Source organism: Homarus americanus, unplaced genomic scaffold (assembly GCF_018991925.1).
Source record: "Homarus americanus isolate GMGI-L3 unplaced genomic scaffold, GMGI_Hamer_2.0 scaffold13550, whole genome shotgun sequence".
NCBI lineage: Eukaryota > Metazoa > Arthropoda > Malacostraca > Decapoda > Nephropidae > Homarus > Homarus americanus.
Genome location: NW_024744241.1, coordinates 185,376 through 329,554, shown reverse-complemented (window position 1 = coordinate 329,554; position 144,179 = coordinate 185,376). Strand labels below are relative to the sequence as shown.

At 40.6% G+C, this 144,179-nt stretch overlaps 7 protein-coding genes across 10 annotated transcripts; 2 read left to right on the top strand and 5 right to left on the bottom strand.

The window, feature by feature from the left end:
- Positions 1-39,425: 39,425 nt before the first annotated feature.
- LOC121877667 (techylectin-5A-like) lies at positions 39,426-40,750 on the top strand. Its single transcript, XM_042383488.1, has 3 exons — positions 39,426-39,545; positions 39,689-39,807; positions 40,042-40,750. Exons 1-3 carry the CDS (start codon positions 39,439-39,441, stop codon positions 40,239-40,241), a joined length of 426 nt encoding a protein of 141 aa, XP_042239422.1. The 5' UTR covers positions 39,426-39,438; the 3' UTR covers positions 40,242-40,750.
- Positions 40,751-41,994: 1,244 nt separating this feature from the next.
- Positions 41,995-44,914, bottom strand: LOC121877666 (solute carrier family 22 member 21-like). The gene is made up of 4 exons (XM_042383487.1): positions 44,638-44,914; positions 44,217-44,401; positions 43,362-43,504; positions 41,995-42,240 (listed from the first exon to the last, which is right to left on the bottom strand). Exons 1-4 carry the CDS (start codon positions 44,774-44,776, stop codon positions 42,207-42,209), a joined length of 501 nt encoding a protein of 166 aa, XP_042239421.1. The 5' UTR covers positions 44,777-44,914; the 3' UTR covers positions 41,995-42,206.
- Positions 44,915-46,293: 1,379 nt separating this feature from the next.
- LOC121877655 (organic cation transporter-like protein) lies at positions 46,294-54,613 on the bottom strand. The gene is made up of 9 exons (XM_042383464.1): positions 54,507-54,613; positions 49,815-49,916; positions 49,182-49,323; positions 48,811-48,922; positions 48,356-48,459; positions 47,664-47,818; positions 47,045-47,213; positions 46,587-46,737; positions 46,294-46,362 (listed from the first exon to the last, which is right to left on the bottom strand). The coding sequence occupies exons 2-9, from the start codon at positions 49,894-49,896 to the stop codon at positions 46,294-46,296; spliced, it is 984 nt and encodes a 327-aa protein (XP_042239398.1). The 5' UTR covers positions 49,897-49,916; positions 54,507-54,613.
- Positions 54,614-64,035: 9,422 nt separating this feature from the next.
- On the bottom strand, positions 64,036-70,183 carry LOC121877661 (TM2 domain-containing protein CG10795-like). 2 transcript variants are annotated; one of them, XM_042383479.1, is made up of 3 exons: positions 69,724-70,183; positions 66,413-66,723; positions 64,036-64,389 (listed from the first exon to the last, which is right to left on the bottom strand). In XM_042383479.1, exons 2-3 carry the CDS (start codon positions 66,709-66,711, stop codon positions 64,077-64,079), a joined length of 612 nt encoding a protein of 203 aa, XP_042239413.1. In that variant the 5' UTR covers positions 66,712-66,723; positions 69,724-70,183; the 3' UTR covers positions 64,036-64,076. The 2 variants fall into 2 exon arrangements, with proteins under 2 accessions (XP_042239413.1, XP_042239412.1); XM_042383478.1 differs by having other exon boundaries at positions 66,413-66,808; positions 69,724-70,182.
- Positions 70,184-72,108: 1,925 nt separating this feature from the next.
- Positions 72,109-80,922, top strand: LOC121877664. 2 transcript variants are annotated; one of them, XM_042383484.1, is made up of 6 exons: positions 72,198-72,285; positions 75,294-75,441; positions 76,773-77,459; positions 78,446-78,631; positions 79,063-79,239; positions 79,832-80,922. In XM_042383484.1, the coding sequence occupies exons 2-6, from the start codon at positions 75,439-75,441 to the stop codon at positions 80,345-80,347; spliced, it is 1,569 nt and encodes a 522-aa protein (XP_042239418.1). In that variant the 5' UTR covers positions 72,198-72,285; positions 75,294-75,438; the 3' UTR covers positions 80,348-80,922. The 2 variants fall into 2 exon arrangements, with proteins under 2 accessions (XP_042239416.1, XP_042239418.1); XM_042383482.1 differs by lacking the exon at positions 75,294-75,441 and having other exon boundaries at positions 72,109-72,285.
- Positions 80,923-82,388: 1,466 nt separating this feature from the next.
- Positions 82,389-89,265, bottom strand: LOC121877665 (probable inactive serine/threonine-protein kinase DDB_G0274613). Of its 2 annotated transcripts, none has more exons than XM_042383485.1 (5): positions 88,018-88,468; positions 86,398-87,087; positions 85,746-85,928; positions 85,401-85,577; positions 82,389-83,537 (listed from the first exon to the last, which is right to left on the bottom strand). In XM_042383485.1, the coding sequence occupies exons 1-5, from the start codon at positions 88,039-88,041 to the stop codon at positions 83,025-83,027; spliced, it is 1,587 nt and encodes a 528-aa protein (XP_042239419.1). In that variant the 5' UTR covers positions 88,042-88,468; the 3' UTR covers positions 82,389-83,024. The 2 variants fall into 2 exon arrangements, with proteins under 2 accessions (XP_042239419.1, XP_042239420.1); XM_042383486.1 differs by lacking the exon at positions 82,389-83,537 and adding an exon at positions 84,272-85,124 and having other exon boundaries at positions 88,018-89,265.
- A 2,330-nt stretch (positions 89,266-91,595) lies between these two features.
- Positions 91,596-98,130, bottom strand: LOC121877660 (probable low-specificity L-threonine aldolase 2). The gene is made up of 9 exons (XM_042383477.1): positions 98,046-98,130; positions 96,248-96,392; positions 95,651-95,734; positions 94,893-94,981; positions 94,299-94,478; positions 93,925-94,118; positions 93,627-93,763; positions 92,835-92,959; positions 91,596-92,062 (listed from the first exon to the last, which is right to left on the bottom strand). Exons 1-9 carry the CDS (start codon positions 98,061-98,063, stop codon positions 91,892-91,894), a joined length of 1,143 nt encoding a protein of 380 aa, XP_042239411.1. The 5' UTR covers positions 98,064-98,130; the 3' UTR covers positions 91,596-91,891.
- Positions 98,131-144,179: the final 46,049 nt, after the last annotated feature.

Genomic DNA, 144,179 nt, shown 5'->3' with positions numbered 1-144,179 from the left:
CAGCTTCATTCATAATTCAGGTCAAACTGTTGTCAAGAGGTCACACACGGGACGATAGTGAAGACAGTCATGACCTTAAGACCGTTGAGTTATTTTTATTTTATGCAGGATAGAACGGCCGTGAACATAGTCTAAATAAAACATACAATATTTTACTGTAGGCTTTAAGTATGTAGGCCACACAGATGGAACTTTCTTATTTAGGAGAGATGATTTAGGTTGTGAAAAATAGCTGTAGGGCGAGAGATATCCGTCGTTGAAACTATTACACACACACACACACACACACACACACACACACACATAAAACACTCACTGAATATACAAAATACTCGTGTATATACAACTAGAAACAGATTATTGTATTATACAGTAGACTAACACAACAGACTGAATGTTAATACACTAGACTGTTATAGTAGTTACTCTTGGTCTTATAGCAACACAGAGAGAGAGAGGGCGACGACTCCCTCAATGATCCAACGCACACAAGAGCGTTAGTGGAGCGTCAAGAGCTTTAAGTTATGGCTCATGGCTTTTGGGTTTCATCCCTCGCTAGTCGGCTAGAGACCTCTCTCTCTCTCTCTCTCTCTCTCGTACCACCTAAGGTCTCTCGTCACCATCCCTGGGAGACTGGGTGAGTGAGGGAAAGATTACTGGTAGATGTGGTGGTGTGGGGCTTCCATCAGCTGGCCAGGTATACCTTCGTGAGTGTCACAGGTACACACCAGGAATAAAGAACAGGAAGATCCCGTAGTGGTGGCCGGTGTCCCTGGATAAGGTGTTGTGAATATTGTAAGAGACGAGAGAGAGAGCCGCTCGGTGTACTCATCCTGAAGCCAACTTTGGATGTGTCCGTAAAAATGCCAACTATAATCTCATATTTGTCCTCCCTCTTTTGATGTTCCTGACTTAAGTGTATCATTTATAGTATTCCTTAAAATTCGTTCTTATTTGTTTTATTTTCCTTGGGTTTTTCTACCAATGAAGTTATAGTTTACCTTATGAAGAGTATTACCATTGGACAGCATTTATTGTACTAACCACCAGCGGCAACAGTTCCTAGAATACAATAGAGACACACACACATACAGGTCTATCAAGATGCTAAAGACTTTCATGAAAATAACAGGAAAATTTAGCTCCTCATCTGTCATCACATTACAATAGGAGTGGTGGCCGCAACGACAACCCATCTTGTTGGGAGTTGGCAATACAGTGAATCAATTATCGAGAAAAAATGCTAAATCGTAGGAAACTTCCACCTTGCTCCTGATTCAAGCCACCACACGCTATGTTAGGCAAATGTTATATATATATTACCTGAGTTAATTTTCATCTCAATCTAGATCAGTACAGGTGTTAATTGATGACATATTAACCAAACATGTGTAGTGAAGCAGCTGTTTATCATGAAGGGGTAGTTGACATAAGACTTGCATGAACTTAAAGAAGATGACTACAGAAGCAGTAGTGTGGGTGGTGGAACAAATGAAGGTCAGGTAGTTGTTAAACCATCTCATTATTCTTAGTGTACCTTATTGCACTGAGGGATAAAATATTTTGAACTAATTACGGCATGATTTAAATCCTACCTTAACCTATTCCATTATCAAATACTTCCTCTATACAGGTACCTTAAATTATAGAACCATTATACCTTCCCCCACACACACCCACAAGTTTCCTTAGGCTGCTTCTGAGACGTCTCGTTTACATAATGTGTTGTCATAAACAGCTGGTTGGGGATCAGTGAGGAGAAGCAGTAAATTTTGTGTATAAGATCTTCAAGAAACTGATATGAGAGAACATTAGGGCGGACACATATAAACACTTCTTAAAGGAAAAATCTGAAGCCTTTTATACCACCCACTTGTGAAGGTGAGATAGGAGACGAGAGACGCCTTGATTATTATGTTCTAGATCGATGTATTTAATGATTTTACAGATTTTTATATATATATATTTTTTTTAGGATAATCTTTATTTTTTTGTCTCCTTTGGTAATATTTTGTTTCCTCTCTTCCTCTTATCATTTGGCTCTTCTTCAGTTCATGCGTTCAGGGATATATTTTCCTTACTCCCTCATTTATCATCAGTTTATCAGTTTCCTGTCCATAACTCTTCTATTAATCTCCCTTTTGGTTTGTTTATGATCGCATTAAATCTTCTATTCTTAAACTTTCTTCATAAATTATCACTTTAGAATTCAATATTGACCTCCACACTGTATGGACTCACCTAGCACTCACTTCCACTGCCAACCCTCTTAGTGTGTGAACCTACGTTTAGGACCAATATAATACATGACAACCTTCCACCACTACCAACCCTACACACACACACACACACACACACACACACACACACACACACACACACACACACACACACACACACACACACACACACACACACACACACACACACACACACACACACACACACACACACACACACACACAGTATCAATACAGTTTATTGGTGTCATTCATCGCAGTAAAGGAAGCGACGCTGACATATATCGCTAAAGCGGACTTGAGTCTTGAAAATGATAGCATGATTGAACCCCAAACGGAATAGATAGAGACTCATAGATTTTATGGCTGTGATGTCTATATTTTTAGGAATTAAGAAAAGACAAAATATTCGTGGGTATTAGATAAGGATATGAGATAACTTGAGTATAGTCTCTTAGCGACAGATAGTAAACTAACCACAAAGACTTGGATATCATTCCTTTCAAGTACACTTCATGATTACCATCTCGTCTGTGTCCAGTTCTGGTGGCAGCTACCTGATCGACGACACCTCATCCTATTATGGTTATGCTTACGTCGTGATAGTGGGAACAAGATAACCTGTCCCAAGAGATGTCCGTGTCCTTGTGTAGTTCTCTCACACTTACAAGTTCCCTCGAAATTAGGAACATCTGGTTCTTATCTTGGCCAAGTGTGTGTGAGTGTATAAGAGATATAGGTATAATAATATATCAATTGTCCTTGCTACAATAATGTGTTTTGGGATGGTTGTGTTCAGACATGTTAGAGATGTATGGCTCTGGTAGGCATGTAACATAATATTGCCCACACACCTAAATACTTCTTCTTAGACTGTATGACAGGTGAGACATCAGTTAATATTAGTGTATACAATTTTCTGGGTTACTGTGCAAGTGATGGACAAGTAACACTATTGGTATATTATTCCTCATGATGACAGAACTGTGAGTGAAGCTATTAACATTAATTCGCTTAATTAATTGATGATATACTTCATTCACTAATATAATAAAGTTAAGCAGATAATAATGAATCATAAAACATATATACCGTTGCAAAAAATCATTCATAAAATTACCCTCATTATATTACCATGGTAAGGTAAATATTGATCTAGTGACACTTGATTTAATTTAGTCACCACACGAAACTGTTTCACGTCTCCGTTTTCTGTAGTTCCTGATATACCCAATCCATTGTCATTACTGGAACTGTTACCATGGCGACACTTGGTCAATGGTCAATTTTAGCGCAATTTACATTAAAAGCTTATCAGTTGGAACTTATTATATAGAAATAAACTCGAACAAATTTGGTGAAATTCCGAAAACTTTTTACCGTGTTATTTTGGGGGAAAACAAGAGAGACAGGAGACTCAACAATGACACTCTCTCATGACCCACACCCGTAACTCACAGTAACCAGTGACTCAACAATGACACTCTCTCATGACCCACACCCGTAACTCACAGTAATCAGTGACCTGCATACATATAGTGACACAAATTTGTCGCCGGTAAAGATTTAACACAGAGATTGGGAAGTTTTTTCTTGTTCAGCAAAATGTTTGAGTCTTGATAGAATCTCAATGGTCAAACTTTTCTTGTTAAACAGCCGCTCTACTTACACCACTACCTATACCATCACCACCACTTAAATTAACTCACCATTTCATCTCCACCACTCCACCTTCCTTCTCCACCACACTCCACCTTCTCCATTCACCCACTTCATTTGGAACTTAAAATACTCACCCAACGCGAATGTCCTGACCATCAGGATAGGACTGGGAATTGGCCCAGCGGCTTCGTCTCCCTCGGGAAATTCACAACCATCACGACACCCCTGGAATGCCTCTCTGGAATGGGAATAAGAAAAGTTCGAGTTCCTGATTTCCAGAACGATTAGGAAACTCAGAGAGATTTTGTTAAAACGAAAAGAATAAAATATTAGGGTTGTTTTTGTTACTTGATAAATTCGAAACGTAATAGAAATCTGAAATATTTAAATTCCTAAAGATGAAGAAAAAAATATGTTGATATAATTCACAATATTTATGAACCATTCCTTCTCATATTGACCAACTCATATGGAGGCAAAGGTAACATATGAGTGACCTTTAACATTTAATATTTCTGCTATAATATTGGTCTGGTAACTTAGGGAGTTTTTATACTTGTTATTCCTAAATAGTAATAAAGGGTATATTAGTACCAATCTCCAAGCACTAGTTACAGCATAAAGAATGTCTCCACTACCCACACCAGCTATGAGGAGGTAGGAGCTTGATATTGCTCAATTATGTTAAAACCAGTGATTTAAGGGACGCCGCAGCTGAGTGATGTAGGTGAAGGTATTTGAGACCTGTGTTAATCAGACTGTTTCCTTATGTATTGAAAGTTATTATATATATTATTTTGTATCCGTCAGGCCTATAGAAACCATTTCCAGCTTTTCACTTACTGTTACAACACCAAAATAACCAAAGGAATAAACTTTTTAACATAAATCAGGTTATAAATGTCTCTCTACACTTTTCTGCCACCATCAGCATGTTTCCCTGATCACCTTTTGCTTCATAACTTTACAGGGGAAGAGAAACATAAAATTTTACGACCAAACTTGTGGTGTTAGCTGATAAGATGTACAGCTTCTGTCTCTTAAGAAAGTTTAGCATCACCAATACCAGGATAAAAGTTACCTCCTTAACCAGCTGTATAGGGGGGTGATGGGCCAGCTGGTGCCGTCCAGGTGGTTGTTGTATGTGTTGACCAGCTGTGTCGGCGGCTGTTACGGGTTGGTGTGTGTATGTGTGTTTGTGCTCAACCAACACTCTTGGTGAATGTGAGAAGAAGTACTATTATGTAAAGGATGATGTTGGTTCCCTGAGAATAGAACTCTCTTTATTGATGTCAAGTAATGTTTATTGTTAAGAAGGTTGAAAGACTTAAACATTAGTAGTGTCAAGCCTGAATATGTTTTCTCGGGTGTACAAGTAGGAAAAAACGTAATATGGTGGAGTGAAAACTGAAAGTGGGTCTCATAAGCATGACTGCCCGTTAGGGACAGTGTGGATACAGCACACTGTATACTAAGCCTTCGGCACACAAGGAGGCAGCATGGCCGGTAATGCACTCGACTTAGCTGCCCATTTATAGCTGGGTGAACTGGGAGCGGCCGGGAATCATACCACCGACCGCTGGAATAGGAGGTGAGCATTGTACTACTCGACCGCCACGCTCCGACTACTACTCGACCGCCGTGATGCGACTGGTGGACTGTAAGGGTATTGCTACGCGTGCCCAAAACATGTGTTGGCAACAGGTTAGCACCAATATCGCGAACAAGGTGCTAACATGTAGTTTCCCGAACGTAATGATAACATTGGTTGACTACATGTTGCTAGAAGTGATGTGGACGAGGCTACGTGTGGTAGCGGGGAATCTGGGTGTTCAGAAACACACACAGCGGAGACTAGAGGAAGGTTGTACCCCTTACAAGCTGGCATAAATATGAAGACGGAGTGTAACAAACTCTAATGCTAAGAGAGTTGTACCATTAATACCCAAAATAATGAAGGCCGACGCGTGGAAGACCACTGTGGGAGTAATAATGCAAGTGGACACAACTGAGGTGGCAAAAAATCTGAGGACCATGACGGGTCAGTTGTAGAGAAAAGAGAAAAAGATGAAGGAGCGAAAATCTGGTGACGGTACAGACGACGTTTATAAGAGCTCGTGGTTTGCATACAAGAGCGTGTGTGTTTCCTGTTAAACAAAGTCACACGCCACACATATGACGCTGGGACGGAGGTATGTAATGCGATATGATATGCTGTGTATATTTATTGGTTGGTACACAGATTATACGAAATTATACACACATAAACACCAACAACACTCACCTGTGTATTGGTCTTGTCAGTACACACGACCTATACATTACTGATATTTTGCTTAATTCACATCCATTGCAGGGTAACGGAAATAAAGTCACACATTTTCAGAACTTAAGAGTTACTCACGACAGGTTTACCTTATAGCCTGTCTTTGATATCACAATAATTACAGATGAGACACCAAGTAAAGTTGATTGTATTTACCGAGGTCTTCGTGCAGTAGTTGTTAACATGGTAGGTAGTTAGCCAAGTGATGGAGAGGATGAGAGAGCCACCACATCGCCTCCTCTTCCGGTCCTGATGCTCTTCTCCTCCAGTAGTCCGGAATTTATCTTGATTTTCCGGACCTCCTACTTATCCGGCGTCGGTGGCTGTCGCAGAATCTCACCAGTGGCAATACAAGTACATTCCACAGGCGTTCATATGGTGATACTCACATTCAAACCAATGGTGTGGTTCACTCTTAAGGCTGATGATTCTAGAGCTTCTTAATACGAATAAACTGTTGAGTCAGATACAAGATGGGTGGAATCGTTCTAACTACCCCGAAACTACTCGCTCTCTATATTAGAAAGTCAGTGTGAGTTAACATGGCTGATACTCTTTTTATATCATAATATATTTTTTTACCATTTTTGTAAGTGTAAGAACCACAGTACAACAGAGAACTTGGTGTTGAGTGAGAGGTCCATAGCGAGGCAGGACAGGACAGTACTGCCTCTCACCTGTGCACGATAGGTACTCTACCTTGTATCTCTTGTGTCGGGTTTTTTTTTCTTATTATCTGATCATTTATTTGATTCACCTTCACATATTTTTCTCTATTAACTTATTTCGGATCACCTGAATAATCGTTACCCTAGTCCGTTCTACCTGAAAATCATCACCCGGCCCTAACCCCACCTGAAGAATCGGCACCCCCCCTCGCTCTGGGGTGTCGATTCTTATCCGGTAATATTCTTTTTTCTCCCATTTTATTACTGTCATTCCTTAAAAGACAAAATCGCGTCGCTTATATTAGTATATCAGGTAACATTCATATTATTTATGTTAGTCTATTTGTTTATTCTACAGGTTTGATTATGTATCTTCCAGAACGTTTGCCTGTGGACGTTTTGATCAGCTACCCGAGGGGGGGGGGGGTATTGTAAGCATTTATTTGTTTGTTTTTATCAATACTGGTGATAAGAACTTAATTGTGACATCCAGGTTTGTCAGGTTATCTCAGTTAAGTGTTTCCTCACATTATCATGAAAAAATTCCGCATCTGTGATCGATCTATGACAAGTGGATTTGATGGGTGGAAGGGAAAAACACGATTGAGCTAACTTTCTTTCTTTCTTTCTCTCATACAATTCTACGTTTTCTTCCTCTCAGATTTGTAAGCTCTCTCTCTCTCTCTCTCTCCACGTCATAGAAGACTTTGTTCCCTCGGTTGTCTTTCAAGTCGTAAGTTTCATTTATGGTCAAATCCAGCAACTCTTTTTTTTTTTATATAGTTTCAAAACATTGCCGGGTCATTGTGCTGTTTCTGGACTTCCCGTTGCAAACTTTTCCCATAAATGACCTTATGGGTATGTTCTCCCCTACCTAGCTAGCAATTCAAGTCTGGTGTTGTCAGTATCTTGTTCTGGTCTCTTGGTCACGTTTCCTCACTGTCCTGTTATTCTGAATCCAACGTTATAGTGAATATATGGGAATATCTTGTGGTTCGGTTTTTGGTACAATATTTACCTTATCTTGCATTAACTTTTTTTTTATGATTTGCAGTTTAAAATTGTCTATTGTAACTATGTTTTTTTTTAAGAGTTTTAAGTTTGTATATTTATAGTTTTGTCCAGGTATGATTGATATGAGGATTATTAAGCTCTGATGATCACTCTTGGTCAATTATCTAGATTGGATACGTAAGTTTGTTTCTTAATATTATACCAAGAGTACCTAAGCTATTACCAGGTAGATAATTAGGCCCCAACAGAGACAGGTGACATTGATGGAGTCTACATACCTTAGCATACAGATCTATTGAGGCCAACAGGTTGATTTATTTTAATTAATTGGCAATATTCAGGTGTTAAAAACTACTGGTATAGGTGGTATTTGGTCTGGTGTTGGTATTTCCACTCTGAATATATTGTAGTCTAAGAGTAGCCTAAGAGATGACTGTTATAGACTACGTCCTCTGAGTCTGGAGTTAGTGTATCTCAGTATAATTACGGAAGACTATCACTGAAGTAGCCTCATCATTTCAACCCCTGCTTCAGAGCCGCTTTAATAATGGTCTTATGAACCCGAGGGAACCTTTAACACTTAGAGGGTTAAAACAAACTCACATAAACACAATATGTATATTTTTTCTTATTATGAATACCGGAGTTGTTTTATGAAGTGCTATGAATGTTTTATAAGCACTGGCCTTGAGGAGAGGTAGACACAGTCGCCTATTCTTAACTACATACCCACCCAAATTTACTACTTGGTTCCTTGTCTCTGTTATATGCGAGTTAATTTTAGTTTTAGGAAGTATAGGGACGTAGAGTGAGGGGCGATATGATAGAGGTGTATAAACGGAAGGCAAGGCTAAACAAAGGGGACATTACAAAGGTACTCATAACAATAGTTTTAAATTAGACAGATTTAGATTTAGGCGCGAAATAGGTAAACATTGGTCTGGAAATAGAGTAGTGGATGAATGGACCAAGTTACCAATCATCATTATTGACTCGAATACGATGGATAGCTTCAAACATAGGTTGGATGGATATATGAGCAATAGGGGTTGGGTGTAAACGGGACTGCCCAGTATGGGCCAATAGGCCAGCTGCAGTTCCTCCATTCTTATGTTCTTATGTAAGAGAAAGGATCCCGCCAGGAGAATATTATTGATTTTTATGTGGTCCTAAATACAGGAGACAGTTGTTAAAGTCACTATATCATCAGGTACTGTATGGCCTCGTCCATAAAGGTGCTGGCCTCGTCCATAAAGGTGCTGGCCTCGTCCATAAAGGTGCTGGCCTCGTCCATAAAGGTGCTGGCCTCGTCCATAAAGATGCTAGGCCTAAAATAGAGCCATTAATTACTAGTAAACAGAGGCAGAGTCATAAAACTTGCCGGAAGAAGAGTCAACTCCTTCATTTTCTCTTGTTGACTCTGAGTGGAGAGAAAACATGCAGCTTCTCTCACAAATTTCTCCTCTTTAAAAAAAAAGGGAGAAAATAAAACGTTCTCGTCTTTCAACCTTATAAAAGAAAGTTGGGATGACTCGGTGCTTCTTTTAATAAGCTGAGAGAGTGAGTCTTTTTATCCTTTTGACGCTGTGAGAAATTGACAATCTTCACCCAGTGTCGTGGGGATAAACTTTTTCAGTGTACAAAAAAATATATATAAGTAAATAAGAGAGATTACGTGAAATATTATCGACACCAAGGAACTAAAGTAAAGATTTCAGAAGTTATTGTAACCCGAGGTATTTAAAGACAGAATGATATATCAATGTCTACTGCTTCGGGTTCATGAGTCTGAATCTCGGGGTTCGTGTTTCAGTAGGAGAGGCTTTGACTCTCCTAAACATGTTCAATTTGTACCCATAATTTTCCTTTAAAAATATTAATTATTTATTACTACAAAGATATATGACACCTGATAGATTTCTTACACCCATCTCTTTATATTTATTTTATTAATATTATTTCTTCATATACTACAACGGAACACAAACTTTAGATGATAAAATAAGTAAATGGTTGAAGAATTTAGCGAGACATCGAATGTTCCCTGAGTCACTCTGACTGTTGACCATCCACCAGTCAGCAGTCACCAACTGGAGCTTAGCAGACGATATTATTCACTTCTCTCCTACATAGCCTTCCACCATGAACTGATTCCTACATCTATTTTGTTAAACATTGCTAGAATATTGGCGCTACAAGTATCTAAGATAAAACTTATGGAGTGGAAAGGTAAGAAAGTTTAAAGTGTTGTCAAAATCAACAGCTGTGATGTAAACAAAATTTTCTCAAACGTATTTAAGAATTTATTGGGAAAATGTCGATATTATCAATTACATCTTCAGTGTGTTAAGTGGTAATATAGCGAGTGATATTGTATTAAGGTATTTAATGTGTGTTTGTATGACCTAAGTGATAATTACTGGTTTTGTTTAAGTGAAAATTAGTGATCTCGGTTAAGTGAAAATTAGGCTCAATTTATAGTAGAGGTCATAATTCGGTATTTGTATTTCTTTTTGTTTCTTATGATAAGATCAGACAGTATCGAGACGATTTTCATCTATGACATTTTCAGCGCATTTTACCCATAACTGAGATAATGCGTGGTTGATAGCAGTTACCTTACCTTACCTACACTATTTCCACCTAACCTGGTCCGTAAGCCACGCCCCTCTTCTATAAAAATAGCTGATTGGTTCATAGGAAATGTTTGTGTAGCTGCCTATTTACTCAAACTAAATGTGTTCACAATTGATAAGCAGATCTGTTAGTCTCTAGACAACTTGACTCGTACTGGCAGACCGGTAGAGCTCGCATTAGAATACTATGACACATATATTGACTACACCACGTCCCTCATTGGCCGAGATTTTCGTTCATTTGCACCAAATTTCTTGATACTTGTAGACAGAGGATGAAAATTTTAAACTTCTACATCGCTTCTTAATACTTTAGCATATATTATTACTTAAAACTTGTCACATCGCAGTATTTAAGATAGGGAGATGCCAAGTTAGCGGGTAGAGTACTTAGTAATCTGCTCATGGGTGTGAGAAATGTTTTTGTGGGTTAAGTGCCACAGCGCTGACACCTGTTGACAGTTCACACCAACTGGCTGTTTCCCTGATCGTTTTACCTCCCCCCACACTGCGCGTATATAAGTGCATATTTATATAGAGTTTTATCAGTTTCATAAATGGTTTGGGATATATCCAGCCGTACAAACTGTAGATCATTACATATTATGCTGTATGTTTGGTATCAATTGTTTCAGTTTACTTTAAGTTTGGTAAAAAAAAAATGAAGACTTCATTCGAAAGCGAATTTCATCTTTAACTTCAACCTTTTATGATAAATATTTAAAATTTTCTAACATTCTCTTTGAAGTACTAATGCCTTGAAATCATTTGCATTTTGATAGTCCAGTTATTTATCATTATTTTAGAGACTAACAGGTCTGCTTACCAATTGTGAACACATTTTGTTTGAATAGGCAGTACACAAACATTTTCTATGAACCAATCAGCTATTTGTAGCTATAGACGAAGGGCGTGGCTTACGGGCCAGGTTAGCATGAAAATACGATAACTTTGTAACTGGTGAGCTCTGCCCCCCCCCCCCTCCTGCCAGTATATTAAACATCTCGGTATTAGGCTGTTTGCGAGGGAAACATCATAGAAGGAAAGTGTCTTAGAATTGCCTAAACTATTGCTTGCAAAGAAAAAAATCCCTAGATTCGGATGGTGGCAATAAATACTATAATAGCTTTGCTAGTAGTTTGGGAATTTTCAACTCACAATATCTCGGTTATGGGTAAAATGCGCCAAAAGTGCCATAGATGAAAATTGTCTTGCCTTTGTCTTAACATATCATAGCAATAATAATAATAATAATAATAATAATAAATAAATAAATCGAATTATGCCCTCTACTATTAATTGACCAATATTAGCGATCTTTGTTGAGTGAAAACTACTGATCTCAAGTGAAAATAAATAATCTCGTTTAAGTGATACTAAATGATCTCGGTGAAAATAAGTGATCTCAGTTAAGTGAAAATTAATGATCTTAAGAGATGATTAGTGATCTCATTAAAGTGAAAATTGGTGATCTCAGTTAAGTGAAAATTACTTATATTGGTAAGTGATAAATAGGTGATCTTGGTTAAGTGAAAACTAGTGATATTGTTAAGTGAAATTTAATGATCTCAATTCAGCAAAAATAAGTGATCTCATTTAAGTGATACTAAATGATCTTGGTGAAAATTAGTGATCCTGATTAAGTGAAAATTATTGACCTCAGGATGACACCGGCAGCAAGACCACCAGTGAGTATTTTAATATTTTTAGTAATATTTAAGATGTTGTTCCAGACTTAGTAGCTACCTGACGAAATTGTTCCATAGAAGATAAAGACTTTGGTTTCTCCAGTAACAGACATAAAATGCAGGAGGAATACTTTTTTATGGAATATCAGTTTTAACTTATGAAATTGAGAGGTGAATGACCGCCACTAGTGTCTCTGGTTTACACTGTAGGAATGGTTCTTTTTTTAAGAAAGGAACTCTATTCTATTTTAGTAGCATAAAATAGGAAATAATTGTAGTGTTTTAGGTGAAGTCTGGTAAGTTATGAAAAATTACAGACTGTAAATATATTTTGCTACTCGATAACTAGTTCTTAGCTACTGTTGTTTTGGGTGCCAATGGTGTCATATTTGCATTTTCCTGAAATTTATTTTGGCCATAATAATTTCAGGAACGAGATGTTTTGGTTGCATGTTCAATCTGTTTACGCTGTTTGAGAGATTGTCGGGCAAAAAAAAAGAACCTAAGGAGTTGATACCTGCTCACCATCTTATTTCGTTCATATTTTCTTCAAATGAAACTATAATGAGGGAAATTCTTATCTATCAGGTAAAATAAGAATTTATAGTAGTGGGGGATTATAAAGTGACTCAAGGGTGTAAATATGTTATATATTAACACAGGCTCAGTACAAGTGTAGTATATAAAACACAAATGTGTATTACAGCTTTATTTTACTAGATTAACGTGGGGTTTATGGGGGACTCATACATAATATACTGTAGATTATGGTATATTCTTATTACCTGACAAGCAAATGCGTGCTTCAACTATGTCGATTCGGTGGGGGGGGGGGGTGTTCAGGATCACCACACACTACAGTCCACACAGCCAGCACTTACGTTGACACAATGAATAGATGGCACACCGGAGATGGATTGGGCTCAGACCTCGTGGCACTTATTCTCGGTATTCTCTGATGCAGCTGGTGAAATGACGTGCTGACATCACAGGGGGTGAAGGGCGGGACTGGGGAGGGAGTGTTGCTGGCCCCTTCGCAGTTACGACTCTCCTCTTCTGCCCCTGTATCCTTATAATTCAAGGAAACTACGAGAAAATTGCTTCTCCGTTTTAACCCTACAATTTACGGTGTGTATACCGTTGCCATTTACTACATGTTCTAGAAATTGGATTCTAGATTTGAGAAATTCAAATTTGGAAAGTTTTACTTTCAATCCGGATATCTAGAGTCTTGTGGAGACTTCTTTTTGTTTCTTTAAATGGCTCTTTACACCTATGCTTGCTATAATAAGATCAAGATAGGCAAACACTATGTTAACTATTATTTTTGAGAAAGTCTATTTATTAGGGGTGGGAACGATGAACAGAGGTGAGTTCCAGGGTGATGAGGAAGGTTAGGTAGCTTCTCGTTCTACCATTGTGTACCATTTGTTCGACTACTGCTCGCTGGCTGTGGAGTAGCCGGTATGGGTGTTTGTAAATTAGGTGAGTGACGAGTTGAATGTGATGGGTTGTCAACGTTGTTTTACCGAGCGGTTCTCTTAAGTAATGCTGTGATTTTCTTAAACTCTGCTAGTAATTCTAAAAGATCACTTTTACTGTGAGGGTGGTCGACAATTTTCCCGTTTGGAGTTATTAATTTTACTTTTTTCTCAGATACGTAATTTTCGTTCAGATCCCCTTGTATACAGTACTACCAATTGGCAATTCTACGGGTTATGCAATGACCGCTTCATCATAAAAAAGGAAACTACTCAAAGAACATCAATTTCTTAAGGTTATAGGGCCCCCAGTTTGATTGAGAACAAGAACATCAATGAGACAACCTGACCTGACTGTGCTTAAGGTAGACTGAAGTGACGAGCCTTTCACTCGTACATTTTCACTCAGTCATACAACATCAGTTAGGTTAGGTTAGATTAGACTAGATTAGCTTGAGTTGGTTACCTATGTTAGGGAGGTTAGGTTAGGTAATATCAGGTTAGATTAGATTAGGTTAGATTAGATTAGATTTGATTAGATTAGATTAGATTAAATTAGGTTAGGATGAGGCGGTTACCCGTGTCAGGTGGATATTTTTGCATATTATTTTGTTATTTGCATTATTGGTTACCTGTTAATTTTTTTTAAATATTTGCAATAACATAAAAAAAAATTATCACTAAACATTTTAATTCAATTACTACAATTGTTATGCAGTGCAAAGTTGAACTGTATCTTCTCATTTTGTTGCATTTCCTTAAAAAATTATATAGTCCTGAATGTGCCGACACTGTCTGTTGTCTTAAAACAAATAATTATCATCGATCTAAATTTCTGGAGTAATGAACCATATTTGATAATGTGAAAATTTCAGCTTTGATGGCAATGGTCAGTGGTCTCTTCCAGCTAGAATCTTAGACATGGTTTTTAATTTACTAGAATGTCACAGGCAGTGGTATAGGAGGAAAGGGAAAGAACATTGATGGTTTGTTACATTCGTTGAAGGTTCCATTGAATAAAATCACATCATTAGCCCACTGTTTCCCAAGGAATGTATCTCATTGTTACAATTCATTTGAAAACAACACATAATTCTAAGTAAGTGAAAAATTATACACTGGTAACTGGTCAATGATTTTTATTTATATTTTAATTATCTGGGTTGAAGGCCGATGGTACAGTACCTGAAGTGTTGCATTACTTTAAAATTCTTAGTGAGTGATAGTTGTTGTTTTTTATGGCAGTGGTGTAAAAGTAGTACAACTACTGTAATGTGATAGTTAAAAAAAAAAATATGAACCTACTGTAGTAAAAAAAAAATTCTAATACTGATTTATGGTTTTACAGGATAGAACTTCAGAAGGGCCTATGGTAAGTACAAAGTCCCAGTTGTTTGAAGCTATATCATATTTTGTATCAGTTAGACTAGGTAAGGTTACACTAGGCTGCAGTTTTAAATATGCACATCCAGAGTTATGATTTGTGTTGGGTTGAAAATTTGTAAAGATAGACAAAATTTAAAGTTACTTTGAATTAAACGTAAGAGTTATGACCTTTAAGATGGCATTTGAATTTAACCTTCATTATTTTATTTAGTGGGGATAAATGTTAAATCCTGAGCCTTGCTTTATCAGGAAGCAGAATTTATTTTTATTTTTTTATTGTTGGTAGCTTACTAACCCTGCAGACGGTACAGTACAAGCAACCTAGTGATGTACTGAGATAAATCAAGGCTTGTAAAACTGTTAGCTTTAAATTGAGGTTGGGTTAGGTTACAATATATAGGTTAAATAAAAGTATAATTTAACACTTAGAATGAGATTTTAAGAGGTACTGTCGCGGTTTTTTTTCCAGGGGAGGTAAGGTTTATTTATGTATGTTCAATATAAGTGCAATTTTTCAAGTGCAGATGACATACATATGTGTTTCTTTTCACTACATTATATAATTATAATATGTGAAGCATATTTTTTAATTGCATTTAATTATTTTCTAATTTAAATAAACTACAAATGTCATTTTTTTATCAAACTCAGATTAAACACATGTGTATTCAATGCAACATATGCAAACTTTATTTTCAGATCAAAGATAATGTACCTATGTATATTTTTCTGTTTATATAAAATGTAAAGTTTATTTTGTATGGAGGTAAGGTTCGTGTATATAGTTTAGTGCGACTGTTTTGTAAAGTTATTTTCGGGATCAAGTAAAATATTATTTGTATGTGAATTTCGGTGCAATAGTTACTGTATGTAAAGTTTTTTATTTGAAAAAAGACAATACTGTATATCGTTCTGTTCAGTACAGATACAAAGGTTTTTTTTCATGTGAAGATTAATTAGATTTGTATTTTTGAGAGATTTTTTTTTTACTGCTAACGGAAAGTGCATCTTATTGCAGCATAATTGATTTTTTTTTCCAGTTAAAGTAGTTTTCAGGTTTTGATAAATATCCTTTAATACATCTGAAAGCAAAATACCATTTTTGTTTTAATTCCCCTGGAAAAGGACGCCAAGGCATTTCTTTTGTCACTCCGAGTGCCCTTTCTCCCCGTAAACACAAATGTGAGGTTTTCTCAGTTTAGCCCAAAAGCAAATACATTGTACTTTTTATAAGCTCGTCACCGATGTAAGTAATCTTCAGCTCAAAGATGTAATCCATGGACAGTAATGTACTAACTTTCCCGAGACAACACTTGTAGTCTTTCTGATCAATACAAATACTGTACACTCCAGTTAAAAATGTATGCACGACAATTTGTGTTTATAGTCAGGGATCGCATATCAATTAAGAGCGGACTCAATACCGGATCTGAGCGAAAGACTTTCTAACAACATAGCAATAACTTTTTGGGGGAGGTAGCTTTTGGAAGTTAATACACATGAAGTAAAACTTAATATTATATTTACTTGTATGTTACCAAAAGATATTATAATTAAATGACACGCCAGCACTGATAATCTAATTAAATGGGCCCTTTGGGGGGTGACCTTCGTCCATCACTAGGGGAACGGCTCATACTGACAGTCATTCTCCAGTTGAACTCATTGCGCTGTTGCTACATTACGTATCTTCTTTGTATTTTATATACTTTCGGCGACACAGTGGCCACAGCAACACTTGTTATGTTCATTATTATTGTATATCGTGAAGTATAAGTAATTGTTATTTTTAAGATTTGGCTTGCAGTACACACACATGTAGTCAGTTGATCAGTGTTGTAGAGTATGGCTATGGGTGTTTAAAATGATATGTATTGATTTCCTGTGGATTTTTGTTATCAATTATTTTATATTATTGTAATTTACCACATTTTCCAATCAATAACACGTAATATTTGCAATATATCATGGAGACACATCATACTCAATGCTTTGTAGGCGTATTTGTATAGCACTCATTACATTTATCTATTGTATTATCTATATTTTATTCATCATTCAGTTCTACTTTCCTGCTCTTTTAAGTGAAATTTCGTACAGTACTGGTCGATGTACACAGTAATTTGTGAGAGGGTGAGGTGAGGTGAGGTGGAAATAGGGTGCGGTGTGGTTGTGAGGTGGTGTAGGTAGACCAGAATCGGCAGCAAAAGTATGTGGCTGGCGGTCACATATGAAGGTAATGACTCATCCCCACACTCCTGAAGCATGGTCCTGTAATGTATGGAAGTGTTGCCGGACTGACAAGTTTTGACAAATCATGAGCCAAGAAATATTTGAAACACTGCATAAAATTCATGCTACTTGTAATGCGTGTGGGGCCACAAGGAACTGATAACATTGCATCACAGATATATCCGTGAATGACACCAGCCGACTCCTAATGTTTATCGTGGACAAATCCGTGATTGAATCCCAGCGAGTTAAAGGGATCCTTTGCAGACCTTCACTACTGTGTCAAAGTCTTCAGAATTTTGCCAGTTTCACCTCAGTCTACAGTACAACTTATCGATTTTAGCTGAGGTTTAGAAGAAAATCAAGTTTTAACAAATCCTTCAGTGGATATCATCAGAACTTATTTAGGTTCTAGAAATTCTAATATTTTCAAGTGGTCTTCCTAAGGTCTTCATTAGTTCCACAGGTCCTCATTGGTTCTACAAGTACTCGTCGTTTCTACAGGCTCTTGTCGGTTCAGCTAGTCCTCGTCGGTTTCACAGTCTTTCCAATTCCACTGGTCCTTGTCGGTTCAACAAGGACTCAGAAAATCCCACTGTCAGTAATACATTGACTCTCAATATTCGTGTATGGTGGCCCAGTCCATTTGTCTTTCAGAGAACACACCACCATGCCATCGCCTCTCTCCACTCGTGAATGCTTCTGATTCACGAGTCGATCCTCTCGGGGTTCACACCTCAAGGAGATTGACAACGCTGAGTGTACCAGTCAGAAAAGTCACCACCTGTGCATGTGTGCGTCTATATCTCCTTTCATGCCTGACAACCATTGCATTATCCTAAATTTCACAACGCATTCTTTATAAAATATTTCCTTTAGTATTTTCGCAAACTCTCCTGTCAACATTTGGGAAAACCTTGGCGGGATATGATCAGAATAATGGATTCTTTTGTGCCTTCACTCCTTTGAGAATTCCATCAGGGGAACTCATGTTCTCAATACTGACACCAGATCACGATAAATTGTATTCTGCTCAAGATTTTAACACTATAATAATCAATATATTGGAATACTGTGGCAATACTTACTGCCTCTTAGATCCCGGATTGTGAGTTGCCAATATCCAAAGTCATTTATAGCATTTATGAACGACACTGCTTTGATCTTCAGTGATTCTGAATAAAAGTTGGCCAGTCTCTAGAATCATATTAGTGAAGATACTATTGTCATTAGTCAGTGTCATTCTTGGGACTATTTAATAAGCCCCCAGCCTCTCTCTAACTACGACACTTAACTAAGAGGGCTTTTAGCTTAATAAAGTAAGAGTCAGGCATTGAGCGATTTATATATCATACTGTTTCTTGGAGTGATAAGTCTTAATTAGGGTTATTAGTAAGGTTATTCTATAGGCTTTATTGACTCTTTACATGAGAGACTGATAACACATGATCAATAACTTTGCTCGGGAATCCTGTTACATATTTTATGACACTTTTATAGGGAAACGAAATTCAAAATGTACAATTATGGTTAAATTTATCTGGACATGTGACAATATTTACCAACTTTTGGGTTATAAGTTGGTTGATTGTATAGGTTATTTTTCATTGTTAATTCCTCAAAATAATAATACTAACAACTGCTTTTATACTACAATAATAAGTACGATAAGGATTCTAGTCTCCCGGAGTATATCAGATGTTGCTGTTTGTGTCGAGGGAATCGTAGTCCACAACTGTATTTCTTGATATGTTCTGAACACTTTGACATATTTGTTTTAGTTCACTTCATTTAATTGACCTAGTTGACCCACTTGTAAGGACTCTAGATAACCTACTTCCATACTTAGGCAGTTTTTTATGCTAGTTGTGTTACAGTATGTGAAGAAAAGACAATATATTCTGCTAGATTCAGTTTATTTTAATTGGCATTCCCCCTGGAAGCGTTGAGACCATGTACAGTTAATCAAAACTTAAAAGGAGTAAAAAGTGATTCAGTTTTAGTTCATTAAAGTATCATATAGTAATTATATCCAAATTATCAAGCATAAGCAGCAGGTGACACAATTACAGTGTTCAGTGATTCCCTGTGGTTAGTTATCTGGTAAAAGAGACAATAGTGCTGAAGGATATTATCTTTGGGTTGTTCACGTCGTATGGAAGCGGCGGAGAAGTGTGGCAACATCCCCCCACACCAGGAGAAGTGTGGCAACATCCTCCCACACCAGGAGAAGTGTGGCAACATCCCCCCCACACCAGGAGAAGTGTGGCAACATCCCCCCCACACCAGGAGAGGTGTGGCAACATCCTCCCACACCAGGAGAAGTGTGGCAACATCCCCCCACAAGAGGGTGGCAACATCCCCCACACCAGAGAAGTGTGGCAACATCCCCCCACCAGGAGAAGTGTGCACATCCCCCCACACCAGAGAGGTGTGGCAACATCCTCCCACACCAGGAGAAGTGTGGCAACATCCTCCCACACCAGGAGAAGTGTGGCAACATCCCCCCACACCAGGAGAGTGTGGCAACATCCTCCCACACCAGGAGAAGTGTGGCAACATCCCCCACACCAGGAGAAGTGTGGCAACATCCCCCACACCAGGAGAAGTGTGGCAACATCCCCCACACCAGAGAAGTGTGGCAACATCCCCCACAAGAGACGAGTTTAGCCTAGAGCAGACAACATTGTGTTTATAGACCAAACTTTCACGTCGTCGATAATTGTGCGAGAGAGAAACTGAGCTTAGCGTCGATAGACATACTCTCAACTATATCGTTATTTCTACAATGGACAAAAGGGTGATCAGCTGAACGTATTTTCTGTCTACAGCCGGGAGGTTTAGATCAAACAACAGGGAGATCCAAGGAGCTAACATTATCATTGCATCTAAAATCTGAGAACAAAATTACACAAAAATTATAATATAAATTTTGTTGACTAATGTAAGACTCTGGCTACAAGTTACACTAAAGGGAAATATTTAGGTATAAGGAAGGAGTTGGCCTGAAGGGCAGAGTGAGAATCACACGCATAAGTAATCCTTTTCATCCCCATGTAAAGGAGAAGTTATGGAGTTCACTGTAACTTGTGTTTGACTAGGTCGTAAGTCTGCAGGTGACTCGTATTCCTGATGGTGAGTCACATCGCGGCACCGTCCTTTGTAGGGAGCCTCTGGTGTAGAGTTGGCGTAGGACAGAGAGTGAGAAAGACTCGAGAGTTGTTTGGGTCTGAAGGAGAGGCGGGTTCACCTTGTGTGACTGAAGGAAAGGCACAGGATATCGTCTAGGGTGAAGGACCGTCAACAGGCATGTCGGTACCGAGTATCTGCAGTGTTGAGAAAATTTAAACATTTAGATAAGAATAACAAACTCATATCCAGCCTAGGAACTTGTATAATAGGCTACATTTCTCTTTACCTTTTATTAAGTTTATAATGTATCAACTTCCTTCACCAAGAAAAGGTCTATGATGCTGTTCTACTTAACTTTACATTCCTAAGGCTTAAACAGTACATATTGTGAATTAATCTTTGTCTGTTATTTCCGTCTCTACGGGATGTAACATGAGTGTGTCCTAACCTAGAGAGGATCACCAGTACTACTAGAATTCTTTCCTTTTACACTACGTGATGAACTCAGTTACAGTGAAAATTTATTGTAGTGGCTAATTTACTTTTATTATTTGTTACTTACCTATATGATAACTTGGCTCTCAGTTACAGCTACCACAGCCGTTGGAGTTGAATAAAGCTGTCTTTAGGTAGGCGCTACAAATGGTTGGACGAATCTTTAGTTGCATCCAAACGGGCTCTGTTCTCCCCTTTATGAAGCAGTTGCTCCCGAAACGCCCCTTGCCGAAAGGTGCCGTAGGTATCGGGTTGGAATCACAGAGATTGTACCACCACCCGCCTTTATTGCCCTGTGCACAGTTGTTTCCTGTTGAAATTATGTTTTTAGCATTAGCCATAAAAGAAATAACTGAATAGCGTGTTTTCAAGAACCCAAATGTTACGTTAAAGTTATATTGTAAAAGACGAGAAACAATACAATTCTTTAAGGCTTTCCTCCCACGTGCGTTTTATCATAATTCGTTTAATCATATTATTTTCATTATTGTAAACATAGATTTATAACTTACTTTTAGCGCCGTCGTGGTCTCGGTCAAAGGTAGAAAAGAACCTTTTGTTTGAATGGGCTAAACAGTTTCCTTGGGTGGTGCTCTCTGACAGGTACGATCCCAGTTTTAACTGATATCTGTACACAAACACACACACACTTTAGTCAGTACATACCGTCTAAATATTAATTATCTTTATTTAAAACACTTAACTTTTAGTTTGATAATCCAATATAAATAAAATCTTTAAACTTATATTAAGAAATGGCAGAAGTTTATATAATATTAGAGGACCAAGAGGTAAGCTGGCTACCCAACTTGAAACACGTGTGTGAACTAAGGCATTAGAGTCCCTTACTTTCTCGTTTCACTCTCGACAGTAACAGACGACCAGTGCCCGACCCGTCGACCTGTGGCGTGTGAGAAGACGTCCATACGCAGGCGATAGTTTCTGTTCTGAGTCAAGGTGGACAGCATCTCGTTACCTGCGACACACACACACACACACGGGTCAGGAAGTATGCTAGATAGTTACCTTAAACACACACACACACACACACACACACACACACAGAACAGACGGAATTTTGGTACTTGAAGTGTGCCCGGGAGAAGACAACAGTAGGGGGGGGGGGTACTTACCTAACCAGAACTCGCCGATAACGTTGCCGAAGCCATCCCTGTAATCATTCCAGTTGCGGTTAAAGTTCTCCTGCTTCATCTTCTTGTCGCGGTTCAACAGCACCGTCCATCCACCTCCGTCTGTCTCCATGTCGCACCATACCTTCACTGGCTTACTACACAAACACCTGCAACACCACATCTGTCATGTTCAACACTTGCAAAACGTTTCTTGTCCTTCTCAACACCTGTTTCCACCATTAGAGCCACCACATGCGACTCAATCTATACACCTTTACACTTGCCACCTAAAATGCTTCTCCGCCCTACACACCAGGTAAGCACAAATTAGGTCCCCTTTAACATTCCTCAGGTGTGCATACGTAAATAGATCACTTCATTCACAGCCTTAATAAGGAATTAACTTCAACATCATTATTCTCACGTGTTTTAAGTAATTAACAAACTTGTGAAGTAAGGGGAATGGTCGAGGATGTTTAGAATCTGTCAAAGAAGGAGAGGTACACAGCATAGGTGTCTGAGAATGGGGTAGAAGTTGCATACAAAGGCACAAAGAAGAGGGTTAGAGATTGATTACAAAGACGAAAGGAAACGAGAACCAGGGATGGTTTCAGACTCACATGGACAGGTTACCCAAGGCTCAATACTCACATAAATAAGTTCTCCGGGGGTCAATACTCACGTGAAGGGGTAGATGCTGTAGACTCCACTCTTGGTAGCACCGTTCACCAGGTGATCAGCACAATCCATTGGCCTGAGAGATAATAAACATCACTCAGGTGCCTTAAGAAGACCACACTCCACATACCAGACTCTATCCACGTGGTAATGAACATCCCAAAGGACGAACATTATGCAAACTAAACATTACCCATCTACAATGAACAAACATTATGCAAACTAAACATTACCCATCTACAATGAACAAACATTATGCAAACTAAACATTACCCATCTACAGTGAACAAACATTATGCAAACTAAACATTACCCATCTACAATGAACAAATACTTGACTACAAGCATAAAGAAAACATACAGTTTGAGGGATAACATTTCTATAAACATCCATACATACAAATGACTGTCTACTCACAATAACTAACATCCGTAGCACAATGCAGAATTAACATGGAATTACCAACGAGAAATGGCAGTAAAAAAATAAATATAAGGGAAGCACTAAGAATGGACCCAGCTGGTTGGATTGTCATGTTTGCTACAATAGAAACTTTTTAATACTGGACTTAACATACAGTGAAAGATAACTCCAACAGTGAATAGCACAGAGTTCATAGTGTAATAGTGTCCAACAGACATAAAAACAAACAACGTGATTTATTTACCTTGGTAGTTGAGGTCTGGGTAAAACCGGTATGGGTCTACCCGGTTTAGGTTTAGGTCTAGGTCTACCCGGTTTAGGTTTAGGTTTAACCAGTATGGGTGTAACCGGTTTGGGTGTTACCGGATTAGGTTTACCAAATATATTCGTTAAACTGTAGGGGAGATAAAACAAGGGTGTAAAAATCTGACGAAATAATACTCCAAAGGTCTCAAAGGGTCAAGTCATAAGATGTCAAGTTTGTGAAAATTTATAATAAGATATGAATTTGGTGTTAAATGAATTATTATCAATTATGAAGACTTGTATTCTTTTGACCAATAATTATATCAGAAGGCCTTATTTTTTGTTTTACTTGATGTGTGTTTAATAATAAGAAAAATAGTATATATGAAAACACGCAGCGGTTATATCTTACATGCCATGCCGTTGAGGTATGTGTTCACTGTTCTCAGCCTGACGACGGTTGAACAGAAGTCTCTCCCCTAATAGGTTACGGTTGGCCTCCTTCAGGAACTTGAGTCTTTCTTGTAGTTCTCTTTTCTTGTGCTCCATCTCCTCAGGGTGTAGTGTAGTCGTCACATTCTCGTTCTGCAGTATCTTTGGCAGTTGTTCGTTATAAGGAATGTTGTCAGTCTGGAGTTCTTGGTTTTGGGGGAAGTTGTCGCTGCTGGCCCGGATTCTGAGAGACGTCTTCGTAGCGAGGATCTTTGTCGTCACCGGCCTCTCGGCCATAGGGGGAGTAATCGTCACCGGCCTCTCGGCCATAGGGGGAGTAATCGTCACCGGCCTCTCGGCCATAGGGGAGTATCGTCACCGGCCTCGGCCATAGGGGAGTATCACCGGCCTCCGGCCATAGGGGAGTAATCGTCACCGGCCTCTCGGCCATAGGGGAGTAATTCGTCACCGGCCTCCGGCCATAGGGGAGTAATCGTCATCGGCCTCTCGGCCATAGGGGAGTAATCGTCACCGGCCTCGGCCATAGGGGAGTAATCGTCATCGGCCTCTCGGCCATAGGGAGTATCGTCATCGGCCTCTCGGCCATAGGGGGAGTAATCGTCATCGGCCTCTCGGCCATAGGGGAGTAATCGTCACCGGCCTCTCGGCCATAGGGGAGATCGTCATCGGCCTCTCGGCCGTAGGGGGCGTAATCGTCATCGGCCTCTCGGCCGTAGCGGGCGTAATCGTCACGGCCTCTCGGCCGTAGGGGGCGTAATCGTCATCGGTTTCTCGGCTGTAGCGGGCGTAATCGTCATGGCCCTCGGCCGTAGGGGGCGTAATCGTCATCGGCTTCTCGGCCATAGGGGCCATTCTCGTCGTTGGCCTCTTGGCCATAGGGGACGTTCTCGTCGTGGACCTCTTGGCCATAGGGAGCGTAATCGCCATCGACCTCTTGGCCATAGGGGGCATTCTCGTCGTTGGCCTCTTGGCCATAGAGGGCGTTCTCGTCGTGGGCCTCTTGGCCATAGGGGACGTTCTCGTCGTGGACCTCTTGGCCATAGGGAGCGTAATCGCCATCGGCCTCTTGGCCATAGGGGGCATTCTCGTCGTGGGCCTCTTGGCCATAGGGGGCGTTCTCGTCGTGGGCCTCTTGGCCATAGGGGATGTTCTCGTCGTCGGCCTCTCGGCCATAGGATCTCCAGTTGGCCTCTTGGCCCTGGACAGTCTCGTAGTGGGCCACATGGCTCTGGTTAGCATCATCGCGGCCTTGTGGGACATTTGACTGTAACAAAGATTGGACATGAGCTGCGGTCGGCCGGCACTCGACTCCAGAAGCAACACTCGTTAGTTAACCTGTACTAAATACACAGATAAATACTTCAGTACTACTGGTGTTAGAATTCCTCCGAAACAACATCCTATATTAACTTGCATTCTAAAGTGGGCACCAAAACATTATTATGATATGACTGTATTATTTTAATGTTCCAGCCTCGTGCAAAGTTGTGATAAAGTGGAATACATAAGTCAAGTTTCAAGTGATGGTGTTCATTTAATCTTAAACTGTATAGTCCAGATATTTAGAAACTACTTTATAAATAAAAGTCAGGTGGACAGACTTGGGGAGTCCTGGGGCACTTACCATATCAATCATGTCAGGAAGGATGTCAGAACTAGAGGCAGTGTGGGAGCACAGTATCAGCGCCCCCACACACACCCACGGCGTCAACATGGCGCCTGGTGGAGAACTCTTCTGGTGATGTAACTGCGAAAAAACGTATAATTTTAAGGTTTCATATAAATTCTAAAGTATTTCGGTCTACAGTTTCAATTGTATTTAAAAACTTATTTCATTCTCATAAAATAACAGAGTGAACTGTTATGATGGTTGACCCTGAAATGTAAAAAAATTATGAACTTTAGCGAAAATGTAATGTGTAAAAAACTTTGAAATATGTAAATAACTTAGTCAAAGAAAGAAATTACTTAGAGAAAAAAGTCTTAGTTATGAGAAGCATGAAGTGAATATAACATCTTATAATGGCTTAGGATAGTTAAGTAGAAAATAACGTCAGGGATGTCGTTTAAACACTCAGGGTTGTGAGGAATTGTGTGTTAATAATGGTCACGCGCCTCACTAGCAAGATCAGTGAATGGGCTTACGTGCCACCACTGATGACTCTATCGATGCTGAAGTGAATATAGGAAATAAACTTTTTTCTCCCCTCTTGGTATGTTCTGATCGTCTTTGAAATTAAAATTGAACTAGTTTTATTCAGCCATAATTTTAGATTTACAAATTTTATTATATCAACACTAATGACATGGCTGAGGTTTTTAAGACACTTGATATAGCCATACATTTAGCTAAAAAAAATGATATGTCTTGAGTCAGTATCATGAGGCTAACAGGTTTATATTGAAATGTTATCACCTTTTTCACTCATATTTGTTATTAACTTGATGAAAGGTGAAGACAGACAGAAGCTCAATATTGGTTTCTTATTTAGTAATAATAAAAAACTAAACAAATCACACTTATCATGGCAAAATAGCTGAGTTATTTCATGAAGTATAAGTCAAATTAGTCTTCATTTCTTCACTTCTATTATTATCGTTCACAATTATATTTATACTTAGCATTTTTTCACACTGAGAAATAAAACGAAAACAAACAGAAATTTCATAAGCGTCTACCTAACATTAGGACCAATATAGAAAGTTTCACAATACAAAAACATTAACACGCGCAGCATAAACACACGCGCAGCATAAACACACGCGCAGCATAAACACGCGCAGCATAAACACGCGCGCAGCATAAACACGCGCGCAGCATAAACACGCGCGCAGCATAAACACGCGCGCAGCATAAACACGCGCAAAGATACTGAACTCTTTCCCGGCTCTGCAAGTCAAACCCCAACCAGTATCGGTGTTTATAATCAACTTATTAACTTATTTTCATCTAAATATCTTACTTACGATCTGTATCTAAAAAAAAAAGTTCCTATATAATCCTTTATAAATAAGTATGTACAGTAGATAAATAAATATAAAATCGAAAGAATCAAATACCAAACTAAGTCTAAATTTAATGTGACGGTAAGACACTTATATCTGACTGCTTAACGACACAAGGTGAATATTTCCCAACTCATAGGACACACAGTACCTGGAGAGACCGAGGACAGTGTTGGAGGGAAGTCTCTGACGATGGCGGCTCTTGTGGATGTGCATGGTCAAGTAATCGTCCACTTATATACAAGACTACTGGTTGCCACATGTCGCTAAGTAGGAGAAGGACGTACACGGTAGTGGTAAACATAATAAGGTCTTTGTGTCACAGAGAAGTAGGTTGACTGTCCAATAATTCCTTGATGGATCTCCGCAACCTTGACTTTAGCGTCGGTGACCCCAACAGTCAACGTCCCGCTGACCTTCACCTTGAGTCATGCAATTATTACTATTGTTCTTGTAACCACCTTCAGATATATTCACTACAACGGAGGACTTGTGGGTAATGTAGCCATGTCTTAATAGTTGTTTTAAATGAAGAATTTTTTGTTGTTCCTGGCAAAAGTATACCTGACTTGACAATGTGGCGACGACTTGTTTTTACGCGTGTAATAAATGTAAGGAATCTCATGTTATTGAATTCTTGAACATAAACAACTTCTCTCGATGATATACCACCGTGGAAACAACAGCATGTATCCTGAACTGATTATTTACCAAGACAGAACTAAGTAAGATTAGTTTCCTTTTGATGGGATATTATTGCCGTTGGATCGTCCCGAAAACACACGTCACCGACCGAACTGTAAGACAACATATGCGCATTTATTATATTATTCATATATTCGTGGATATTTATGTTATGTAGATTCTGTACATTACATTGTTGTTTCTTGAAGGCTCCAGCCACATACATCATGGCGTACCTAAGTCAGTATTCTTCTGCTCCCTCCATTTCAGTTGAACGCTGGGAGTTTGTGTTCATTCTCAGCACCACGGATCCATATTGTGTGTTACAGTGACTCTTACTGTCAATATAGATTATTCTCCTAACTGTGTTTTTGCCTTTCCCTCGCCAATGCCCTGCAAGTAATTCTAGCTTCAGAGGTAACACAATTAATACTGTATTTTATTGTGTATTAAGCTTTTGCGTTGATCTCTGCCGTTTTAAACAGACAAACATTTGCATCCTCGGCTTTTTTCGGTCATGTAAGCGATTTTTTTTCAAGTAATCACCTGAGTATGTTAATGAGCAGAGGCAGAGAGACCATTAAAACACCCACCATTTATTACCCATTATATCTGTGTATGTCGTTTATATTAATTTAATAATGTTATAATTTATGTAATCTATCTTGCCACGATTGACTCATAATTTGTTACTGTTGTTGGACCTTCGTTGTTGAAGCGCAGTAATAGTATAACAGATTACCTTACATTCTCTCTTGGATGTTTCCTGTCTTAGCTGTATCTATTGAGCGACAAGTCTTAGTATAACTGTTGGCGTATTTAATCCCTACACTACTTAACGTCACTTAATATTTTATTTGGGTGACTTCAGGTGAGTTATTCAACACAGAGACCCTCGTTCCCAGGGGGTTAAATCTATGACTTACATATTTTTATTATATTGTATGGTATTTATATGAAATTGCTAGGATATGAGTTCAGGAGTTGAAGGCATATCTCTTATTACGTTCAACGAGTTACTAGGCGCACTTTCCCATTCCAGACAACTTTCTATTTATCTAACTAGCATTATGACTCTTAAAATGGTGGGGTATTTCTTTTCTCTTACCTACCTCGTGTAGGAGCTAACCTCTGAAGTGAATAAAATCGTCTAGTATTACCCAAATCAAATATTAAAAGTGGCGTCCCAGTTAAGAAAAGGTTAGTGTTCATTGCCTGTTCTAATAAACAGTCGATGATTACTCTAAAACTGGCATCAAATTAATTATCTTCCTGACGTGAGAAATTCTCTTATGACACAATAAACATTTAGGTCGATCTACCTTCTTGATATTGAAACAGTTAATTCAGCCAGAAAAATGTTAGACACAGAGTCGATAATAATAACAATATTAACATGGGTGAGTCAATTGAGAGCCTGAGATCTCGTAGTGCCACCTGAACTTAATGCCACAGTTGAAGGTCATATATTAAGGAGGTTTTTTTTACCTATACTATACAGCGAAGGATGACAAGGCTCTCCCTGTACCAGTGTATACTTGTTCCTATCACATGTCCCCCGTCCAGGCTTCCATCTCATTATCAACTAGGATGATCTACGTCGTATTGAGTTTTGTCTTCATGGTACACAATATACACAAGCATTAGCTATTTTTTGATCGAGTGATTTTGTTTTCCTTTGATAATTTGCTTACACGCCTACACGTATAACCACTTGCATAACCCTTGCAGGTATAACCCCTTGCAGGTATATTCCATTTGCATATATCTCGAATGCTATCCTCCCATCAGAATACTATATTACTTATGTCAGCAAATTCTCGTGTTATGGCTAAAGTTATGCTGTAGGCGGATAAACATTCGTGAACTACAAAAAGTACATAACACCAACTTTTATTTCCCAGACAATTTTCACATTTATTAAAACCGAATCATAATAAGTTCGCATATTTGTGTAATGTCCTAAAAATAGCATCTTGTTGTTTAGTGGTGACACCCGTTAACAAAAGACACCACCTTTTGTTATGTTTTATAATTTAGGAATTGGAATGCCGTTAGAAATCAACCTCATCTGTGTTATTTCATCATCAGAGGATCTATTCATATAAATGTCCGAACAAAAACAAACTCCAGGAGGGCAGAACTAATAACATAAGATTACTAAACTAAGAAACGATCGTCACAAACATTGTCAGTGGGGGTCGACAGCACTGTAATGTGGTATATATTGTCTCTACTAATGAAAAACAATTTCTTCGACGTGCTTCTACAGAACTTGACCCAAGGAACACGAATTGGGAGATGATTAAGAAAATAAATTACCTCAAAATGTTCATCAGCATTTAAGAGGTTATTGAAGGTGAAATAACAACAAAGGGTCCCAAGAAGTGGGTATTGTTGTCAAATGCAAGGCTATTATCATGACAAAACACTTATTTCGAGGTATAGCCATCCGTCTCGTTTAACAGTATCAAGGGAATTTTCCTCCTTTTCCTCTAAACTAAACTGATTGTTTTCATGGATCCCTTGATAATTCCTCCATTGAGAACCGTCGCTCTCGAGGAGGGTTGAGGTCACAGGGTCAAGGTCTAGTACTGGCTCACCTCGAGGAGGGTTGAGGTCACAGGGTCAAGGTCTAGTACTGGCTCACCTCGAGGAGGGTTGAGGTCACAGGGTCAAGGTCTAGTACTGGCTCACCTCGAGGAGGGTGAGGTCACAGGGTCAAGGTCTAGTACTGGTTCACCTCGAGGAGGGTTGAGGTCACAGGGTCAAGGTCTAGTACTGGTTCACCTCGAGGAGGGTGAGGTCACAGGGTCAAGGTCTAGTACTGGTTCACCTCGAGGAGGGTTGGAGGTCACAGGGTCAAGGTCTAGTACTGGTTCACCTCGAGGAGGGTTGAGGTCACAGGGTCAAGGTCTAGTACTGGCTCACCGAGGAGGGTTGAGGTCACAGGGTCAAGGTCTAGTACTGGTTCACCTCGAGGAGGGTTGAGGCCACAGGGTCAAGGTCTAGTACTGGCTCACCTCGAGGAGGGTTGAGGCCACAGGGTCAAGGTCTAGTACTGGCTCACCTCGAGGAGGGTTGAGGTCACAGGTCAAGGTCTAGTACTGTTTCACCTCGAGGAGGGTTGAGGCTACAGGGTCAAGGTCTAGTACTGGTTCACCTCGAGGAGGGTTGAGGTCACAGGGTCAAGGTCTATTACTGGCTCACCTCGAGGAGGGTTGAGGCCACAGGGTCAAGGTCTAGTACTGGCTCACCTCGAGGAGGGTTGAGGCCACAGGGTCAAGGTCTAGTACTGGCTCACCTCGAGGAGGGTTGAGGTCACAGGGTCAAGGTCTAGTACTGGCTCACCTCGTTGTTGTTTCTCGCCGTCGAGGGAGGGAATTTTAGGCATATTTTTGTCATACCTGAGTAGTTGTCTGGTGGTGTGTCCTTCCGGGTGTCTGAGATATACGAGGATATATCGGCCAGTTTGATATAAATGATTTTTATCATTAGTGTACAAATTTATGATCCTTTGTTCTATAAAGCCGGAGGGGGGTGTACTTGTCTGTCTGTCTTGGTAAGAATATTTAGTTTATCCTTCGAAAGATATACTGACCCCAATTTGATCTTCACTGTGCTGGTTATATATATATATATATATATATATATATATATATATATATATATATATATATATATATATATATATATATATATATATATATATATATATATTAACTCTGAATAGGGATAATTGTATAATATCGAGATAACTAAATAAACCCTGAAACTAAATGCACATTTTTGACTGGCCATAGGCGACCATGTAGTTCACCATATCAGTTATACATGAATAGTCTCGGTGCCCAAATTAACTGAACTGTCATTATTTAAGTTTTTTTCAGTATAGGATGGTCATCATGGGTGATTTAATATTATGATGGCATCTTCTAAAAAAATTAAATATCAACATAAGTTTCGGAGAAAAACAATTAAATCTAAAGTTAGTCAAAACAACAGTAAAGATTGAAACTATACATTTGAGAGATTAACAAAATTATTATCATAATAACAAGTAGAGATAATGAATAAGTCTATACTGATCCTGCGGTATAGACTTATAACATGTATTCAAAAACCTATAGTAAAAATGTTTTATGCTGGTCAGGCTAGTTGACCTCCGGACAACTGCTCTTTAACCAGCACGTTTGTTACTATATTTACTTATTCTTACCTAAATGTGTGTGTGAGCTCAATTTCTTTAATAAACGGCTGAAATATATGATATTAGCAGAAGGTCGACATCATCTCACGGACACTTAGTGTACAGCGAAGGACAACCAGAGATCAGGTCTGCACAGAACAGGACAGGATAATCTAAACATACTCTCCCAAGAAAACCATAATGACACAACACGTCACCCGCTGCCTCACAATATATTCGAAGGAGGTCATAAATCTAGTCAATGTTGAGAGACTATACTGCTCTCTTGTCATGGAAAACAACACACTTCTAGGATTTGCTTTTTCCTCCTGGACAGCGATGGACGACACATGATGCAATACTTGACTCCTCGATTGTTAAACTTTGTCTTCCAACCCGAGTTTCAAAAGTTCGTTCATTAAATGTTCCCGGCGACACTTGTGAATGTTTGGTCACGTGTAGTACCCCCAGAGAATCATAAGACCGAAGCCATTTTTCTATCGTTATTCTTACAACTTTTAGGTAATGAACAAGCGAAGGTATGATTTAGAGGAGGAGGCGTGTGTTAACAGTGTGAGGATGATGGACCAGGGAGCGTGTGTTAACAGTGTGAGGATGATGGACCAGGGAGCGTGTGTTAACAGTGTGAGGATGATGGACCAGGAGCGTGTGTTAGCAGTGTGAGGATGATGGACCAGGGAGCGTGTGTTAACAGTGTGAGGATGATGGACCAGGGGCGTGTGTTGCAGTGTGAGGATGATGGACCAGGAGCGTGTGTGTAACAGTGTGAGGATGATGGACCAGGGATGTGTTAACAGTGTGAGGATGATGGACCAGGGAGCGTGTGTCAACAGTGTGAGGATGATGGACCAGGGAGCGTGTGTTAACAGTGTGAGGATGATGGACCAGGGAGCGTGTGTTAACAGTGTGAGGATGATGGACCAGGAGCGTGTGTTAACAGTGTGAGGATGATGGACCAGGGAGCGTGTGTTAACAGTGTGAGGATGATGGACCAGGGAGCGTGTGTTAACAGTGTGAGGATGATGGACCAGGGAGCGTGTGTTAATCGAGGAACTGTGCTGTAATTTCTATTCTATGCCCTTCGTGGTTAAGTTATATAGGAAAACAAAAGGACGTATTGTAGACAAATACTTCAAAGGAAACATTAACTTAGGCATTCACAGAACACGTTTATCACTATAAAACAATGTACTGTACAACCGGGGACAAAAGTTTGCTCCCCTTGGTGAAACTGAGTCACGGGAATGAGTCTCCGAACTGACTTACCCTGACTGTTGTGTCTCGTTTGTGGTCGATGATGCTTCATTTTGGTCAGGAGGGAACTTTTGACCCCGACTGTACATGAATCGTCAACGCACAGCAAATGATGATGGAATTTCATCTTATCATTTTACTGCTACTTTTTTTTTTAACCATATCGTCTCATCTTTTACAGTACACCTTGCTTGCACTTCTGTCCTTAACAACAACTTTTTCAAAACATTTATACTTAAGAGATATGTAATGAATCTCTAATATGTGATTCTTCTTCTGTATCCAACTATACAACCTTAGAATTACTGCAGTTATTCCCAAACGCAAGAAACACATTGACGTAAATATGCTCTTGGGGGCATTCAGTTAATGTGTAATACACTATGGGTTTTGTCCAGGTCTTTCTCACAACTTGGTCTGCGTGATCTACTTTTGAGATGTTTGATATTTGATTTACCAACAAAAATCTCTAAATATGGTCTTCGTATTGTTCTCATTATCCTAGATATTTTTATATACGACAGAGACATGCAAATTATCTAACACAAATTAAGAATAGATTTTGACTGCTGTAATAGTTTGGCGTCTGTTGATTTGAGTGAGTGATGGAAGCAATGTATAGTTGTCTAAATAGATGTTGTCCGCTCCAGTAATTTAAGGCGAATATTCTCCTTGTTGCAGTTAGTCTTTGTGTGTTTAACTGCTTACAGGCATTACTGTTGATAAGTATAATACAAACTATAAAGGAATATCGTCAATGCTATCTTAACTTACCGAATCTAACCTAACTTGACTCTAATAAAGTTTGGTTTTAGTAAGAGAGCGAAAGTTGGTTGGTTTTAACATAAGGAGATGACTATGCTTTTTGTGTATAAAACATAAGCAAACCTAAAGAGTGTCTCACAAGTTAAAGACTCAAGTTATCATGGCTCAGTTTTATCTTTTGCACAGAACAGCTAATGGCACACTGGTTTATTTCTCTCTAAACTAAATCCTCCCCTTGTACTGACGATTTTGGAAGGTGGTTACAAGAACAATAGTAATAATTGCATGACTCAAGGTGAAGGTCAGCGGGACGTTGACTGTTGGGGTCACCGACGCTAAAGTCAAGGTTGCGGAGATCCATCAAGGAATTATTGGACAGTCAACCTACTTCTCTGTGACACAAAGACCTTATTATGTTTACCACTACCATGTACGTCCTTCTCCTACTTAGCGACATGTGGCAACCAGTAGTCTTGTATATAAGTGGACGATTACTTGACCATGCACATCCACAAGAGCCGCCATCGTCAGAGACTTCCCTCCAACACTGTCCTCGGTCTCTCCAGGTACTGTGTGTCCTATGAGTTGGTAAATATTCATCTTGTGTGTTGCGTTAATCAGTCACATTTAAAATTTACTGAGTTGTGTTTTCTTGTAAGACTGTATCCTCGCTCAAGATTCGCCCATATGTGAGGTCTGCGTAAATACTTGTCTTCACATTCTTAAGCTGTAAAATCAATACTAATATCATAAGAATTGATTTATACAAGATAAATTTAGATTTAGGAAAGAATGAAGTAAACTTTGGTTTGAAAATAGAGTTGGTGGGTAGGACAAGCTATCACATAACATTCTTAAAACAAAGAAGTCAGGATTTTTCTAGTATAGGTTGGATAGATAAATTGATTGATTTTATTTTGGCTACCTACCACAGCTGATTTATTGTGCACCCTATACTCATCCTGTGAGCGATAGTGCTAAAAGGATTCAGAGTAAATGTTACTAAGGGTGTTTAACAGACCCCAGTGTTCAGGATATTGAGGCATTCTGCTCGTATAGGAGTTAACCTATCCACTGGATATAAAATGTGGGTACAAACTTAGTATATCAAATATCTTGTCAACAGAGATAAACTACTCTGCCATTGCACACACACACAGTCTAGTAGGTAGTATCGGAGTGTGTATGGCTCTGTGTCTGGCTACAGCTGCCCGAGCCACACTGCCAGAGGTGTACTTATATCCAAAACTTACTGAACTCTAGTGATTACAACATCTTGTAATCTATTCATCTTGTTACTTATTCCGTGAACATGATTTGCTTGTTGCAACATTAAAGGATTTGTATTGCTCAATTTTCATGCAATATTCTTACTACATTTGTTTATTTACTTATGTCTTTGAGATGATGAACCGGAACACACACAAAAATTGGACTGCATTACCTAACGTAGACACTACATTTAATAATCACACACAAGTCAACAGACATCTGAAATTAGTATAGGATATTATTAATCAAACATGTGAATTAGGTACATAAAGCCCATAACTTGGATGTGGATTAGGCTCAGAATTTCAGAAAAATATCTTCGATTGTGGACAGATAATTTAAGAACATTGATCAATAGTTATCTCTGTATGTAAACAAAATGATAGAGAGGGTTTCTGGTCTCCGTGAAGATAAAGGGGAGGGAACATGATGTAGAGGTAAACCCACGAATGTTTTCACAGGTAAACCCACGAATATTTTCACAGGTAAACCCACGAATGTTTTCACAGGTAAACCCACGAATATTTTCACAGGTAAACCCACGAATGTTTTCACAGGTAAACCCACGAATGTTTTCACAGGTAAACCCACGAATGTTTTCACAGGTAAACCCACGAATGTTTTCACAGGTAAAGCCACGAATGTTTTCACAGGTAAAGCCACGAATGTTTACAGGTAAACCCACGAATATTTTCACAGGTAAAGCCACGAATGTTTTACAGGTAAAGCCACGAATGTTTTACAGGTAAAGCCACGAATGTTTTACAGGTAAAGCCAATGTTTTCACAGGTAAACCCACGAATGTTTTCACAGGTAAACCCACGAATGTTTTCACAGGTAAACCCACGAATGTTTTCACAGGTAAACCCACGAATATTTTCACAGGTAAACCCACGAATATTTTCACAGGTAAAGCCACGAATGTTTTCAAAGGTAAACCCACGAATGTTTTCACAGGTAAACCCACGAATGTTTTCACAGGTAAACCCACGAATATTTTCACAGGTAAAGCCACGAATGTTTTCAAAGGTAAACCCACGAATGTTTTCACAGGTAAACCCACGAATATTTTCACAGGTAAACCCACGAATATTTTCACAGGTAAACCCATTCATTGATCTAGGTATTAAAGGTCATGACCAGGTGATTCCCGTAACATGAGGTGTTAAGTTTTCCTTCAACTTTTTATATTATCAACCATTTCCTAAACCATGTAGGTGGAAACACCACATTTTTTTTAATTTTGCTTCAATTCTTTTATCACCTTATTAATGCTAATAAGTTATTTGTATATTTTAAAGCTTCTTCCATCGTCCTATCTATTGAACAGCTTATACAGACCATGTTCCCTTCTAGGCATAACTTACAGCAGCTTAAACCAGTCAAGGAGATGCCTAATATACCAGAGAATTAGATAATAATTTAATCTAATATCCATCATCTTCTCATCTTTCTTGGTAATTATATTCAAAATGGAGCATCTGGTTAGGCACTTCACAATCTGTATGATCGTTATTTATATATCTTGTTATTTGTAGTCATAGAATTTAATAAATCACTTTAGAAGCTCCAGGATAACACAAAACCTTACAATTAAACGTTTTTCCGCAGCATTATATCGATAAAAGAGTTCCCCATCAGGCGACATGTTGACCCCGTGGGTGTGCGGGGCGCTGATACTGTGCTGCCACACTGCCTCTGGTTCTGAGATCCTTCCTGACGCGGTTGATACGGTAAGTAACCCAGGACCCCCCCAAGTATCTTCCAAACTTGAACGTCAAAGTATGCTTCCTAACCTTTCTCAATGCTTTCGACGAGGCAGAACAGCAATACAATATCCACGTTAATGTAAAATGATTCTACTAAAGTTCTATACACACTGTCAGTAATGAAGCGGGTCTCTTTGTACATGTTGTCTAATGATGGTGCCGCAGGTGAAAATGACTGCCTGTTTAACGGAGCTCATTTCGAATCTTTGTAACAGTTCGCAAGCTATGACGACGTTCCCCAGGGCGACACGAGCCACTACACCGACGCCTCTCACATCGACTACTCATGACTATGTGGTCTACGATGATGGCGAAGACGATTACACTCAAGATAACACCACCACCACCACCCACGACCAAATGAACACTTCCTTGAACGACCCAGCGGTAGAGGTGAATAATAGCGACCATCTTATAATCGCCCAACTACAACGTCAAGTTAACTTACTGGAGGAGACTCGTCATAACCTGCTGGGGGAGAGGCTCTTAAAAGATCGTCAGGAGGCTGAAGGAGAACTCTCTCAACGTCATAGCCAGTGAGATATACCTATGGAATCAATTTTTTTTCAGACATGAATATATTAGTATTATTTGTTAACATAGAGTAAAGCTTTTTTATACTAACTTTTCACCAAAACAAAGATGACCTTCACAATTATTCAAGAATATATTGTGGCTACGTTCATTATATACAGGTACCAAGGAGTGAAAAGCGTTTGGTAGTCTCATATTATTGTCGTCTCTCTTACAGCCCGCTGTCAGTGAGTGTCCCTCGTTCATCAGCGAGGTAAGTTACAGAACTGAAATAAATCTTGTTCTTGTGTCTGAGTTAACTTTTTTCAGGTAAATTCCCGTACCTGTGTTACCTGTAGCAGAGAACTGAACAGGTACATGAGCTTGTCTTTGTGTGGATGTTTATAATATATGGTTGTTTGTGGTATTACAGGTGAACATTATTATTATTGTGCGAGTGTTACTGCTGACCTCAATTTCTGTTGTTGTGTTTTTGCAATTTGTTCATTTTGTTTTATTTGGGTCACGATTGGTATGTGTGGATATTTTTTTGTTTATCATAATTAAATCTGTCATGTCATTTGTAGACTTCACCATAGTGTATGAGCAAGTGGAGTGTTTCTAGTAAATCTGAATGTTACTTATTATACGTTATCTATTTTGTAAGAGTCTGAATATATGATTCTCAACTCAGAAGTTAGTGCCTTTTAGTACACGTCACAATGTATCGTGATTGTGTATGTATTTCCCTAAGAGTGTATGTTATCTGTAGTACTGTAGTAATATATCTGTTACCTGTCAAGTGTACATGATGATTAAAGTAGTGGTTGTCCTTTATATGGGATGTTCATTACCACGTGGATAGAGTCTGGTATGTGGAGTGTGGTCTTCTTAAGGCACCTGAGTGATGTTTATTATCTCTCAGGCCAATGGATTGTGCTGATCACCTGGTGAACGGTGCTGCCAAGAGTGGAGTCTACAGCATCTACCCCTTCACGTGAGTATTGACCCCCGGAGAACTTATTTATGTGAGTATTGAGCCTTGGGTAACCTGTCCATGTGAGTCTGAAACCATCCCTGGATGCATGGTTCTTGTGAGCAGCCCTGACCTTCCCCTCCTCCCTTATTTAAATAAAATTGTCCCTGGTTCTCTTTTCCTTTCGTCTTTGTAATCAATCTCTAACCCTCTTCTTTGTATGCAACTTCTACCCCATTCTCAGACACCTATGCTGTGTACCGCTCCTTCATTGACAGATTCTAAACATCCTCGACCATTCTTACTTCACAAGTTTGTTAATTACTTAAAACACGTGAGAATAATGATGTTGAAGTTAATTCCTTATTAAGGCTGTGAATGAAGTGATCTATTTACGTATGCACACCTGAGGAATGTTAAAGGGGACCTAATTTGTGCTTACCTGGTGTGTAGGGCGGAGCAGTTTTTTAGGTGGCAAGTGTAAAGGTGTAATGATACAGGTATAGATTGAGTCGCATGTGGTGGCTCTAATGTGGAAATGAAAGGTGAGAGAAGGACAAGAAACGTTTTGCAGGTGTTGAACATGACAGATGTGGTGTTGCAGGTGTTTGTGTAGTAAGCCAGTGAAGGTATGGTGCGACATGGAGACAGACGGAGGTGGATGGACGGTGCTGTTGAACCGCGACAAGAAGATGAAGCAAGTGAACTTTAACCGCAACTGGAAGAATTACAGGGATGGCTTGGCAAAGTTATCGGCGAGTTCTGGCTAGGTAAGTCCTCCCCCACCCCTTACTGTTGTTTTCATCTCCTGGACACACTTCAGGTACCAAATTACCCTCCCACTTCTTCCCGTCATCACGTAATAAATATCTCAAACATTTCAGCACTTGAGATGGATACATGGTTGTAATATTTTGTAATGTATATTGTTTCTTATTGTAGCTATTGTTAGTGACAGTATTCAGGCATTGTGTTTTCTAAGTGTGTGTGTTTGAGTGTGTGTGATTGTGCGTGTGTGTGGTACTCATAGGTAATAAGCCTTAGCACGTCATCCATGTCTACATATTTGTTTCAGGTAACGAGTTGATACATTCAATGACCCGGAGCAGAAACTACCAACTGCGTATGGATGTAAAGATAGGAGTCCAGAGTTATAGATATAGCCTGTGGTCATCTATCGTCGTCGAGAGTGAAGTTCACAAGTGAGGGAATATTGTATCGCTATTGTACTGATTGAAGACATATAGCTTGATATTCTCCTGGTCATGTTGTAAGAGAGTCCTCACAAGACAGAGGGCATTAACTCATGGTCGCTAAACCTTAATAATCTCTTGGTTTGTTACAGGTACAGGCTGAATCTAGGAACCTACCTGAAGGAGAGCACTACCAGACTAAACTGTTTATCTTATGCGAAGTCAAAGTTCTTTTCTACCTTTGATCGAGACCATGACTCAGCGAAAATACGTAAGTTATAAGGTCAGTTAGTAAAATAAAACATATACTTAATTACCTCACACTGAAGGGGTATAAATGATGCCTTAAAAGCCTTATACAGTACGTTGTAACAAGTCTGCTACAATATTTACTTCACCGTGTCATCTGTGTCCTTCATTTCCCACTTTGTCAATACCATATTCATTCCAACACAATATGTGACAAAAATTTTCTTAATCAAATAATGTTTTACTTTGTTTTCAGAAAACTGCGCTGACACGAAGAAAGGTGGTTGGTGGTACAATCGCTGCTCTTCCCACCCGATACCCACAACACCCTTCGGTAAGGGCCAAGTAGCCAGCAGCTGCTTCACCAAGAACACAGTAGAACCCGCCTGGATTCAGCTCAAACTGTCCAGCCATCTGCAGCTCTTCCCTCAAAACCATTTTCTTCAACTCCAATAACTGTGGCGGCTGTCAGAAAAACTAAGTTATCACTTAAGAGAGTGATGGCGTTAAGAACTCTTAAGAGAGAGTCATGTGTGTCATCTAATCCATGCCTAAACTAGACTCAATATCTCCCTCCCTTTATTGATTACATATAACCTAACATCTCCCACCTCTTGAGAACCTCTTGTCCCTAATGCACCTTAACCTCTACCTTGTAAGGATGGCCTTACCTTCAGTAAAACAGTTTTATCAACACTGCAGTAACTCGGCACCGACTTTCCCCTTGATGATGGTCCTCCACCTTGAAGGATATCTTGCCCAGAAGCCTTCTTCAGTCACAGCCCAAAGGTGGACCTGTCTCTCCTTCAGAACCAACCAGCTCTCCAGTAAATAGACTGTCCCACGTCGTCATCTCATCACCGACTTCCTCCATGTCGACGGAATCAAGGGTTTTGTATTCTCTTAACACTTATCTTCGACCCGCCTGCTGGGGGCTACGTCGACCACAGAAATTAAGCAGATTAACAATAGGATTAGTAATCTCAATGTAACCTTTATGCTTTCTCATTTATGGAATTGGTTTACAATATATCCACCTGACAATGTGATCAGTTTCTTTCTCCCACACACACACAGTTCTTCTGGTATGTCCATAACTAGACTCCACTCGAGTGAGGCAACAAACCCAACTGAGTGGTGTCTTATTTAAGCTGTGACATTGTCCAAGTTTTTTCATAGTGAATATGTACATCAAGAACGAACATTAGCACTCCCATCGTTGAGTTATATTACCGATTTACCTGTAGTGAAGTCAACGAGCGTCATAACCCATACGACCGAGTAATCAGATTGATTGTCAAAAAGCATAAACAGTATGTCGATGAACACAAGATTTACTACGTCAAATAAAGGCCTCTTTGTTGACAGGGATTGGTGGACGTAACCCTGCATCACTTTACCCACCGTGAATAATTATACACCCTCCAGACTTGGTATAATCTCTGACGATGCTTTACAACATCCACCACTGCTATATACCACCCGAGTTCGCTCTTCACCATTCAAAGTTCCTATTCACCCAGAGGGGCTTGCTATACCCCCATCCAGATTTGCAATATGCCATTTGCAATTACTATACCTCGTCAAGTATTGTTATACGTCCATTCATAAGGTTATTTTATTTTATTATTTTCTTGAGTAAATAAATCCACTGTGGTAAATCACTAATCACCATTAATTCTAAATTATAGATAAATGTAGACACAGAAAATCGTTATGGCGCCATGGCGGTGTCATCTATATTTCACATTAGTTTCCCCCACAATACTTGCTGAATATCCTTACATTTTCTTTGTAGGAAAATAATTCAGATAACAAAAAATGAATTAATTACATGGGTAACGTCTTCATTTAGAAAGTTGATTTAAATAACCTTAAGAATTTACTGTACAGTATGTGGACATAGAGTGAGAGAAAGATTTATTATTTCGGTATTATTTTAGATTCGGTCATTCGGGAATCTTAAGGAAGAGGGTCACTGTTTTACGCTGTCACTTAATACTTTACGGTGACAGACTCATTTTTGATTCGTAAAGTTAGTTATGATACATGTGTAATACAATCTAATTTATTTATAAACTACTTCACCAGGATTAATGAGATTTACGAGAATCACTGAACTCGTCCCATCCCAGTGAGATTAATCGATGACAACCTATGTTCACCATACTAATAATAATAATAAATAATAATAATAATAATACAGTAATAATAATAATAATAATATTAATAATAATAATAATTCATACATTTTAACAAGTGGATTACATAAATTATACAGTTAAATCCCTGACAAGCGCATTCAACGATGATTTAATACACAAGTCCACCATCCAAGGTCCCACTGGCCGAGGCAGTATTTACAAATCACGATTTCTTGGTGGATATATAAGAAATAATTGTCACAGGTGGTCCATTTCTTTATATTTCCGGTTTCTTCAGTTCATCATCGACTCTGTTGGAGAAATAAAACCCACATTAAATTTTTTCATGTTACTTGAAAATTCAACATCAATCATATACAACCTGTTCTTTTTTTTATGTATTATCCATCTTCATCAAAATATTCTAAATATAATTTTATACAAAGTGAAAACTTACAGGTATATGTTTTAATTTGGGGAGCAAAAGTAACTGGTCGGAAATGGGAGGGACTTTATTGGAACAGTACTATAACTATTTATTACGGACACATTTATTTCAAGTAGACTGACTATTAGGGTGTTTACCTGTGATGGTGTTACCTGTGGTTGTGTTACCTGTGGTACAGGAAGTGTTACCCGTGGTGGTGTTACTCGTGGTGGTGTTACTCGTGGTGGTGTTACCTGTGGTTGGTGTTACCTGTGGTTGGTGTTACCTGTGGTTGGTGTTACCTGTGGTTGGTGTTACCTGTGATGGTGTTACCCGTGGTGGTGTTACCCGTGGTGGTGTTACCCGTGGTGGTGTTACCTGTGGTGGTGTTACCTGTGGTTGGTGCTACCTGTGATGGTGTTACCTGTGATAGTGTTACCTGTGGTGGTGGTGTTATTTGTGGTGATATTACTTATAGTGGTGTGACTTAGCACAATATGCACAAAATGTTCAATTCCACTAAAGCAAAGTATGACCTAACTACTCATGGCGATGCCCTCCTCCACTCATCCAACGGTAACTCCCGAATTGAAGACGAAGAAGGCATTCCTCAGTGCTGGAAAGACCTTACCATCCCCTGCTCAACCGAAACACCGATGTGGATGTCCTTACTACCCAGCAGGTCCCTCACCATTCAGAGCTGACCCACCTCAGCTATCCTCCATCCCTGGATGAGGAAGCTACTGCCATCAAACAGATGAAAGCTAACAAAGCCACATGGCCTGATGGAATCCCAACTAAGGTGTATAAAGCAGTCGGACCTCTTGTTTACCAGCCGTCTCCACTCTCTTCTGTAAAATATATGGGAACAGAAGATGCTATACCTAGTGTGATGTTGTCTACAGTGTTATTTCCCTTCGTTGCACCTTTACTTATGGTGTTATTGTTATCTATAGTGATATTACTTACTGTACTACTACCTAATATGGTGGTGGTGGGTATTACCTTTGTTGGTGTTCCTTCTCCAGGTGAGAGATGGTGTCTGAAAGAGCGACACCCAAAGTCTCGGGTAAGTTGAAAGTAACCAATCCCGTCACCAGCGTCGCTGTTCCAAACACCACCGAGGGCAGCCGGCTATATACCAGCACCTATTTGGGGGAGAGACAACGTATTGGTTATGTCTCTTAATGTCGTGGTTTTATCCTGTGTGTGCTGGGGGATACTGGTGTCGTCAATGTGCTTCTCCTGAACTAAGGAACATCATACGCCTCAAATTCATCGTATTAGAAGCATGACTTACCAGACGCGAACATAAAGTCAATATTTATTAACAAATTAGGAGACACAAAACCCGTATGTATGATTTACCATTATACCCGAGACTTGTACAGTAGTCACGTATTATATAAGATCAAAATTATATGACAACTGAAACCACTACAATTATACCACTAAGAAGGAAAGAAGATTAATAATGCTTCATTTTAAAATTTTCAATAAGTCTCATGATTTTTGGGTCAGGTTTATGCACTGGTTACATAACGTATATTAACAGTGGTAGTATGAAATTACCCATAAGACATAATTGGGATTACGGTTTGGTAAATGTGTTGAAAATATTGGTAATACATTAATATAATTTGATAAATGGCATTTGGTTAAAAAATCACTAGATTCTTGTATTAACCCCTTGAGAACGGTCATACTCAAGGGGTTAAGTCATTGTATTCAAGGGGTTAAGACATCGCACTCAAAAGGTTAAAGAGTAAATTACAATATCATTAGTAATAACAGTAAGAAAATGTAATATTCATGAAATGTTAGTTATTTCTATAGAGGATAAATCAAGTTTGGTTTTACCAGGTATTCGACGATGATGGGAGCCAACATGGTAGCGATACGAGACACCATGAGGCTTGTACCTAGTCCTCTGACTCTCACCTCCGTCGGGAATAACTCTGTCGTGAAATAAATTATGACGGTGAAGGCTGCGTTCACGGCCATTTTCCCTAGCATGACCAGCGTGACCTCCAACCAATCGATCCCTGAAAAAGCACAAAATATGTAAATATTGGTGTCATAATAACCTTTAGCCTCTATTGACCTACTACACTGATTGCAGATGGATGTCTCCTACTGTACATAGAAAGTCGAAATCCTGTGGTAAAAGTGCTGAAGACGTATTTGTGTGTGTACGCGTGTACAAATTATAGTTAATCTATGACAAAATCAGCTTTATTTCACGTATGCTTAACAAGTTTTAATATGAGGGATGACAAACCTGCAGGGAGGAAGGGTGTGATGAGGAGACAAGCGCCGGTGAAGAGAGAACAACAGATTATTATGGCTTTGCGACCGACACGATTTACCAACGGAAAAGCTAGACAGGCAGGCGCTTCCATCACCCCCGATAACGTCATGAAAGAAGATGTCAATCCCGTAGTTCCCTCCACTTATTGTAAGGCCAAAGTACACCAATGCAATGGCGAAATAGTTCAGGTAACAACCACAGGCGATGGTTCGAATCCTACGAGTCCTGTCGGTAAGAAAAGGAAAGTTGTTTTAAAATTGGGAGCTCAAAACATTGCAACAGAGACGGTATATGTTCTATGTAAATTATTTTTAAACCCTGTATCTTGAAACTAAAAATGTCACTGCGACGGCCAATAAAGTTTGTATTATGGTCAGCAGTTTTTATACAACGTGGCCAATAAACAGACGATAGTATGTGTGTACCGTCCAACAGACCCTAGTGAGGGTCCTCGCCACACCACCGCCGCTACTACCCTCCACACACTGCCCCACCTGTGGATATAAACACTGCTTTTAATTTCAAGATATGACACTGATTATAATGACACGGTGTTGATGGCCATAATAATAATAATAATAATAATAATAATAGTGGTAACACAGACACACATACAGCGGAGTCATTCCAATACCTCGCAAACCCCTCATAGGACGAGGTAATCACGAGGTATCTCAGCAGTGGTACACCAATCTCAAGTTGGAGTACAGTTCGGCACCCGAGGTTGGGATGGAGCTCAGGGATCATAAAGACTGGAGTTCTTTAGTTTGTGTTGCTCCCTTTACCGCTGGCTTCAGTCAATACTCCACACTTCTTTTGATAAACTTAAATCTACCGAAATTAAGAAGTTATTATATTTGGCCTCAGGTCGGTATTCTATCTCAAATGGGGCACAAAACCGCCCGCTGCTCTCGGAGGTGAACAGAGAACGGTCACCAGCAGTACTTGAGGTTTACAAGATTAAAATCTGCCCCGCATTCAGGCTAGTTTATTGGGCACCCCCTTGCATCCTGTGCAAGGCGAAGTGCAAAAGCGTTTTCAGCGCCCAGCAGTGTTTCATCGGTCTCAGGAGTCAAACATTTGACTTAGTTGAGGTTCTAACCTTTAAGAAATTGAAGGTGACACCGTGTTGTTTGTAGTACTTTGTCTTCAAATTAAACCGATCAGCTAAGTCTTTGAGAGAGGAGCCAGTGTTATCCATAGAAGCACTACTGTCACACCCACTTAGATCTGAGTCTTGGGAGGCGTGAGATGCAATGTGACCAGGCGAGATGGCAATGGTATCAGTATCAGAGATGTGTGGATCATTGCGAGAGGATGCGCCTCTTTGCGTTTACGTCTCTGGTGATTCCCCATACTGGCAACAAGCGCCGGCAGAGGGGAGTCGAGGATAAAGGTCCTTTGTAAGACGGTCGGTACGATAGGAGCACCTATTGACACGTCCGTCCCCATATGTGGTCAGAGCACAACAAGGTCTCCATGGTGGCCCGCTCACAAACTCTGTGTATAGAGCAGGCTTATACACGCCTCATTACTGACCCGGAGTACAGCGCATTTGTCGTTTTATGTACCTAAGAAGTTTATGGTGATTCATTACCAGGATCTGATTCATCAGTTTGAATCTACTTAGCACAAGAAAGTTACTGCATTAGCAACAACAGTTGGCTGTGACAAGCTCTTTAATTCTGTTATCAACTGCGAAAAGTATAAAATAAATAAATAATTTTAATGCATTAGTTGTTAATACATTACTATCAAACCCTGGTGTGAGTATTGCCCCCATTTATGTCTTCAGTTGTGAGTTACATCTGATTTGTGATATCATGTCGGCTGCCTCTGCTCTTCTCTCTTGGTGCCCACACAACGTAATGGGATTAGAGTATCTGTTATACAAAAACCAACAGGTAGATTTGTGGCACCTGTGAACAGCGTTCTTCCTTGAGACACTGAAGGACGTGGGGAGTGGGAGGAAGGGACACCTTGTTCCAGCGAGCTGCCTTTTGTAGTACCAGCAGCGCCTCCTCGTATCGTCCCTGCACAGCCAGCCATCTCGGGGACTCATCGATGAACCTGAAGCCAAAAAAACTTGTAAAGACATTATATCGATAGTGTGCCTGAGGCAACGAGGAGTACAGTTTAGGGGACTTGCAAGATAGTGGTGCTGTGAGATTGTCAACTGCTGTTAGTGATATACCAAACTGTCTGTTTTCACGTTTTACATTACGAGTTACAAGTTGGTCTATTCTTGAGATTTATCAAATGGCCAATTTTTCTGGTGAGTGTTCTGACGATTACGACCGGAAAATTTCCCTATCATTATAAGTAAATATATCACGAAATCATAATATGACATTTACGACGATGCGTCATGACTTACAGAAATACGAGAAAGAAGGGGAGGCAGGTGAGGGAGGCGGTGAGCTGCAACATCCTCCAGTCCCTCATGAGGTAAGCGAACCCTCCCCACGTGACTAAACCCAGCGACCACGGCATGGTAATGACTAATCCACCTTGCGACCTTGATGTGGGTTCTAACACCTCCATGACTGAAACGAAAAGGGGGCACGAATATAAAAGTATCCTGAGTGACTTACCCAAGCTGACCACACTTTAGCAGTAACTTTATCAGGGTGACGACACTTTAGCAGTAACTTACCCAGGGTGACGACACTTTAGCAGTAACTTACTCAAGGTGACGACACTTTAGCAGTAACTTAATCAGGGTGACGACACTTTAGCAGTAACTTAATCAGGGTGACGACACTTTAGCAGTAACTTACCCAGGGTGACGACACTTTAGCAGTAACTTACTCAAGGTGACGACACTTTAGCAGTAACTTACTCAGGGTGACGACACTTTTGCAGTAACTTAATCAGGTGACGACACATCAGCAGTAACTTACTCAGGGTGACGACACTTTAGCAGTAACTTACTCAAGGTAACGACACTTTAGCAGTAACTTAATCAGAGTGACGACACTTTTGCAGTAACTTACTCAGGGTGTAGGAAGATTGAGTGAAGCTTGGCTGTAGCATACCCAGCAGGAAGCGAGCAAGCAGCAGTACATGGATGTTATTTGCCCAGCAAGACCCGATGGCCAGAACAGTAAACAATGCACTTCCAATGACGATTAAATTCTTCCTGCCGTGCCTGGTGAAGCGTAAAAAATACATTGGAAAGATATAGAACTGGTGTTTATTAATTCGCAAGCAACATGGCTGTCTATTAATTTAGAACTATTAGCTCAGTCTTCACCCTGGGCAGCCAGCTTTATTAGGTGGGGAGGACTGCTTACTACATAGATGTCATGAGCACCATAGTTCAGTCATGCTTGGAAGGCTGAAAATTAGACGAACACTTACACCTGTTCTTCACTTTTGGATCTAAGACCGCTTTAGGTTAGGTTAGGTTAGGTTAGGTTAGGTTAGGTTAGGTTAGGTTAGGTTAGGTTTGGTTTGGTTTGATTAGGCTAGGCTAGGCTAGATCAGTTCAGTTCAGGTTAAGTTAGGTTAGGTCACATCAGGTCAAGTTAGGTTAGGTCATATCAGGTCAAGTTAGGTTAGGTTAGGTCACATCAGGTCAAGTTACGTTAGGTCGGGTTAAGTTAAGTTTTGTATGAAATTATTCATTGATATGTAAACAGACTGAGAGAATATAACGAAGATAAAAAAAAACAGTAATATTTACTTGTCAGACAATAAGCCGCTTAAGGGAGCACCGAAAAAGACGCCGGCCATATACAGTGCTTGATATAAGGCACGGTAGTAGTCCCGCCCGCACGCCAGCTGAAACTATGGTCCACACACACACACACACACACACGCACGCACGCCCATACACACGCATACACATACATTATCAAAATAATATTTCCCTTATTGATGTCCACAATATTTCATACATTTATTAACATGTAAGCAGTTTACTCGTTCGTTCTACAGGAAACAAAATATTAGTTTTGATAATATTCTTTTAAAATCACAAGACTACGTGTGTGTGTGTGTGTGTGTGTGTGTGTGTGTGTGTGTGTGTTAAAAACATTTCAGTAAATTTCTTCCAGTCAATGATGTAAGGACACTTGAGTGAGTGGACATCATAAGCAATATTCAATGGATCGTTGTTCTTCACAGTGGGATTTAGACCTGGGAGGTGACGGTAGAGGTGAAGGTTGAATTGTCAAAGAGCCACTCAGTACAGGTCTCCTCCAGAACTTCCCCTGAGGTAGTGTTCTCCACCAGGTAGGTACACTCAAACCTGCCGAACATTGCCCAGTGAGCTTGGCATAAAAACTAGACTCAAGTTTCTTTTATAAACTTAAATGAAGATCATCAAAATAAAGACGAAATAATTTCATATTAATTTAATTCTGATATGATGTAAATATAATATTATAAACTTACAGATTATCCACAAAACCTTACAAGAATCTGTTAAGAAAATTTTTATAGTCCAAAAGTAAGACAATGATGTAGAGTTATCAACGGTGACGTGCAATATGAGACACAAAACTTACTTTGTGGTGCTGTTCAAGGTGGCAGTGGTGGGGATGATAATTTGGTCGGAGGTGAGAGCATGGGCAGGTGGGAGACAGGTGTAAGACACTATGGGGGCCAGGAAGGCTCCACCCAAGGCATGGTATGACGGCAACAAATACGCTGCCCAAAAGAACATTTGTAATGTTGGACAAGTTTAATCAAATGGGTATGCAGTTTACGCATTATTTAAGCACACTATATACACTCTGGTTTTATTGCAGTAACAAGTAGCCGAACGCCGTACAGGCAGTGAGCTATCGTGCACAGAAGTCCCTTCCACTAACCAGCCACAATCTGAATATGAATGACCTGAGAATGAATCGGTGAAGCAGCTGAAAGAAGTGCCTTGATGGCCCAGCATAGCCATAGACTGTGTCCTGTGGTTGGTGGTGGGGAACTACCCCGGCATAACGGGGCATTCTACAGCTTGATGTGCATTCTAGTGCGGATCGTTGTTGTGTGGTGTTGAGTGAGGCTCATAGTGTGTTATATAGATTGATTCCCGTAAATGTTGAAGATCTCACTAATGCCGAAAATTCTTAGTTCCCATAAAACAGCTTCTTACAACCTAAGGATATATTATTAAAACTAGCTGTGGGAGGAGAACTTACAGTACGAGAGTGTCACCATGTAGAATATATTCCACCTGCCCGTTCCAAGATGGGTGAGCAGCTCGTCGAATTTTTTACCCATTGTGCTGCTTCAAACAAATCCTGGTGATGATAAAGTTATTACATTAGATTGAAACTGAAGGAACCATAAACTCATTTCTCATATTTTCGTGACCCCTCCTATTTATTGCCACACTCCCCTTGCCCACTCACAACCACAGTCCTCCCGGTCACTCCCAAACAGTCCCCCTGATCATGGTCACTCTTCACGGCTAAGGTCTCTTATGAACAGAATGTGAAGTTCGAAATGCTACACATCTCTATCCCTCCATCCCTCTTCCTCCCTCCATCCCTCTTCCTCCCTCCATCCCTCTTCCTCCCTCCATTCCTTCACATGTAGGCTAAATGATGTATTTGGGAGGTTAATCATGTGTATTATTGGGTGTCCCATCGTGGTCGTGCTTTTTTTTTTTTTTTTTTTCGGTTTTGAGCAACGTACATGTCTGGATTCGGTTATGGCTGGGTGTTCGCTGAGGCCAATTTCTCATACCTCACTCCTAACTTGTTATTGTTATGTGTGCCAACAATTTTATGATTAAAATTTTGTCATGCAGGTGTATGTCATGTAAAAATTCGTAAAAATTATCGGAGTGTTGTGGTGGTGGAATACCTAAGTCCAATCACCCAGCCTTACCTCAACCCTGACTTCGGCGAACACCCAGTAATCATATTTTGTCTTTCCGCCACATCAACATATACTCACGCACGCTCGTAAACAAAGACATAACACACTCATACATATATACAGTATTAACGAATCCTTGGGCCGGGTGTTGATTAAAACTCCGGGCATAAGACCTTTCAAGCATGTCAAGAGGAGGAGTCGAAAGATACAGTTGGTCCTCTAAACTTCAAAAGGATCAAAACAACCTGGCTCGGGAAGACAGCAGATGTCCTCAAATATAAATAAATACTGTACATGAGTGTTCACGTAAGATACACTGGATAACGTGCCAGTTGCCCCAACTTTGTCCTACAATGCTGTTCAAAATTTTGGTGTTGCATATTGACACCAAAAATACCCACGTGCAATTTTTTGAAGATTCATGCATATTTGAGTGAGCACCAGCAATTTGAAAAATAGCGATTTTGCTTATACGTCATACGCGCCTATATATGAGATTACATAACCATCATAAGGGATATTAACACAAATCATTTGCCTGTCTTAATTAAAAGCTGTTATCACTAACACAAAAAAGTTAATCGTTCTTATTCTCTCATGGTACATTAAGGGGTTTTATCATAGATTCACAAGGTATTATTTCTCTAGAGCAAGAAACCATGATTTCTGTTGGGAACAGATGATCGTTTGCGCTGATTAGGAACGCGGAGTCTGTCATTTTCAACTACTTGAAGGACTTCTTGAAAGCACTCCTCATCCCTGGCAACATTAAGAAAGTCATGGCAAAGTTTTACACCACGCTCTGCAGCCCCATTGACGACCTGAAGCTTGTCCACAACCTGTTTCATGTTCAGGTAGTCGTCATGATCCGCCCATTCACTGGCTGGACTGTGGAGAAACTGATAGGCATGCCTAAAATGGTGAAGAACCGGCTTGAGTCAGGCCCAATTTGGTCCACCTGGGCAGTGCCACTTTCTGGGACAGGGGAAGATATGGCTTTCCATAGCCCCATGATTGAGCCCCACTCTTAGTAACTTCAGTGCCTTCATGGCAAAGAAGGGCCTTCTCATCTCCTCTTTTTGTCCTTTCTTGTACTTGGGACGAGAACAAAGCCAGTGGGGCCAACTCCTCAGTTAGGTGCCAAGTGTGCTACCGAGTGCCACACGTGCTTTGTCAACTATTGTGGCGTCATATGGCAAATTCAGCCAAGGTTTCCACCAAATTCAAGTCATTCAGTGGTGCACTTGCTGGAACAGGGCAAACAATCCATCATGGGACATAAACAGCGACTGTGAACACACCAAACCGTTCTAACTTGCTGATTTGACTTTGTCACAACCTCGGCTTTGGGAAACTGCTCTTGATCTGGCCTGACAAAAGAACAATCTTGAGGGTATAGAGCAGTTTAGCCATCCACCTTGCTTTGTGAAGTGCGCCGGGGTAGACCATCGTGGAGTTCACTGGCTCGGATCCCTTAGCTACAAGCAGCAGCACAGCTCTACCAGCTCCTTGTAGTCGCCACGTGTAAATGGTTGGGCAGAGATTCACGGAAGAAGTCAGCCATCTCCTGCTGGCGCTCCTCAAACACCCAGGCATTGCGGGTAGTAGTAGTATTTTTTCATTGTACGCCAGTTGAGAGAAATGAGTATTGAACCTAGAAATGCAATTATTGGATCATTGTATTTGGTACTAATTTATAATATTGTTTTAGGGGTATTAAGATGGATATGATCGATCATTTGCTTGGTGTTAGTATATCTTATAAGTCTAATAAAAAGAAATTCCACTAAATTTGCTCATTAGATAATAATATTCCTTGTTATTTTAAAGCCGACGGTGCTAGCTCAAACATGCACCGATCTCCAAGAAAATTTACAGGGTGTTTCCTAGATAAATACACAACACTAAAATTTGAACAGCAATGTAGGACCTTTTTTTTTGAGGCAACGGTCACACCTAGCCAGTACCTGGGAGAAAGATTACCCAAAACAAAATTGCCAGGAATCGTCGGGACACAGACCAAGGTGATAAAGGAGGTGGGAGAGGAGACGTTTTTTCTACTCATACCAGAAATAAAAAAAAGCCAAGGAATTTGGAAATCAGCCCACGTTACCTCTATAAATAAGAGGCATAGAATAAATGTAGTTAATCATTTGTGGCATGGATTAATTCACAGCACGATCCGACAACACCAGACTCGTGTCACCCTATCATGAAAATGTCCACCAAATAGTAAACAACCACCTACATGTTGTTTATTTTATTTCCTAATTTGCTGGAGAAGTTGGCTTTATCGTCGGAATTGTCCTGTGTGTGTGTGTGTGTGTGTGTGTGTGTGTGTGTGTGTGTGTGTGTGTGTGTGTGTGTGTGTGTGTGTGTGTGTGTGTGTGTGTGTGTGTGTGTGTGTGTGTGTGTGTGTGTGTGTGTGTGTGTGTGTGTGTGTGTGTGTGTGTGTGTGTGTGTGTGTGTGTGTGTGTGTGTGTGTGTGTGTGTGTGTGTGTGTGTGTGTGTGTGTGTGTGTGTGTGTGTGTGTGTGTGTGTGTGTGTGTGTGTGTGTGTGTGTGTGTGTGTGTGTGTGTGTGTGTGTGTGTGTGTGTGTGTGTGTGTGTGTGTGTGTGTGTGTGTGTGTGTGTGTGTGTGTGTGTGTGTGTGTGTGTGTGTGTGTGTGTGTGTGTGTGTGTGTGTGTGTGTGTGTGTGTGTGTGTGTGTGTGTGTGTGTGTGTGTGTGTGTGTGTGTGTGTGTGTTTTGTAATGGTCAGCATGCTCGCCTTGCAAGCGAGTGGACCCGGGTCCGATCCCCGGGCAGGGTCAAACTATGGGCAAGTTTCTTTCCGCCTTTTGCCTTTGTCTACCCAACAGTAATCGGGAACCTGGATTTTAATCGATTTGCGATTCGTGTTCCGGGGTAATAGTTAGCCATTGCAGTTGGCGAGTTGTCCGGTCTTCTCGGACTGTTGCTTGACACTGGGTCATGCAACTCGTTAACTTAAGGTGTGGTTGTTGTGTTGGCGATATCTTGTATACCTTAAACAAATTCACGCCTAGGTGGCCCTAGGTCCTGCCATCGTCGATACACGAGGTGCAACCATTATTGTTATTATTATTACCTATGTGGGGAGCATGCTCACCTGAAATCATCTTCCAGTCAGGTGTAACTTGTTATTACAAAACACCTGGGGGAGAGGGGATATTGTTTTTTTACTACACAGCCGGGAATTCGAAGTCGTGTTGCTGCATCCACTCTCTCTAGGATACACTATCGGGGAAGTGTTGCATCAAGAATCAGTCGTACACTGGTTTAATTTGGTTTTGCACCGGTGACAGTCAACACGTAATTATTGTAATATCATCCGCACAGTGTGGTTTATGTATAGAGGGAGGAGGTCATGCATGTGTGTAGGGGCGCGGGGGGTTATCATGTGTGTAGGGGCGCGGGGGGTTATCATGTGTGTAGGGGCGCGGGGGGTTATCCTTGTGCCCTCAACTCTCCTGACTGGACACCCACACCCATTAAGGTCATCCCCCCTACCAAAAAAAATCAAAAGTACTGACACAATCCTTCTGGATACTGACACGAGTAGGTGTCCTGAGAGAAGAACCTCCCTTGAGGCAAAAGAAACTGTCCAGATATTATTGACATGGCTGCCATAAGTGAGTCTTGGCTCCCAGACAATTCAAACAGAACAGAAATCCGGTTAAAATCAGCTGTACCTTCTTCTGGGAGGGTCAGACCGCTATAGTGCAAAATCGCAGTTACGTACATGGCTTTATCATTCGACACTCCATCTTGCACAGACTGAAATGCCTGATGAGGTGAACGAGCTCCCCAAAAAAAATTTAAGTCCTTCTCTGTGACTCGCATCAAACTTCCAATAAAAGTTGGCTAAACAAATATTGCTAAAATTCTTATTCATTTTACACAAAATTAAATATACATCACGTTTACACTCACGAAAATTAAAAATAACAATATAAGATGCACACAGATGGTGCCAGTACTTACGGACCTCGAAATGTTACATCAACTAGTAGTCCTTGGGTATCCAGAGTGAGAATGACCACTGACCAGAGACTGACTTGGATGACTGCCAAATATGAGGTAACTCTACGCTTGCGTCGATCAGGGAACACTGAAGCACCATTTTTTAACCAGGATTTACCCACCCGGGCACAGCTCACTGAACCGCATCTGGGCCTTGAGGGGCGAAATAATAATAATAATAATAATAAATAAATAAAAAAGTTATAAAAAAAATCAAGAGTGAGAAACAATAAACAATATGTAGTGTATGTTGTAAGAGAAACAATTGAGACCCTGCAATCGTGTAGTCACATTTTTTGTGATGCCGTATGACAATAAGGTTACCATTAAACACACTATGATCCAACCTATATATTATATTTACAATAAATAATAAATTACTGAAAACAATGATTACAAAAATCTTAAATAATTTCAAAACCCTCTGATAAATAACAGATATGAAAAACTGTTAATTAAATGTGAATCTATTCCATCACTTGTGTGTGGTTGTACGTGAATTGTAAACACACACTTAAGAGGAGGAGGTTTTCTATATCGGGTGATTTCTTCACTTTATTTCTTAATTCTCTCTTTAACTTCACAAGGTTGTTCTTTCTTCTTTCTTTTCTACTAGCTTCTCTATTTTCTGTTCTGTTACTTTTCTTTTATCAAGCTAGTTATATTCTGACCTAGGACTTCCCTGGGAACCCCTTGTTATGTTACAATCTTAAATACTCACGGTAGCTTCCAGCACCTAGGTTTTTATCTAAGAACTTACTGTATAATATAAAATTAATCACTGACAGCATTGCTGGGGTTATACAGGGTGGTATGAATGCATTTATCCCATCTTCTACCAAAACTTTTACTTTACAATCATGGTTTGATCGCTCCTGTTCTCTTGCATGTAGGGCAATATCAGGCTATGAAACTATCTCCTTCTATTACCCACTCCTCTTTCATTACTTCTGGGAATCGTTGTAAGTCTATTCTTCGTAGGGCCAAGCGGAATTTCATAAAAAGAAAGACCACTGTGTTGACTAACTCTTCTAATAGTAAATCCCTCTGGTCCTTAACCAAAAACATCTGTAACAACTTTTGCACTCCCTCTTTTCCTCCTCTCTTCCGACCTGATAACTCTATAGCCAACTCTGCCCCTGATGAAGCCATTCTCTTTGGCTTCTTATTCTCCTCGAATTCCACCTTAGATGATTCCGACTCTATCCTTCCTACTCCTCCTATTGAACCTATGCACTTTCCTACCACTCATGGGGTTGCTGGTTATCCGGGTTGAATATAAGGCGCATGGACCGACGCTCTGGGCGCGTGCGTACCTATTTTGGTGAGAAGCTGGGCGTCACTAAGCTGCGATGCCTCGCATCTTTCACTAAACTAGGCCTACAGTTTCCAATCTTTAATTTTCACTTTGATATTATTCTTGTTCTCACATATACATTTTCCTATCTATTGTGACCTTATTCCTTATAATTATATATCTTAATCCTAAATTACATACTAAAGTAAGGGTCTGGTTTGCTGGTTCAACTCGGCACTGTAGGAATTCGTGGTATAATGTGTCTAGCACTCAGGATGGATGGAAACTCTAAGGTGGTTTTCTTGTATAATACATAAAGTTATATGATAGACAGTCTGGTGCTGGGGAATTGCCGTGTGTGAGGCTGCTCAGCTCAGAGAGCGTTACATTGAGTAGCGTGTTGAAGAGGTAGATGTGCAGGAGCTTCGTTAGAAGATGTTGCCTGTTGCTCTGGCCTCCTGGTTGAATGAATGCTGACAGCGTGGAGCTTTACTGGAGGGAGGTGTTGCTTGTTCAGAAAGAAGACCAGAATGAGAGCTGGTTGGTGAGGAAGCTCAGAGGACGCTGGTGGGTGCCATGCTCGCTGGCGGGAGCGAGGACCGCCAGCAGGCAGGTGGAGGCGAGGGCCGCCCGGGCAGCAGCGGAGGAGGAGGTGTTGCGTGTTGCTGAAGAGGTAGAATGAATCTCAATGGAGATGACTTATATACCTTGTACCAGGTCCTCTATGTGTCATGTTGGGAAAAACCGAAAGTCGCCGGTCTCTAGTTCGTTGCTGGGTTACCGTAACATCTGGTGTCGCGTTGGAATGCGGATCGCGGTTAATAGAGGAGAGATCCACTAATACTCCCCCTTCCCTCCAGGCGGTGTAGGAGACTTGTTGTCTGTAGAGTTGCTTAGCATGTAAGAGGCAGACCGGGCGGTGCATACCTCATGTGGGGAACAACGACGATGGCGAATGAGCCGATCGCTGAAACTCACAACTGTCTGAATACACACTATCTGGAAGGGAGAAAAAAAGGAATGTGGAGGCGTGAATGTTGTGCTTCCCTCACGGCAGGGCTGGGGTCGTCAGATGCGCCTGCTGGAGTGTGTGGAGCCTGGGTCAGGAGCAGGGGCTGCGTCAGCAGCCAGTTAGGGCTCGTAGCAGCAGCTGGGTCCATGACAGCAGCAGGGTGCAGGACATTAGCAGGGGTACCTGAGGGAGAAAGAGGGTGTGGAGGCGATGAATGTTGTGCTTCCCTCATGACAGGTACAGGGTCGTCAGATGCGCCTGCTGGGTGTGGGCCGTGCGGGGTGAGGCTGCGTCATGAAAGCGGATTAGGGCTCGTGACAGCAGCTGGGTCCATGACACCAGCAGGGTGCAAGACGATAGCAAGGGTACCTGAGGAGAAAGGGGTGTGGAGGCGGTGAATGTTGTGCTTCCCTCACGGCAGGGGGGTTACTGCTGGGCCGGGGTCGGCGTCAGGAGCCAGGACAGGTGTGCTGGGGTCGTCAGGATGTGGTGCTTGGGGCAGGAAAGGAGCTGGTGTCTGCTTAGAGTAACAGAGCACAACTGTGGATAAGCCAGTCTTCCAAAATAACCTTGAAGACTGGGGCGTGATCAGTGTATCCTCCATCACCTGTGTGAGTGCTAATCTCGAGAGTCACCATTTGTAGGAATTCGTGGTATAATGTGTCTAGCACTCAGGATGGATGGAAACTCTATTTTCTTGTAGCCTAAGTTATATGATGATAGACAGTCTGGTGCTGGAGGGTGCCGTGTGGTGAAAAACTGCTCAGTAGAGACGTTGGTGATGAAAGCGTGTTGAAGAGAGAGTAGATGTGCAGGAGCTTCGTTAGAGAAGATGTTTACCTGTTGCTGGCCTCCTGGTTGAATGAATGCTGACAGCGTGGAGCTTGCTGGAGGAGGTGTTGCTTGTTCAAGAAGAGACCAGAATGAGAGCTGGTTGGTGCAGGAAGCTCCAGAAGGACAGCTGGTGGGTCGCCATGCTCGCTGGCGGGAGGCGAGACCGCCAGGCAGGTGGAGGAGAGGCGAGGGCACGCCAGGCAGCGTGGAGGAGGAGGTGTTGCGCGTGTTGTTGTAGAGAGGCTAGGAATGAATCTCAATGGAGGGCAAACATATACCCAGCAGCGCCAGGGGTCTCTATAGTCATGTTGGAAGCCGAGAAAGTCGCCGGTCTCTAGTTCCGTTGCTAGGTTACCGTAACATCTGGTGTCGCATTGGAGTCATGATTGCAGTTGTAAGGGAAAGTCCACTACAGCACGCACCTTAGCCCGGGCGTCAGAGCCACCCAACAAAAGCCTAGAGGTCGTATTTTCATGGCGTGGGTATACAAGATATTCTCTTTGAAGTATAGTTTCTGGATCACTTCCACTACTTCACATAGGTCTGATACATTTATCTTTTTTTCCAGATCATTGTTCTTTTATATTTGCATCTGATACCTGCGGTAGCTATGTTCACTAATCGTTCACAGACTTAAATAGTATGACCTTCAGACACGATCTACATTTATCCTTTATAGTACACTAGTCCGTATCAATTGGGGCTTCCCAATCATCCTATAGATACCTTGGATTCTCCTTAATGCTATAAGTATATACATACACTTAATGTTACATGACCGTACCTTGGTACAATTCGTCTAAAACATACAGTAGGTGAGTTATCCTTTACCAAAGTTTCCCGTTTTCTGTGACTCTACAAGCGCGGTGGATTTGAATGTTATGTAGCGTAATATGAATTGAAGAGATATTAAGGATGACAATGATGTGCGCAGTACAACATGAACCATGCGGCAGTCGACAAAGTTGAGAACAAAAAAACATAAATTCAAAGCATGGGTTAGGTCAAACGATAAGCAGGACAGAAGGATATATGCAAGATCCAGGAACTAAGCAAAGTCTGAGTGTAGGAGGACAGAAAAGGAGTTCCAGAGGCTGATTGCAAGTGAGGTCAAATCAAAACCAAAGGCATTTTACCGTTATGCAAAATCGAAATTAAAACTCGAGTAGGAGTAACGGACCTCAGGCTTGAAGATGGTAGTTACACAGATTCTGACCAGGACAAAGCAGAGGCATTGAACAGTTTCTTTTCCTCGGTGTTCACAAGAGAGGATGCGAACAAACTTCCTGCGTTTGAGGACAGACGGTTCGACACAGCACTGACCCACATTGTACAGTATACACAGAAGAGGTTATACAAAATAAATTGTCAAAGCTAAAGGTTCATAAGAGTCCCAGCCCTGACATGGTGAATCCCAGAGTGCTAAGAGAGTTGTGCAATGAGCTTGCCGAGCTTCTGAAGATCCTATTCTGTAAACTTGTCAGAGAGTGTTGTGACGGCGAGTGTGAACTCTTTCAAGACCAGACTTGACCAACACTGGAGCAGGTTCAGGTATGTTCAGGAGCCGGTGCATGCCCAGTACTTGCCAACAGTGCGTAACAGAAACAAACCGATCAGTGGTGAAGAGGATAAAAGTAAAAGTAAAAAAGTATTACTCTCCACACTTGGGGATATATGTAACTCTGGCCCACACACAGTTACCCCGATTCCACGAGTCAGTGATAAAACAAGGACTAGTCGTCTGCTCTCAAGTTATCTTACTACTTTTACTAACACTTAATAGTGTAGTGGAATCCTCCCCCACAAACGCCGTTTGTCGCTGACTAGCCGACCCTCGAATTCTCCAGCCTGCGCCTCCCTCGTGGTCAAGGTCAGCAACCAGCGCCGCCTACATAACGGAGGTCAACTATCAAGCCACGCCTACCTCCGCTATATAAGACCTCACCTCGTGGTGACCTCTCTCTTTCTACCTACAGCCACCAGCAAGCAACACCTCCTCCTCCGCTCCTGCCTGGTGGCCCTCGCTTCCTCGCGACTATGCCGCCCTACAAGCTGCGTGTTCTCCTCTGAGCACCTCACCAACCAGTTCTCTCTACATCACGCTACCACGCTGCCACCCCCCAGCACCAAGCTGCATTGTACATCCAATACAATATGTATACAGAGAACACATTGTGAGTTTCCTTTCTCCATCCCATCCTGAGTGTGAACCAATATCTCGTACCCCACAATAGCACTTCTTAAATACTCGTCACAAGATTGTTCGTGTACAGTAATCATTATTACTAAACACTTGGGGGGTAAAGGTTACTCTGGCCCACACACAGTTATATTACGACTCCACTCATCAGTGTATAACCTTGCCTCTCGTTACGTAACAATTTCATACATTTTTAGACTCTTCAAATCACAGGATACATCGGTATTCATTTACCAGGTGTAAATCAGATTCCCGGAGACAGCAATTTCGGATACATACAAGACGTTACCACCACCAAGAACACCATGTGTTTTGTATACAAACAAAAGCTAAGCATAGACACTCCGTGATGTGGTGGCTGGGTTCCGCCTCGTCCTTGGGTTTAAGCCATACCTCCCAGACATAACCGCATTCCTGTAGGCTCATCACTCATGTCGGTTCCATGAATTCAAGATTTAATCCTGACGAATTAAAGACCTCTGCAGTGGAATTCTCCCCTACAAACGCTGTTTGTCGCTGCCTAGCCGACCCCACCAATTCCCCAGTGTATGCCTCATGGTCTAGGTCAACCAGCGCCGCCATACACCACGGAGCGGGGGTCAACTGCTAAGCCACGCCTACCCCGCCTATTTAAGACCTGACCTCGTGGTGATCTCCCTCTTTCTACCTACAGCCGCAGCCAGCAACACCTCCTCCTCCGCCGCTGCCTGCCCTCGCTTCCTCCTCCGCCTGCCTGGGTCCTCTCTCCATGCAGCATAGCGACCCACAAGCTGTCCTTCTCTGAGCGTCCTCACCAACCAGCCTTCTACATCACGCTTGTAACCATGCTGCCTTCCCAGCACCAAGCTGCATTGTACATCCAATACAACATGTATATAGAGAGCACATTGTGAGTTTCCTATCTCCATCCCATCCTGAGTGTGAACCAAACAATCTCATACCCCACACCTCCTTCATAAGACATCCTCTTGGCTACACGCCTCCCGGCAACTCCAGCAACCCACACAGTGCCTGGATGATGAGTGATGTGTTCAGAGTGAATAAAATAGAATCAAAACATGATTGTCACAAAATAACTCTTTCATAGGGAAACAGATGACACACAAACAGAATTACGTTAACACACAAGACTTCAATTACGTTAACAGGAACACCGACATATTTAACACAATTCAACTTAGTCAAATTCACTTAATATGATGATGAGACACAGTAACATAACTGGATGACCGAGAATGTGTTCAGACCGAACGATTCAATCTCCTCACTCCCTTTTTATGCCCCCGAGATATTAGTTAGGAATTTTGCAGACATATTTATCGGTCTCATTTACTGTACACATTGACTTAAGAAAATTAGGCTATGAGCTTATATTAATTTTCTAAGACTAACATTTATAATCCAATCAGTGTTTGAGCTTTGCAATGCAAGAATTCAATTGATGTCAAGTGCCCAGGTTGGCAATCAAATTGTGGGCAGAGCTTCTGACCACAATATCCGTTTTGTCCACGGGTATAAGTTACATTTCAAAGTTTTCTTCAGTCGACAAGTTTTGCTGACAAGATTAATGAGAATCTTAAATACAAAACTGAAATAATTTAAATACTCCCATGAGACTCTCTGAGGTCTGTATATCAAGGAAATCCAACTTCAGTTGTGAATGGTCATCTCATAGCTTCATACAAAACATAAACTGATTCCAGATGGTGGCTGGACATTCAAAACACATCGTCTTAACACAAATTACTCTACACGCAAAGGTTGATGAAGCTTTCAACATATACTCAATACCTCTTGAATGCTTTATCTCAGTGTAGGTATATCTGACTTATGGCTACTCATAAAGGTTATAGCATAACTTTTAATTTACATTACAGAAGTGTACTTCAGGACTTTGAGAAAACGGATGGCACCTCTCACTAGGGAAAACAAGTCTCTTCCTAGGAGTAATTCATGAGTTTCACACATGTTTTGCACACACACACATTCTTTATCTAGAAAGTTCTCTCTCATAATTGTTAAATGATGTTAAACTAGTGTCATTACTAACCATGTTACACAAAGGCTTCGGTTGCAGTATCTTGAGATACTGCATTCAGTGGATTAGAAATGAAGGCTCAAAGACTATAGCATTGCAATCCTACATAAGAATGTGGTGGTACCTGAGTTAGCTTCAACCAAGGCTGGAATATCAACAAATGTAGCATTTATTTTCTTTATGCTGTAAACATATATTACTCACCGGTTTTATAATTCTTTCAATATTACATTGACAGTACTATGACCTATAAGTTCTGGTAAGAGGATGTATGTATGTACTGTACAAAATTATTTCTTTAAAAATCACCACAAATCATTCTTACTAATTTCAGTACAAAAAAGACCTGTCACCGCTTCATCAGGGACACATTTTTATCAATATACAGTGAAAAAGAGTAATTATAGATTGAAATTAGTCAATATTAAACAAAATAAGCATTAACAACAGCTGATGTTCGGCTGTTAGAATAATAATAACTCATACTGTACAATGCACTTCCCAGTAAATCATTCATTACTACAGTTTCTATAATTATTTAATGCAATCTTACAATAATATCTTGTATAATCATTTAATGCATTCTTGCAATAATTACATGTTTATTGTTTAAAGATCCTACAATCAGTAAAAATGTGTGTAGAGTACAGGGGGGTACCCAGATTATGAATGTGTTCCGTTTGTAAGTCGGATCTGTGCGTAAATCAGAACACATATATGCATACCGTACTTACAAAACAATGTTTCAAATCCCACTATATCATAGCCTAAGTTCTTATATACATCTAAAATCACATAATTTAAGACAAAAGAAGAAATAGAATGACAATATACAGTAAAGTAAAAATTAGTCATTGTCGTATATAAAATACAGTACAGTGGTCCCTCGGTTAACGAACTCAATCCGTTCCAGCAGGTTGTTAAACTGAAAAGTTCGTTAACCGAAACCATTGTTTCAATGGGTTTTTGGGTAATTGGTTCCAGCTCACCGAAAATTTCCTAAATTCAACAAAAATGGTAGAAAAGTTCACTTACTTTGAGGTGTGTATGCAGAAGGCTCCTTGATGATGATGATGATGGGAATTAGAATGTGAGGAGAAGGAAGAAGAGAAGGCATTGAGGTGGAAGAGAAGTCACCCCATGGCACCATTTCACCCATAAAATTTTAGTTCTCTTGGTGTATTTCAAGATTATTTTCTTTAAATCAACACTGCACTGCATTATATATTGTCAATATGTAAAATATATTTCAAATGACCAATAATTTGCTTGGAAACAGAAAAAATGCATTTAGTTGAAGAGTCTCAAGCAAGATGTTACCTCCACTGAAAACAGAGATGCGCCTGTCTGGTGTGTTAACAGGCTGGATGGCATGAAACTAGTTTCTTTCCTTCAATTATGCTCAATAATTGTTAAAATGACTAAAAAGTTAAACTTTTTAAAATTATTGAATAGTATAAACTTCTTGATATTTACTAAAATAGTAAGAATTTAAGCCCTAAAACCGATTACTGTATTGGCGGACTGATACTAAAGCTGGTTGCCCGGCCAGTGTGAAAACATGTTGAGGTCGGTTCGTAAGAAATTCGTTAACCGAATTGAAGATTCTTATGGAAGGCAGTTCATTAACCGAAATTTCGTTAACCGAGGCGTTCGTTAACCGAGGGATCGCTGTACTGTAAATTTCAAGTTTAACCCCGTTCATTATTGGTGGGTGTTCTTAAGGCTGGGACCTCCTGGACTGTATATGCACATGCTGGTTAGTTGATGGGTGGTGGTAGTGGTGGTAGGTAGGTCAGTTGATAAACAGCCATCAGATGGAGATGATACATAAGCCTTTCAAATGTACAGTATTTTATACTGTTTTGTACTTCATTTATATTGGTACATACTTCACTTATTTTTATGTGTTATAAATGTTTCTACAAAAACTTCTTCTGGGAGACATGGTTGTAAGAACAAATCGTTTGATGACAAATGTATGGACAAAAAATATCATACTATCCTGTGTACAGGGTGTATTGTATTTAATGTGTATTTAATAGAAGTTACACCACACACATTCTGAAAATTAATTAGATGAAATAATCTCTAGGATATTCAAACCAACCAGTTTAAAAATAACAAAACTTTTATTTTATCTTGCAATGAACTTCACAGTTCTTTTATTCCTCGACCGACCACTCCCCAGTCTTCCTGAGGCATTCTGTATGTCATGTTATCCATACGAATAACCTCAATACCAGCTCCGTAGTAACTTATGACATAGTGTGAGCCATCAGCGGGCCCAACTGTCTGTGTGGCAATGAGAATTATGTCGATAAGTTGTCCTAGGAAGAGGAATCCCAGGGTACAGAATTTGGCCAAACCAACAGCGTAGTAGCCAAGGTATATACGATCTACTCCAAACATCCCAAGAAATACGGACAGGAGCAACGCCGTTTCATAAGAATAACCATTTGTATACCTGCAAGTGTAAAAAAATTATTATTAAATTTTAATCTATTTGGTTTTCATATTGTACAATTACCCATTAGTAAAAACAGAAGAACACTGTAAATGGAGTTTTGTGTCAGGGAAGTACAGTACAGTATATACTATATACAGTATGTGAATGCATGTGAACATATACAGTCAACAAATGAGCATAGGCCAAAGACGAGCATGTGTTCATGAATACAGTGCAGTAAACCTCTTATTTAGTGGACTATATGGAGAGCATATTCCATTGTATCGAGGATCTGTTAGATATAAAACCGAGGTCCTATAGATGTAAAACCGAGGTCCTATAGATGTAAAACACTCATCTAATGGATTATATGAAGAGAAAAGTCCGTTATATGGAGATTTCTCTGTACAGTCAATTCCTGAATATTGTTAAGGTTACATTCTTAGACAACCTACAGTTAACTGAATCACAAATTTGATACTCCATTCTGAAAGTCACAAAAGTTATTGGAATTTGTAGTGATTCTGAAATGTAATTTGTAATATATTTTCTATTTTAAGCACATTTGTTTTCACTAATTAATACATATAAAATGTAAATAACAGTAGATTTAATTAAGGTTGTTGAGATCAATTTGAAAAAAGTCAAAGAAGGTACAATTCCAACATAGGTCACCCAAAAAAGTACAGAGTAAAAATATGCAAGGTAAATTAAGTACTGTATATAAATCATGAGAAACAAATTAACTGGTTTTCCTTTTAAATATAATACAGTAAATAAATGTAGATCTACAACATGATGTTACAAAAAAATGTTTTAACAATCAAAACCTGCATAGAGAAAGCTGAGAGGGAGTTGTTTGTCACAACAGCCTGCGACAAACACTTGCAAGGTAAAAAAACATGAACAGGATGTATTCTCAGATAGCGTTAACCAGGGCAACTCAGACTGGCAAATGACAAACATTTTGATGACTCCTTTATTTTTCATTTGATTTTGCAGATATTTATATGGTATCATACCTATGTACAGCTACTTACTGAATTATAATGAGAGTTATGTGGTCTAATTCACTTGCAGTTACGGGGCAAAACTGGACCAGCACTGGGGCGAATGTGAACCAGTCACAGAATTCCTATAAAATTTTGTTTTCTTGATCTTTTTATTTTTTTGTTTTACACCTTATAAAACATCTTTCCTGTCTATTTACACTACTGTACAAAAAAAATTTTTTCAATATTTTTATTTATTTATTTTACTGTAATATTTCTGCAATTCCGCAAATTTTCATGAGTGTTTCCCAATTACTGTGTCCATCACTTGTTCGTGCTCGTTTGAGAAAAAATAAAATAAATTCATTACACTATTGGGGGTCCCTGGGTTATGAATGGTTCCCGTTCCTGAGGACGTTCTTAAATCTGATTTGTACGGAAGTCGGAACACGTGCTACGTACATACCATACTTATAGAACGATGTTTAAAACCCCACTATATCATAGCCTAAGTCCTTATATACATCTAAAATCACTTAATTTAAGACAAAATAAGAAAAAGAATGACAAAATACAGTAATGAAAGTAAAAAATAAGTCATCAGGTAAATAAAACACTGTAAATTTTAAGTTTAACCCATTTGTATCGGCAGGCGTTCGAAAGTTGAACGTTTGTAAGTTGGGGACCTCCTGTAGTCTAGTGTGGCTTAGAAATAAAGAAAATATAATATAAAACTATAAAATAATATAAATTAAGAGCATGGGTGTGTATGTGTATGGAGTGAGCCGAGATAGACCTTTCCCTCCACTTATATCTCTCTCCTCACCAACCAGCCCAGCCGGTGTTACCTGCATCACCTCTCCCACATTTGCTGGCCTTTTATACTCCTTTATTGAGACAGCATCATCATCTATCTCTACACATAACCCTCTGGATTTCCACACTTAGAGTATTTTATACTTTCTCAGACCCCGATTAAAAAACTATACAATGATGTTACTAATTTACAAGTAAAGTAGATCAAGTGACTCTACATCTGACCAACTTACTTGCAAGGAATTTCACGTTCAAAAGTCCCATTGTTTGTTTCTGTGCAAATGATCCCGGGGGCTGAGGTACACAGAACTTTAGCCCAACCCTCTTTTGTGCATCCTCGAGGTTGTTGTGTCCTGGGGTCTATGTTCACTTCAGTACACAGATATTGGCCAGGTTGCAAGGAGGAACAATTGGTGAAGTATTCCCCACATACTCCACCAACCATAAACAATGCCAGCAAAGAACATATGATGTACTGCTTGTAGCGGTGGCTGGAGATGCCTCCCTTGAGATATTTTTGTAAAATTCTCATCTCATTGATGCTCTGCAACCATAGAGAGGTTGTTAACCAAGAAGTCTATCCATCATAAGCTTCAAGAAAGAGTCTTAGTGCTGCAAGCTGGAACAAACTGAAAGAATAAAGTTGGGAATAAAAGAAATGTTTTTCACCTAATTATCTATTCAAGTTTTCTTGTATCAAAACAAGATTTTTTTCTTAATTGTCAGAGAAAAGACAAGAAAATGTATATAATAACAACAAAAACATTTATTCACTGGTTACCGAGTGATTCCAGGACAATTTATGCAAAAACAAAAAAAGGTATATTCCACTATACCCTCTTTGAGTTTTCTGTAACTTATTGTACAGCATTGTCTTTACCATAAACAATATCTGAAAATTTAGCTCAATCCAAGTCATAGTTACAAAATTACTACCAGTGACTAATTTTTTTTTTTAGGGGGAGAGTTGCACAGTCAAAGATAAAAATCTCAACACCTTGAGATCAAGCAATGTACAGTACTGTACATGCTTGTATATCTAAGACTTACATACTTTTGAGTGTTTTGAGTCTATTGTAGATTTATATAAACAAATAATTTAAAATCTTGGTCACTACAGGAGCTTGGAGAATAATTCTAAGTTATCTGAAAGGTATCTTGATACAGAGACCCAAAAAAAAAACATCCAGGTGCACACGAATGGTAAAGTATTACCCTGGAAAGTTTCAAGCTGAAATAAAGGACAAGAATGGTAAACCTCCCCTTCTTCAACATTTACTTCCATAAGTAGTACAGGAATTATGGTGGGTACAGCTTTTCTCAAACAAACCATTCCTGAACTGTTTACAGTACCCAATTTACAAAGCTTCAGTTTGTGTAAATTCAAAGTAAATAACAAAATACAGTATTTACCCATGCTTTGATTTATGTACGAAAACCCTAAAGTTATGAAATAAATGTTGCCATTTTTTTTTTCGTCAATACAGGTGCTCCTGTACTTAGGTGCACCTGCATATAGGAAAACATACTGTACAGTACTGTACTTCACTTTAATTTATGAAACATCGATCTACGAAAGATTTTTCAGGAATGGAACTTTTGGGTAAATCATGAAATATCTGTACTTTATCCTTTCCAACACTTGATGACTTCCTACACAGTGTTATTTTGGGTAAAAGTTACATCATCATCCTGTTAGAAGGAGCCACTTTAGGAAATAATTGTATAGAAGAAAACGTATTTCTTACATCTCTAATATTAATAAAATGGCAGAGGAATAGTAGCTGAGACCGATTTACCATGAATAAGATAAAATAAACGACCCAACATTAGCTACCTAACCTCCTACCATACCTATCATAGGATGGAAGTGCCTTATTTTAGGTTAGGTAGGTTGGTTGGTTAGGGTGTTATTTTGGTAAAGATTCGTTTTATGACATAACGAGAGTTTCATGATGGAAATAGGTTTTTCTTATATTTTTCATGGTGATTTGAACAAAATTCGTTCACTGAATATCACCTTTATTTCCGTGGCTTATGCTTTTTTTTTATTAGATATGACCCAATAAACACCAACAGAACCTTTGAAAACCCTACCTAACATATCCTAACCTATAACTGTATTATATCTTATTTTACCTTATTTATCTGATGGACGCACATAAATCGATACCCTGTACTGTGAACCAGATTTCATACACAACCAAAAGTGCTTATATCAGTTGGATCTCATCCGGAGAAAAAGACGGTACAAGAATGGACTTTAAGTTCACTAAACAAAAATACAACGAAACAAAAAAAGATCACTTTCTCCTCCGCCGTTAGTTAAATAATACAAGTTTAGCTTTGTATAGGATTAAGAATTTCCGAGGTAAAGTTTGTTTTTTAACTCCACATTTTCTCCTCATCTTCAAATCTCTGCCCACTTTATGCAAATTATATGAATTAATCAAGGAAAAAAGGTCATATTCATTCCATTCAGCCTGAAAAACATAAACCTATTTCTGTTGTCATTCCCGTTATGGCATAAAACAAATCTTTACCATTATTTTTGTTAACAGTTCATATCGAAAGTTTGATGGGAAGTGTTCAGTTGCTTTTAAGTCAAGCTCTCTCGCTAGCATGTATGTCAACAATTTATCCATAAACGTGGTATCTATGCACTGACCCAGCATATTTACACAATAAAAACTTAATTAAAAAATGTATTAAAGTTGTAATTCCTCCAACCTTCTTTGGGTATATGGGAAGTAAGAAACAAGTTTTCTTTTATAGAATTTGTCCTAAAAAGGCTCCTTCTAACAGGACTTTGTTGTAAACGATTACCAACCTTTTTTGCGAAAAGCTCGTATGAAAAGTTCACCGGGAAACATTCGCTTGTTTAGCATTAGGATGCCTTGCTGGGACTCATGTCAACATTGAATATAAAATTTGCACATGTACAGGCCATATTTACTCAATAAAACTTAAAAAACACAATAGTTGGAAAGTTACAATTCCCCCACTTTTTTGGGGGGTAATTTTTAAGATGTAGGGAACAAGTTCTCTTCATATAATAAATCTTAAAGCTCTTGATGCTTGCGTGTTGTAAACAATTACCATATTTCATTTAAAAAATCCCAAAACTCATTATCTTTATTGACGTCGCTGTTCTATACATTTCCAAAGTAATTTAATGAACCAATTTAGGTTATCGTCACGTTATCATGCAGAACGATTATAAGGAAATACTTGTTCACACACAGGGTGGTAGACCTATAGCACGATCTATCAGCCCAAGCTGTGGAATGAACAGTAGTACTGGACTTTAAAATAGCCTTTGACCAAATTATCAAGAACAATGGGGGGGGGGGGATCCTACACAGGCCATGGCCCACTTCCCCCGGCATGGCCATCTCTAGTAGATGGCCATTAGGTAAATAAGGTAAATATAGCGTTAAGAATGAGTACAAACTATCCTCTAGCATCATCTCCCTTTAAATAAACATTAACATTATAGTAACAGGTGACGTCAGGGAATGGATAATAACAGATATGTACTCACTTTAAACACTGTACATCAGCTGTTGTTGTTATGGCAGCGAACACCACCTGTCACCATCCCTCCTCACACCAAGCTAGTTTGGCCAACACACTTGCCAGCAAATCTCGTAGTCGCTCTCTCGAACAAGGTTTCCAAGCATACTGTATTCCAGTGCGACCCCAAGTTATTATTAAATGTCACACATACGCACACAGGATAGAGAGAGATAGAGCACACCATCCCACTATAACTCAACATATTTAACCAGTCGCCAACCGAACATTTCATCACCAAGACACAACATCACGAATTTTCTTTTCATCCATCATTTCACCACATAAACACTGAACTCTGAAAAGAGCTGAATACTGCTTACTAAATAAATAAAACAACGATATTCATTCCTAGTTGTAAGATTATCCACAATAGTATTGGCTTGAGGAATATAAACGTGAGTGTGTGTTGAATCAGCTCTTCTGGTGGTTTTGTCAGACACATCGACTGTGATTGGTATAGACCATATTTCATATCTAACATGTGTACGTAATTGTTATTTTTATACCTGGGGTATATGAGGTTAAGCAACATAACATACAATGTCTAAGCTGAAGTTTGACATACAGTTTGGGTAATATTTTTTTTATAAACACTATTGACGAGAAGCTGCCTCACAGACAGTGCTTCCAAATTGTACCAGGGCCATGTTGTTTTCGTCCTTTAATTAGAGGACCAACAGTATCCTTGTTTTCATTTTACTCCTGGCATACGCATAAAAGGAATTGGGATCTTTCTTAATATTTTGGGGTAATTTCATCTCGAAATGCCGTTTGGCTGATCTAATTTCCTGATTGGCAACATTTAGGGCTCTTTCGTCTTTCGTTTTCTACAGCAGGATGCCCTGCGCTCCGATACTTTTACTTTTATCCTCTTCGCCACTGATCGGCTTGTTAGCCGCCCGGGCGATCGGTCACGTCTCTTTTCCTTTATATTCTTCACCAAAAGGTCGGCTCGCTAGCCGCCCGGGCGATCGGTCACGTCTCTGTCACGCACTGTTGGCAAATACTGGGCATGCACCGGCTCCTGAATGTACCTGAACCCGCTCCAGTGTTGGTCAAGTCTTCTCTTGAAAGAGCTCACACTCGGTGCCGTCACAACACTCTCTGGTAGATTGTTCCAAGAGTTTACAACCCTCACTCCGAAAAAGTTTGCCCTCACGGTTTTCCGGACTTGCGGCTTCTTCAATCTTGAGCTGTGACCCCTTGTGGGGCGAGCGTCCGCCAGCTCCAAGTAAGGACACTCAACTGAGTAGTGCCCCCTGAGATGCTTATAAACCTCAAACCTCAACTAGGTCCCCCCATCTGTTATTCATCCACCTGATCTTATTCCCTCTTCTCTTTGTTTTTCTGGGGTATACAGTACATTCCTCTACTGTTAACCCAACCATTTTCATGAAGTTTTGCATTGACTCGTCTATGTCTGCCTCCTCTCTAACGATTTCCTTCCCAATTAATTATCTTTAGTTTGCCAAATGTCACGCATGAGCTCGTAATCTCCATGGTTGAAGTCATAGTATTCCTCCTCAACTACTTTCTCTCGACTATCAACGACTGTATTCCATCTTAGTATGAAGTGGTCGCTGGTCGGAGTAGTTCTTCCCTGACTTGGACCTCGTCCACCAATAGCCTCCTCAGTCGCTAATACCAAATCTGGAATGTTGTCTCCACTCGTGGAGGCGGACCAACATTTTAGCTTAAGGTCCGCGTAGGTAACATTCCTACAAATCTAAACAAATAAAAAAAAAATCCCCTCGTGGGTTCCGACACGTGTTGTGTGAGGTATGAGTGTTGAATGAGATCAAGAAATTCTTCTCCTTCGGTTTGTGTGGTAAGAGTCACCCCAGTCTATTGTCGTATGATTAAAATCTCATGATAGGGCTTATGTTCTGGATGCTGCCTGGATGACTCTATGGAGATCTGCTACAATATACATACAGGTATATGAGCTTCTTTGGGGCGACATTAAAATTATACCGTCTTTTGTAGTAAACAACACTATCTTTACATTTATAAACGTCATTGGTAAGTGATAGCTAACATGAGACATAAAACTTGGCCAGGAACAGAGTCCTCTTGAACCAGTTGTCTTAATTACTACAGTAGTTTTTAGCTAACATTAGCCATCATAGGTGAGGACCTTGACCACGACTTGTTACAAAGTAAGCGGGTTAATAATAACGCTTATCATGGAGGCCAAAATTATTGCAAGTTGGTTACTTGATATCCCACTGAAGCAACTATTTATCATATGCAGTCCAACTTCAAGACGATGGCTTGCTGGGTAGCTTAGTCATTTGTGCTGTTCATTGCCGGACTACAAGCAACTAAAGAGGAGAATAAACACAAGTACTGGTATCAGAAGAAAATGACTATATCATTGCATACAAGAGATAAGACGTATCACCTCAAAGATTCTTGGTTTGAGTCTAATACGCAGTTTGCTCTGGCCGAGACAGCAAGCACTACCTCCTCCTCTACGGCAATTCAAACTGTTGTAACCTTCCAGCTATTTTCTGCGAGAAACCAAGTGAGTTCTCTGATCAACCACTGATGTTTCCTGAGTAAAAGCCAGGTTACTTTTTGACCAGTTATCATGTCCCCTCACCAGGATCAGTGGACTTTTCTAACCATTCGCTGACGCTTCCTCACCAAAACCAGATGAGTTTCCCAATTAGTTACTGCTGTTGCTATACAATAATGATCATAATTATACAGTACTGTGTTCCCGCACGTCAAGTACTTGTCTTCCTATCATCCAGATAACGTTCATGAGTGTCTTATTCGTGGTCTTTATAAACACCTTTTGATTCTCTCTCACATACACCCTGATCCTCTCACACCCCCTGATCCTCTCACACCCCCTGATCCTCTCACACCCCCTGATCCTCTCACACGTCACATCACCTCTTTACATTACCTATAGCCTGAATCACATCCTATTGTTATGGTCTTTTACGAATTTCTGTCAGGTAACTTTTGTGTAAACCGTAATTAGTATTTAAAATATCAAAATGAATGCTAGTGGTTTAGAATAAAGTTTCCTTGCGCCCTTTTACCATGACTATTATTGTTAGTTGACTCTAGGAGGTTTAATTCATACAATATACACTGAGTTCTATTTTCTGAAGTTGTTTACGTCTTGGCAATTGTGTTATGGACGATACTGTGTGTGTGTGTGTGTGTGTGTGTGTGTGTGTGTGTGTGTGTGTGTGTGTGTGTGTGTGTGTGTGTGTGTGTGTGTGTGTGTGTTTGAAATAATAAATCTTCTTTATACTCATTTAAAGCAACAACTTTTACGCTATAGTCAACAAGTGGTATTATACTACTGTATTTGTTTATCGTATTCATTATAGATAGTCTTTAATTATGTTCCAGACTTTCCAGGTGAATACTGCAGTTGAAGGAGAAATCGTAAACGTATCAAACTACAATACTCTGTGATAAAATTTCTGATAACTGTCCCTTGCCAACTTTTACCTAATCTAACTTAACTTAACTCAAGCAAAATTAAACAACGTTACACCGAGAATCATGAAGTTATAGCACAAGTTTGGAGTCTTTCTTGTGTTATTTTTCACCAATAATTTTCAAACAAACAATTTTTGTCTTTATTTTCCGTCGAGATGTATTGTGGCAATTTGTGGGCATTACAGTCAGCGTTGTATCATTGAAGACGTCGTGAGTGCTGTTCACCTCCGCACTGTTCAAACACGAGTGCTGCTCAATCTACAGTCATAACTATAAATATGTTCCAAATAATTTAATACTATTATAATGGAAATGTGGGACCTGTATATTCTTTTAGTCTTAATTTCTGCACAAATGATGACAAATCTCAATGTTAGTTTATTTTTAATGATGAGTAAATGGTCCTTTTTGTTTATTGAAGGATGAGTTACCACCTAAACTACGATATGCTGTAATAGATCTTATCTGTGTATGATTTTTTACAACAATGCTGATTATATACTTGAGTGCTGCCCGGCCGAAGTTACATGCAGTAGATATTATACAATATTAGGTTAGGTTAGATGTCCTATAACCATTGTCGGGGTTTCTGAATGAGATTGGTCACGTATGAATTCTCGACATATGTAAGGGAATTTAATTTGCTTAGTGTTTTGTTATGCACCTGAATTAAATCTATCTAGACTTCTTTAGGGGACATTTGATAGATTTCTATATGTAATTTGTCCTAGTCAAAGACTCCAGCAAATTAATAGACCACTAAAATGCGCCAGATGAACATAGTATTGAACGGAGCCGGGAGAGCCAACGCGACAGTTGAAGATAGAGGGAATTCAGAAACTATCATTTACTGGATATGCTGATAGTCAACAGATGAAGCGATTAAATATTTTGAAGGGTTTAACACCGAGTCAGTTACTGAACAACTGGAGACCAAAAAAAAAAAAAAATATAGCATTGAAGGTACAGTACAGTAGAATTAAAGTTACATATTATACTGTATATAGCCCATGGCTGATATACTTCCTCACCATGACCCAATAAAAATGCCGGGTTGGTTTCACAGTGATATGACTTGGTACACCTTCAACACAATGTCCCAGTAACGCACAAGTAGTGACAATATTAATGGTGGTAGTAGATCCCTCAGATAAATGTTTGATCTCCAGATGAGAAGACACCACATTGGAATTACCGAGTTACGAACCTTTAGTGATGGCAGTCTATCTCACAAATGGAGTACATAATAAACCTAGTATTCACAAAAGGTAAGATAATGCTTGTAAAACCAATGATAATTCTTAAATTGTTATTGGCGGCAGTCCTCCGAGCAGCTAGACTGATTAGAAAGATATCAAGAAAAGTATTATATATCTTAAATCACGTAGATGAAATTAGAAGTTAAGTCCCTCATACTAACTCATGATATTCCTGGTGATCTCATTAAGGCCAAACCAACTGCTGAAAATTTCCTTGTGGTGGGAAAGGCTTCTGGCTCACCCACTAGGTAAACTGGACAGGGGACAAATCGTTTGGTGAGATACAGATAAGGTAAAGATTACAAAAGACAAACATTGATCTTTGTTCGGGGTGATTCTAAAGTATGTATAAATTGGAAGAAATTGGGCAGCTATAATGAGGCAGTTCGAATCACAACATCAGTGATTCGATATAAGTACCGAATCACAATGGGTCAGGGTTCGGCTTTGATTACCAACCCATTAGTTACGTTAGCACACTTAAAGTGACTTTATTTCCATAGAATCTTGAGAGTTTTGTCTGCCAATGTTCGATCTTAATAATGTTTTTATATTCGCCAATTTCCTTCATTTACATATAAAAGTAAACTAGTAGACTTATATCATCAATTGCTCTTTTATAATTCATCAATTCAAATGTTTTAAAGAATATTACGACCAACATCATTACGGTAAACTTAACTCTTACTATTTACAGCTTATAGTGACATGCATCTTACAATATTGTTGAAATCGAAAGCATAGCGACATAAGCAGTAATATTCGAAAAATTACAATTGTCTTACCTTTTGTAATGTTATTTCTCAAGACTACAACAAGCGGTAAAGACAAGGCCTCACCCAGTACTAAACGACCTTGCTGTGACGTCTGTAAATCTCAACATTAGTGAGTGGACACAACTTAAGCTCCTCCACACCTCTGTCACAACAACCTCTACTACACCATTCTGAAACATGGTAAGTCGGGCCGGTACTAGCTACTTCTTAAGCCAAATTAAAGTTGACACTACTATTATCTTTCGTTCCTTGTACCAGTGTTGTGTGTTGGGTTGACAGTATATTCCTTGTACTAGCGTTGCGTGAAGCTAACAGTATATTCCTTGTACCAGTGTTGTGTGTTGGGTTGACAGTATATTCCTTGTACTAGTGTTGTCATATCTTGGATGCTTTCGAACATTTTGTTAAGTGAACGACGCTGGTTTCATGACCCAGAAAACATTATCACTGACGCGTGTACTTGATTTGATGTTGTGATGGACCATTATGGAGTAAGCTCAATTAAGGGCTTGGCAAGGACAAAACATACAAAACCTCACCATCGGCCAATTGAAAGTGTTGTGAGTTGTTTTATCTTGCTGTACCTGATCTAAAACATGATTGTTCTCTCACTCTTTTTTCTCTTCGTTATCAAGCCATTCAGTTACAGTTCTACTTGTTTCCACGTGTTTTTAGCTTTCTTATATACTGTATGTACTCTCTCGATGCTGGCTTACCTTTGAATGCCTTCATTTGTTTTCTTTTTTTTTTTTCATTTCTGATGTTATGTATAAATCGTAGGCATTTATTTTGTACTGTTTGTAATTTATTGATTCTTGTGTCACTAAATGCCTTGATTGGTACAGACGTGTAGAACATTACTGTGTATAGTTTGGTTTTGTTTTATTTGTTTAAGTTTTTGAAAATCTTGTTTTTTTTTTAAAGTTTGTTTTGTAACTTCTTGGTTTTTTTCTTTAAGTTTTTGGTCCTAATATGTGGCCTTTATTGGCGTATGGGTATATCTCTCTTTTTTGTTTGGCGATTGGTATGAGTTTAAATTTATTTATGTTTTTTTTTTTCTTCCATTTCTTTTCGTAGTCGTTTGTTCTTTATTTCTTGTGCTGTATAGCGTTCCATCATTGCTTCTGACTTCCCTGGATATGATATGTGATGTCGTCAGTGAAGATGATGTTTTCGCTATGTTGAAAGCGTTCTGATAGGTTGCTTGTATATAGTTATAGAGAATAGTATTGGGGACAGAACGCCCCCATAGGCACACCACTTTCTAAGGAGGGTTGGTCCTAATATTGTCTGACACTTCCTCTCGGAGAACAAAAACAACCATATGAGTTGTTACTTCATGTGGCGCTTCCTTGAAAGAAGCCTTCAGTAGTGTAACATCGTCTTGCATTACACAGTGTCTTACAGGACAACACCATTTAGTGTTTTAACGCCCTCTTATATAATCTCCCCCAAAGAACAACGACGACTCTCAGTGGTGCAGCTTCCTACATTGCTACATTCTTCCACAGGATCTTAATCTGCTGGAGTGTAAGGTTTGCTACAACAGATTTGATGATGTTCGTCGACCACGTACTCTACCCTGTGGCCACACCTTCTGTACTTGTTGTCTTACTGAAACCATCAAGGTTGGCAGTTCTCACTGTCCAAGCTGTCGCATCCAACACAGGTCCTCTGCTGTGACGGATTTTCCTATCAACTTCATGGCCGAGGCTTTTATGAAATCTCTGGGAAAAGTTGAAACCTCGACAAAAAGAGAAAAAAGACACCAAGTTAATGTCACTGTTAGGGGAATCAGTAGGAGACTTAAAGAATTAAAAATCGAACAAGAAAACATCGTCCGCACGTTGATTGGTAACTGTCTACAAACAAAATCTCAGATGAACAAATACGAGACCTACATAATCATATGGAAGGAGGAAGTTAATGAGATTATTACTCAGTTTGGTGCTATGACAAATGAAACACTGAAGAACTTAGAAGAAGAACACTCCAGACTGACGAGGTTGGAACAAGAAGGAGATGAAGATGTGAAACAGTTGGAAGCCATCTTGGGGACACTGGATAAGGCCACCAGTTCTCAAGAGGCTGGTGCTGCTATTGATGAGACTGAGAACTACGTTGCTGCGGCACAGAACTGGAACACTAAGTGTCAAGAATGCTTCCCAAGTGTCAACACTATCCATACTACCTTTAAGGTAAGCGAAAACATTAGTATACAACTTGATAAATATCTAGTGACGTAAAATATACCTAGTACAGGCCTAAAAATGTTTCCCCCTAACCTGAATGCAATGTTTAACTGTTCCGTACATCTCTTCACACATATGTATACTTCCACTCACCCATTAAAAAACCAGATGCATAATATCACAGAAGTTATTGAAATGTCATTACTTCTCGGCATAAAATATAAGAATATGTTGTGATAAGGAAAATTAAAATCAGCAAGTGAGATAAAATAGCATACACAGGAAATATAACTCCAAGAGGCAGGACAAGTTATAGAGGAGTGAGTTAAGTTACCTCCTTTAAAATTAAGTATGATATTGGCTGGTCCTGTACTCAACATTCCTTAAATACACTAAATTTGTCACTTGTTTTATATCATTGTTGTCTATCATGATCATTGGTTTAGGGTTTATTTTGAGTTATTTCACTTCTGTTCTATTCTCCTCCAAATCATTCCTCTGACAATACTGTAAATCTTTTATAAGCTTCAACTTTATTTTTTTTTATTTCTGCCTCTATTTTAAATTTTCCTAAATCCCATTCGACTTTATCCAGTATTTTTATTTTTAATTTCTGAAGTTTTTGACTAACTGGAACATGTTGTAACCCATAGTCTATATTTCTTAAGTTCCTGGGTCTCTTCTCATTAATCCTTGACTCTATTATTTACACTGTGGTATCCTGGGTTGGTGGGGAGTATTTTCATATATAAAGATACTTCGGGTGATTTTGAAACAGTGTATTTGCAATTATCATTTTTCTTTCCTCGCAAAAGTCAATTAATTTTCTTTTTCATTTTATTACCCAACCCTTGTGGAAGTCAAATAAACGATACTCGTTATGCTGTGATAAATAAAAAAAAATCTGGTCTGCTCATTCTACAGATGTGAGTATATAAGAACACATTAAGAGATATTATTTTAGTCCACCGATAACCTTCTTCTGTTAACAGTTAAGGGAGATTATGAAGATGCTAGAGAGAATGGGCTCGATCACTGCGACAGATACCCTCCCACAATTTGATGCTACATCCAGTATCCAGGAAAAGGTTGATAAGATTATAGGAAACATGTCTTTTGTTGTGCACGAAGAACCTCCACAGCAAACAGTGGAGCAGCTACCGAACACACGACTTACTGTGAGTTGAAGTTGTTTGACTATTCCAGCAAAGTACAAAACCATATCACTATTTTCATATTGAGTGTCAGGTTTAAATACAGTAAAGTAATTACGGTAAAGTAATAATTCTTAAGGTTCAGACGCCTTTGGAAGTATTATTACGGGAGACGTATGTAGTGGTCGAAAGGAATGACTGAAATTAAGAGCACCTGTGCCTGAAGCCAGATGTTCCCTTAATGTAAGGTAACTGTCCAATTCATACCACACAACAAATCAAATACCGGGTAATTTGACCTTTCTTATACGTAGTGCCCTGTGCAGGCCTAAGATGAATGTAGGTCAGTGTGGGCATCATTGTCCTTCAGATGACACACTGCTATGTGTACTTCTGTTCCATTATAATGTTAAAAAATGGTCAACACAGGTAAATTTCAAGTATTTACTTGGCAGATTGATAGTTTACGCTCCGGGGCAAGATCTGTAAACACCTTGCTGAGGAATGGTCAGGTGTTGGCTATACAGGAGGGTGAAGAGCTCAGCTCAGCTAAGATTTCACTGGCAGGCGAGAAGATGTGCCTGCACCATCTGCAGAAGATTCCTCTGCCCCCTGATGCTCACATTGTTATGGTTAGTTCATCCAAAACACTGTGTTTCTACCTTGTATTCACAATGTTCCCTTGAAGCCAATTTAAGGATATCTTACATTTTAATTTCCGTCACGCTTTGCACCTTCAAAACTCCTCCATACATGGTAACACTCTGGTGCATCATCTGATCATCAGATCTTCTCACGCGGATGTGAATAAATAATGTGCAGCCAGACACAGTGCCTCACATTGATGTAATGAAGCAGTTGTGAACAAGTCACCCTTTGTGTACAGAACTAAACAATGTATTTGAAATGCTCTGTAACATTTAATACTACACTAACCTGACTACTGGAGTCTGATAAACACCCTTTGTGATCTCTACTCTGTAATCCTTCTACGCTATAGTTCAAAGGATGAGTATGGGGCGCACAATAAACTAGTCGCTGTATTTGGCAAATTAAAAAAAAAAATCAAATCCACGGTACAAAACCAGCCTTCACCCTACAGTATAAAATAACACCCTCCCCCACCCCCCTACAGCATTGTTGAACTGTCTTATAACACTGACAGTAACATATGTCATTGGTTAGTCATTTACAGAGTGAATATACAGTTATACTTTATTACAGCACAGCCAATTGATGAAGGCGATAGACCTCTCCTCTGCCACGGTGTTCCTCGACTTGGCATGGGATGGCATGAATAAAGGCCGACTCCACATCCGGCTGTTATCCGCTCATTCTTTCGAGTGGATCCGTCAATTCGTGGCCATGTGTACGGGAGAGTGGGGACCTTCTTATGTTAACTCGCACTTTGTTGAGCTAGAAAAAGGTTGTAAATGGGAGCGTGTTGTGGCTGGCGATTATGAGTACAACAATGGGAAAGGAGGAGCTGCCATAAAACGTGGCTTGGTTTTGTCTGATTGGGAGGGCTTGTATTCTGTCGGAACTGTAGCTGCGAGATGGTGGGGAAGTGACGCTACAGCAACACAATTCGTCATCTACACCAAAGCCATGTCAGAAGAATCACACCCACTTATCATCGGTAATGTTGTGAGTGGTATGCCTCTTCTTAAGTTAGCAGTCAGTCTCAGCGATGTTACCCAGGTTCTCGTGATTGACAGTGGCATTGTTCTTTCATTCTAACTGTACTAACTGGTATTTACTGTCATAGGCTAAGTGTGATGATAGTAATGTGTCAATGGCTGTTGGTGATGTATAGTGAAGTATAGTGATAGCTGTGATGAGGTATGGTGATGGTGACTGTTGGTAATTGTAATGGTTAGTAAGAAATAGTGGTGATAATGTTCTGTGTTGTTGATGGCGGTGATGAGGTGCGGGGACTGTGGTGATGATGGTGATGATGACTCTCATTGCCTGTCACTGTTGTGGTACCATCATCATCATCATCACACTGTCACCTCTCTTTTCGCAGCTATTTCATTTATCATCGTAATGAAAGCATATCAAAACTCACACCTAAGTTACAAACTCCATTTTTTACTATAAATATTAACACCATTATCACCATTAACACGATTGTCACCATTATTATTACTTATTGTAAAGACCTTTAACACAAACCATAATTGCCTTGGTCATTTCACCATACAGCATCAGATCATACACTATCTTCACTGTTGACACCATCATACACTATCTTCACTGTTGACACCATCATACACTATCTTCGCTGTTGACACCATCATACACTATCTTCGCTGTTGACACCATCATACACTATCTTCGCTGTTGACACCATCATACACTATCTTCGCTGTTGATCACCATGTCTGACACCATCATACTGTTGACACCATCATACACCACACCATCATACACTATCTTCGCTGTTGACACCATCATACACTATCTTCGCTGTTGACACCATCATACACTATCTTCGCTGTTGACACCATCATACACTATCTTCGCTGTTGACACCATCATACACTATCTTCACTGTTGACACCATCATACACTAACTTCACTGCTGACACCATCATACACTATCTTCGCTGTTGACACCATCATACACTATCTTCGCTGTTGACACCATCATACACTAACTTCACTGCTGACACCATCATACACTAACTTCACTGCTGACACCATCATGCACTAACTTCACTGCTGACACCATCATACACTAACTTCACTGCTGACACCATCATACACTAACTTCACTGCTGACACCATCATACACTAACTTCACTGCTGACACCATCATACACTAACTTCACTGCTGACACCATCATACACTAACTTCACTGCTGACACCATCATACATTAACTTCACTGCTGACACCATCATACATTAACTTGACACCACTGCTGACACCATCATACACTAACTTCACTGCTGACACCATCATACACTAACTTCACTGCTGACACCATCATACACTAACTTCACTGCTGACACCATCATACACTAACTTCACTGCTGACACCATCATACACTAACTTCACTGCTGACACCATCATACACTAACTTCACTGCTGACACCATCATACACTAACTTCACTGCTGACACCATCATACACTAACTTCACTGCTGACACCATCATACACTAATTTAACCTAACCTATGATAAGACATTGTTAACTTGAGACCCTCATTAACCTTCGTATATTACCTAGTGAATGTGTACACAAAATATAATTGCTATTTTGAATGATTTAGGTTAGGTTTGGTTTGGTTTGGTTAGGTTAGGTTAGGTTAGGTTAGGTTAGGTTAGGTTAGGTTAGGTTAGGTTAGGTTTGGTTTGGTTAGGTTAGGTTAGGTTAGGGTAGTTTAGGCTATCATAGGTTAGGTTAGGGTAGGTTAGGTTAAGACTTATAACCTAGAAAAAATGTGTAATACAAATTTTAGTTGGCTGGACAGATGGACATGTTACTGTAATGCTCCATCCAACTTGGCTTAAAGGATAATAAAAATGTATATATGAATAAAAAAATAAACATATGTAAGAATCTTTAATTTTTCTCTTTGATGCAGTTGTATCGGTCGTCTTTATTCCATTCTCCAGTACCAGACTGAGAGCCAGGCTAATTTTGCATGTTTTCCTTCTCCGCTAATACGGGAGGACACAAATTTCTTGCTATGGGTTGAAATTTTGATTGTGGTAGTAGTGGTGGTGGTTTATGGTGTATCAGACACTTGGGGTTGTTATACACTTAATATATGTTGTTATACATTTATTATATGATGTATCAGACACACTTGGGGTTATTACGAGGAACACATAAGGATGCAGCTCCCAATATACTTAGAGGTATGCTTGACTTTGGGTCAGCTCCCACTTAGAGCCCTGAAGATTATTTCCCGCACAAATCATTCATTTCAACATTCATATATATATTAAAATCTTAATACAGGTTTGTAAGAAATGCCTACTAAAGTTTTTCCGAATTAAAATCATAATTTAACATTACCTATTTCTCCTTTCTGACTGCACCATCAAAATAGTTAACAATGTTTCAAATGGCAAAGAAAACTACTATGAACTGCTTAAGCAATTTGTGTAAAATAATTCCACAGAAAATTACTCACTGCTACAGTAGAACAGATCGTTGCAATGGTGTGAGTGATTATGGAGTTGGTACGACAGTGATGAGTCAATATAGTCATGCTTTAATACAAGTGAGTCATAACGATGATGATTCACTATAAACTAGCGGTGAGTCATGAGTGACGAGCCACCATAGAGCGAGGTGAGTCATTACAGTGAGTGGTGAGTCACTAAGAATGATTCTAGATATAAGTCAATACGGAGATGAATTACTCCACAAGGGAGGCGAGAGTCTAAGCTGGTGGACTCAGAACGGCAGGACAACACCGCAGTCCACCACAGTCACATTGGTAATATCACTTAGCTTCACTGTTGACTGGACTACCTCCAGACCACTCACTACCTCACCAAACATCAGTGGGTGTGAATCTTCTGAAGTGACTCTCGTGTAGATGATGAACTGTGCTGCTGTGTCGTCACTTCCCCACCACAACCCCGCCACCGTCCCCCTGGAGTACAACCCCTCGTACTTGGTCATCCCTACCTCAGGATGTACTGCCGCTCCTCCCTTTCCATTGTTGTGTTCGTAGTCACCCGTTACCACTCGCTCCCAAAATGAACCTCTCTCCACTACAAGAAATCTCGTGTTGACATAGGAAGGGCCCCGCTGTCCAGTACACAGGGCCAGGAAGTGTTGGGCTCGCTGGCAGCAGTCGGTGGGATACAGACGGATGTAGACTCTTCCCTTTGAGTTTGGCCAAGCCAGGTCAAGGAACACCACGGTGGATTCAGGGTCCAACACCTTCATCACCGTGTTGTGCTGTGGTAAATAATGTTATGCTGATTCATCAATGCAATTTAAGTTAATTCAATTTTAACTCACTTTCCTAATTCTCCAACAATTTAATATGAAAAAAGTTCCATATTGGTGTTGTAGGGTGTGGGAAGGTGGGGAATAGTTTTGTTGGATTGTAAGTCCCGATGACAAAAACTTGGTGATTGGCTGGTGATTACATCCCTGGTAACTGGTGGTGGTTGGTAATATAAGAGTAACTGGTACTAACTGGGCTCTCCACGCCAGGAATATATTTTCTAGTTGTTTTGTTCTTTTTTTTCCACCCCTAGGACATAAAATTTAGAATCACGTCATCATCAAACACTTAACAGCGAACATTCTTATCAACGCATCACAATATGATTTCATGGAGAGAAAATCTTGTCCGGCAAACTTCATCATTTTCCTTAAAACGTTAACAGACTACGTGGACCAAGGTTTACCAATGGATGTCTTGTGAATTGTGGCAACTGTGTGGAATGCTTATCTAACATCCTTAGTCTGGCTACTATGGCGACGTTTCTTGAGGCCATTCTGGGTGTTTTAACACGATGTCTAAAAACACAGCGCTACCACATTTAAAAAAAATGCCAGCCACTGTACCAGGTATAGGTGCAAAAGACTGTACACTCGCTCCAAAAGTGTCTTTATGGTTTTGTGTGAGACAATATGACACAACGAACGAAGGATTTTGACAATCCTACCGAGACAACAGGAGTCGCAGTGTTCATTTTGAAATTAATTGGACCCCTCCTTAAAGATACTTTTTGGAGTGTGTACATGAATTTTTCGAAGGTACTTGATAAAGTTTCACGTGTACGATTAATGTCTAAGATTCAGGCACTTGACACCGCAGGCAAAATATTGAAGTGGATTAACAACTGGCTTGAAGACGGCAACAAAGAGTGGTCATGAACGGAGTACATTCAGAATGGAACATTGTTCACAATGGAATACTACAAGGATTTATTTTCGCACCCACCCTTTATGTGATCTACATTAACAATATTGGGGAAAATAGATCGAGCCATATAATCAAGTCTGCAGTCGACAAGAAGATATTTGGGAAGGTGACAAGTCAAGAAGGTGTTGCAAGATCTGTAAGAGCTGATCCAAATGGTTGCAAGACTGGCAAATGTTTTTTAATGTAAAGTAGGTAATTATTTATGACCAACCCGCGGCCGAAATTGATAGAAACGATTTTGAAAACACCAGATTTTCATTGTTTTTTTTACAGTGGACACTGTTGTAGTTTGTGCAAGTGTGTTAAAAAATAGTTATTTCTAAAATAAACGTAACTTAACCTTTGTGGGTATGAAAAAAACAGACCTAACCAACCTAGTCAAACAAACCTTCCTAACATTTACTTAACAGAAGGAACCTACTATGATATGGTTTAATTTTAGGCTCTTTCTGGGTGTGAGATCATGCGGCCACTTCGGCGCTTATGCAGCCCGGGCAGCGGAGTGATTTATTATGATGGCGGGAACGTCGGGCCACGGCGTTGAGGAAGTGATGAACAAATTTCTTTCCGGTCTGAGAGCACAGGGATTCCCGCAGTGTGGACAGTCTCTATTTAAAGAAACAATGCCGTGGTCTTTGAACAATAAAGGGTCTCGTTGTCTTTATCCCTAAAATCGCAAATTACGCCCAAAAAGACCAAGTGAGAGCAGCAGTGAAAATAGCCAACCGAATTTCAAATAATATGATAAGAAATGCTCCTTTGTACGGGAAATACTGTACAGGTATATAGATATGAAAACCTTACCTCCAGAAAGACCCTTAGAAAATGTGCAATGCATTAAGTAAATTAGGTAGATAAATAAGAGTTGTTCATATTCAACTGACCTCAATAATGTGGACATCAGGAGACAGAGGTTTATCCTGTAGGTAATGGAGAAACATCTTTTCCTCCATCAGGGAAATCTTAGCCGAACGGATACCTCCACTTTCATGCACAGCCGCCACCTGGCCGTCCAACAGTAACTTCTTTAAGTGTTCTGTCCTGGTGCGTAGAGTGTCAACCTGCCAAGTCAATCCTTCATAGTTATCTTGTATAAAGTTATGCAATATGGCTGGTCAGTAGCAGGTTGGTTACTAAGGGACACATGTACAGTGCTGATGATTGTTGGCCAATAGTAAGGTGGTTTTGAAGGGAATCAATGACCAGTATAACAAACAACTTTAACTCACAGTCAATAGAGTGTTTTGCAGGTGTCTGAATGCCCACGGTGTGATGTTGATGTGTTGAGTGTTTCTTGTAATAAAGTCAACTTTCTCCTTGATGGTGGAGGCAGAGTCAGCCAAAGGGCCGGGGGTAGCACACCTAGCCTTACTCTTCATTATCTCCAGGAACCCCTTGAATGTCTCCTTTACCTATAACGAAGGAATATCACATTTCGAGTCAGCAAATCTCATACATTAATCCCAGTAAAACTTCTCTGGGTATTACTCTCATTCTTTGCAGTGTACAGTTCCATCCAAAATTCTCTTGACACTTGGCAGTTTCTGGTATCAACTTGGGAGGTTAAAATATGAGGTCGGTTTACAGAACTGGTGAATACTGATTTTCATTATAAATGTGTCAGAATAACGAGAAAATAACACTGAAATACAAGAAAAACATGAGTTAACAGATGCCCTAATCACTCTTACACGACCCAAAAGTAGATGCCAGATATTGCCAAGTATCCAAGGGTTCTGTGTTATTGAACAGCCTTATTTGATTCTGAGAAATGATGATAATTTCTTCTGTGATCCTTAACCTTCAACCTTCACAGCAGTGCTAATGGCAAACAGGAAAATTATTGTGTACTAACAAGATAACAAATAATTTGTATCTTACCATCAGGGTATTGCGGACGGTGCTGACGTTAGGAAAGCGTTCCTGGCACTTGTTGTTCCAGTCCTGTGCTGCAGCACCACAGATCTCTGCCTCATCAATGGCAAAACCAACCTCTTGAGCACTGTTGGCCCTTGTGAGGATTCCTAAAGCGGCCTCCAGCTGTCTCTCATCTCCTCTCCCTTCTTTTCTCATCTCTCTCAACCTTTGGTGTTCCTCCTCCAAGTTTTCTAGTGCGGTATTCATTATAATTTCAAACTGAGTAATTTTATTTAGGTCGTCCTTCCATTTGATGATGTGTTTCTCATACTCGTCCAGCTGAGATCTACTTTGGTAACACAGCTTAGACAATGTACGGACAATAGTCACTTGTTCACCTCTCAGTGACTCAAGTTTTCCGCCGATACCTTTTGTACTAACACTGTCTTCTGTTCTTGTTGTCGTTGTTGTCGTCGAGGTACTAACTTCTCTTAGAGATTTTAGGAAAGCCTCGGCCATGTAATTAATAGGAAATTCTGTTGCAGAGGTGGCTGTGAGTTTGAATCTACATTTTGGGCAGCAAGGGCTCTCATTCTTGAGGGCCTGATTAATACAGCTCGTACAGAAGGTGTGGCCACAGGAAAGAGAACGTGGTCGGAGGTTATCAGTAAATTTGTTGAAGCAAACCTTACATTCCAGCAGATCATTGTCATCCTGTTGAAAATTATAACATTACCATTAAGTTATACATCTGAAAGTTGTTTTAGTTGATGTTGTTGTGTGGTACAAAAAGCATAACACTACAGTAAAGGGTTAAGTCATTCGTCATGAGGTGGGATTTGAGGTGCATTTGGTGAAATATCCTGGGATAACAGATTAACTCTTCCCAGGTACAGTTCTCACCAGTCAAGTAGTACAAGTAGTAGTAGTACTCTTGTTTCTTGAAGCTCTTATGTACTATAATTGTACAGTTATATATTCACTCTAATATGGGTAGTTACTTAATAATACGCTTCAAACTCAAACTGTACAGCACTTTTCAGAAATAACTAGATTAAACATTTGTATTGACAGATAGAATATAAAAAGTTACCTAAGTATGCCCAATAGTAAAACTTTAACAAATTAAATAACAGTACTTTGGATGGATGTTTTAAGAGAGGAAGAACAATAACAGTTTATATAGAACAGTCATCATCATTATAAACCTGAACCATTATACAAAGCCAAGTTTTATATGATAACCTCTCTCTCTCTCTCTCTCTCTCTCTCTCTCTCTCTCTCTCTCAAGAATATAAATGACCAATCTTGTATTCTTCATTTGGCTTCTTGTCTTCACCATTTTAAGCCACATTGTATAAATACTCTTAACTGGCCCTAAGGAATATTAAACACACACACTAATATTATGGTATAAACTAGGGTCTCCTTAGGGTGAGTTTTAACCCTTACGTATTTTCTTCCATCCTAGTTTAATATTTCTTTAAAATCGTGTGAGATAAATCAAGTATCTTCTCAGCGCGTAGGTATTATAATAACAATAATAACTTACTGTATCTCAAGCTGCCATACGATAGCTTACAGCATCTCATTCTAGCATACGATAGCTTACAGCATCTCAAGCTTACTGGTCAGACTACTCACCTGATTGTCCGTACGAGACATCATTAATAGGTTAGAGAATTCGCCTGACTTTGAGGGGGAATCAGGCTACAGTACAGACAGGTTGTAATACTTGGACAAAAGTAGAGGAACGCCAACTAACACGTTCTTACTCCAGAACAAACACTGTAATAAAGTCACTTGGTTATCAGGAGAAATGATAATGGCGTATCTCTCTCTCCTTTTCATGTTGCAGTATTAATTATGTTATTTATTATTTTGTGTTAATTTTGAGGAGTAAATAACACAAGCAACTTAGTTAAACAACCAGGTGTCGTCTAGTGGTCAGGTTGTTAGAGAGTGTAAGACATAGAACAGTAATGAGGTGATTATAGTAAACAATTTATCAATGTGTTGCAACTCAGGCTGGTCACTCCGACACAAACCATTGTTGTTAACCAGGCGTGTGATCACAGTTACTGAATCAACACTCACTCATACTTAGTAAATTCGGTTAGTCACAGTTCCTGGCCAAGGCACACGAGTTGTCAGATACACTATACAGTACAACACCAATAATCCGCCATCACCAGGAAAATATCAATACACTCAGCTGACTATCTACGGTACATTGTAAATAGCTCGCGGTAGAGAGGAAAATTTGTATTGAATTTTCTCGTTTTGGGACAACTATTGGTGGTGTATTATACTAGAAACGATCAGCAATAACTTATATGTTTATCTAAATCATAAAAAAAATGTCGTGGAACCTCAATACCTTCTTCGTCTCCTCTCTTATTTTTCTCTTTTTTTTTTAATTAATATTTTAGTTAGGTGTAGTTTCTCACATATATTCGTTATTACATACCTGTACTTCACCTTGAGTTTACCTGTCGTATATACAGTGTTCACCTCTACACGTTGTCACACTGTCTCTTATTTCTTCGACATACTTGTCAAATTACCTGCCCCGTCGGGTGGTCGGTATCTACTCTGTTAAACAATATTAACAAGTACTGGGCATGTACGGGATCTTGATTGTGCCTGAAATTATGCCAGTGGTGGTGTAATCTAGTCGTAAATAAACTCTTACTCTTCCTCCAAAGAAGTTAGTCCTGACAGTTTTCTTGAGTGAGAGTCTTTTAACGCGAGGCTGTGACTTCTAGTGGAGCAGCCATCCACTAACTCTGAACATGGATACTATACATTACTCTGAGGAATGTCCTTTGGGATGCTTATAGCACCTCTATCAAATTGTCCTCACATTCTCTTTTTTAACTTTTTACTTTTATCCTCTTCGCCACTGATCGGCTTGTTAGCCGCTTGGGCGATCGGTCACGTCTCTAATTACTTTTGCTTTTCATTTATCTTCTTCACCAAAAGATTGGCTCGCTAGCCGCCCGGGCGATCGGTCATGTCTCTGTCACGCACTGTTGGCAAATACTGGCCATGCACCGGCTCCTGAATGTACCTGAAACCGCTCACACTCGGTGCCGTCACAACACTCTCTGGAAGATTGTTCCAAGAGTTTACAACCCTCACTCCGAAAAAGTTTGCCCTCACAGTTTTCTGGACCTGCGGCTTCTTCAATCTTGAGCTGTGACCCCTTGTGGGGCGAGCTTCCGCCAGCTCCAAGTAAGGACACTCAACTGAGTAGTGCCCCCTGAGATGCTTATACACCTCAACTAGGTTCCCCCTTGCCCGTCTGTAGTATAAGCTAGGCAAGTTCAGGCGCTCCAATCTCTCAGGGTAGCTGAGGTGCCGAAGTGCAGGCACCATTCTGGTGGCCCTCCTTTGAACATTTTCAACCAACTGACATCCCTAGCATATCTCGGGGACCAGATGGGGAAGCACTTCACTCCTGAAGATCGTCTAGATATCTGAACGACCTTCTTATAAGACCCAATAATTTATTTGCCTGATTTACCCTCTTCTCGCAATAGCCCGAGAACTTCAGCTCATTGTCAACATACACACCTAGGTCCTTCTCACATACAATCTCAACTAGTGCAGTTTCTTCATCCCGTTGGGACATATGATACGCCTCCTTACCGTTGGTACGCCCCAGGTGCATCATCTTACACTTCGTGACATTGAATCTCAGCAGCCATTTCTTCGACCATTGTAATTTCCCTTGTAATATTTGCACCTTGGCCTGGCCTTATCCTGAACTAGGTAACAGTTGAATCTGAATGACAACACTATATGGTGACTGGTGCCAACTGGGGCAAGGTGTTCCAGTTTGGCCACCATACCCTCCTCGTTTGTTATGATGAGGTCAAGTGGCTTGGGTGTTTGCTCCCCTCTGTAATGTGTCGGGTCTCTTAACATGTTGGAACAGAAAATTATCTCTCAGAGTTTCTACAAATTAATGTAAAAACAGCGTATATAAACGAATTTCTTATCTCTGTATCCTAATATATTTATCTAAACCTGACAGTGAAAAGGATTACCAAGAACGGGGTATGTGGGGCAAACCCTTATTCCCTTAATACGATTAGCAGACCTAGCATGTGTTTGTACTGTGGTTCCTAATTATGTCGTCACAAATTTAAGACAATGGTGGAATCTAAAAATACGGCAATGTGTAAAAATAATAATAGATCTAAGATTCAATGTCACGAAGTGTAAGATGCTGCACCTGGGACGTACCAACGGTAAGGATGCGTATCATATGTACCAACGGGACGAAGAAACTGCACTATTTGAGAAAATGTGAAAAGGACCTAGGTGTGTATGTTGACAATGAGCTGAAGTTCTCGGGCCATTGCGAGAAGAAGGTGAATCAGGCAACTAGATTATTAGGTCTTATGAAAACGTCGTTCAGATATCTAGACAGTCCGTCCCACATAACGATCTTCAAGAGTGAGGTGCTTTCCCGTCTGGAGTACTGTCACCCCGTCTTGTCCCCGAAATATGCTAGGGACTGTCAGTTAATTGAGAATGTCCAAAGGAGGACCACCAGACTAGTGCCTGCACTTCGGCACCTCTGCTACCCAGAGAGATTAGAGCGTCTGAAATTGTCTAGCTTATACTACAGACGGGCAAGGAGGGAGGACCTAATTGAGATGTATAAACATTTCAAAGGGGACTACTCAGTCGAATGTCCTTACCTGGAGCTGGCGGACGCCCGCCCCACAAGGGGTCACAGATCAAGGTTGAAGCCGCAAGCCCAGAAAACTGTGAGGGGTAACTTTTTCTGAGTGAGAGTTGTGAACTCTTGGAACAATCTGCCAGAGAGTGTTGTGACGGCACCGAGTGTGAGCTCTTTCAAGACCAGACTTGACCAACACTGGAGCAGGTTAGATACAGTCAGGAGCCGGTGCATGCCCCGTACTTGCCAACAGTGCGTAACAGAGACGTGACCGATCACCCAAGCGGTTAACGAGCCGATCAGTGGCGAAGAGGATAAAAGTAAAAGTAAAAAAATGAAGACGTCTTGTTTGTTGAAGATTAAAGATGAAAGCATACAGCCTTACCTCACTAAGTATTGCCAGGTAAAATTACGAGTACAAGAGTCAGGGTGGGATCGATGCATCTTTGGTTGACTGTACACACACACACACACACACTCACAGTGATAACATAAATTAGACATTAGGTGAAGAGAGAAACTGCAATAACCAACAAAGAAATTCATTGAAAATAATAAATCCGATACAAAAAATACAACAATAATATAATTGTATCTTACTCTAGTGTTTATCATTAAATTAAGTCAGTTTTACCTCGAGGTTCTAATTAATATTTACTTTCGACTTCCAAAATGACAATTTTTTCCTTGTTTTTGTCAGTGACTGGTTATCATGAGTGACGTCACAGCTTAAGACCAATCAGGTTGCCGCTGTTGTGCTCCAAATCGTTCGCCATCAACTTCTTCTTCATGGAGTGGGATGACGTCAAAATATTCAACCAATCAAGCTTTGCCGTCGAACTCTTTGATGACATATTTTAGTTTATTAATCACTGACTGGATATCCTCATGAGTGATGTCACAGTGAACTACCATCCGAACTGCCGTGTCAGTGATGGGAAGTATCCGAGCAACAACTCTCTCTCCTATGGCTGCCACCTCTTCGTCAGTTACCTAAAGAAAACGTCACATTAAAACAAGATGAAGGATCGAAACCCAAATACCGTTGCGTATAATTATGTTCTTATGAAATATATAATTCAGTAGTCTATATTGGTACGGATCCATGGTCCTATAAGAGAATGATAAGCAGAGAAAAACTTCGATGAGATTACTGCTATATTAATTTAGGTTAAGTTCTATCAGGATTATGGGAGATTAAGGTACAGTTCCGTTCAGAAGTATTATACGAAAAACTTCAAGTAATGAATACATTGAAGACTCTTGATATATGAGCTCCGTTCACCTACTTCTTACAGTGTTCATTCTCAACCAATTTCCCTATTGTATTCTGATATTCTAATGGATACTCCTATCACTACAGTTTTCTTCTCGCGTCAGCAGGATATTCATATCAATATCCTTCCCATCTCCTTTTGATGAGTATTCGTTCAAATCACACTGCCCCGTTGCCAGTTCCACTGTGTGTGTTGGTGGGAGGGTCGGCGTAGTGACCTGTCGTCTAGGAAGGGTACAACAGGCTATGCACCCTTCACCGTCAGTGTACCACGAACTTCTGAACGGAACTGTACATTACGTCAGGTCACATTAAATTAGGTTAGATTATGATTATATGTTAAGTAAGGTAATGTTAGGTACAATTTTATCAGGTTAGGTTAGGTTAGGTTAGGTTAGGTTAGGGTTAGAACCACATAAAATGGGACCAAACTGCATAAACCAGGATGAGGAACAGAAAAAAATTGGTTGATTACTAGGGATGACATACCTGGTCCATCCTCTCACACAGGTGACTAGGGGGAAGAGCTTCAGGGTCACACTCGAGCAGCAAGATATTGGTGTGGGCGGAGGCGGGGTCACACTTGATGATCTCGCTCTTACACTCTACCACAGCTGCAGTGAGAAAGGGAGTGAGTGAGTGAGTGTGTGAGTGTGTGTGTGTGTGTGTGTGTGTGTGTGTGTGTGTGTGTGAGATATTTTCTCAGGTAATTAGCTCTTAACGACCTTGTTCTATATAATTGGTAATGGATCTTATCATTCTTTAATTAATTGAAGGTTGAGGAAAACCTGTACATAGGAAGAGCTTACCTGGGAGGCTGTCTAAAGCTTTCCTGGAAGGCTATCTAAAGCTTACCTGGGAGGCTACCTAAAGCTTACCTGGGAAGCTATCTAAAGCTTACCTGGGAGGCTATCTAAAGCTTACCTAGGAGACTGTCTAACGCTTACCTGGGAGGCTATCTAAAGCTTACCTGGGAGGCTACCTAAAGCTTACTTGGGAAGCTATCTAAAGCTTACCTGGGAGGCTGTCTAAAGCTTTCCTGGGAGGCTATCTAAAGCTTACCTGGGAGGCTACCTAAAGCTTACCTGGGAGACTGTCTAACGCTTACCTGGGAGGCTATCTAAAGCTTACCTGGGAGGCTGTCTAAAGCTTTCCTGGGAGGCTATCTAAAGCTTACCTGGGAGGCTATCTAAAGCTCACCTGGGAGGCTATCTAAAGCAACCTACCTTCACCTAGATTCTAGAACCTACCACTAGCCACCTACCTACACCTAGAACCTACCTCTGGCCACCTCCTGTATGTAGGCGTGATCGCGGGTGAGGGTGGGCCCCACGTGGTCGAGGGCGTATATCCCCGCGGCCGCCAACACGCCCACCTGTCTCATGCCCCCGCCCAACGCCTTCCGGAGACGCCTGGCACTGTGGGCGTACCAGAGTTAAGATAATGGTTTGGTCGTTGATACTTATAAACAAACACAGACAGACATACAAACACATGCACATAACATTGATATCCACACACACACACACACACACTCTCTCTCTCTCTCTCTCTCTCTCTCTCTCTCTCTCTCTCTCACTTCTTAATAAAGTCCTTGGAGCCAACGATGACGGATCCTACAGGAGCTCCCAGGCCCTTACTGAGGCAGATGCTAACAGAAGCACAATCCTTCACGATCCTAGACGGGGGTACTCCCAGGGCGGCGGCTGCGTTGAATAGACGGGCCCCGTCCATGTGTAGAGGCAGTTCTAGCTCCCGGCACAGCACTCCTAGCTGGTGTTTGAGAGTGAGTCCTAGGTCTTAGTAAACGATAAGACTCCTAGTTCAATTTGTGTACATGACCTCTGACCTTACACTAAAAGAAGCCAACAATCGGTAACCTATAATGACCTAACTCAAATTCTCATCAATAAAATTAATGGTCAGGAATTATCATCACCTGACCTGACCTACCTCGTCGAGCCAGGCTAGGGGCAGCACCCTCCCGCCCACCATGTTCTGTGTGTTCTCCACGCAGACGAGGGCAGTGGTAGGCCAGTGGTCGTCTACACCTCTCACCAGCTGTCGGAGCTCCGTCAGGCTGAACGTTCCATCTGGCAGGTTCCTCAGTGTCCTAGGGTGTACGCCGCCCAGCTGAGGAGACAAAGGTGGTGAGGGGAGGGACAATGAGGGGAGATGTAGAGTGAGGGGAGGGATAATGAGGGGAGATGTAGAGTGAGGGGAGGGAAGAAGATTAAGGCAATGGTGGAGCTGGTAGGAGGTGAGGGAGAGTGAGTGAGGTAGATGGTGAGGGAGGGTGAGTGAGGGAGAGTGAGTGAGGTATATGGTGAGGGAGGGTGAGTGAGGGAGAGTGAGTGAGGTAGATGGTGAGGGAGGGTGAGTGAGGTAGAGTGAGTAAGGGAGAGTAACCCTTATTATTACCCCTAACTCTCACCCGCGACCTAATTCACCCATGATCTGGTTCACCCATGACCTGACTGACTCATGCCCTGACTGACCAAATGACCTGAGTCGCCAATAACCTAACTGACTCATGACTTGACTCACCTGAGAGACGCCTCCTTGTTCCCATATGTGGATATGACTCAGGTCACCAACCAACACCTCGCTGCCCCTCGTCCTGCAGTGATTCAGTACTGTGGGGGGTGGTAGTACCTTAGTGGTGGTAGTGGTGGTGGTAGTAGTGGTAGTGTTTAGTGGTAGTGGTAGTGCCTTAGTGGTGGTGGTGGTGGTGGTGGTAGTGTCTTAGTGGTGGTAGTAGTGGTGGTGGTAGTGCCTTAGTAGTTAAATTAATAACACTAACACTGTTAACAACAATAACAAATGGTCTCAAACGTCCATTCTGAGAGGTAGGGAGAAGAATGAATGGAGGAGAGAAACAGACAGACAGCAGAGGCGGGAAATATGACTGCGAACAACTAAATATTTTTCCCTCTGCTGACGGTCGTGTAATATTTCAATGTGATTCTGATCTTTTAAAATGTTGTTTATGCATATTGTAGTATTGCTAATAGGGTAATTAGTCTTAATATGCTCTATTGTGGGTAAAAATAAGTATATATTATATGCATCCTCCGAAAGCGTGAATTTGCTACCAGAGTTTAACAGTTAATTCATGAATAATACTTCTGATAAACTTCCTAAGTGCTCATTTTTTAAATAATGAATGTATGTATCCTTATATAATTTAGCTAAATATCTATCTCGTCAGAAACGGTCATCCCAGCGATTATGAATAAACTCATTTAGAAATACATCTTTACTTCAGGACAAAATCGGACAGGTTTGCAACAGCTCGTACTCACCACAGATAAGGTTACCCATGGTGCCAGTAGGGACGAAGAGTGCCGCTTCCTTGCCCAGCAGCTCGGCGACCTTCTCCTGTAACGCTGTACCCCAGAATTGTAATGTTAGAGTACATGTTTTATTAAGCCTTTGGGATCCCTACAGACTACCTAGCTCCATTTTTATATTGAGTGTAGGGTAATGTGCTTAGTGTGTACTGTACTGTAATGAAATATTAAAGAGTACATTAAGTACATGAATTCTTTAAAACAAATCAGGTTATCAGGTGTGCGTTTATGTATCTAATGAAGGCTAATATACTTGGTGTAATGTAATGAATGTACAGTAATGTTTGAGAGCATATTTTAGTACATGTGTTGAAAATTGAGCAACTTTTATACATGGAGTTTAGAGTTTGACGTAATGTGTTTTAGTGTACCTTAATGCATTCAGAGTACAGTAATGGAGTACATGATAGTTCTCTTAAATAATTTATGTATCTTGCTGTATTCCCCTGAACACTTGGCACCCAACCCAACCCAACCCAACCTAACCCAACCCAACCTAACCTAACCTAACCTAACCTAGTAACAGGATATCTCTCTCCCAGTGCTCACCATTTACTGTAGGATCCTCGCCAAACACATCATCTCCGAGGGGCGCCGACATCATGGCTTCCTTCATGGCTTTCGAGGGCTCGGTGACTGTATCGCTACTCAGGTTTACCATGTGTGTTTCTCCCTCTCCATTCTGGGCACAAATCTGAGGAAAGAGGGAGTTGGAGTGGGTGGTGAGAGGGGGAAAGAAGGTGAAGTGGGTGGTGAAAGAGAGAGAGGGGCTTTTTGTGGGTGGTGTGGTGTGGGTGGGGTGAGAGTTAGGGGGGTGAGGGTGATGGTGAGTGATGGTGATGGTGATGGTGAGGGTGATGGTGATGGTGATGGTGATGGTGAGGGTGATGGTGCAAAATGTTGAGATTGATGAAGGTGGTGATGGTGGTTAGGGAGATCCTATATAGTAACACCAACGACAATTTCTATTAAACTTTTTTTTTTCGAAAATTAAATCTGATTTGTAAATAGGACCAGATATGTAGCCATGATACAAACAATAACTGGGGGAGAGAAACAGAGAGACGGACTTTACACACACACTGATAATAATAAGGCGCAATAGATTGTGTTTATGCCATCCAATACGAAGCTGGCCAGCTGATTGAAGAGAGTTACCAGTTAATACTTTTTTCATAACAATTTTCTATTCGCTTTTTTAGTTGTATTTCAAGTTTATTCTCCAGGTTTTTTTCTGATTTAATTTTAAGCGTAAATCAAATAATTAAAGAAAATGTCATAGTAATAAAGGAGGTTAAGTTCTGTAGGTGTTTAATACTTCCTTCTCAAAATTGTCATCATATTCTAAAGATTAAGTCATTGTGCTCAAGGGTTGAAGAGATAACGCTAGTTCGTATATGATGTTAGAATGACTAGAGAAACAATCGAGCTTTACAAAATATATATATAAATTAGTCTGTTATAATGTTACCAATAACTAAATTACACTCAAAACACTGGTGACTGTATAAGACGGTCTTTGATGCCACAACATTATTCAGGGTAAAGGTGGTGACGACAGGCGGGCATCACTAGAAGGAACTTATGGAATTGGACCAAAATTTCCAGAGATGTTTTGCATGATACTAAATAAGAAAATCGATACGAAAATACACAGAATTTAACAGAAACTGTCCTAACTTAATCTAACCCTACCAACCTAACCTAAGCATAACTACTGTACATACCTGAAACACTACAGGTTAAGTGGACATATTGTTTGCCAGTGTTTATATGTATACATTATCTACCTACTGTAATGAATTTGTATGACGATTTTCAGTGGATATTTAACAATCTATTACGATATATGTCTGTCTGGCTGTCTTTATCGACGGGACTTGAGACTACCATGATAAGGAAAGAGGGGGAAGGGAGGGGAGGTTACAGTTAACTTCATTTCAAGGAAGCTGACCTCTCATGAACGGCTTCCTGCCTTCAAAATGCTTAAATGTTACTTAGAATTAGACATTTACTTGACGTTATGTAACTTTATAATCATTCACAGTGCATCAACAGCATTCTAAGAATCCTGACGATAATATTGTTGATCATATATTGTGAACATATCCGTTTTTTTATTTATTGAGATGATCTTTATTCAATCAACAGCTATATAATTCATGTTGGAGTTTATATACGTTGTATGTTCATTACCCACAGTGTTGAGTAAATTTCCAGCTCCTCTATAGTCACTTCAGTATTGATTCCGTGAACAGTCGTTCTCTCTGATCTCAGACGATGACTAAAGCTCTTAATTTAATCGGTCAAAGATTAATAAGGATAGAAATACGTTGGGAATAGTCACCTTAGCTTGCTGCTCCATGACGCCTGTACCTTCCCCACCACACAGCCAACACACACTGGGCCAAGAGAAGCCTGAGAGTGCCTAAATATATTTGTTGATTGTATATTAAAGAAAACGGAGACTAGAGGGAGAAGTGGGGTAACTCCAGTATTTTGCTGTGATGTACGTTTAGAGAGTTGACTCACCAATAAAAAAGAATGAAAGTTAGTGACAGTATCAGAAATAATTGGATCGACCAGAGGGTGAGAGTTTGTCAGATTGGGAAGTTCTTTAAAAGCATCCAACGTGCAACTCCATCTTATCAGTTGTCACATTAAGTGTCAAAGAGCAAAACAAAATGATGAGAAACCTTTAAGCTTTCTCTTACCACTGGAAGTCAATTCTCTGGGTCATATTGCCACTATCAGTGTTCATTATTTGGTAGGGATGTGCGAATCAGATTAATTCATCTGGTCTTGTATATATTGACCAGTATCTTAACCCAATCAGTGGAACAATCTTATTTTAATATATATTTGTGTATCAGTCTCACAGTTTTTTTACCTCTCTATATTGTATCTTTATCTGCGCCTATGTCCCTCCTTCACATCATCACACCTCTCCCTTCCTTCCTTCCTTCCTCAACCTTCAGTAAGGCTTCAGTAGGTCTTCTCTTACTCCCTCTCCTACCCCTCCCTCCCCACACACCATTCTACTCTGCCCTTCATGAGTGAGTGAATGAATGAATGAAGGAATGAATGACAGTGATTGAAGGAGAATGTGTGTATCTGTTCTTGTTTCCATACACACACACACACACACACACACACACACACACACACACACACACACACACACACACACACACACACACACACACACACACACACACACAAACGCCACAAATGTTTCCATATATCCATAAGTATATACCGTATGTATACGAAAAAAGTATGTATATATGTATAAAAATATACATACACGCATGCATCCTAGAGTGTGAATGTATGTTGTGTATGTATAACGTGTTGAGACGTGTGTGGACGTGTGTATGCCCAGGGCTGCCACAGCTGATTAACATCTGACCAAAAACAATGGTGTTCCACAGGGGGATGATCCCACGGTGTCTGGAGGTCACGTGAGGGTAGGTGTGGAGGGCAGTTGTGGAGAAGTAGTGAGGGCAGGTGTGGAGAAGTAGTGAGGCAGGTGTGGGGAAGTAGTGAGGGCAGGTGTGGAGAAGTAGTGAGGCAGGTGTGGGGAAGTAGTGAGGGCAGGTGTGGAGGGCAGTTGTGGGGAAGTAGTGAGGGCAGGTGTGGAGGGCAGTTGTGGAGGGCATTTGTGGAGAAGTAGTGAGGGCAGGTGTGGAGGGCATTTGTGGAGAAGTAGTGAGGGCAGGTGTAGAGGGCAGTTGTGGGGAAGAAGTGAGAGCAGGTGTGGAGGGCAGTTGAATTTATACATTTTGCAGTGAACAGTAGCTAGTTTATTCTGCACCCTGTAAGCAATAGTGGAAAAGGATATCAGAACAGAGGTCACGGGTCACAAAGTGCTGTGCCATTGTAAGCTTGGACCTGTCCATGAAAGGATTTGTTCTTCTTTTTTCACACTCTAAGACTGTGTGGCCATATGTCTGGACACACACTTGGCAGATGAAATTTAACGTGGAAAAGTGTAAAGTACTTAGCTTAGAATATGTAAATAGGGACGCCAAATAAGTAGGAATCTTAAATCAAGACAGCAATGCATATTCGCTCGAAACAAGGCTAACAAGGTACTTGGTTTCATACAAAGGAGTGTTATTTACAAGACTAGGGAGGCTTTCTCGAGGTGGGATTACGCGCTTCAGTTCTGGTCACCGTACTAGAGAATGGATATCGAATCCCTAGAAAGCATTCAGAGAAGGATGGCAAGACTAATTCACGGTGATTAGGAACCTTGAGTACAGAGACAGATTAAAGCATCTGAATTTGCACTCCCTCGAGAGACAGAGAGTGAGAAGCGATATGATCGAGGTGTATAAATGGAAGTCAGGGCTAAACAAAGGTGATATAACAAAGGTTCTCAGACTATCAGGAGCGAACTCGTAGCAATGGTTTTAAATTAAACATATTTAGATTTAGGCGCGAAATAGGTGAACATTGGTTTGATAATAAAATAGTGGATGAGTGGAACAAGTTAGCGAATGTTCCACCATTTTATGCTATGTTTACTTTTTATTAATTTACTGGGGGGGCATATCTATTACACCAGGCAGCTTTCCGGAGCCGCACTATTGCCAGGGGCTCACTGCGGCGCCTTCGTGGGCGTTGTTGTTTCGTGTCAGGCCGTCACAGAGACCGATGCGACACACTGACCTTAACCTGTCACTGGTTGAGGTCAGTTCAGGGGCGGTCATGGGTCAGGTCAGGGCCGGTCCTTTGGGAGAGACAGCGAAAGTAAGAAACACACGAGCTCACCAAAACAAATTTGTCTAGTACCCCATAAGTGTTAATAACAGCCTTGGGTAATAAAGCACAACTGAATCACACCTTCACCATATTGTAATGTCAGTGTCTGGTAATAGAACACAAATGTGGGGGGGGGGGGGTCAGACACCTGGGTTGACCTGGGTCATCTAACTTGACCGTGACCTATGACCCCATGACCCAAGATATCATTTCTTATATTGCGGTCAACTCTTCCCAGTCTCAGTAAATCTCAATACCCAGACATAACCAGTTGACACTCTCTCTCAACACACCTGAAAATTAATGATCTGTGTTCTCAAAAGGTCTCGAACAAATATCCGAGACCGAAGCACGCGAGACCTGAAAAAAAATACCTCGAGACCTACATTACTATGGTGAGGGCAGGTGTGGGGGATATAGTGAAGACAGGTGTGGATTAAACAATGGAAATCAGGTATGGGAAAAAGTGTTGAGAAAAGGCTTAAGGAACAGGTGTCCACTAGAACAGTTGTTGGTGTTGCTGTATAGATGGTGGTAGTTGAACGCTTATGTAGTTAGATACAGTAGAGTCCTTGTGTGATTTCGACTCCATCTTTTTACGATATTTTATAATTGCAATAAAAAAAATTGGATGGGATCTTACATTTAGAGGGAAAAATTTACTTATGAATCTTTGGGAAACTCTCATGGTGTTGTACGTAAGTGAGTCAATTTGATACATTTTTGATCTAACGTCTCCAATCAAGAGGAACTTCTTAACTTTTGAACTTTTGAGAATCGATATTTGTGTCGTTATAATGGAGAGAGCTTATTACGAACCCATGAGAATCCAGTTTAATGTTGTACCTTAAGTGATTCATTTAGATATATTCTCACATCTCCTGCGAGAAAAAAAAAACATTATTCCTTACGGATCTTTAAAAACCTGGTCTTCCGTGCTGCAGTTCCGGGTACAGCATCGTTAAGAGTGTCTTGAAAGCACCTGAGCACCTACTTGAGGAATGTGTGCGTGCCTAATGAGCCAGTGACGCAGGTACAAAATATCAATACCCACGTGAAAACAAAATTAGCATCATAAGTGTTCTCAAAAGATGGTAATGTGAGATAGATGTTAAGAAAAAAACCCTCATGATATGTGTTGAAGACCTACCTGACGGAGGTATATTGTATCAAGAATCAGGAACTATAGACACGAGATCCAAATATAGACACCCAGTTATAGAAAAACCAATAAGATACATTCCCCGAAAAACTTGTTGATTTTAAGTAAATATCACAAACAATTCCTTCAGATATCAACTGAGGAACTTCCAAGTTTAGGTGTACGAAACAGGAGCGCCATAGACAAAGGTTCTAGCGAGCAATATCCACCTGAAGAAACTAATGATCCAGGTGAAAGATATAGAAAAGTGAGGTAAATTTTGGCAGTTTCATAAAGATATAGGAACAAGTTGTCAGATGTTCAGCTTTGAGAGAGAGAGAGAAAGAGAGAGAGAGAGAGAGAGAGAGAGTTCATAAAGTTATAGGAACAAGGTGTCAGATGTTCAGCTTTCAGAGAGAGTCAAGTTCATAAGACATTATCCCTCCAAATTTCTCTTTACTGCGGCGTTGCTCTGGCTATCTCGTCCTCAACCACTCGATGCAGTAAAATTCAAAGCAAAGATTCCTTCTATGAGACCCCCAGCTTAGGTTAAGTATAGAGACACCTACCTAAGACCTATCTCTCTCTCCCTTCCTACCCTCCCTCTCTCTCTCTCCTTCCTACCCTCCCTCTCTCTCTCTCCTTCCTACCCTCCCTCTCTCTCTCTCCTTCCTACCCTCCCTCTCTCTCTCTCCTTCCTACCCTCCCTCTCTCTCTTCACCTCCCCATTTCCTCTAAGCTTTTCCTCTTTCCACTCCCACTCTTCCTTCCGACTCTTTCCGTTCGCCTTCCTTATTTCCTCTAACCTAACTCCCTGACCTCTCACCCCCTCCAAAGGTGTAAAGACCAGGTCACACACACACACACACACACACACACACACACACACACACAGACGTCACTAATAAGATAATAAAATGCGTCACTCGTAGATTAACGTATCGGAAAATGCGTCATCGTTCTCACGTCACAAACAGAAAATGCGTCACTCGACAACCAGACAAAGACAGACGACACAATCTGACGACTAATGATATTAACCGTACCTAACACCACCTAATTTAACATTGGACTCCAAAATTAACATAGGACCCCCAAATTAACATAGGACCCCTAAGTTAACATAGGACCCCTAAATTAACATAGGACCCCCCCAAAATATGTAAATCCCTGACAACTAAACCAAAAAAAAATAAAAAATTCAGGGTTACATCAAAGTCTTCACTACACCTTTATCGTTCTCCACCTATTGGGTTGTGATGCTGGGATCTGTTTCAGTGTCTCGGGACCAAATCTAACCTAACCTAACCTAACCAAACCTGACCTAACCTAACCTAACCTAACCTAACCCTAACACAGCCTAACGTATCCTTACCTAACCTAACCTAATCTAATGCTAACTTAATCTAACCAAAGGCTAATCTAACCTAACTTAACCCCTCAAGGTTGCGTTAGTGTTTAATCATTCAGGTTAATACAAAGAAGGAACTACAGGTATACAAATAAGAAGACACCAAAAATAATATATATCAATCTACTTTACACCTGTGATTAATGGTTTATATCCTGTGTACTTAATTAACTTACCTATATAATTCATTCACCTGAGACTGATTGTTCATTCACCTGAGACTGATTGTTCATTCACCTGAGACTGATTGTTCATTCACCTGAGACTGATTGTTCATTCACCTGAGACTGATTGTTCATTCACCTGAGACTGATTGTTCATTCACCTGAGACTGATTGTTCATTCACCTGAGACTGATTATTCATTCCCTGTAAGTTTTATATATTTGGTTTGAGTCCAATATTATTTCAAATTATTTTCGACCAAAACACAACAATAATTTAGCATGACATTTTCTGCGGCGGAGTGTTCTAAAAATATGGCCTTTGTTCAGAGTGTCCCTAGAGGTCCTTCTTAATACACTGACTGGCAGATTCTGTGGAAAAAAAAAAGTTACATATTTTTTTAACTTATTCTGTCTAATAACTTATTCTGTCTAATAAGTATTTTTTTTAATTAATTAATTGTTAACACCTGTTTCTCTATCTTAGGTATTAGGTTAGGTTAGGTTAGGTTAAGGTGGAATATTTTTATTTATTTTTTGCCTCAAATTTTACGTGAAGTGTAAGTAAGTTGGCCACATCTTCCTTATCCACCACATCCCTAGCCCATCCAAAGTCCAGCACATCCCCTAACCCACTCACATCCCAATTCCCCGACCCACTCCCCCACCCCCACAGACCTCAACCCCTCATACTTCCCCCACCTTTGAATTTCCCACAAGAGAGCTGCTCGAACGTGGGCTGATAAACAACCCGACGACAAACAACCCAAATCCCAGTACTAAATGGGGTATTCTCGACACTGTCATGATAAGAACCTGTAGAGAGACCCTCGAGAATCGAAAGAATACACGAGGACTGGTTTGAAGAAAATGACCCGGAAATCAATATACTCATCAGTGACAAATGTGGTGCTTTAACCGACTTGCAGAATAACCCTCGGTCTCGGACAAAAGCCGTTACCTTCTGCAAGAAGAAAACGGTGGCCCAACGCGAACTTAGCAAACTAAAGAGCGACTGGTTTAAAAATAAAACATGTGAAAAGCAAAAACTTGCAGTTCAACAAAATCCGTGAATTTTTCAATTCCACTAAAACATTTTATTGACCAATAACACATGGCACAGCTTCCCTCTGCTCATCCGAAGATAATTCTCTAAGACGAAGAAGGCATCTTTCAGCACTGGAAAGAGCACTACCATTCTGGATGTCCCTCGGCATCCAGAGCTGACCCACCTCAGCTGTCCTCCATCCCTGGATGAGGTAGCTACTGCCATCAAACAGATGAAAAATTACAATGCCTCAGGGCCTGATGGAATCCCAGCCGAGGTGTATAAAGCAGGAGGACCTCTACTTACCAGCCGTCTCCACTCTCTCCTGGAGAATAAAAAGGAGGAAATCCCCCCAAGCTCTTAAGACGCCTCCATTGTCAATATTTATAAGAACAAGAGAGACCGGTCAGACTGTCCGTTGAACTTATCAGACAAAAGCGAAACAGAAATTATATAAACGAAATCATATGTAAAAAGTCAATGGAAGTAATTTTGCATTTTATTTTTACTTCGCAGATTTGGGTTTGTTTAGATGGAATGACCCATCCAAATTAAGTTATCATTGTTGAGTAGAAATAACGAAAATTACAAGAATAATATTACGTAAGTCTCTCTCTCTCTCTCTCTCTCTCTCTCTCTCTCTCTCTCTCTCTCTCTGCTACATTCTTTAAGTTAAACTACCATATACAGATTGACTAACAGCCAATCACTACGTAGACAATAAAAAACAGACATAAACAATCACAATCCCACTTCACGATCCTCAGTATATCCAAACCAATCACATGATATTATGAACTTACCCAAACTATATATTATACGATTCTTACACCTGATAATAAACCTAAATCACAGACAGACAGACATGCAGACAGACAGACATAAACAGTGTTCCATCTGCCCAGACATAAACACGTATCCAAATTGCCACATCACTTCAAAGGCTCAGTAATGCTAATAATTCTTCTGTTGTTATTCAATTTGTATTTACTGACTAAATAAACTATTATAATTACAATAACCAATTAGAAATCATTATCAGGTACTGTGTAAACATCACCTGCAGAACTAATTAACAGGTAGGAAGGAAGAGAGGTACTGAACGTGATCAACAACAGAACCTCTTTCATAGTACAGGAGCCATAAGAGTATACCGGAAAACATTCTCAGTTATAGGCAAGAATCCGTATCTATAGGGAGGAATCTGAATCTATAGGGAAAAATCCTAACTTAACCTAACCTAACCCAGACCTCACTTACCGCACCTGCTAGTATACCCAGACCTCACTTACCGCACCTGCTAGTATACCCAGACCTCACTTACCGCACCTGCTAGTATACCCAGACCTCACTTACCGCACCCGCTAGTATACCCAGACCTCACTTACCGCACCTGCTAGTATACCCAGACCTCACTTACCGCACCTGCTAGTATACCCAGACCTCACTTACCGCACCTGCTAGTATACCCAGACCTCACTTACCGCACCTGCTTGTCTATTACATCTTCACTACAACACTCGTACTACATCTTCACTACACCACAATATATCTTGACTGCAACACTAGTACTACATCTTCACTACAACACTAGTACAACATCTCCACTACAACACTAGAACAACATCTTTACTACAATGCTAGTACTACATCTTCACTACAACACTAGTACAACATCTTTACTACAACACAATACTTCTTCACTACAACACAATATATCATCACTGCAACACTCGTACTACATCTTCACTACAACACAATATATATCTTCACTGCAACACTCGTACTACATCTTCACTACAACACAATATATATCTTCACTACAACACAATATATCATCACTGCAACACTCGTACTACATCTTCACTACAACACAATGTATACCTTCACTGCAACACTAGTACTACATCTTCACTACAACACAATATATATCTTCACTGCAACACTAGTACTACATCTTCACTACAACACAATATATATCATCACTGCAACACTCGTACTACATCTTCACTACAACATAATATATATCTTCACTGCAACACTAGTACTACATCTTCACTACAACACAATATATATCTTCACTACAACACAATATATCATCACTGCAACACTCGTACTACATCTTCACTACAACACAATATATATCTTCACTGCAACACTTGTACTACCTCTTCACTACAACACAATATATATCTTCACTGCAACACTCGTACTACATCTTCACTACAACACAATATATATCATCACTGCAACACTCGTACTACATCTTCACTGAAACACAATATATATCTTCACTGCAACACTAGTACTACATCTTCACTACAACACAATATATATCTTCACTGCAACACTCGTACTACATCTTCACTACAACACAATATATACCTTCACTGCAACACTAGTACTACATCTTCACTGCAACACAATATATATCTTCACTGCAACACTCGTACTACATCTTCACTACAACACAATATATATCTTCACTGCAACACTATTACTACATCTTCACTACAACACAATATATACCTTCACTGCAACACTAGTACTACATCTTCACTACAACACAATATATATCTTCACTGCAACACTCGTACTACATCTTCACTACAACACAATATATATCTCTCACTGCAACACTCGTACTACATCTTCACTACAACACAATATATATCTTCACTGCAACACTAGTACTACATCTTCACTACAACACAATATATATCTTCACTGCAACACTAGTACTACATCTTCACTACAACACAATATATATCTTCACTGCAACACTCGTACTACATCTTCACTACAACACAATATATATCTTCACTGCAACACTAGTACTACATCTTCACTGCTACACTCAATCAGTGGAAGGATGGTAAGGGAAGGGAGATTGTAATAAGGAGAGGATAGATTTGTACTACGATCTTCACCACAATTCTGTCTCTCGACTATAATAAATTTTACCACTTAATTAACCTCACTTATGAAAGTTCCAACCTGAGTAATATTACTTTTTTGCTCCAACACCCCGAAAAATAAATTGATGTCCTTGAGTAAGATGTAAGAAATCCATATCGACAAAATGGACTTGCAAAACAGAATTTTTGCTGAATTTGTCAACGACCCTCGCCCTTACCCTGGCCGAGATTCATTCATGACTTATATACTTCAAAAGGTTATCTTCAGTGATTTTGACAATGACAGAATTTTTCGTAAGGAGTTGCAAGACGATTATGTCTCTTACTGCAAAAAGAATGGTTTAACTCAGGCTGCTTTCTCCAATTTTGGAATGCATCTAAAAAGAACTGGGATTAAGATGAAACGCATGGGCAAGCGTTACGACCAAGCATACGTCTACCTGTGGATGAAATGGCGCAACCCCGAAATGTTTACACAATACGTTCCTGAACGTAAAGGAGGAAAAGAAGAGAATGAATCGCCAAGTCTAGAAATGCCACTCTTGCCAGAAGAAGAAATTGAAACATTTTCTACACTTATGTGTCCTCTGAAACGTCCCGTGGATGTAGAAAAAGTGGTCCCAAAGCAAGAAGAGCTAGTGACCATTGAAAACCCCTCTTCAGAGAGGAAAATGATTGTGGGCAACAAGAGGCCCTACTCCGGCCCAGGCTTAAGTCAAGAACAAAGGGCAGCTATAGAAGCGAGAGCTAAGAAATTTGGCCTCAAACTTAACAAATTTTGTTGAATTCAGGGAAGGAAATAATTTATATTTTTTAATTTTTTTTTCAGTTATATAAATAAAAGGATACAGTGGAATAATGGTATCAAGCCAAGATAGCATCACTGGTTATTAACACATACCTTTGTAATGATGATTTGTTGTCAAGTTTTATTGAAAATCAGAAATAAATATACTTATTAACTTAAAAATTTTGTTTTGTTTTTTCCTGCCGACTTTGATCATTAACTCTATATTTGTAATTATAACATAACTACTGCATTATGGTAACCGTTTCCTATCCTGCTCTCCCTTGTCCTTATTTAAAACAATTTTGAATGAAATAATGCAAGCTTTTAAAGAACTGTACACGGTTTTATATGTTATAGATAGTTACCACTACCCCCAAAAATCTTTACTATGCCAGTATTGTACAAAATCTTTATCACTGCAGTTTCCTATAACTAAACACATTATTGGAAAACAAATTTTAGATTATTTTCATAACATATTTTTAATGTGCGTAGATAAGTCATATAGCTAGTAAAGATCACGTTACCACGTAAACAAAGTGTATCAAATAGTGACGTTACATATAGCATGATCAGTCAGTTGAAATTCATCAACCTATGACATGGAATCTTTTTAAACTCAGTATTGTCATCTTCGGGTTGGGTGTCCACAGATGACATGGCATTTGTGCAGCCCACCCCTCTGTAATATCCACAAGCAACTGAGCACTCTAGACCATGCTTCCTGCAACTACACCTCCGGGTATCACAATTCACTTGACAGTTGCAGGAAGAGGATGAGGATTATGAACATAGGCTATGATATGTGAATTATGATTGTAAATGGAGGAAGAGAGAGAGAGGAAAGGAGAGAAGGGGAGATGAAAGAGGAAGTTAGGGTGAAAGAGGAAAAATGAAAAGAGGGAGAAAGAGATAAGTTAAAGTGAAAAGGAAGTAAATGAAATTTCTTCATTCATCACAACTAGTCAAATATCACACACAACTCAGGGGTTAGATGGGGTTAGGTTGGCTTCCTCTCCTTGAGGTAGTTTTTGTCTGTCGTTCACACTGCCAGAGGAGCGTTAGCTCCCATACTCGGTGGGAAAGAGCACTACCAATCACCGCTCAACCAAAACACTGATATGGGTGTCCTGACTACCCAGCAGGTCCCTCAGCATCCAGAGCTGACCCACTTTAGCTATCCTCTATCCCTGGATGAGGTAGCTACTGCCATCAACCTATGTTTGAAGCTGTCCAGCGTATTCGAGTTAATGATGATGTTTGGTAACTTGTTCCATTCATCCACTACTCTATTTCCAAACCAATGTTTACCTATCTCACGCCTAAATCTAAATTTGTCTAATTTAAAACCATTGTTACGAGTTCGCTTCTGTAGTCCTGTAGTTCATTAGGAAGAGGTAAACAACACACTAATTGAGTCTCCAACTGATCTTTGATGTGAGAGATAATTGGGGAGACCTTAATTAATGGTGAGGCTTACTTCTTCTTTCCTCTCTCTCTCCCTCCATTTCTCTTTCTTTCTCTCCCTCCTTCCTTTCTTCCCTTCCTCCCTCAGTCTGTCTGTCCGTCCGTACACCCATCTGTCTCTCCTTTCCTTCGCCCCTCCCTCGCTCCTTTCCTTCCTCCTTCCTTTTCTTTCCTTCGTTCCTCCCCTAAGTCAGGTAGGTCTCGTGACTGGCCTCTCACGTGAGGTATCCACAGAAAACGTGTGTTATGACGTCATGTGTGTGTGTGTGTGCGCGCGCATAATAACATCTTATCTCTACGACAAGCAAGATTATTATTAACGTATGACGACCAATAATAATAATAATAATGATAATAATAATAATAATAATAATAATAACTACAATAACAAAACTAAGAATCAACAATAAATCACAAGGCTTTAAATCGTACCCAAAATGACCCCAAAACGTACACACCTTTTCCACACACACACACACACACACACACACACACATACGGTACAGTTGCATACATAAACACACAACACCTCATCGTTCACACGTGCACACCGCCTCTCCCCACACACACATACACACACGAACACTTCTGAAACAGTGACCCAAGCCCTGTGATAACAATCTGTTCCTCTGACGTCACCAGCACAGGTCACGTGGGTGGTGTTGACCTCTTTCGAGTGCAGGTCACACGAGTGGCTCTCAGCCGTGTGTGTGTGTTTACAGTGTTCCAACTACATTAACAAATATGAGAACTCTTATTGTCTTTCAGCAGTGTTGGGGCGTTCTGAAACACTCTCTAGTCACATTAGTCTTGGTAAGAGTATTTAAATGGAACTCATAACTTTATATATTTTTTAAATAAATAAAAATACTAATTTGTACTGATATTTGTAAAGAAATTATAAAATGAAATGGATTATTATGCTAGCAGTTTATAATACTGATTGGTATTTTTTTTTCCATTTGTCAAAATAATTATAGAAATATTTGATAAATTTATCTTTATATTCATAAATAAAATAGTGAAATAATTCATGATTCTTATATTGGCAAATAAAATTATAATAAAAATTCATTAATTAAAATCTTATTGATAACTAAAACTACATAGGTAGTAGGTAGTAAGCAGCTACCAAACAGGGAGGTACTACCGCCTGGGAAGATATTGGAAGCATAATGTAATATGTATTGTCTAATGGTAGACCCTGCTGCCATATGGCATCACGAAAATTGTGACCAAGTCCCAGGTTGCTGATCTGACTTTCTGCCTCATTTACATACAATTGTAGGGTCTCAATTGTTTCTCTTACTATTGACAACACAACATACATATATTGTTTCTCACTCTTGATATTTTTTCATTTTTGTATTTTTTTATGGTTCTTTATTATTATTATTATTATTATTATTATTATTATTATTATTATTATTATTATTATTTATATTATTATTATTATTATTATTATTATTGTTAATATTATTATTATTATTATTATTTATATTATTATTATTATTAATATTATTATTATTATTACTGTGTTATTAATATAAGTATAAGTATAAGCAACAGATTAATTAGATACCTGGATTGGGATAATTACAGATGTTAAAGCCAAAAGATTAGATACAACAACTTTAAGAAATACCTGAAGAGTCTCGCCTCTACCCCAGTTTATTTCAACTAAAGATTAACCACCCTAGCACTATTTGGGGGTGATGAGGTTAGATTAGGTCAAGTTAGGTCAAGTTAGGTCAAGGTAGGTTAGATTAGATTAGGTTTGGTTAATTTTCAGGTGGAATCAGGTGAGATGGGAGAATCTTCAGGTGATCGAACTTTAGGTACCCCTAGAATGCTACAGGTGTTTGGACCAAGCTTATAAATACCGCCAGTAATGATACCGCAGCTAGTTTAAAAACCATAAAGATGAAATAGTTATACCGTAAGTTCAGTTGCGGTGATGTTGAGCAAGTTTAGAAACCGCACGTACTTAGAAACCCAAAGCACTGATACCGCAACTGTCAGAAAGAACAACTTGTAGAAAACACAGGTAAAAAAAATATATAATCACATTTGTTGAAACCAAGGATAACAAGACCTTATTTCTCGATACCTAATCTATAGAAACCTTGAGAGAATATTTGAAACCTCGCTAATTTAGATACCGCAGGTTCTCGCATCTCCTCGATACCGCAGGTTATCACACAGAGTAGATTCGCCTGGGGGAGGGGAGTGGTCGCAGGAGGAGGAGGAGGAGAGGTCAGGCGGTCGATACTCGCACACGTGACTGACCTATTACTGAAGCGGCGGCGGAGGAGGAGGAGAAGGAGGGAGAGAGTAGGTAAGGAATAGGAGGAGAGGGAAGGAGTAGGAGAAGGAAGGAGGAAGAAGAGATGAAAAGGGGGATATAGCTAATAATGAGGGAGAGGACAAAGGTAAGGTCAAGGAAGAAAAGGAAGAACTAGAACACACACACACACACACACACACACACACACACCTTCACCCCCAACAGGTGTATTCAACTAATTAATGACATCTATTACATACACGGGGGTTTGTTATGATACAATGCGGCGTCTCTCATTGGTTAACTAGACAGCCAATCAAGTACCGTAGTCTATCAAAGGCTACACCTACCTGATAACTGAGTCTTCCCAGGCCCTTCCCCCCCCCCCTTCCCTCCTCCTTCCCTCCCTCCTTCTCTCTTTCTCCTACCCCTTACCCCTCCTCTCTCTTCCCTCCCCTCCTAAAGGTCATATTATGAATTAACGAAAGTGATATAGGACTCCTTGTATTATGTCACAACTAATTTTATTGATAATTCCAATAATTCATTTTGTTATGATGAAATTTAACAAAAGTTTCAAAAAAAAAAATTATATTGAATTTTTATGACTGGGTAATATATTTGTATCTTTAGATTTTTACAGAGGTCAAATATGTCTATTATGTCTGTCTGTGTGCCTGTCTGTCTGTCTGTGTCTCTGTCTGTCTGTCTGTCTGTCTGTCTGTCTGTCTGTCTGTCTGTCTGTCTGTGTTTATTAACCTGTGTTTCTGTCTATCTATACAATATAGTGACCTGATTAAATAGAGAGATAGAGAGAGAGAACGGAAGGTATTACACAAGCAACATAGAGTTTTTTTTTGTAGAGAGAGAGAGAGAGAGAGAGAGAGAGACGTATGTTAAATCCAGTTATCTAAGGGGGCGTTTACCTGTATCACCGTAACACACACACTAATTAAGGTATTATGTAAAGGTAAGACATGATATATTGTAACGTGATCATGGATGGGGGTGAGAGAGAGAGAGAGAGAGAGGGAGAGAGAGAGAGACGAGGAGGAGGAGAGAAAAAGAGTGGGTGCTTGGAGTGAGGGAGAGGGGGGATAGGAGGAAGAGGGGGGGGGGAAGGTTACTGGGTGAGAGGGAGGAGAATAAAAGAGTGAGTGGAGGGAGAGAGGGAAGTGTTGGTGAGTGAGGAGGAACAGGAGAGGAGGTGGTGAGTGAAACATAATGAGAGGAACTTCTTATGATGTCACCTTCATTAGTGAACTCTAGGGTGGCTCTCGTAAACCTAATGCATTGTCTGAAAAAATGGCAGATGAATTTTATTGTGGACAAATGTAAAGTACTTAGTCTATAGAAGATGTAAACAGAGTAACCGGATACCAGATGAACAACGTTGTTATAGAGAAATCCGACCACCACCACCACACATTAACATACCGTGTCATAGTCCCTATTCTTGTGTTTGCCAGTATAAGCGACCCAAACACTCACTCGATTCTTTTATTTATTTTTGTTTAACCAACGTGAAACTGGCTTGTGCTTTCTACCTTATTATCATATCATTTACATATTTCTTCCAACATAAACGATTTAACTGTCAATGTAGGTCGAATTAGGTTCATTAATTATTGTTTTAGAAGAATATTATCTACGTTTAAAGTCTGTTCAATGAAATTATAAGGTGTTAGATTAGGTTAGATTAGATTAGGTTAGGTTAAGAGGTTGATTTTAATACTGCTTCCGTGTTAATTTCTCGTATATTAAGTTATTAACAACGACATCAACTGATTTTAATTTTTATATTATTTTTTTAATCTATATTGTGATAGATAATTGTATTTTATGTGTAATATTTTGTTATCTAGAAGTACGTATGTATGTTTGGTCCAGGCAAAGGGAAAAATTGTGTGGAGTGTGTGGAGTGGACTGGAAAGATATGGATTACTGCGTTAACACTCTCTCTCTCTCTCTCTCTCTCTCTCTCTCTCTCTCTCTCTCCCGCCATGTGTGTGTGTGTGTGTGTGTGTGTGTGTGTGTGTGTGTGTGTGTGTATTAAATTGCGCTAAGATTATTATTATTATTTACTGTTATTGTTAAAGTATATTATTAGCTCCCTTATATTTTTAACTTTGTAAACTATGTAGTGAATGAAAAGATATACTGTAGGTAAGGAGAGAGAGAGAGAGAGAGAGAGAGAGAGAGAGAGAGAGTCTTAAACTTAGTAATACACATAAGACCCTTCCTCCCCTCCCATCTCCCCTTCCTTCCTTCCCAACCTTCCCCTCTCACCCCCTCCTCTAAAGATAGGTCAATGTCGAGTGAGTGGAAGAATGACATAATCAACCCCCCTCCTCTCTCCTCCATCCAACACACTATCCTCTTTCCCTCCTACCACCCCCACCACCCACCACCCCCCCCCCCACCCCACCACCCCACATTTCACCTTCTCCCCATCTATCTCTACAACATCTCAACAACCACCACCATTACTACCCCCTCCCCCCCCCCATCACGTGTGGGTATCCACTTATATAATATACCTATTTTGTCTCTCCTCAAAAGATCTGGGTTTCTTTTTTTTTAGCGTTTTAAGGACATAGACTTTTATTTTTATTACAATTATTGTTTCCTCAAAGAGATTTTATTTTTGTATTATGTCGCGTTGTCGTTTTTATTGTGCGTTTTCACTGGGATTTTTTTTTCCCTCCCAGTCAGTTGGAGAGTCAACCTGGTATTACTAAACTCGACGTGACTTGTGCATCAGAGACTAGCGTAAGTGACGTTGGTACACACACACACACACACACACACACACCATCATCATCATCATCATCATCATCATCATCATCAATGTATTTTACAGGGAGAATCTCTCAACCAGGGTATATATAGAAGAGAAGGACTGACTATGGACACCTAAGCCATCAATCTTGTTCCCTGAGGTTTGGTCTGAGTGTATAAGTACTTCATCTGAAAGTGTCTCTGAATTTTTATTGAATTATTTTTTCGGTTAGTTTATGTTAAGTTCGTTTAGATTAGGTTTAAGTTAATTTAGGTTAGGTTAGGTTAGGTTAGGTTAGGTTAGGTTGTGTTGTATATTTACATCGTGGTCTGCCAAGGCTGTAGTGGTACCAAGCAACTGTCTACCTCAAGTTTTTTTTCCCCGTCTGTTTATCTTTTGTACAATGTGCGAGTCAAAATTTTCCGTCTAAAAGTCTCTCTCTCTCTCTCTCTCTCTCTCTCTCTCTCTCTCTCTGGGGTTCCTCAGGGTCTGCCACTGGGACCACCTCTGAAACAAAGTCACCCCTTTACTTACCCCAGTTGTGTAAGAAAGTTCTGGCGGATCCTTCACCCCATCTTCATGTTCCTCATTTTTCTTTACCTTTTAATATATTTTCCCTTTTCTTGTCTTTCGTTATCAGGGTCTTTCTTCTCTCCTTAAAATTGTCCCCCTTGTGATTTTTTTTTAGGGTTGTTGAGGTGGGATGGTTTGAGGCGAGGCCGGGGTGGGGCGGGGCGGGGCCTGGAGGTCCTCTTATCCTGCACTAATCCGATGTAGCGACTTGATTTCGTCTTTTTACACCCCCAGCCTCTATGTTCTTATCGCTTCCATCCTTCTTCTTATCTCCGCCATTCTCTTCTGCTTCTCTTCCTTCCCTGCAGGACTGTATAGGTCAGTCAAGGGTGCGGCGGGAACCTGTCAGTATGAGGACCGCCTGACAAGGGCGCCTCAAGAACTTCACTCTGAATGCCAGTGACGGATATTTCAGCACCATCGTCGGATCAGGTTCCACTGTGGCAGACCTCCTGGCTGATGTTCACCATCCCTGTCACTAAGGAGATGCTCAGGACCTCTCTTTGAGGTAAGAGCACCTTCTGGGTCCTTCTTCAGGAGTCCTACACTAGAGGATTCCACAGAAAACACCCTCAGGGCTGTTGTAGAAGGGAGGGTGAAGCATCATACATGGAGGCCGCCCCAGGAAGATGTGGAAACTTGGCGTGGCTACGCTGTCACCCTGCGGACAGCTGCACAAAGGCGTAGGGTTATGCAGTTGTCAGGATCCTGCACTTACCCAACACTGAGACGAGGCTTGAGGTCACCTTGTGACTCCGTCGGTGTAGTCTTGTCGTCGCCGGCAGGAGGAGGGGAGGGTAGGGAGGGGACAAGGCCACAGAGGGGGAGAGGAAGAAGGGGGCACCGCTTTTCACGTGAGGACCGACTTGCATTGTGCCCCGGGTGACGTCGCCAACATGGGGTTGATGAAGACGGGATCCCTAACAAGGAGAAGGTATAGGTAGGAACATAGGGGGAGGACTTTCCACAGTTCTAAGTCAACTCTCCTCCTAAAAAAAACACTCAAGTGTGTGTATAGCTTGAGTGTGTGTTTTCTTGGTTGTCTCAGAACATTTTAAGTAAGTCTCTTTCGGCCTCCTGCCACATAGTTCGGGCTGTTGCTTAAACATTGTCCTCCGCTTCCATATTTCTGCTGTCAAAATATAATTGAATTTATTAAGCCTAAAAAAAAATCACATCTTCCTAAAAGAGAAAAACGTTTGTATATGTCTTCACTGCCACTCACTTCAATCTGCTAACAAAACGTTCACGTGTATCTTTACTTGAAACGTTGTCTCCTTAAGGTACCCCCAAAAAAAACGTTTGTGTGGTCATCTTTCAGTCGACGAAGAGTGAGCTATAATTCCTTCGTTAGTGGGGATAGTCCACCAACCCCTTGAGCATGGTAGTCTCTTTGTGCTGAATAAAATCATCAAGCTTCAAGAAAATAAATTTCTAAACGTAGCATCGCCATAGTGAAGGAGTTAAACATGACCCATCAACTTTTTTATGTACCTCAGCGCTATTCCTCCATAGTCTAAGAAAACCTTTATGACAGGTGTTAATTGATTAGCAGCAGTGTCAGGTGTGTCTCAGGTGTGTATCAGGTGTGTACTAGGGTTTTTAGGATGAGTTAGAGGATTAATAAATCAACAAAGGGTCCTATAGGTGTGTAAGGTCTGAGCCATACCTTAAAATCCCCCTTTAATTTTTTTTTTATACCTTAACCCTAAAATACATCCTTAAATGTTTGAATCCCTAGACGATCTCAGCATCTGTCCAGTGTCTGTTTATGGACGTTGTATGTATCCACTATCACATTCCTGTCTCGTATCTGTCAGAGAGCAAACGCGTCTCTTGCGAAACAAACACCTCTGTCTCCTAAACATTTATATAAAAAAAAAAGGTCTTTATTGTCTTTCTCAAAAAAAAAAAAATCTTCCTTAATCACACACGAATACCCAACAAAATATTCTCTTTCTTTTCGTTGAACTGTCTCACATCTGTCAGAAATGTCTCTTCCATCTCCCACAAATCTATCACGTGGCTGTAAAAAAAAAAAAGTTGAGGATCGTAATTTATCTCTCAATGTATAAATATATCTCTTCTTTGTCTCATATCTCTTATTAAATGTCTCTAACTTCTCTCTCATAAAATTCGATGTAACCTCTTTGTCTCTCATAATTCCAAACCCCATATATCTCTCTTGAATAACAGTTGTAGTCATTTAACGTCTCTTAAGATTTTCCTACATTGTCTCGTAACATTTAAAACGAATTGGATATTTGATAAATCATTTTTTGTAGCTAAATGCATCGGTGACATTACAAGAGCCATTTGTATTTACGATCCTTTCAAATGTCTCTAAATTCTCTAAATATGTTCAAATGTCTCTCTTGTAACATAAACGACGAATTTAATGTCTCTGAAACCATTAATGTCTCATAATATTATCAATAATTATTTTCTGGTCTTACAACTTTCTTAAATGTTCGTTAAATGTTTTTTTTTTACAATAAGAATCATTTTATTTATATGTATTTCATTACCTATTATAAATTGTCCATATTATTATTATTATTATTATTATTATTATTATTGGTCGTAGTAGTAGCAGTAGATGTCGACTGTCCTTCACTCTCCTTAGGTCGGCTTTGCTCTGCCTCAGGGGAACGAAAGCATCGGCCCCAACTCCGACAACTGCTGCAGATATTGACTATGAGGCTACAGTCACTGAATGCCGCATAGATCTGCGGCTCAACACAGCTAGGATAGCTACTTATGTATTCGGATATTTAATATTAAGGCAATAAAATGGCGGCGAAGGTGTGGCTACTGGGGAAGGCTGGAGGCCACGTAGTAGTAGCGCTAGTAGTAGTAGTAGTAGTAGTAGTATTAGTAGTATGGATTTCTATCTGTCTGTCTGTGTCTACATATACATAAATAAATACACACAAACACACACACACGGTGTATATATAACTAGGTATCAGGGGAGGTAGGTAGGGTAGGGTAGGGTTGGTAGGGAGGGTAGGGTAGGGTATTGGTGGGTATGGGGTGGGTGGGTGGGGTAGGGGGGTGGGATGGGTGGGATTGGGTGGGGGGGAGTGGGGTTGGTGGGTGGGGTGGGGTGGGATTGGGTGGGGTGGGGTGGGGTAGGTAGGGTAGGGTGGGTGGGGGGTGGGTGGGGTTGGGGATTAGGGTGGGGTGGGGATGGGAGGGTGGGGTGGGGTTGGGGTGGGGAGGGATGGGGTTGGGTGGGGGTGGGGTGGGGTAGGGGTAGGTGGGTGGGGTGGGATTGGGTGGGGTTGGGGTTAGGTGTTGGGGTGGGGATGGGGATGGGGATTGGGGTGGGTGGGGTTGGGTGGGAAGGGTTGGGGGGGGGGGTTGGGGTAGGTGTGGGGTGGGGTTGGGGTGGGGTGGGGTGGGTGGGGTGGGGTGCGGTTGGGTGGGGGTGGGATTGGAGTGGGGGGTTGGGGTTGGGGTTGGGGTTGGAGGTGGGGTGGGGTGGGGTTGGGATTTGGGGGGGTGGGGGGGTGGGTAGGGGTTGGGGGAGGTGGGGTGGGATTAGGTGGGTGCATGGGTGGGTGGGGTGTTGGGTAGGGGTGGGGTGGTGGGGTGGGGTAGGTGGGGTAGTTGGGGTGGGGTGGGGTGGGGTGGGGGGTGGGTGGGGTGGGTGGGGTAAGGTGGGTGGGGGGGGTGGGGTGGGGGTGAGAGTTGGGGTGGGATTGGGTGGGTGGGTGGGGTTGGGTAGGGGTGGGGTTGGGTGGGTAGGGTAAGATTGGGTAGGGTGGGGAGGTAGGTGGGTGGGGTGGGGCACAGTTTCATCAAGACTATCGTGACGCACACAGAACAATGCCACACACAACAATAAGTCCCACACGGTGACATGTACGTATGCGTGTGTACAAAACAATGCATACAATCTTGCAGGAAGCTTATGTCATAAACACGCACGCACGTACACACACATCTGCACGTAAACACATATAATTACACACCAACACTCACTCAAAACACACACACACACACATATATATATATATATATATATATATATATATATATATATATATATATATATATATATATATATATATATATATATATATATATATATATATATATATATATATATATATATATATATATATATATATATTTTTTTTTTTTTTTTTTCATCATTGGTTGATAAGTCACGTTGACATACATGATTGGTGAATATATGCTCTCGGTATGTGACGTGTCAGTCTCTAATTGGCGAGCTAGTGAAATTCTATCCGTCTGTCCGTCCGTTTTTCATTTTCTTTAATAACTGACATATTCCCAAACGAAATTTTTTCCTATTTAACATGAACATAACTGAGTTCAGGAAGGGTTTCAAAGCTATGTTAAAGGTCATTAGGGAGTTAGGATCGCCTTAGGTTTGGCCCCCTGTTTATTTCATCTTAAAGCTAGCCACTGAGCCGCTAACCTTATCTTACCAAACCTAATCATTAAATAATCAGCGAGTTTTTACTTTATAATATTCATCCAATGCAGACATACCGTCACTTATAAGAGTAAATATATATATATGGATTGTTCACGCACATAGATGATCCCACACACTATGTAATAATAATAATAATAATAATAATGATAAACGGTTTATTAATAGAGTTGCAGCCGGTGGCTGAAAATATTCAGACTTACATTTGATTTCGACATAATGATATAATATGCATTGAATACATTTACAGGGCTGTACAGTACATAAATCAGGAGTTGTTTATTATTTTAACAATAGATGGGCTGGTGCTGTTCTTATATCTATCGGTGCGGGCTCTGATGGGCTGAATTTTGTTGTAGTGGCGGACTGCGCGAGTTGAGTGGGGGGCTGCAGGAGGTGGCGATGGCGAGGGTGGTGCAGTAGTCCACGGCCAAACCTTTCCAGTGCTTGGTGGTGGAGGTCACTGAGGGATGGCATTTCCAGGGTGGAGAGAGCGTTGGTGTAGCCGGAGTATTCTGCACCGAGCATGATTCTGCAGGCCCTTTTCTGTACCTTCTCTAGCCGACGTTGTTGGGTGGAGTTGAGAGAAGACGACCCGGCTGGTGACGCAAACGTTAGTTTGGGGAGAATAAAGGCGTTGTAGATGATCCTCAGCTCTGGCGTGGGTGTCCCAAGTGACCTAAGTCTTCGTAGCATGTAGAGACGGTACGAGGCTGCCTTGACTGTGTTATTTACATGGGCCTTCCAGTCAAGTTTGTTGTCTATAGTTACACCCAGGAGTTTGGCAGACTGCACCAGCTGGAGAGGATGGGCACCCACTGTGACTGCTGGGGCTTGCACTGGAGTGGTGGCGGTATTGATGTGCATTACTACAGTTTTGGTGTGGTTGATAGTGACCTTGTTCTCCGTAGTCCATGCCTGTAGCCTGTCCAGGGTGCCTTGGAGCGATGAGTGGTCTGGTGCGGTGTTGTCCACTGAAACCCCCACAGTGAAGTCATCCACCTGTGAGGAGTGTCCGATAGAGCGTCGTTGATCAGGATGAGGAGGCACAGTGGTCCCATCTTGGTCCCCTGGGGAACACCGCAGGTGAGGTGTTGGAATGTAGAGACCAAGCCCTGATACCTCACTGCTTGGCGACGTCCACTCAAGAAATCAGTGAGCCATGAGACCAGGTTGGTGGGCAGCCCTAGTGCAATAGCCTTGTTGATAACAGTGCAGTGATCAACAAGGTCAAAGGCCTTCCTGAAGTCCACAAGGGCAACGGCCAGTGATGTCTTTCGTTTCTGCAAGTTTTTGTGCAGAAAATCCAAAAAGCTCACCAAGCAGTGTGATGTAGAGGAGGTCCTCATATTGCCAAATTGCTGTGAATCAATTGACTGATAGATACTGGCAAATGCCCACTCAAAAACAAAGCCCTCACAAAGTAGACTGGGTATGGGGGTAATGGCAACTGGCCTGAGGTCGTTAGAGGACTGTGGGCTGGTGACCTTGGGGATGGGCGGTGACAAATGCGGTTTTCCATTCATTAGGGCATTTGCTTTGTCTGAGGGATGCATTAATAATAGAACAGAGGGGGGTGGCAAGTTCGACTGCAAACTCCCTGTATATTTTGATTGGGAGGTCAATTGGGGTCGTGGAGCGTTTGGATTTAAATTTCAGGAGTTTGTTGGCGATTTCATATGGTTGAACACTGGCAGGGGGGGAGGGGGAAGGTAAGTAAGCCGGGAGGAGAGTGAGGTCAAGACTGGGTAAGGTATGACATATGGTAGCAAAATGGTTATTAATTATCTCAGCTGCCTCCTCACTAGGGAAATGTGAGATGAAAGGAAGTGTGGGAGACTGACGGTTGAGACCACAGAGATCTTTTACCTTGGAGTACCACTGACCGATGCCGACTTCCTTGAGGCCGTATGTATGTATGTACTGTATGTATGTATGTATGTACTCAGACGGCAAACTTGGATGGTCTCAGAAATCAAAAATACCATCTAGGCCTTGCTGGTGTACCCTGTGACCCCTGTCCGCTCATGGGGGAAGATGGGGGAGGGTTGCGGTAGATAGGGGTAGGAGTAGGGGAGGAGGGGGAAGGTAGGGGAGGAGGGGGAAGGTAGGGGAGGAGGAAGAGGGAAAGGAAAAGGGGACAATAACATGAAAATTTAAACTACTACTACTACCACTACTACTACTAGCCATCATAGATGTTATAAAGATTAGTAAACTTAACTTTTTTCCACTGATATATTAAACGCCTTAATGTTAACCTAATTTAATTTAACTTAACTTAAACTAACTCCCTTACATATAGTGTTAAGGTGTTAAATCATGTGGTGATATGAGCTGATGGTACTTGATATTAATGATATGTATGATAATTCCTGTGTACATTATATAGATAAATATTCCTCTCGAGAAGTAGTGTCCTCTTATGAGTGACCGGGATTGTGTAGGTCACTGATTCTTAGTGTTCAGTAGCTAGTGAGTTACTCCACCACCTTGGCAGGATGCTAGTCCACCCAAGGTGTTGTTCCACCATCATTCATTAGGAAGTAGGTTACTCCACGTCCACTAGGTGTAATAAATATACTGGGATTTTACTGGGAATACATATACTAATACTAAAGGAATGGTTGATACAGTTACACACTGGCTAGGATATGAAGGGAGGGATATTTTTGAGTTAAACAACTTCATTGGCACAGCTTGGAGTACAATTTGCTTATACTGAATCATTTACTCAGGTCTTCATATTGGAGGTGTTATCACTTCTCACACCCACGCAGGACAGAGGCTCATATACAGTATACGAGTAAGTCATTTGAGGACTAATCAGTGTAGGCTTGAAAATTTAGGATAGGCCTGAAAGAATGTCCTTGAGCACTGCTGATTCAATAATATAATACTTAAGAATATGGGAGAGTTGGGAGTGTGATGAAGGGAGGAATGGGGGTGTGATCGAGGAGTAAGGAGGTGAAAGACGGGGTGATGGAGGGAGACAGGGAGGGAGGAAAGTATGAAGGAGGGTGAATGAGGGAGGGGGGTAGGGAGTGAATGAGAGGGTAAAAGTGGATGGGGTGATAGAGGGAGATAGGGAGGGAGTGAATGAGGGAAGGGGGGTTAGGGAGGGAGGGTACAGAAGATGGCCCTTGCTCAAGAGGAGGGTCACCTTCCAGTCCAAGATTACCCCGTCTTTCTTCACCTCATTCTTCTCAACATTACACGCCAGTTTCTTCATTCTCCTTCGTCCGCCCTCTGCCTTCTTCTCTTCTTATTCCTCTCTTTCTTCTTCTTTCTTGTCGTTGTTCATTGTCCTGTTCTCATTTGTTCTCCTTTTTCTTCTTCGTATGACTTCATTTTTTTTCCTCTTCTCATTATCGTTCTCTTCTGTACCTTTTTTTTTCGTTATCTTTGTCTCTATAATCTCTTGACTCATGAGATTATTATTTGTGTGTGTGTGTTAATATATACACATGTGTTACCTATATGTGTGTGTTTATTAATGACCGATTATGCTTTAAAAGGCAACTGAAGATTTTACGAAGTAGGGATACAGCTTTTTGTTTTTTATTGTTATAATTAATGGATAATAATTCGTACATGGTAAAACTTGTTCTATTTCATTTAAAGCGTCGTTTTCCATCATAAGATATACAAATTATACCTAACTTGGGTAAGGTTCCGTTGGAAACTATTATTTTTTTGTGTGTTATGATTTCCTACTTGAACGTCTGTGGCCAGTCAAAGGTTTCCGAAAAAGGAAATACATTGAAGTAATCTACACACACACACACACACACACACACACACACACACACACTAATTACTGGCGGGAGATTCAGCAAGGACTCACCCCTTCTCTTTAAGATCACGAAATCGCGTCAGAGGAAGGCGTTGAGCAAGAGGAGCCACTCACCCCACTGTTTTTTTTTTCCTAACGACAAAGGATCTCATTGACAAGAGTCTCCAGCAAATTCAACATGTGGTTCCTGGATGACGGCACTAAAGGGTTCGTGTGGAGTCGGTTTCAGAAGACATGAGTCGAGTGTTGGCTGAAGGAGAAGCACTAGGCCTCATCCACAACATTTCCAGTTGTGAAATCATCTCACTTGATGAAAACACCAGAGGACGATTGAGGAACATCTTGTCAGACGCCCGCAACATCCCCCAGGTCAACGGCGTCCTGCTGGGGTCACCACTGGGCGTCAATACGATCTCCGTTTTCCACAAGAGTAAGCTGGACGACTTGAAAAGGATGGAAGAGAATAAGTCACCTGGATGCTCACGATGCCCTGTATCTCTTAACCAAGTGCCTCTCAGGCCCAGACTGACGTACTTCCTCAGGTGAGCACCGTCGATTGACAGTCACATACTGGGAGAATACAATGAGTTTCTTGTTCACAAAGGCCGTGAACCTCTCCTTGGAAGGCATACACAAAGTCCCCTACATCGCATTTTCAATATTCCTGTCATCCTGCGTGGCATCAGACGAACTTGTTGGGAAGATTGTCCCAGAACACCTGAAAACGGTCGCGGGAGTAAACAACCCAAGATTCAGGGAGGCAGCCAACCGGTGGGAGATCGTCACATCCCGAGCACCTAAACCATCGCTCCTAAAGGACAGACATCAAACACCGAGATGAACCTATCGTGGAGAAGACTGCCTTGGTCATGTTCGAGAGAGCACTAAATGTCCTAGAGCGAGCTTGTATGCGGGCAGTAATGCTCCTCATACCGGGGACTTTCCTTTGGCCACCCAAAACTCTTCTTAAGTCCCAGCCTCGATCCCCAGGCCCTCCGTGTTGAGATAATCCTTTGTCTTGTGGCCACTCGGGTAAAGAACCACCTCATCACCTTTGGAGAATTTGAGTGTTTAGCGACAATCCACTTTCAACCTCTTCATTTGAGGTTGCAAGATGGGAACGTTATAGCCATCCTAGTGGAAGGGAGGAACTTTTTAGTAGCATGTAAACAACGAGCTGTCCCATACCCGTTAATATACTTTAGTAAAATTGACCGTTTTCTTACTCTAGAATTATTTCTCTTTCTTATAGTCTAGCTCCTTTGTGTTGCTCTAGCTCTTATTGTCTTACTCTAGCTTTACCTTGTCTCTAATTCTCTGCTTTACTATTGCTCTCTTACCCTTTCTTATATCTATCTTTATCTATTTATTATTACGTTAGAAAGAAATATGGGCTGGAACAAAATATAGATGGTCTGTACAGAACTTTTTCTCTGAACTCGTTTTTAGAATCAATAAATCCTTCCAATAATAACTTGCAGCAGGTGTTTACTACGTCTGTGAGCGCCTATAACACACAACTAAATAACCTCTCAAACATTCTTTAATTTTTGTACATACATGAAATATATATTACCCATCAACTGACCAACCACCACCATGGATCACTCTGTATCAAGTAGTTACCACCTCCATCAAATTCTATCACTAATGACAGCAAAACAATAGACGTGTAGTAACTGCAAGACTGCATCAGATAATTATCTAAGTTGTGGTGATGAATGATTTGTGTGTGTGTGTGTGTGTGTGTGTGTGTGTGTGTTCTCACTCTCACTGCCATGCGTCAACTGCTGTTCCATCATCTCATTAGAGTAATACATATCTAATTCACCCTCTATAATTATACTCTTTTAACTACGTCTATATATTATGGTTCTGTTTGAGTGAACGAGATTTGATTTTCTTTCATATTTTATAATGTGATAAATACTTCACATTCTAAGGTTTCAATACTTAACACAACAACAATACGACGATACATTACAATTCTACAATAATAATTACCTACGGTGACCCCCTTCTGATACACCGGAAAATACATGCCCATGCTAGGTCAAAGGTCAAGGTCACATAAGGTCATATATCCATATTTTATTTCATATCTTATATACTTTAATTTTCATCTAATCTTCATCTTATTTTTAATCTATTTATGTAAATTTTATGTAGTTTTTAACTCCTATTTTATTTTAATTTTAATATAATTTTTAATTTTGTTTTATTTTGATTCTTACTTTTTTATCCCCATGACATTGAGAGAGTCAGAGAGTCACGTCCGTTGCGTAAAAAAAAATATACTTGGGAATGATGAAGACACTGCCTCCCTCCCTCCCTCCCTCCCTTCTCCTGTATGCTTGTGACATTTCATTGTCTATCTACCTCCTCCTCCTCCCTCCTTCTCTCCCCCCGGCACTTACTCTTCCTCCCTCATCCTCCCTCTTCCTCCCTCATCTTCTTCCCTCTTCCTCCTCTCTTGGTCTCTCCTGCTATATCACCTTATATCGCTATATTCAAGGTTTATAGGGACGTTATCTATGGGTTTTTATGTAGAGATGGACTGGGGCTTGTGTGGCTGGAGTGTGGTTAGATCTGTGGCTCTCCACATTTTCAGCTGAGTTGCATAATGTAACATAATCTTGTGTTTCCCCCCTACTCAAGTTCCCTCTTCCTTCCCCCTTTCCCCTACCCAAGTTCCTCCCCTTTCCCCTACCCAAGTTCTTCCCCCCCCCCCCCCACCCACGTTCCTTCCCCCCCCCACCCAACCCAAGTTCCTTCACCCTTTCCCCTACCCAAGTTCCTCCTCCCTCCCCTTTCCCCTACCCACGTTCCTCCTCCCTCCCCTTTCCCCTACCCAAGTTCCCTCTTCCCCCTACCAATCTTCTTCCCCTTCCCCCTATCTAGCATTATTTCTTCCTCTCCTAACTCTATCTTCTTTACTTCTCCTCCTCCTTATCCTCTAACAATGGCTCCCCCCTCCCCTCCTCCCCTCCCCTCCACTCCCGGGTGGTTGAGGGGGGGGGAGCTCAAGTCACGTTGCTAGCCTTGTGTGTTTCTGTGTAATGTATTCAGGGTAAGAAGGACGTATATGTTCGTGTTGGTTGTATTCTTATTGTTGATGTAAGTGTGTGTGTGTGTGTGTGTGTGTTATACAATTATAATTACTTGGATTCATCTAATATATAAAATATATTTGTATTATACGTTGAATAAATACTTACATAATATTTCTCTAAAACAACTCTTGACTATAAGGATTAGTATTATATTACGGCAATGTATTTCTGATTAAAATTATATGTCTTTGTATAGTAATAATTATAGTTCATAATTTTGGGGTTTCAAGTACAAAATCTCATAATCTGTTGTATAGTTATAGGTGTTAACTTTCCAAAACTCATGAGGATTATAGAACAATATTCTCATCCACCACCACTATTGTCTTCACCTCCCCAGGAATAACTTAAGAGACGTGTTTGTTTACATGGGTTAGTGATAGTTTCTTCACTCAACACAATATAAAATAAACACAAACAATAATAATACTGAAGGTAAAACACAAACTCTATATATATAAAAAAAAAACAAGGTGAAGAAGGTGACAGTTGCACCCTTTGCTACTATGGCTTGTGTTGCAATTGAATTATGCAATTATGCAACCAGTCTGTCTGCCAGCATAATGTTGATGTAAGTCGAGCCGTGTAGACTCAAGTACACAGTGTAATTTTTATTTTGTTTACTCTTGAGGTAATTTTATCTGTTCAACTATACATTCTTCGACGAGATTACATATCATAAAAGTATTTCTAACATATAAATTAAAGTTGATTTTATATACCTGGTAACTCACTAATGAGAGGAATACTTAACCTCGGTACACAAGCAGACAATAGTATAGGTAGCACTGCACTCAATAGACTAGATTTATTCATCTGTATAGTTAGGTACCGATTCCCACAGCCAGATGGACTGGGAATGCTCCATGCTCGAACCAGTGATCCTTTTGGACTGCGCTGTATCCACTTGACCATCGCACCCTCTCTTAACTATAGGTTCGTAAGGTTCAGTGTAAACGTGAAGAGAAATCCGCGTCTGCTAAACTCAGACAGGCGTAGGGGGAATTTTTTTTCACTACCTTATAACTCTTAATCTTGTTTTGTTTTTTATTTATTTTAGACATAGGAAATACTGGATCACCTAAAGTTTCGTTCTTAGATTATTTCCCCAGAAGATATACCGCCCCTAACACTACCTGCGGGGGTTAGGTTAGGTTAGGTTAGGTTACCATTAGCGCTAGAGTGGTACTATTTTTTTCCCGAAATTTGAGTAGCTATTGAGTTATTTTGTTCTCCTACCTTCCCCTTTCTCTTATTTTACGACTTTTCATTCAATCATAATCACATATTGACGCACAACACATTCCGAAGACTCGCTCGAGCTCCCCAAGTGAGGTGCTGTATGATGTCCCTGTGTGCAGCCAGTGTCCCCTGCCTTGATCGCGATGCTGAGGCGCTCTGGAAACCTAGGTATCTCATTCAGGAACTTCAGGGCCTTGGTACCTCCACAGTTTCTGACTCTTTTAGGACAACACGATATTCGTGGCTCAAGTTCCTGTAGTGTGCCTCCTTCTGGCTTGCTGCCCTCCCTGTTCCAGCTACACTAAAGGGGAGGTAAGTCGGCGCCAATGGTGGAAGAAAAGGTAAAGTCTCACAGTCTCACACTAGCTGCCTACCATCCCTCCTGGTGATCAACGTGATTCCGTTTGGACGGTTGTCATCGGACCTGTATACCTGTCATTAACTTAGTTATGTCTCGCATGCCAACCCATGACTGCCTCACATACCAGGGCGTGGCTGCTGTGTTGTTCTGCCCTCACGTTGCCGCAGACGAAGAGACGAGGGGATCTTCCACCACGGAGAGCATGGGGGCCGAGGCAGGGACCTGAGGAGTAGTTTAGGGTGACCAGGAGAAAGTTCCCGGCATCACTACCTGCAGACAAGCTCTCTCTTGGACATTTGGTGCCTTCTCCAGCTTGACCAAGGCACTCTTCTCCGTGATGGTCCTCCACTGAATGGCTTCTTCCCTAAACCTTAGATCGTTTACTCGTACGACTGTTCTTCCAACCAGTATGTTTGATGCCACACAGAATGACAGGAGTACTAGTGATGCGACCCAGGAGGCCTTCTGTATGCCAATTTCTCTCAGGTGGGTCGGGAGAGTTCCTTGCTCCCACTGTAAATAGTCTAAGAGGAGGTTACATCCTTTGTGAACATATAAAGAGAGAGAAAGAGAGAGAGAGAGAGAGAGAGAGAGAGAGAGAGAGAGAGAGAGAGAGAGAGAGAGACTGTATATAAGTAATACCCACTACCAAGTCTATATACTTATGGATGTGAAATGAAATTATTGCAATACATTTATGAGAATGATACAAACACTTGCAGCGACAGACAGGTGTATAGTGGGAGTAACACAAGGCAGCCGGACAGACAATGGACTAGATCACACACCAATGTACCAGATAACATTAAAGGAATGATAGTGTCAGTAGCTGGTTATAATGCAACACGTAAACAGTGGAGCAAGGAGATGTTGCACAGGAGACAAAATGATAAGAAAATAATCACAAGGAGATCAACTACAAGTCCTGATGAGAGAAGAGAGTTTAGATAATACATTAGCGTATAGAGAAACTGACTTAGTATCATCCAGTTACATACAGAACCATAGGAACATGTGAAGTATTCAGATGTTAAAAGTGAATTAGAAGATAATCTAGGAGTCCTTGTAGTTCATGAAACAGTTGATTGATAAATGAGTCACGTTAATGGATGATACATTAACTCTTCTCTCACACGTACTTAAAGATTTTCTCCATCAATCTCACCAATAACCTAACCTAACCTAACCTAACCTCACCAATAACCTAACCTAACCTTTGTTTTTTCTTCAAATTAATTAATGTCATATAATAGTTTCAGATGATAATAAATTTGAAGTTTATTTTAATGCTATAGATTTTAATGTCAGTAATTATGTTTTTATATATATTAGTTTTTTGTATTAATATATTTTAGTTTAATTTTGGTATTATTTTAAGTAAATATCTACCCTCATATTCAGTATTTATTTCATAGTTTTATATAAATCAAGTAAAATCACATTATTTGTTTTATATTATGGTCGTCTATCTCACCATATATCTGTTTTAACTCTTTGCTACAGTTTATGATGATTTATATAACAAGAAAACGATAACAGTTTCATGTGATGCTCTTTGACTCAATGGATAGTTATCGGTATTACAACAGTGATGGTGGTGAGGTGATATCCAAGTCAGGTGTTAACCATAATAATGATGTTTGTCACCGCCTTATACCTGTATATATACAGTGAAATTGAATACCAGACGCAAGGAGTACAGTCATATATTTATTGGGAAGCGCTATCGACATACCCTGAGTTATTCTGCAGGTACTAAAAAATGCCCAGGTCACCCCACAAAAAGGGAAATTTAATATTAAAGTAAAAGGAATGCGAAAGAGAATGTAAATTGGGAATAGAGTAATTAAAAGCTAAGAATTTTGAACTTAACAATACGGTAATATTCTTAAACTAGTCGTTAAGTCTTGAAAGAAATTAACATAGTAGATAAAATCACCGAATAGCTCAAGTTAATTGGATTTTATTATCTACCTTTTGAAATGAAATTTAGAGAGAGAGGTGGCCGCCAGATAACTAACACCAAAATAATAACGAAATATAAAAAGTGGTTTATTAGAACGTTAAATACAAAAATAAAAATTGTCATCTAAACACAAGTGAACAGACCTATGTGTACCACGGGGGCAGAGGCACTGACCGGGGCTCTCCTACGTCCGTGATAACCAACACCTGGCGAGAAGAGAAGGAGGTGATGGTTGTGAGAGACAGTCAGTTTTTCATTACACATAGGACGGAGGCATCGTGAGGTCTAAACCACAATTGTGAAATTGTTTTCTTTTATATGGCGGTCACTCGCCTTTCAGTGTTAATGGTGAGTATGATAAATTCGCTAGATGATATTTAGGTTCTGAAAAATCGATTAAATGAATGTTATGTAGGAAGAATATAAGGAAATACTTCTTTACATAGAGAGAGAGAGAGGGGTGGGGGGGGGGGGTAGACCTAAGGAACAGTGTACCAACTCAGAGCGAGAACATGCTTCAAAATAGCCTTACTAGACAAGACTATCAAGAACAATGGAGGGATCCTACACGGGTCATTGGTCACCTTTCCTCGGCATGGCCACCTCCAGTTTGGGTGGTCTTTGGAGAAATTTAGGCTCGCTTTGCATAAAACACAATACAATTTGATTCTTTAAATAAAATAAATTCTTAATTACAATAGATATTTTTTTCCCAAGTGAATAACATAAAACCTGAAAATTGACTTAAGTTTCAGAAATTATCATATTTTTTATTTATGGAAACGTTTTTAAAGATCAGGAAATTTTTGGTGTGAATCACAAAGTTAAATTTATCTGTATAGTTAATTAACTTACTATGAGGAAATTTAATGTTGTAGTTGAACATTTTTTAGTCTCTTATTCGACCTTCTGATCGCACTTACGCAGTTTCACACCTTACTGAGTACTGCTATTGTTTGGGTGAGTTGATTTCATTTCTCTGGACGTGACCATGACATTAGTGAGTCTCGGAAGTTCGATCTAAAAATGGTGCGGCTGTACAACTTATGTCTTGTTTTGACCTTCATTATATATTATACATATATAATAAAGTGTGTGTGTGTGTGTGCGTGTGTGTGTGTGTGTGTGTGTGTGTCTTGCTGAGGGACCCTGGGGTGAGAGACACAGTGGTGTATCTCGTGTGTCTGGCGGGGCTCGTGGAAAATTTTTTGAGGGAGGGATTGTGAGTGTCCAGCCCGGTGGTCGCCACGGCAGAGGAAGTCAATAAACTCAAGCTTGCACGTTCCTTTTGACCCCGTGACTGGTGTCAACACAGAAGTGTCATACTCGCAGTCGACCACCTCGCCCTGCCATCCAAGCGGTCACTGCCACCATTTCCTAGGTCACACACATGGTGAGGTAAATCATGTCAAGTGAATGTGGAACAGCAGCAGAACTGAGACGTACTTGGGGTGAAGTCAGTATGTTGACACTGTTTCCTGTGGATGGACAGGTCGTGTGTGGTGAGGTTGGTCACCCTTGACCTGATTATTCACGAACATCTGCATTACAACGTCTCGGGGTGAGATGGTGACCTTTTGACCACATACCAAATAAGCCAACCAGCATCAAGCTCATACTTCCTCTTCACCAGAGCCAACCACAACACGGCTCTCTACCCCAATAGGTCGCACGCGTGAGATGAACGACCGCTAAGGGTAAACACAAACGGTAATCGAGTAGCCGGTCACGTCTCAACTTCCTCACGACGGAACAATGACGACACAAAAAACACAGAAGAGTTTCTTTGGGGGGGTCAGCTGAGGCTCCCGTGCCATCTGGCCTCTGAAAATTGGACGTCACTGAGAGCCGCTGGCCGAGAGTGTGAAGACCTGAGTGGTGTGTGTAACTGATGTTGTGTATGTCTCCACGCTGTGATTTCACCTACATACTTATACTTAATATTGTTCATACTATAACATTAGACATTTAGATACAAGGGTACAGCTGTAATATTGTTTTTGTAGTTGTTGTATCTGGTTGTAAACATTTTTTATTATAATTTATCCGAGTTGTATTTTTTTTATATTGTCGTGTTCTGTGTCACAACGTCAGAGGTCATATCGAGAGTTCAGTGTTAGTAAGATCTTGTTTTTCGAAATCTTGTGTGTGTAGAGTAAAGGAAATGAGATCACCTGAAGATTAGGCACTACAGCTTATTTCACCTTGTATTTTTACACACCTTGATGCTGATAACTAAAGGGGGTTAGGTTAGGTTAGCTCTAGGGTGTTTATTCATTACGTGAAATAAGTTGGGGTGCTTAATCTTCATGTGATCTAGATAACTTTTATGGGTTAAAATTGAACTGTTGACCTTAAATATACCGTATATACTAATTCAGGGTTGTTAGGGAGATAATGTAAACACACACACACCCCCACACATGCACATACACACCCCCCACACACACACACATACACCCCCTGCACACACACACACACCCACACACACACACATACACCCCCCACACACACATACACCCCCACACACACATACACCCCCACACACACACATACACCCCACACATACACCCCCCTCACACACACATACACCCCCACACACATACACCCCCTCACACACACACATGCACCCCTCACACATACATACACCCCACACACACACACATACACCCCCACACACACACACACCCCCCACACATGCACACACACCCCCACACACACACACACACCCCCACACACACACACACCCCCACACACACACACACACACACACCCCTCATACACACATACACCCCACACACACACACACCCCCCCACACATGCACACACCCCCCACACACACACCCCCACACACACACACACCCCCACACACAAACACACATCCCTCACACACACACACCCCCCCACAGAACACATACACACACGTTCCAAAAACAGCATCGTTCCAACTATGACCTTTTGACCTCATAACCTTATTCGAAGACAAAAAATTGTTGATGTGAAAGTAAATTGCCCAACCTTAGGATATACTGCACCACGACGGGATCATCTGTCACAACGGATGATAGGAATAACCACGACACTACCATCACCACAACCACCACAAAACACCATCAACCACTACCAACACCACTACCACCATCAACTACCACCACCACCACCATCAAACTACAATTAAATTCATCACCACCACTAACCATCACCACAACCAACAACACTACCACCACAACCACCACAAAACACCATCAACCACTACCACCACAACCACCACAAAACACCATCAACCACTACCACCACCACTACCACCATCAACTACCACCACCACCACCACCACCATCAAACTACTACCATCAACCACTACCACCACTGTAACCATCACCACAATCACCATAAACCACTACCACCACCATAAACCACTACCACCACCAACCACTACCACCACCAACCACTACCACAACCACTACACTACAACTTTCACCACCGAAAATTTAAACATGATACCCGAGGCACCGACTCTATACAGATATAGTGAAGAAAGGCCTAAACAAATTTTTCGAATGGTCTGAAAAATGGCAGATGAAATTCAATATGAACAAAATTGTAAAGTACATAGTCTAGGAGATGTAAACAGAGAAACCCGACACCAGATGAACAGCGATGTTTCAGAGAAATCCAACTGTGAGAAAGATTTAGGAGTAATGAAAAGTAGGAATTCTAAACAAAGTAAACAATGTGTATTTGCTCGAAACAAGGCTAACAAAGTACTTGGGTTCATAAAAAGGAGTTCAATTATGGTCACCGTACTACAGAATGGATATAGAATCCCGAGAAAGAATTCAAAGGAGAATGACAAGACTAATCCCGGGCATTAGGAGCCTTGCGTAAAGAGACAGGTTAAAACATCTTAATCTGCACTCCCTCGAGAGACGTAGAGTGAGGGGGCGGTATGATCGAGGTGTATAAATGGAAGTCAGGGCTTAACAAAGGTGATATAACAAAGGTACTCAAACTTTCCAACCAGGAGCGAACTCGTAACAATGGTTTTAAATTAGACAAATTTAGATTTAGGCGCGAAATAGAGTAGTGGACGAGTGGAACAAGTTACCAAACATCATCATTAACTCGAACACGCTGGATAGCTTCAAACATAGGTTGGGTGAATATATGAGCGATAGGGGTTGGGTGTAAATGGGACTGCCCAGTATGGGCTAATAGGCCCGCTGTAGTTTCCTCCATTCTTATGGTCTTATGTTGTACCACAAGCCACCACCACAACCACTACCACGTCCACCACAACCACCACTAACCACTACCACCACAACCACCACTAACCACTACCACAAGCCACCACCAAAACCACCACCACTACCACAACCACTACCACCACACTACCACCACCATTATAACACAACCACAATCACCTTCACACCCACTTAACATTTTGCTCATCAACTATACTCATACATAATAAAATCCCTTTAAATCCATGTATACTTCCCTCATAATCCATGTATACTTCCTTCATAATTTCTAAAAGTTATTATACAGTTTTGAAACTAATAGGCCAATGAACCCTTATCCAATACACACACACACACACACACACACACACACACACACACACACATACACATACACACACACACTCGGGAAGATAACGTACTTGAAGAGTTTACAAGTGACGGATATTATTGGTGAAATCTGCGGATCTTTTTCTCCATTATTTTTTTAAGCTATTATTATTTATGATTTCATGTCCTTTTTAGCCCTTTAAGGACGATGCTTTAACCCTTTAAGGACAATGATTTAACCCAGGACGATTATTTTAACTTTTGAGGACGATGATTTAACCCAGGACGATGATTTAACCCTTTTGAGGAAGATGATTTAACCCTTTGACGAATATGCTTAACCCTTTAATTTAACCCTCTGTGGACGTTGCTTTAACCCTTCTATGTCAATGGCTTAACCCTTTGACGACAGATCCGGACAGTAGCTTCCCCGAGGCTGAAAGTATGGACAAAGGGGTCACTGGGGTCCATGTTATACCTCGTCTCTTCGTCTGTCACGTTGGCCCAGAAATTGCGCTGGTCACATTGTCTCTCGCTCGAAGTTAGGTGAGGTTAAGTTAGGTCAGATTAGGTGAGGTTAAGTTAGGTTAGGCTAGGTTAGATTAGGTTAGTTTAGGTTAAATCTTTTTACGAACTATAAATTATATAATGTAACAGTATCCGGCATGTGACAAAGGTCCCAGTCTTGCTAAATGTACAAAAAAAAAACACGTTCGTGGTGATACGCTCATTAAATACGAGATTAACAAGCTGACTAATAGTTAGGCCATTAAAACAATAAACTAGCTAACAAAATTTATCGTGTAAGTTACTCTATCAATAAGGTCTATCACTTCAATCTGTCAACCAATATACTTAACTTTTTTTAAAAATTCATTCACGGAGAATTTGTATTTGCTTTTATTTCCTTAAAATCTTTCAACCATCGGGGGTAAAATATTCCCCTAAGGTACACCTTCCTCCTCAATCCAACAAACGATACTAAATGAAATAGAACTGTATTAAATGAATGAATAATAGAACGACAATGAAGTAAGGAAGTTACTGCTGAAAAACTGTGAAGAACTCAAATTAATAATACCGTCCTTACTAAGCGGTAGGTGACTACGTTTAATTACCACGCCTGTAACCTATGTAATTATAATGAAGAATATGATAACAGATAAGGCAAGAGTAAGTCACAAAACGGTATAAAATAAACTTAGGTGGTGAGAAACGAGAAGGAAAACGTGTAGTTAGAATTTGATTATACTTTTATAAGGGGACACTATATTAAATGAATTAACTGAGTTGGAAATTGAAGTAAATTGTACTGTATTGGGAGGAATGGGGGAATATTATGATGACCAGGACCGATAATTTCCTCTCTTTTTTTTTTCCTTTTTTTATTTATTTTTTATTTATTTATTTTTTTTGGGGGAGCAAATTAACCAAATCTTTCCTAACCAAGAAAGACTAAAAGTAGCCTCATCTAACCAATTCTAACTTATATTAAACTTAAACCTACCTATTCTAACCAAAATTAACGTAACGTCACTCACCCTTACCTGCCTAAAGCTAAGCTAACCAAATTCACCCAGAAACAACTAAATTCACCCAGAAACAACCAAATTCACCCAGAAACAACCAAATTCATCCAGAAACAACCAAATTCATCCAGAAATAACCAAATTCACCCAGAAATAACCAAATTCATCCAGAAACAACCAAGTTCACCCAGAAACAGCCAAATTCATCAAGAAACAACCAAATTCACTCAGAAACAACCAAATTCGTCCAGAAACAACCAAATTCGTCCAGAAACAACCAACCACCAGAAACAGTCAAATCTGATCAAGAAACAACCAACCACCCAGCAGAAACAACCAAATTCGTCCAGAAACAACCAAATTCACCTACAACCAACCAAATTCACCCCTAACCAACCACATTCACCCACAGACCTAAATAAATCCACCTAAACCTAATTAAGCAACCTAAACCAACCGAACCTAGCCAAACATTACAGAGCCATTTTACCTAACCAAAACGAGCTTAGAATAATTTCATATTGGTTAGGATGTCTCTCTCTCTCTCTCTCTCTCTCTCTCTCTCTCTACCCCGTCACGTGACCTACTCTGACTCACATGACTGTCCCGGTATCACATGAGTCACGTGACCGCGAAAAACACGTGTTGTTCCCTCTTACGTGAGCACTGTGGAAGCCATCATCCTAGGAAGAAAAACAACATTGTTACCAGATACTTCCAGCCAATCTATTTCCTAGTGTTTTTTGTTTCCGGGGTTGAAAATGTGTTTATGTTTGTAAGTTACCTCGCCAATGTGTGTTTTTATTTAGAGAATGTATACAACTTTGAATAATTTTGAAGGATAATTGAAAAAAAATTAGGGTATTTGTGTATGTATGTGTGTGTGTGTGTGTGTGTGTGTGTGTGGTGGCTGGATTTCCTCATTAGTTTTAGGCCTATAGTGTATGAGCTGTTGAGTACTGGAAATTACACTTTTACATAGGCCTACTTCTGAGAATTCTCTCTCCAGTGTACAAGAAGTATGTTTATGGATTTTTTCTTTAGGCTCTAGACATGTCCCCCCTCAAGTTTTTACAAAGCTGTCTTCGTTAAACTTTTCTACAACATATCAAGGTTGTAAATATTGCCTTTGGCAAATATGAGTTGTAAAGGGGAAGTAGGGTTATGCACTCAAGGGCGAAGCTTTAAGGTACCTTACAAGGTTATGGTACTTAAGATAGTTAGGGGTTATGGCACTCAAGCAAGGTTGGTGGTACCTGGCGTTGCTGGCGGTACTCAAGGGGTTAAGTTATGGTACTCAAAGCCCCTGTAAAGGGCTAACCATCGTAAGAGTAGATGTGTACAAATCCTGGAAAAAAGAAAAGACAACTAACAAATGATGGTGAAGGGGAGGAGGGTGAGGGAAGGAGAGGGGGGGAGAGAGAGAGAGGCCGGAGGAGAGAGGAGGGAGAGGGCAGAGAGGTGGCGTCAGAAGGGCATGAGGAGGGATATTACCTGTATATTCCCCATCTGGCTCACGTGAGGGGACGGTCACGAGGGAGGTAGAGAGAAAGGGAAAGGGGAGAGTGAGGGGGGGGGAGGGGTATAGAGAGGGGAAGGAAGAGTGTGAAGAAAGAGAGAGCAAGGAGGGGGGAGGAGGTCAGGATATGGAAAAGGAAAATGAAGGGAGAGGAAAAGAGGGGAGAGGAATGTAGGAAGTGGGAAAGTGAGTTAAAAAGAGGGAGAGAGAGAGAGAGAGAGAAGTAGGAAGAGGGGAGAAAGAAATTAAATCACACACACACAGTCCTCTCTCTCTCTCTCTCTCTCTCTCTCAACTCAACACCCCCCTCCCTCTCATCTTGACGTCAAAGAGACAGACAGACAGACAGACAAAGAGAAACAGAGACTGAAAGACAGACAGACAGAGAAAGAGACAGAAAGACAGAAAAAACAAACAAAGAGAGAAATAAAGCCAAAGACAGACAGACAGACAGAAACAGACACATGCAGAGACAGACAGACAGACAGATATGTTTCACAACCACAACCACACATACCCTCGGTCAATGTTGTGTAAGGACAGCAGCTTGTGTTACAGAAGCTACCAGGGAAAAACATGTTATGTATAAAACTGTTTCAGATTACATGTGTGTGTGTGTGTGTGTGTTGGAATGCCTCTGGCCCTGGGGAGATGAGAGCGAGAGAGAGAGAGAGAGAGAGAGAGAGAGCGAGAGAGAGAGAGAGAGAGAGAGAGAGTTAATTAACATAGATATGACATTGCTACATTACTCTCCCTCTCTCTCTCTCTCTCATTTTAATTAATTCAACTTAATCCCTTATGTAATTAAACGAGGTTAAATTAAGACAAAGATTTAACGTGACAAAAATAATAAAATAAAAGATTTAATATTTAATGTATTCACTTAAATCATATTGTTATTGTTAAAGTTATATTTATATTTTTGAGTAGTAATGTTTTTGTTTATAGATTATGAATTAAGTGTGTTTGTTTGTTTGTTTGTTTGTGTTTTCTATTAATGTATTCAGGTGTTTTGACAGGTAAGATCTTTTGTTGTTCGTTTAATACCTGAGACAGACAGACAGACAGACAGACAGACAGACAGACAGACAGACAGATACATAAATAGATTCACTGACAGACGGATGGACATACACACACACACATAATACATACAGAAAGACAATATTATGACACGACAGGAGGCAACCACAGGAACTGACCAGTCACGTGCCTCGTTGTCCTACGGAGATAACATTTGACCAATCATATGTCTCGTTGTCCTCAAAGGGGATCGACAACCAATCACATGCTTTATTGGCGCTCGGGAGTTAATTTTAACCATTCACGTTCCTTACTGGTTCCTGGGAACGTTTTTCGATCAATCACGTGTCTTGTCAGCCGCAAGGAGCATTAATTGACCAATCACATGTCAATCATCCCAGGATTTTTTTCGGCCAATCACGTGCCTTGTTGGCCCTTCCTGATTCGTTTTTTTTTCGACCATCCAGGTACTCAAGTCACATGGTGAGGATTAGTTACGTCGTCATTCCAGTAGATTGGTGAGAAGAGAAGAGAAGAGGGTGCACACAAGTACCCCCAAAACAACACACATACACACATATAATAGTGGTTGCCCCAAGGGTCACCAAGGCGTGAATTTGTGTAAGGTGTAGAAGTTGTCTCCAACACAACAACCACACCCTGAGTTAACGAGCTGCATGATCCAGTGTCTAGGAATAGTCCGAGAAGACCGGACAACTCGCCGGTTGCAATGACAAACCATTACCCCGGTACACGATCCGCAAATCGATTAACATCCAGGTTCCCAATTACTGCTGGGTAGACAGAGGCAAATGGCGTAAAGAAACTTGCCCATAGTTTCACCCTGCCCGGGGATCGAACCCGGGTCCGCCCGCTTGCGAGGCGAGCATGTTGACCAGTTCACACACACACACACACAAGCAAATAAGAAACATAAAAGAGTAGTAGTAGTAGTAGTAGTGAGTGGTAACTTAATGGTATTTTCTACATCACATCGACTGCTATGTCACATTGTCTCCCGTTACATATACTATTAATGGAAAGTATCTCTCTCTCTCTCTCTCTCTCTCTCTCTCTCTCTCTCTCTCTCTAAACACAATTCACTTAACCTAACCTCACCTAACCTAACCCATCACCTCACCTAGCCTACATAACACACACACACACACACACACACACACACACACACACATATATATAACACTACAGAGAACGAATACCTTGTGACGCCACCACCCCAGTTTTTTTTTTGTGTGTGTGTGTGTGTCACTTCCAAGTCACGTTTGGAGGGGTCACTTGTGTCGCTGAGGAGTGTAGGGAGGAGAGGCTGCAGCGAAGGAGAGAGGAGGGAGGGAGAGGGAGCGAGGGAAGGAGGGAGGAAGGAAGGAGGAGGAGGGAGGGAGGAGAGGGAAGAGGAGGAGAGGAGGAGGGAAGGAAGGAGGGAGGAGGGAGGGAGGGTGGGGGGCTGGGCGAAAGGGCGGGAGGAAGGAAGGAGGGAGGAGGAGGGTGGGGGCCACGTAAGAAGCGAAGAGAGGGAAGAGGAGGGGAAGGAGGGAGGGAGGGAGGAGGGAGGAGGAGGAGGCGAAGGAGGGAGGGAGGGAAGGAGGGAGGGAGGGAGGGACAGCACAAAGGTTAGTCTGCCAACACGTCAGAGCGAGAGAGAGAGAGAATGAGACTGAGAAAGAGAGAATGAGAAGGACAGAGAGAGAGAGAGAGACTAAGAAAGAGAGAGGGAGAGAGACTAAAATGGAGAGAGAGAGAGAGACTAAGAAGGAGAGAGATAGAGAGAGAATGAGACTGAGAAAGAGAGACTGAGAAGGACTGAGAAATAGACTAAGTAGAGAGAGAGAGAGACTGAGAAAGAAAGAAATATAAATGAGTGACCAGGAGAGATAAAGAAAGTTTGAGATAGCATGAGTCAAAAAGAGAGAGAATTTAGACTGGAAAAATCTCTCTCTCTCTCTCTCTCTCTCTCTCTCTTTCTCGTTGTTGGGTGAGCCAGGCTGTCTAATTTTAGGCCGGTGTTTGTGTGTGGACAGAATAATGCATAAAAGGTAAGATAGACAGATAGACGTAAACAAAGAAACACGGAACTTAAAAAGATCATAAATTTTGTGATACAACTAAAAAAAAAATATACTAACATATTTCACTAATGAATAAATTAATCATTTTTCCTATAATAATAATAAAAAAAACTAATGAAAATAATTATCACTACCCCGTTTCCCACCATCTAGCAACACTTGGTAACTTTAGCGAAATGCGGTCAGCTGTACTCACGTGCATTCCCCCCCCACCCCCCTCGTCACGTGGTAACTAGCGAACAAGTGGTCAAGGTAATTAATACGGGATTGGGCCCCTCGTCACGTGACTCCCCTGACGTCATCGATCCTACAGCCAATAAGGGGAAGGGAATGAGGGTAAATAGATAATGCAACATTGTGGTTGGTGGTTGTGGAGTTGTATTGTAAATTCTTCAGTAGTGATAATCAGTTGCTGGTGTACTGTATATCATTGTGTGTGTGTGTCTGTGTGTGTGTGTGTGTGTGTGTGTGTGTAAGTTAAACCGGGCGTTTATTTCCCTTAGACTATTATAAAGGTAGAATCTACAGTAATTTGTAGGGGTTGATGAATGATATCTCTCTCCTTCTATCCACTTCTCTCCCCCCTCTCCTTCACTTCTCCTCCCCCCCTTTCTCTCTCTCTCCTCCTAATACTCAACCAGGATAACGAAGGACCATGAATATTATAAGCTTCGTTAGTGAGGTTCTTGAAAGACGCGGTACAGGGGCTGGGGTGTGAGAGGGCCAGAGGAGAGTGAGTTGAAAGAAATTTATCTGTCAATTATTTAGTCAGTCAGTCAGTCAGTCTATCGTTCATATAGTTCTTTCAGATGGTGATGGTGGTGATGGTGGTGGTGATGGTGGTGATGGTGATGGTGGTGATGGTAAGATGGTGGTGGTGGTGGTGGTGGTGGTGATGGTGGTGATGGTGGTGGTGATGGTGGTGATGGTGGTGGTGATGGTGGTGGTGATGGTGGTGATGGTGGTGATGGTGGTAGGTCCAGTGATGTTTGAAGAAGGTGGTGGTGGTGATGGTGGTTCTTATGATGGTTGGGGAAGGTGGTGGTCGTTTCTGCGGTGGTTTAAGAAGTGAAAATGTCTTGGAACAGGTGAGGCGGATCTAGGAAGGAACAGGAAGACTCTAGGACTGTCTGGCAGGCTCTGGAATGGGAGACGGAGCTGCAGAAACTAGAGAGGGACTGGGTAAGAGTGGTTCAGGACGGTGTGAAGATGTTTGGACGAGATAGCCTGCAAAAAGCTGAGACACAAAGAGAATTTCCTTCCACCATGACAGACAGTTCCCTTGGACATCACAACGCCCAAGCGACTGACGCTACATAGCCCTTACCTCCAAGTGAGAACTCTTGAACACACACACAACCTATAACACCACACAGACCATCTACAGTCTCAACACTGTCTGTGGGAGGGCTGCAGGTGACTCAGCCTAACGGTAATGCAATAATAGTAAAAAGAGTTAGAATCAATTACTGGTCATCCACTCTATAAAATGAGTTATTTGCCATAATCACAGCATTCATCGTCACTGACTCTCTCACTACCAGACACAAATGTGTGCGTCTTGTTGACGACGTGTGTCAAGACAAACTTGCTTTCTCAGATCTTCGAAAGCACAACAGAGTTGATGTCTCAGCTGTACTTGTGTCCTATAAAGATACTTTTGTATATAATCATGGTCTGCCTAGCAAAACTTTCAAGATATAATTATGAAAGATCTTTCAGATGAAGTCAGAGCAAACAGACAAGTACATAGCGGCACTACCCAACCCTCTACCCACCAGGATGAAATATATCAAGTGAAGCATGTGTGAGAGGATCACGTAACAAGATCACTAGATTACAAGATGTTGTCACAGCTAGACTAAGGTTAGGATATAAGTACCTCTGGCAGTATGCCCCTCATGCTGGTGTTAAGTGTCTGGCCACGCATTCCAACACAATGTATTAGACTGTAAGAAAACAGAACATTTTAGGGACAGGTCCAAACATTGCACCTGATAGTGAGAGAGTTGATATGATAAGACTACTGTACTGTTCATCCAAATTCTGTACCAGGTAAATAAAACACCCACTCGGTAAAGACTTAGACACACCATGTACTGTACTTGACAATAGTCTCTATTATTATAACATCTGACCACTGGGGTGTGACAAAGGTCCTTTGTATCCGCTACTGCGTACTCATTTTCCGCTACCGCTCACAGCTTAATTATGGGATGCACAATTAACTAGCTACTGCCCCTCGATAGAATTCAAAGCATTAGTTTTATCTATTGAAGTCCTTAGGGTAGAGGTTAGGGCCTAGGGGTGGGGCAGGGACGAGGCGGGAATGCTTTAAGAACTGTCTGGGAAGGGTTGCAGGCCCTGGGGCGGGGGATAGGGCCCGGTGGTGGTTCAGGGAGGAGGGAGTGAGCTCTTACGGTCAGAGAGTAATATGACGCAGCGACCTTGATGGCGGCCGTCGGCGCTTCCTACACCTAAACACTGAACTGCTGTTACGTCCCTCATGTTGTTGTTGCTACTGCTGTGTTCCTGTTGCTGTTGTGTTCCTGTTACTGCTGTGTTCCCGTTGCTGCTGTGTTCCTGTTGCTGCTGTGTTCCCGTTGCTGCTGTGTTCCTGTTGCTGCTGTGTTCCTGTTGCTGCTGTGTCCTTGTTACTGCTGTATCTTTGTTGTTGTTGTTGTTGCTTTGTCCTTGTTGCTGCTTTGTCCTTGTTACTGCAGCGCTGCGATTTACTATATGGCTTTTGCTTCTGTTGTTTTTGTTATTGTTGCTGTTGCTGCTGCTGTTTTATTACCGTTGTTGTTGTTGTTGCTTTTTCCGCTGCTGTTATTGTTATTTTTCGTGTTATTTTATGTTATTAGAGACGATTTCGTTATATATTTTTCTATTTGCTTGCTTTCATTATTGTGAATTCGTTGTATAGTTAGAATGTATCGTTATAATAGTAATTCGTTGTGCGTTGATACTGTTATCTCATTAACACTAGAATCACTATACCAGTTTCTTTTTATGATTTATTCAACCTAACCTAACCTAAACTAACCTAACCTAACCTTACCTAACCCAACCCAGGTAGAGTTGGGATGGTTAATCTTCAGGTAATCAAATATTTTACCTGTAATGCTCTGTCCTTATTTCGCCTAGTTAATTAACCTTACCTCTCACTATCTCTCACTATCTCTCACTTTCTCTCACTATCTCTCACTATCTCTCACTATCTCTCACTATCTCTCACTTTCTCTCACTATCTCTCACTATCTCTCACTTCTCTCACTATCTCTCACTATCTCTCACTATCTCTCACTATCTCTCACTTCTCTCACTATCTCTCACTTCTCTCACTATCTCTCTATCCACAACCATCCACACTCTATAATAATGACCTAGATGATTTTCTGTTATATGAGTCAATTTATACATACATATATACATCATACTTTTATATATGCA

What these genes read in the sequence shown, in the direction of transcription:
- LOC121877667 (XM_042383488.1), top strand. Translation starts at nt 39,439, where the DNA reads ATGACCCGGAGCAGAAACTACCAACTGCGTATGGATGTAAAGATAGGA. An exon ending in GTCGAGAGTGAAGTTCACAA is followed by an intron (nt 39,546 to 39,688) that starts GTGAGGGAATAT and finishes GGTTTGTTACAG; the next exon opens with GTACAGGCTGAATCTAGGAA. An exon ending in CCATGACTCAGCGAAAATAC is followed by an intron (nt 39,808 to 40,041) that starts GTAAGTTATAAG and finishes CTTTGTTTTCAG; the next exon opens with AAAACTGCGCTGACACGAAG.
- LOC121877666 (XM_042383487.1), bottom strand. Translation starts at nt 44,776, where the DNA reads ATGACGTTATCGGGGGTGATGGAAGCGCCTGCCTGTCTAGCTTTTCCG. An exon ending in CCATCATCGTCGAATACCTG is followed by an intron (nt 43,505 to 44,216) that starts GTAAAACCAAAC and finishes TCCCCCAAATAG; the next exon opens with GTGCTGGTATATAGCCGGCT. An exon ending in GAGAAGGAACACCAACAAAG is followed by an intron (nt 42,241 to 43,361) that starts GTAATACCCACC and finishes TTTCTCCAACAG; the next exon opens with AGTCGATGATGAACTGAAGA.
- LOC121877655 (XM_042383464.1), bottom strand. Translation starts at nt 49,896, where the DNA reads ATGGGTAAAAAATTCGACGAGCTGCTCACCCATCTTGGAACGGGCAGG. An exon ending in AGCGGCTTATTGTCTGACAA is followed by an intron (nt 47,819 to 48,355) that starts GTAAATATTACT and finishes ACGCTTCACCAG; the next exon opens with GCACGGCAGGAAGAATTTAA. An exon ending in AGGAAGAACGCTGTTCACAG is followed by an intron (nt 46,363 to 46,586) that starts GTGCCACAAATC and finishes TACTTTTCGCAG; the next exon opens with TTGATAACAGAATTAAAGAG.
- LOC121877661 (XM_042383479.1), bottom strand. Translation starts at nt 66,711, where the DNA reads ATGAGAATTTTACAAAAATATCTCAAGGGAGGCATCTCCAGCCACCGC. An exon ending in GAACGTGAAATTCCTTGCAA is followed by an intron (nt 64,390 to 66,412) that starts GTAAGTTGGTCA and finishes TTACACTTGCAG; the next exon opens with GTATACAAATGGTTATTCTT.
- LOC121877664 (XM_042383482.1), top strand. Translation starts at nt 72,124, where the DNA reads ATGACTATATCATTGCATACAAGAGATAAGACGTATCACCTCAAAGAT. An exon ending in CTATCCATACTACCTTTAAG is followed by an intron (nt 77,460 to 78,445) that starts GTAAGCGAAAAC and finishes TTCTGTTAACAG; the next exon opens with TTAAGGGAGATTATGAAGAT. An exon ending in TACCGAACACACGACTTACT is followed by an intron (nt 78,632 to 79,062) that starts GTGAGTTGAAGT and finishes TTTACTTGGCAG; the next exon opens with ATTGATAGTTTACGCTCCGG.
- LOC121877665 (XM_042383485.1), bottom strand. Translation starts at nt 88,041, where the DNA reads ATGATGTCTCGTACGGACAATCAG. An exon ending in TGTCTCGTACGGACAATCAG is followed by an intron (nt 87,088 to 88,017) that starts GTGAGTAGTCTG and finishes AATTTTCAACAG; the next exon opens with GATGACAATGATCTGCTGGA. An exon ending in TGCAAAACACTCTATTGACT is followed by an intron (nt 85,578 to 85,745) that starts GTGAGTTAAAGT and finishes TTGACTTGGCAG; the next exon opens with GTTGACACTCTACGCACCAG.
- LOC121877660 (XM_042383477.1), bottom strand. An exon ending in CGAGGATCCTACAGTAAATG is followed by an intron (nt 95,735 to 96,247) that starts GTGAGCACTGGG and finishes TCTGGGGTACAG; the next exon opens with CGTTACAGGAGAAGGTCGCC. An exon ending in CATGGGTAACCTTATCTGTG is followed by an intron (nt 94,982 to 95,650) that starts GTGAGTACGAGC and finishes CACCCCCCACAG; the next exon opens with TACTGAATCACTGCAGGACG.